The sequence below is a fragment of the Sparus aurata genome, chromosome 17, assembly GCF_900880675.1.
Source record: "Sparus aurata chromosome 17, fSpaAur1.1, whole genome shotgun sequence".
Lineage (NCBI taxonomy): Eukaryota > Metazoa > Chordata > Actinopteri > Spariformes > Sparidae > Sparus > Sparus aurata.
In genome coordinates this window covers 16,425,621-16,569,799 of record NC_044203.1, presented here as the reverse complement: position 1 = coordinate 16,569,799, position 144,179 = coordinate 16,425,621, and the positions used below count along the sequence as shown (strand labels likewise).

The 144,179-nt window shown below is 42.3% G+C and overlaps 1 protein-coding gene and 1 long non-coding RNA gene across 4 annotated transcripts; both read left to right on the top strand.

Annotated features, from left to right (window-relative positions):
- Window positions 1-11,168: 11,168 nt before the first annotated feature.
- On the top strand, window positions 11,169-16,048 carry sox4b (SRY-box transcription factor 4b). The gene has a single exon (XM_030394227.1). The coding sequence runs from the start codon at window positions 11,849-11,851 to the stop codon at window positions 13,091-13,093; it is 1,245 nt and encodes a 414-aa protein (XP_030250087.1). The 5' UTR covers window positions 11,169-11,848; the 3' UTR covers window positions 13,094-16,048.
- A 7,064-nt stretch (window positions 16,049-23,112) lies between these two features.
- Window positions 23,113-137,733, top strand: LOC115567807 (uncharacterized). 3 transcript variants are annotated; one of them, XR_003981257.1, is made up of 10 exons: window positions 23,113-23,264; window positions 24,778-25,176; window positions 51,148-51,242; window positions 73,304-73,389; window positions 81,749-81,885; window positions 106,405-106,627; window positions 113,404-113,530; window positions 115,759-115,821; window positions 130,601-130,660; window positions 136,535-137,733. It is a non-coding gene; the product is annotated as an uncharacterized LOC115567807 (long non-coding RNA). The 3 variants fall into 3 exon arrangements; XR_003981255.1 differs by lacking the exon at window positions 113,404-113,530; XR_003981256.1 differs by lacking the exons at window positions 73,304-73,389; window positions 113,404-113,530.
- Window positions 137,734-144,179: the final 6,446 nt, after the last annotated feature.

Sequence of the window (144,179 nt, the reverse complement as noted above, 5' to 3'; positions counted from 1 at the left end):
AGTTAGCCTTAAAATCTTAACTCCAGGAAAATAAAAAATAAAAAACTGTCAAGGATTTAGAAGGAAGACGTTCAAAAAGAAGAAGAGGATGGAAATAAATAGAGCGATGTAGGAATAAAGTGTGCAGAGTGGAGGCAGAAGGACGGGCAAGTCAGACCGGTTGCAAATGCCAGTAAAGGATAAAGTCTCATGGCAAAGAGTTGAGTGAAATTTGGAAGCATATTTCTTCTCCTTTAGCATCTGTCCCATCCACATTCAGCTGCAAACAGAGCGAAGCCAAGGGCTACAGCGAGGGCAAAGAAACGAGTGACGCATGTCGGGCAGGATCATTTGCGTGCGCTCATTTCTGCCGCTGGGTTGCCAGGTACCACGACATTAGCCCCTCAGGAATCTGAAACACTCCCGTTTGATTTATTGATAACTGATCCATCCCAGCTCTTGTTGACATCCATCCTATGTTTAATTTGTTTAATAGCCTTGCACTGACGAGTAGAGTTGAGTCCTGCTGATTTTATTATACAGTACAACGGTCCCTGAAAATGGTTCTGAAAAGGCGGACAGCATGAAAAGACAACAGAGCGTTAACTACAGTGGTGTGATATCACAGAGACGACGATATGTCATTCACCTGATGAAGACTGAGGAAACGTAAACACAAGTGACAACCTCTTTAAAACCTCTCTCTGTGACTTAATCTGTCTGTGTGGCTCGCTCTCCTCCTCTCCCTCTCTCTCTCTGTCACACACACACACACACACACACACACCCACGCACGCACGCACACAAACACACACACACACACACACACACACACATTGTCAGCTACATCCTCTGCCTGCCAGGTGTGAAGAGGGAGATGGCAGATAGTAATTGGTGAGAAAGCACTTTGTCACTTTGCTGGATGAAGGATAGATGACATCCAATATGTTTCTAATATGTCGGAGGACAGAGAAATAGAAATCGTATCCATCCTTGTTACAGAAACCTAAAGGCGAACTCCACAGTGAAATACCAAACGCAGTACCCTCTCCAATACAGACATCTGTTTCATATATTATGTCATCTTTAGTGATACATAGGTCCAGGTGGAGCGTTTATTGGTAGAAACACAACTGCAGGAAACACTTTCACAACTTGCATACATCAAGCCTCCAGGTCATATTCAGAAAGTGCCTTAAAGGTCTAGTTTGTAATAGTCGGGGCCGACCCCGACCTACAGCACCAAAGAATCAGTATTTGACGAGTTGCAAATGGGGACTCAAAAATCTACTTTCTTAGACTTACCATCAGGAGTCTCGTAAACAGTGTTTAAAGTTCCTAGCAAGAGTTTGCTCTTAGCAGCTATCCATTAAGGTGCTACATTTTAATGAGGGGTTGAGATAACTCATGCTATGCTAAGAGAAAGAACAGGGTTGATATCTCTGAATTAATTTACTCACTATGTCTACAGTAAGTGTCGGGAACCAGCCTGTCAGTGAATGCGCAATAACATTTTCGCCAACACATACAAGCATGAAAATGAACTAGAACGGATTTGATTGATATTTGTTTATGTCAGTGTTGAACAGTCTGACATTTCAATTTTGACTTGCTGGTGAGTTGTTTTCAACACTGACACAATGAGGCACAATATCTGCAACATTTCATTAACTGTAAACAGGTCTTAGTGATAAGGGTCCTCTGGATTGCCTCTAGCGTTTTCAGTTTTTTAAAATGCTTCTTGAAATACTCTTGGACCACAAACTTTGGAGTTGACAATACCCTTATTTTTAGGTGCTTCTCCTAACGCAGCCTAGAGGGGCTAATGTTATCCTCAGGAGTTTTGTGAACATGGACCCTCACCATGTTACCAGAATGTCAACTACAGTACACTGATGGTAGAACTTGAACACACTCATTTACAGCAATGCTTTTCAGAGCTTATCTGCCTCACCAAAATATAGGGTTCTGCTGTTCTGTCTGTCTCAATGTTCTTTTCTTTCTTTCTTCCTTCTTTCCAAAGCCTAACCCTTTCCTCGACTTCCACCTACAACTCCTCCGTTGACCCTGACCCTGATATTGACTGACTGCACCATCAAACGCCTGAAAGAGCAGAGCTCAACTTTCGTTACTTCAAAACCATCTGTATGTGTGTGCGTGTGTGTGTAAGAGGTAGTGAATCTCAAGAGATGTGAACCACACACACATGCTGCCGCTTCATCACCCATGGTTCACTCCTGGGACCCTTCCATGTGTGTCATCCATGCAGTCTGCCTGGGGTGGGTTAGGAGGTGTCTCAAGGGATATATGACACACACACACACACACACACACACACACCCAGGAGTAAAGGTTGGAGGCGACAAGGTGACACCACGTCTCTCTGATACCTGGTTTCTGTCAGAGCTTGGTGACAACTGGTCACCTCTGACTGGACACACATATAAACACACAGACACACATCAATATATAAATATGTAAATACACACAGATGAGCATGCACAAACATGCAGACTTGACACATCTGTCCACCCACACACATAGAAACACACAAATGTGCTCAGATAAATGCATGCAAATACATAAATGCAGCAGTATGCACAGAGTCACACACCTCCAGGCACACAAACCCCGCTGTTCACACATTCGTCTCTGATTGGAGCCACTCTACCACCTCGCATACTGAAGCTGTCGCTAAGGTGACCAGTCACCTGTTGCAATGACAGAGGACACGGTGTCTCACACTGTGTCACTTTCCACATGAAGGTCGGATGCCAAATGTTATAAGTGCTTTAATATGCATATGCCACATGAAGTGTGTAGTGTAGTGTAGTAACACAGTGAGTGACAGTGAGAGTAGAGACTCTACACCCTGCCACTGCCTGTTCAATATGTCCCACTGTCACTCTTTAAGGATCAAACCTTAAATAAGAGAATTCTCAGTTACATGATAATGTAATTAATATTAAAAATAATTAGAGGTAAATGTGCTGAAAAATGTTCCATTCAAAATGACTCAGATATTGAACACAATAAAACATTTAGCCAGGGGTGTCCATACTTGTTCCCTTTGATGGCCTAAACTGCCACTTGCCCCTAGGCCAAAAGGGAAGCACGTATTGTACTGTATTGTATTGTTAATATGAAACCAGTAAAAGGAGAATTTGTAAGTCAAGTCCTATGCAAAGATTGATTCTGCTTACAGCCTGTGCTTATATAATGAAAATAATAAAAAGTGATCCTATGTGGATTTTTATCAAACAAGAAATAAAACCGCATAGACATTATTATGATTTTTTTCTTATTAAATGTTCTTTTCCCTAGAAACATCTAGCCAAACCTTTTGGCAGCCCGACTTTGGCCCACAGGCCCCTCTTTGGGAATCCCTCATCTAAAGCAATAAAATAAGGCAAACCTGCAATAAATCACATGTATAATTTCTATGCACAATTTCATTTAGAGTGACTATTTTTGTATCTTAAAATTTAATAGGTGTGCCGTAGGTTTCGCCATACTGTGTTGAATACATCGCTATGCCACCCAGGTTCCATCTCTTAATAAAGAGATAGAAATATAGATTACATGTACAAAGTTAAGTATGCCTCTAAAGCTGACAGTGTTGCTATGCAACATAAATGTACGTAAAATTATGCTGCAAGAAATGAAAACTAATTAACCGAGCACTTCAGTAATGTACAGACACATTGGTGCTAAAACTTTCCCGCTTAGAGGAATAAAGTCATTTAATATTCCTAAGTTCCTGAACACATATTCTCTCAAAGTAAAGAATCAGTTCAGCTGATATCGTGCAGCCTCACACTGTGCAAATATAAGAAATATTTGTGAATGCAGTGATCTTACGTATTGGTTTTTCACACACTTTGCCGCTGAATGTGTGAATGCGTGTGTGTGTGTGTGTGTGTTAATCACTAACTTGGTAGCTTGCCCCTGCCTGTATTTGCTCTCCCCGATAGAAACAACCTTGAAATGCGACAGATGTTCAAATTCACCCTGCTGAACTTCACAAATCAAAGCTGGACCACTAATAATGAGCTCTTGTCAGTTGAGAAAGAGGTGAGATTGTGGGGTAAAATAATACACACACACACACACGCACACCTACACACGCGCACACACACACACACACACACACACACACACACACACACTTCCAAACACACACCACCAATCATTAACAGCTAAGCTAGGGTCATACTTTGCAGCTGCTCTTTCTGGATAAGATAAGACTTTGACTACTGAGTGTGTGTCTGTGTGTCTGTGTTCTTGTGTGCGTATTTATGTCTGCATCATTGTCTGTATCTGTGCCTGAAAACACCTGTTCAAACAAAGCTTTAGAAATACGACTGAATAAATACATTTCATATATACAGTAACCAGCCATCTGTCTGTTATGGGGTTATAAAAGACTGTGTTGTGAACATTGACTTTGATGACGGTAAAACACAATAAATCAAAGAGCTTCAATGTGTGTCCTCACGTTTACTGATACATGCTACAGGCTCCACTGTTGTGTGTGAGCGTGAAGTTTGAATTTGAATTTGAGTATTAAGTGAGTCACTGCTCACCACAGTGTTAGAGGAGGCGTAGCAGAGGGGTTAGCCAATGGTCCATTGATAATTTGGTATCAGTGTTTTCTATCCAGCCATTCACACTGTACGTCACACAGTGTACCTGTGGCTTTTCTATTCATTGGTAGCGGCGCATCCACACACACCTCTCCGAAGTCACATGAGCCCCTTTAATTCTCGCTGTAAAATTCCTATCATGGCAGTTCATACCATGAGGGAAAGACTTCTGATTCTAATCCACCACAGCCCTCATCTGTGAAATCTCTCGCTTCCTGCCAATGAAACCCCTTTACAGTCACTGGAGGAGGCAGGTATGTGGTCCATCTGCAGTGGCTAATTTGAGTGAATAGCATAAGTGTTACTATACACATCAGATCCACTCGTTTTCTGGATAAACTATTACGCAATAAACATCAAGCTGTTGTAACAGTAACAGTGTTAGTATTCTACACAGGCTGCCAGTACATGCAGTGTTAGAGATGGAGACATCCAAAGAATGTAAACCTGGTCTCATTAATCTGCGTACAAATAAGAAAGCTTTATCACTTCAAATTGCGCGCAGCACATATGCCTAAGTCTAATTTTGTGCTCAGGTGATACGCCAGTCAATCCCATTTGTTTATGGATATCAAAAAGGGATCCAAAATGTGAGACACACAGAGTCCGACAGGTAGCCAATCAAAAAAGTGAGCATTAATGATAAGAAGCTGTGGTCATAAAATTGAAGGCAAGCAACAAAACCGACGAATACAGGCTGCGTCCAAATCTAAAAACATGGAGTAGAACCAGGACGAAGCTCAGGGAACACAGGCAGAACTGCAGAGCACATGAGCAGCAAACACCTACACAGAAAAAGTGCGGGAAAGAGACTAAGACAGGAAGTGGGAAATCAAAATAAGACAAATGAGGATAAAACGTACCAAATGAAGCAAGAATGATCTAAACTGAAAACTACAATGGCCTACGATCCCAAAGAGTCAGTATCTGACGAGTTGGGAATGAGACTCAACAAATAAACCTCTGACCTTTACTTCTTATAATCTGACCAACAGGAGCTTTAAAAACTACTTGGTTACTTTTGGAAAACGATGACGTCATGCCCGTTAACCTACGGACGTAAGTTCCAACAAGTCATTGTTGACTTTTGGTTTCACAAATGACATGAACTCTGTTTACTGGGTGAAAATCCTGTAGTGGACCCACCAATCAACCCCAACCTCCACCCTGCTGGAACTTTGTACTACTTCACCTAAAAAAAAAGAACTATTTATGAGTAGTATTTAAAAGCAAGTGGTTCTGTAGAACTTTATATTTTATTTTAAGACAGATTGAGACAAACTCAGAGTTCAAAACTCCAACTTTTCTAACTTCTTTATTTCACTGACAACCCCTGAGGACAGTTCATTCCCACCGGTTGCTTCTCAGTATTCTCAATACCATTTCACCGGGTCAGCAGGGGCAGCCGCTGCGTGTGTCTCTTTCTTCACAACGGCTCTGAGCAAAGTAGTGCCTGAAGCCTCACATTTTTAATTGCAAAAGAGGTCGACCTGCGGCTGTGATGAACAGCATGATATGTAGTGTTACAACTGTTAATGTAACTGTTATTTTTTTATGATCGCTATGGATTACATTGCTAAACATATCCCATTTAATTATATTTTAAAAGCAGGTTATGTTTAAATAAGCTGGGTTTCTTTCTTTCTTTCCTTCTTTCTTTCTTTCTTTCTTTCTTCTTTACATCTGAATATAATGCTTTGTTTTTTTAACAGCTTCTTTTAATAAGTTGACTTCTTCAGGTCAACATCTTTTGTAATGCATGAGCGAGTTATCATTCAAAGTTCTAGCAGGTTAAACTCCAAGCAGGGCTTGTGACAGCCGCTCAATATAAAGCTCCATCAATATTTAATATGGGAAGATTTTAAGTTTTCATGAAACCGACTAGATGTACTCTGAGTGGGTGGCTGACCATATGGTGTCAGTGTTCTGAATAACAGATGACCTCAGATCAGATTTATCTTGAGAGGGAGACGAGTGGAGAAAAGAAACAGAGATGGAGGAGCATTGGCAACGCTGATCATCTAACATTCATGCCAATAAAACAAACTAAGCTAAACTGAAGAGAGTGAGAGGGACGGGAAGAAGAAGGAGAAAGAAGACACAAAAAGAGAGACGGGTGAGAGCAGAGAGCACCGACCGAAAGAGGAGGGAAGATAGGCCAGGCAGCCAGGCGTCCTGCTACACTGCAGCGTATGTAAAGACAAAGAGGCCGAGTTCTTTACTGAAATAAAACAAAAACAAAAACAAAATTCAATATTTACTTGACCGACATAGCCATGGAAGCAGGAAAAGATGTTAGAGCATGTCACAGCCTGAGGGAAAACCAAAAGAAAACTACTAAATGGATTTCCACCAAACTTGGATGGAGGGTGGATGCCAAGAATAGACCCCATTAAGTTTTGGTGTGGATCTGTGCAGTGCAGTTTGATGTGGAGAAAGGAGACCTAGTAGGATTTTTCATTTATTTTTCCTTTCCTTCAGTGTGTTAAAAAGGTTCTAATGCATGTAAAAGATCTTGAAAGTTAAAATCCTAAAGTCTGCACCAATGGAAGTTCCTCTCTCCTTCAGAAAACATCGCTTCTGATATGCCTTAAATGCCTTGTCAGCTGTCCCGCCCTTAATTTCGGGACTTGTTGATATCAAATCACGTCCCCATTTCACACATTTGCTTCAATGATCCATATATTCACGGGAAAAATTAAGCTAACTGGAACTTGAAAACAGGACAGAGCTGACATTGTGTCCGCTCAGGTGTGTGTGAGCTGACCAATCAGAGCAGACTGGGTATTTGAAAAGGGCGGCCTTAAAGAGACAGGAGCTCAAATGAAATGGACGAGGGAATACAGAGAAAACTGATGCATGTTGTTTTTTCGCATTAAAAGAAAAGAACACAACTTTAGCAGTGACCCACAATAAATGTATGAACCTGATAATGAGCATGTTTATCTCCTTTCAAGAAAGTGAAATCAAATTCCTGGACCTGTTCTTTTACCCGGATCCGCACCAAGAGTGACTGGGGTCTGTTCTGGGACGAGATCTGTCCCCCATCTAAGTTTCATGGAGAGTAGTTTCATGGTAGTTTTTGTGTAATACTGCTGACAAACTAACCAACAATCAGACTTTTATGTTATGTTGGAGGTAAAAAAAACTTGACGAAAATCAAGTCAAGTGATCTTCTTTCGCCAAAGTCATCAAGACAGTGCGTGGAGTTGTGTTGACTTGAGTTCACATCTATAGAACTAACTCTTTAGTCGTAAAGAGTTAGTTAGTTGTGTATTACACTGTGTATATTGCTGCAATGTTCAAACCATTTGTTGACTTCTTTTCTTACTCTTCTTACTTTTGATTCTCGCATTGTAGGCCTTACACAGAATGCTTTGACATGAATGAAACTAATTATGGTCATTCTGATAAATAAAATAAAATAAATAAGGCAGCAGAGCGCAGGAGAAGTACTTAGTGAAGTGAAGTACAGGGGGGAGGGTAAAGAGCAGAGAGAGTGAGAAAGAGAGAGTGAGGACAGACAAAGAGAGGGAGGGAGGAGGGGGGGCAGAGCGAGAGACACCCAAAAGAACACCTGTTGAGATTAGGGTTGGCACGCGACCCACTCCAACTCGCGTGGCAGCTGCACCTCACTGGAACAATGGCAGTAAAAGAGAGCGACAGAGAAAGCGAGAGCAAAGTTTGAATGCACTACTTATCCTTTCAGGTCATGTGTGTGCGCCCGTGTGTGTGTGTGTATGTGTGTGTGTGTGTGTTTGGAATACTAATGTGTACGCTGAGAGAGAGAGGGAGAGGGAGAGGGAGGGTGAGACGGAGAGAAAAAGAGGGAGAGACAGAGAGTGTGGGCAGCCAAGAAAAAGATGTGCATTCAAGTTAACTATGAAGCCAAAACTAGGGGAAAGGTCTTATTTATCTTTGGGTCGTAGAATAGAGCAGAGTGAGTGGAACAGAGAAGAATAGAGGAGAGGACACCTGCTCAAGGTATTGAATAAAGGTGTTAACCTAAAGTGGCTGCCAGCTGTCACTCCAGGTGCACTGAGTTCCCAAGACTTTGTTGGAGGGGAGAAAAGAAGAGTGAAGATGTTTGAAAATATCAGAGCGATTTAAACAACCCGGACTTTCAGTGTAACACATTCCCATTTTAACGTTTCTGCGTCAAAATTGTAGAGCTTCTTAGATATAAAAGTACTCTGCCCTCACGGCCAAGTCCTTTTCCACCTACAGCACCGACTTATACGCCATAATGGTTTCCCCCCGCACTTCCTTATTAAAATGGCACGAGGAGCGCTGCGAGTTTATGAGTTAACATTCTTATTTCCATTTCAGTTCTGCTCCATGAACACACAAATTGGAGCCCAATTACCCATTGCTTTACTTGGATGCACTGCAGATATGAGGCCATATTGAATATAATTGTACCCAGTGAAATGCATCCAGTAACGTTGGTGACGATACCTTCATACTAATTTCCCCAGCGGTGATCCGGCTCACCTCTGACTCTCCTTTCATTCAGACACAGAGCATCTGACCATCTATTTTTCTCTATCCATCACGCGCACACACACACACACACACACATGCACAGGGACGTGCTTTCATTTTCATCCCCAACTCATTTCCTATTTTGATGCCATTTTTATTCATATGCATGAACGTGCTCTCCCGGAAGCTGGAATCATTACAGGTGTGACTGATTTCAAACTAAGCTGATTTCTTTTTCTTTTCCCTTTTTTTTTTTTTTTTTTACAAACTCCAAAGCACTTTAATTTCACTTATTTCACCGCCTGTTCTACCGCAGTAATGGCATTCACTTTACGCACGCGCGCGCACACACACACACACACACACACACAGCGCACAACGGCATCGCTTGGATGCCTCCCTATCGCACAGAGACATTATGTAATTCACCCCTGGTAACTGCTCTGAATGCTCGGTCTGATCTGTGTTACCCTCCCTAAATTCTGCAACACAGCCGAGCTGAGTCCTCTCTGGCGCTGCGACGCCATCTAGCGACCATCCGACACTGCACTGTCGACTGTACCCACTGTAGGTCTGCATGCATCCCTCCGTACTTCTCCTCATGTATTTTATTTTATTTTATTTTTTACTCCTTGCTGATGTAAAAGTGTAAATAAAGTGCTCGTTGTTGTACGGGGGGAAACGGAGGAAACAAAAATGGTAACGACTGATGTATGTATAGAATAACATGTAAGATTTGTTTTTCGAAATTATTAGAATAGTGGAAAGACCCCCTTACGATTTTACTGTGACTTTATAAACGTGAAAAAAAACATTTATTTGTTATATAGCAGGATACTAGATACTAGTAAACTAGTAAATACTAGAAAGTAGATATAATTTCCTCCGAGCGTAAAAGGGATACCGTGTGCGTAAAAGCGCGGTGCCATGCGTTTTTTTTTTTTTTTTTTTTTTTTACTGTCGCTCGCTCTTGTTTGTGTCCCTCCACCAGAAAAAAAAAAAAAAAAACTGCACCTCGGTGTCAGTTTAGAACAAGGTGTGCGGGTATGTGTGCTCGCACAGGCAGTTTGCACACCCGCCCGCCTGCTTCTTCGCTTTCCTCGCTCTTTCCCTGTCTGGTGTGTGCAGGAGAGGGGCTGCTTCGATGTGTGTTATGTGACAAAAGACCGCCCAACCCCGCCTCGGAGAGAGAGAGCGAGAAAGAGAGAGAGAGGGAGAGAGAGAGAGAGGTGAAAGCGTGGAGCATATACAGCTTGGCTTGGAGTCTTTTCTCACACCAGCTTAACGATCATGATGTGTCCAAGAGACATTTCCCTGTTTGTGAAGCGCTCAACTGTTGAGCGTGGTCTTGTTTAACGACGTGCCGGATGATTTAAGACCTCGGTCAGCGACCACCTGTGGGCAAACAAACCGCCAATTAAGAACAGTTAACAATTATATCAATTAGTAAAAGTCCCCGATTTTTTGTCTATAAGCGATCACTTTTTAAATCAAACACTACATCAGGTCTCAGGTCGTTCCTCTCCAGGACATCTCCCTTCGTACACTGTAAACATTAGGTAACGCGTAACTACCTGAGCTGCACTGCGCTGCCAAGTGTCCTGGCTCCTCTGTGTTCAGTAATAAAGGTGCTCACCATTCACTAACACAGTCTGCATGGGGGGGGGGTTAACATTACAGGGTATGTTTCTACTCACTATTACCCGGGCAACTGGTACAAACTGTACTCACTGTTAAAGTTTCCATATGGTAAAGTGCGCTGCGCTTCCTATATGGTTATATGTTAATGGCACACACATGGGCCGGCGGTGAGCGAGGAGAAAAAGGGGGTCCCATAACATAAGCCAGTGTCTCTTTAAAAAAAAATTGAAGTTTCTTGTTGTATTCTGGAATGAGGTCAGACACGAGGCTCCTCATTGCACGCGCTGATTATTATTAGATTCGATTTTCGGCCAATCAGCGCCGAGGGGGCGTGAGTCTGGCACCGAGGCAGGGTAGCGACAGCGCGCCATTGGTGGATTTTTATCGCCGTTGTATCTCCGAGAAGGGATAAATGCAAGCAAGGGGGGCCGGGTCTGGAGGGCTGCTTGAAACTCGACTGCAGGTCTGCAGATGGAAGGGCGCACAGTGTAACTCGCTCTAGGTTTTTCTATTTTTTCCCTCTCCTTCCCCAGCATGCATGGCTTTTGTTTCTAGGAGAGAGGACAGGGCTGATGCAGAGAAAAGCACTTACCTGACACACTGTACTTGGGAGCCCTTTGTGAGTGGCCGGGTGCTCAGTGTGGCACTCAGTCTGCGCTCTGCAGCTGCATAGACTGTGTTCAGTCACCACACGGCTGAATTGATTTCCTAACACAGAAGGAAGAGACTGAGAGAGAGAGAGAGGGAGAGAGAGAGCAGCGTACTGAGTGGAGAGTGGGCTGTGCTGTCTGAGCTGTTTCAACACCTACAGAAACTGGAAATTAAACTTTTTTTCTTTTTTTTTTTACACAACTAGCCTTCTTAAGGCTACACTGGACTGAACTGTTACGAGACTTTGCCGCACATCTCAGGAGTGACTATTTCTTGCGCTTTTTCTGTGTTTCGTTTTTTTGTTTTTGTTTTACTCAGCTCCCAACTGCGAAGAGGGAGAGAGAGAAAAAGAGCTGAGTTTGCTTTAAAGTGAATCGGAGGACCAAGGAGAGAGGGAGAGAGACAGAGCAAGCACACCGCTCTCCCCCCCTCTGTAAGCGGGCAGCATGGTGCAGAAAATGAGCCACACGGAGAGCACCGCCGAGGCGCTGTCCTTTTTCGCCGGGGACTCGAGCTCCGACTCCGGGGCGTGCATGGACCTGGACCCGGCCGCCTCGCCTCTCTCACCTGGCTCCACGGCTTCCTCCACTGCCGGGGACAAGCTCGGGGAGAACCCGGCGTGGTGTAAGACTCCCAGCGGCCACATCAAGAGACCCATGAACGCGTTCATGGTGTGGTCGCAGATCGAGAGGAGGAAGATCATGGAGCAGTCCCCGGACATGCACAACGCCGAGATCTCCAAGAGGCTGGGGAAGCGGTGGAAGCTGCTCAGAGACAGCGACAAGATCCCCTTCATCAGAGAGGCGGAGCGGCTCAGGCTCAAGCACATGGCGGACTACCCCGACTACAAGTACCGGCCGAGGAAGAAGGTAAAATCGAGCGCCTCTAAGCCCGGCAGCGGAGACAAGGCGGAGAAACTCAGCGGTAGCTCCAACAACACCAGCACTAAGACGTCCTCGTCTTCGAGGAAGAGTGGATCCAAATCGCCCAGCAGCAGCAGACCCCACAAATCACTTTTCGGGAGCAGCAGCAGTAGCACCAAAGCATCACAGTTTGCCTCTGAGCACCCGTCAGAGCACCACCACAACTCCCTCTACAAGTCGAAGTCCGTCTCCTCAGCGGCCAAGCAGATACCGGATGGCAAGAAGCCCAAGCGGGTGTACGTCTTCGGGAGCAGCGGGGGCAACTTGAGCGTCAGCCCCGCGTCCTCCGTCGTGGTCCCGGCCAGCCCCACGCTCAGCAGCTCGGCGGACTCCAGCGACCCGCTCAGCCTGTACGAGGATGCGGCCAGCGGCAGGGAGGACGGCGCAGACTCCCCCGGCAGCAGCAGCAGCCCGGGCGGGTCCTCGGCGCGCCACGGCGGGCACACATACAGCAATCGGCGGGCTTCCTCCCCGACCCCCTCCGGCTCCCACTCCTCCGCCTCGTCCCACTCGTCCTCCTCCTCTTCCTCGGAGGACGAGGAGTTTGAGGACGACTTGCTCGACATCAACCCGAGCCCCAGCTTCGACAGCATGTCGCTGGGGAGCTTCGGCTCCTCGGTGCTGGACAGGGACTTGGATTTGAACTTTGAGTCCGGCTCCGGGGGCTCCCACTTCGAGTTCCCCGACTACTGCACGCCCGAAGTCAGCGAGATGATCTCCGGGGACTGGCTGGAGTCCACCATCTCCAACCTGGTGTTCACGTACTGAGAGGGGCAAAGCGAGAAAGACGACAGGTGTCTCTGTGAGCAAAAAGAAATAAGAAAACACACAACGACGACGACAACAACAACAACAACAACAACAACAACACGACCACAAATAGAATCAGGAGTTCCTGGTCACAGCGTGCGTAATAGTTCGTGTTTTAACTGCGCCAGACTAGCAGCCTAAAAACTCCCCCCACTGAAACTACCCTCTCGTCCAGATAGGCAAGAGCTGCAAAAAATCCATGGAAAGCTAAACTTTAAAAAAGGCGAGTAAGTTTGCTTTGTGTACTTTTCTGCGGATGCGTGGACCGGCGACTCGGTTTGAGCCACAGAAGCGGAGGGAGCGCAGGGAGGAGAGGAGGAGAGGGGGGTGAGGAAGGAAGGAGGAAGAAGAAGAAGAAGGAGAAAGAGAGACTGGCTGAGTGTCTCTCGCTCAGTCCTGAACTGTTTTCTGAACTGAACAACCTAACTGTGATTGATTTGCACGTTACGCGGTCCGCCGTTCACTTAATCAATGTTGTCGCTGATTTAAAAAAAAAACAAACAAACAAAAGGGACATTTCATAACTTTTTACCAACCGCCAAGTGAACTTCACCACTCACAAAAGGTACAGAAATCGGACTGTCGTGCGACATTTTTTATTGTGGTGTGTCACCGAGAGGGGTTTTTTTTAAAATGGAAAAAAAAAAACAAAACAAAACAAAAACAAAAAAAAACTGAGGTGGGTTGGTGTTTTTTTTTTTTTTAAAGTCGAATATTTTTCTCGAAAAGCAAAAAAAAAAAAAACAAACATGTTAAGCATGATAGCCTACTTTGTTCCTATCTTGTGCTGAGATAGTTTTTTTTTCTGTGAGACTGTCGAGCAGTTTAAAAACTAGTATTAGGGTTATTTAAATGGATAGGTGGCGCTCGCTTTCGGTTCTTCTCTTTGGAAAAAAAAAAAAAACTAAACAAAAAAAGGACATTGAAATAATCACCAGCTGTTGTAATTTTTTCAAACTTCAGGATTCAAACGCAACTTCAAATCTGTGCTGAACTTTATACACGTGTTCTTCTTCTATTCAGGACCAAAATGTCTTCTTTTTTTTTTTTTTTTCATTTCAGATGATAGCTATAGAGAAATCCTCACCGGTTCTGTTCTTTTTCATCCTCTGAGCTTTGTTTTGTACATGTATCCAGATGCCATTTTATATGGGATGTTGTATTTATATACTGGGCCAAGCGTTTTTGACTTGATCATTGTTATGTTTATGTGTTTATTTCTCGTACACATGATCTAGTCCTGTTTTTTCATTTTTTCTTCGTTATTTTTTTCTTCGTCAGTATGTCTGTGTCTGTCACATTTCCTTCTCAGGCGAAGGGCTAGAGTTTTAAAAACAAACACAACTTTTTTGATTTCATTTTATATTTAAATGTACACACTTTTTGGACACTTAAAAAGAGAGGAAACAGTTTGATTATTTTCTCAGTGTATTTTTGTACAAATCTATATAGAAAATGGGGGAGTCAACAATCGGTGTGTGTAGCCTACTAATACAGCTGTGTTGGATTTCCTAATTTTTAGTACCTGGCAGGCTGGTTCTTATGCTGCCTTCAAGTGCTCATGGAAAAGCTCGTACTTATGTGTTTTTTTCCTTCCCTTTTATCGCCTGTTCAAATGTTTTTGGGAGGGACAGCCAGCAAAACAGACCTTATATCACTGTGGTGCCTATTGTGTAATTTTCAGAAACTAAAAGGCACCGAGCTACTTCTTAAGGGACCGTGCAGAGGAGGTAATACGAGTAGTGTGTTATCTGTGTTTTTAAGTCACTAATTTGGCAAGCTTGGCTTTGACTTTTTACCAGCATACACTGACAAGACTTCTTTGATGTCCAGTCCCCAAACGCCACATTGTCAGCACAGGCATGAGGTACCCAAACACCCAAGTTAGAAGGATGCAATTGCGATTTTCCCACCAGCACTTGAACGCAGCACCAGTCTTTGTATCAGCCTACCTTCTACGTTTACAGTGCCAGTCTGCAGGCTCCTTAAAGACACAGGAATGCATTATTTCTGGAGGCTATATATCCTGTGGACCACGTGGGTTTAACAGCTTCACTATCATGAGCAGCCACTTGCTTTTTTGTACCTTTTTCCCCGTCAGAAATCTTTGCCTACGACAACACATGAGGAGATTGTAGCTTTAAATTTGACTTTTTTATTTCTTGATGTTTTTTCATTGAATCGATGTCAAATTTTGCCAATCGACCACTGGATTGAACGGGCGATCGATGACAGCAAGCAGCAAACAAACAAGGACGATAACATCAAGCATATTCAAATTTCTGACTTGAGTTCCGCAAACACCTACTTGTACTGCGTTTCTCATTGTATTTGAATATATAATCTTTTCTACTTGTCGGCTAACTATTAGCTAATAATTGTTTTAGTATCTTTATGGCATGGTGAATAGCATTTGTATTTCTGATTCAGGTTATTAGCTGTTGTGTTTTTCAGAAAAAAAATGAAAAAATGAGGAAAAACGATGAAACGTGAACTCGATCTTTGTATATTTGACTGTATCATAAAGCAAAAAGATTGTGTGTTTATGTACGTTGTTGCTATCGAGGACAGGCACTGTCTAGAACTGCTATCTTTTACACATCCTTACTTACATTTAAGGTGGTCAGTTCAGGACTCTTTTTTTATATATATATGAAAGCATTTTTAAATATATTGACTTTATTTTTCATCCATCCTGTGCAATATGCTGTGTAGAATTATCATTTTATTGTCTCTAATCATGCCATAAACAAAGGAGCCACCCTTTTTTTGAGACTCAGAGAGAGGGGGGGTCGGGGGGGAGAAACTCATGCCAGCTAAATTGTGTCCATTCACTGCCTGTCAGATTGTTGATATAAAACTTGTGTACAGAACTTTTTCAAGGAAGGAAATAAATATCAGCTGGAACTGAAACTCTACCACTCTTTTTCTTGATTCCTGAACCTCTGACCTCTCTTTGACTGTCGGCGACAAAGTTTGTGAGTACTGCATTATACTCCATATATCAGAAAGAAGCGGCCCAATGTCGACTCCTTATCATCATGTGTGCGTTGACTAGCATGTTTCCTGAGCTTTTGGCATTGCTTTGCAGAAGACATAAAAGGAGAATGACTATTCAAAGCAAGAACACACAGGCCCATCAGAGGCTGTTTACTCTTCTCACTGCTGCACCTGCTTCTTTAGCAGCCGTTTCATATTTTATGACAACACAGCTGGGTACAAACAAAACGACAAGTGATAACAAGCATCATATGGATTGGTTCCCAAAAGTGGTTGATGTGGAACAAACATGGGCTGAGATGTCCTCTCCACTCCTGTTGACGACAAGGACAGGTTTTCTATAGCTAACTTATGTAGCTACCACTTCCAACTGTCTACAGTAAGGAAAGGGCTCGGTTTAAGTTTCACATGATGTAAGTGAGCACTGCCCAAGTCTGCACATCCCTCTTAAGCATTTTTTAGTGTGTGCCCTTTAGATGTAGAAAACTCATCATTGAGCTATGAAAAAACACACTTTTCTTCCCAGTCACAGTACAATAGGCAGGACTGACTTTGAAAGAGTCTTAGCAGGCTCCCCCCACCCTCCCCCCGCCACACACTTGGGATGCTCTCGATTCTGTAAAGCCTTTTGGAAGCTTAAAAAGCTACTGTGCAGCCAAGAAATAAATGCATTTATATAGACTCAGACAGAGAAAATCAATAAGATTATCTTAGCCCTATGGTGACACATATTTGATATGTTTTCATGTTAAGCCCCAGTAAGGCTTAAGTCTACATCATGCATTCAAAATGTGTCTCAGCGAGGGAGAGTCTGAGACCCTGGGTGTCCCACATTGATGGTTATATGACCATATGACATAATATATAGCTTAAAATGACTGATTCTTTAAAGGTGCAACATGTTACTTGGGGAGGAAATTTTATCTTCATTGACTGATCTTTAACGTTTAAACAAACTATATAAACAAACTCTCTTTTTTCTTTAATGACTGAATAAACAAACTGACCTTAGTTTCCTACTGTTTAACTTTGTATATATGTGGCGGACCCTGCCACCTTTGTAGCTTCAAACAGTGTTCTGGGGATCTTATTTAGCTCTGAGGACAGCTTGTTTATTCAGTTCTGGAAAGGATCAATATTTCTGAGTTTGTATTATTACCTCATTAGTATTGTTAATATGAAAATTCTGGGTTTGAATTTCCTCTCTAAAAACAGTGCCTCTTTAAACTATGTTGCACACTTTGACACATCAGGGAGTAACCAGCTGAAAAGCTAAATTTATCTGTCTAAACAGCCATGCAACATTGATATGTTGCTTCAAGGGTTAAGAATCAAATGCATTATGCATGAGGTAAACCCTAATCCCCCTCACCACAACCGTAACTCTTTATAACCATATGAAACCCGCAAATAGTTTAGTTCGTCTTCCAATAAACAGTTACACAAACTGTAATCCCAACAACACCGGAGCCGATGAATTAAGCACTGCCTCAGATTATCTTTTGGTATCTCTTAAAAAAAACAACACAAAAATCACTTGAATCCACTTGAATCTTCACAAGGATACAACATAGAATTGAATAACAAGTTGTTTTCTGCTTTAATATTTTACAAAACAGAGGAAACTGAGGAAATAAATATGCGCTGCATGCATCCTTTGTAACATCAGCCCCTGGATAATACCCACAGACTCATCTAAAGCCAGAAACATGAAAAGCTAACCTACTGACCAGATGAAGCCTCGCAGCGGGGGGGGGGGGGGGGGGCATTATTAACACATCTATGCATGTATGCACATGTAGTTTATCCATCCACCAAGAAGCCTTATTACACAGCCCATATGAGGTGATAAAGGTGCACCGTCTCACCACCATCTCCATCCCACGACAGCACTGTTTCATTACTAATGTGCTTTCTTGAGTAGCCAATTATGTTGCCTGCTTAGGTTTGTCTAATTGCCTAAAAATGTATTCCTGCTGAAGAATAAAATGCAGCCCATTTACATCATTAATAAAAGCTGCACACATACCGGGGTCACCTTAATTGGCTCAATGATAAGTGATAGGCGTAATAAAGGCTTGCAGAATACACAATTATCGGTTCAAAAAGCTAAATCTTCACGAGCTCCGTCCCAAGGAGCTGATGCTGTAGTTTATTTTATTCCATTCCATCCCAGCCTGTTGTGTGTGTGTGTGTGTGTGCGGTGCTCCGCTGTGCTGTATGCTGGCTGTCTGGTGTTCAGACAGTCATGATTTCCCTTCCCCCTCTCCCAGACAGACCCTTATTGTGGGGGAAGGGCTGGTTTAGCCGCAGTCAGCCAAGGGCCCTCCAGCGTAGCTGACAAGCATGTCTGTCTGTCTATGGCATGTGCACGTCTGCGTGTGGATGTGTGTGTGTGGCTGAAGCCCCATGCATAAAATTAAACCACATGACATGGGCATCCCCGCAGTCGGGCCAGACGATGTGTGTCCACCTCACACATCGACACATGTGTCTCTTTTAAAGAATTATTGCTCCTTTAATGGCACACTGTGTAGTTTTAGGGAAGAATTTGTAATCAGAAGAGAAAGATCTTCCCTGTCTGTTTTTTTTTATATCACCTGCCACCTCTCTAGCTTCAAACAGTGTTCTGGGGACACTGAGTTTTCTTATTATTATCTCATTCATATTGTAAATATTAAAAATCTGAGTAGTTCTTCTCCAAAATAGTGCACCTTTAACAATGCAACATCTCCTCTCCTCTCATCACCATGCAATATAAACCAACAAAGTACTTGTTGTGTCTGACTTCCTTGAAGCAATGCTACACTATGGCACTGTTCTATTCTGTTGCATAATAGCTTAATTAGTTGTATGAAATTACAATGACTATCTGGAGCCTTGGTGTATGGTACAAACACAAGTGGGTGTTTGACTCCACAGTGCTGTGCATGTTTTTAATGTTGTAATGGGATGCACAATTGGTGTATGATAGCTTCAGAATTTAAGCGTGCACATTTATAAAATAAAACAAAAACATAATTATGTATATGATACCATGTAAGCACTTGATTATTTTTTGTATGGTATGTATCCAAATGCCTCCTCCGTATCATTCAAATGAGCGCCAGTGTGCGTGTCACATTAGTTTAATTGTCTGTATGTAATGAGCAGGTGAGCAGCAAGATGTTTATGTGTTTTTTTTTTTAAGATTTTTTCTGGCATAGACACCTTTATTAAGCAGTAGACAGATAGGAAATACGGGAGAGAGAGGGGGATGTAACATGCAGCAAAGGACCTCTGGCTGGAATCGAAACGGGGTCGGCCGCGTTTGTGGCATGCACTCTAACCACTCGACCACCTGCGCGCCGATGTTTATGTGTTTCATGAAACTGTAACCTTCACCTCTTTCACCATCCACCATCCATATTTTGTACAGGAATTAGCTTTGGCGTCGTGAGCTTTGATTCACGGTGATACGACGACTTGATGGGACATGAAGATAAGTGCAAGACACAAAGCAGACAACGCTGCTGATTGTTTGTGTTTATGTTCAACGTTCAGCAGTACCTCAGCCACATAAGCAGCTGCAGAGGGAACACAGTGGCTGTGCACTAGTGCAGTAATCCATATCTGATTTCCTGAAGCTGCTATAAGCCCTTTGAATCATTACACCAGCATGCAGACATGTGCATTTTATCAGAGCTTAATTGGCTGTGTGTAACCACCGAAAGTAAACACACGTACTTTTTTGCAGTCTTTGAAACACCAGCAGTGTATATTGCTTTACATCTTCACACCCCACTGATAAATATGCATCATGCGAAGAGATCGTATCTTCAATGTGTGTGGATAATTTTCTCAATTTTCCCCACAGCTCCACCAGTTGTGTGTGTGTGTCTTAAGCCCCTGTAAGCTGTATGTAGCATGTTCAGTGTGCAGTCTCATGCCTGCCTCAGCTGACTCCTCAGTGGGAGATATGCAGGCAGCAGCCAGGTCAGAGCAGAGCGGAGCAGAACGGGCTGACTGCTGGAGTCAGTGGCCCAGTAAAACCACAGCAGGGTGGATAAGAGCTCTGCCGGAGGGGGGTGAGAGAGGTATGACTGTATCTCCATGTCTGCCTGTCTGTGTGCGTAGCTGCTCCGCGCTCAGAATAGAGGGGGTGGATGGTGCAGCCGCATTGGGTATGACTCTTTCTCCCCTCTCGCTGTTGTCTGCATTTTTAAAAAACTTCTCCTCCGTGTCCTTCTTTGTACTGACGCCATGTGCTTCTGTTGTTTTTCCTCACACGCAGGTTTCCCTGTTAGCAGTGGCGTTCTATTTCATTATTTATTTCTACCTGCCTGGCATGCGAATGGAGGGACGAAGTGGCTGTGGTGTTGTCTGTTATCTTTAGTTTTTCTTGCCTCAGCCTGACTGGCTCCATCTGTATATCTGAGATGTTCCCGTGGGCTCGCACGGACACAAACAGAAACATCACACCCACTGGAGCACACAGACTTGTTCTTGGTTGTTTTTGTCTGGATTGTTTTCAGGACACAGGTAGTCGTGGGTGAGAGTGGTACTTCCTGGTTTTTCCTGTCTGCTTAAAAGATGGAACACCTACCCGTCTCTCTGTTGGAAGAAAGAGCGGTATAACAGGCAGGGCCACACAAACTACATTTTTATCCACTTACGACGGAGCATATTTTCAATAACCTCCATTGTATGCCTTTGTATGTGCATGTGTGTCGTTTGTCTGGTTAATCTATTTCCTGGGGAATGGAAATATTACAATCTGGGGGGAGCTGCTGTTATGACTTCTTCTCTGACTCTGTCTCACTTATGTACTCTATTTTAAAGAGTACTGTAACTCCTCCAATTCCAGACGTTAAATGTGTTTACAGGTCTTGGAGAGTACAACTGCATATGTGAAAAAAAGTAGTTTAAAGCCTTTTGTGGCTCCGGAGGCAACTTTCAGGTAGTCTGATAATCTGACAGTTGCCTCCAGTGATGTCACTCGGTGGCTAAAATTCATTGTGGGTGATGTAGGCAGCATGTTTTGAAAAGCTGGCCACAGGTTCAGCATTGCACTCCTTCAGCACAGTTATATAAAACATTTATTACATATCACAATGCTCTGTCACAGTCAAAATACTGTATGTCCTGCTCGTTGTGCAAAATTGTCAATACGAATCCTGCACACTGCAACCGATGTATCAACATGTATGCATGCATATGATGCATAGAATCCATCCAACCCATGTGCACGTTTATCCAGTATTGAGTCTTTATGTCTTTACACCTCCTCCATTGCTTCTTGGCACCACTTGCACTCTCCCATCACACAGAACAGTTGACTTGTACAGACTCTTTGTGTTGTCTTTATAGTGTTGACCATCGGTCGTTTTAAATATAATGTATACACCTACTTCCTCCGCTGATGTTAGTGTACAGTCCTGTCCCGTACCATTCACCATTCTTCATTCCTTACCTTATCTTATTTCTTTAGTTCTAGTTTTCCTTGTCCTCAGCTAGTAATAGTAAGGTAGTGTAATCTTACACCTGGAGTAAAATGTCTTGAATGTGTGTTCAGATTCATAACCAGAGATATCCCCCCTTTTACTCCAAGCATTCTTCTTCCTTTTCAAAACTAGGTGCCTACATTACCCACAATGCGACTTCAGGCAATTTAATCAGCTTCCTCTGGAGCCACAGAAGGCTTTATACTCATTCCCCCACCACGTATACCCCTACACACTTTTATGTGGGAAATTGGTAGAGTTACCCTTTAATCCCTCACTCCCCTACCAACACAGACATAAGACACCCCCACCACTGCCACCGCTGCCTCCAACACCAGTAGCATCCTATGTCAGCGTGTAGCTCAAAGTGATCTGGCTTAAAGGTAACGCACAGCGCTTAAAACCCACTGATGCATGTGACAGCAGTGCGACCACCTGTGCACAGAACTGACAGATTTATCGTACAAAAAAACCTAAAGATCGTTACCTGTTGTCGTCAATTTAACCAGATTCAGAGACATGATCAGGTTTGTGCTTGTTATTAGCAGCAGGTGTATGCAATTAGGAGTAAGTGTAATTAATAAAACAGGGGTGATAATTAAAAGAGAGTGATAATGCAAGTGGGGTTTATGAAAGTACCAAATTTGCACCATATGGATTTGAACAGCTGTATATGATGTAATTAAAGGGAACAAGTCATTAAATAGTGAAACACATTCCTGTTGCCTAGAAAAATATTTAAAAAGATGAGAGTCTGATGAATTCCTCTGAATCTCACAGGCCTGCACTGACTCCAAATGATGCTTTTCAGCAGGGTTCCCCCCTTGTTGCAGCAGCCCTCCCTCTCATTATTTATATTTACTACTCTGTGCATTACAAAACAATGAGACCTTCCACCCTCCTTCTTTTGTCTCTCCCTTTGTTCCCCCTGCTGCCGCTGTCCAGACACAATGGTAGTCTCCAGGAAAGTTTTTGTCAGGCGGTCCATTCTGGAAATCTGTGCACAAACACAAGAAAAAGATGAAGAAAAGATGAAGTGAGGGGTGTTCAGTGGGACGTGTTTGAGTTACTTTTGGTACAGCGGGAGAGAGAGAGAGAGAGAGAGAGAGAGAGAGAGGAACAGTTGTCAAAAGGGGGAAACCTGCAAGACGCTGGCGGGTGGCAAACAAAGAGGCGCGAGTGAGTAAACAAGATGGCAGATGGATAAAATGTTAAATTAATCAATTAACTAAATAAATTAAATTAATTAAATTAACTGATATTTCACAAGAGATGGGTTCACTGATTCATTAAATTAGTTAAGAAAATCCAAAAAGCTCATAGTTGGTGAGCTTAAATAAATAAATAAATAAATAAATGAATAAATCCAATCTGAGAGCAAACAATTAAGCACCGAACCGTGCGCCCTGTTGGCAGCCGCGCACATGCACAGTCCGTCCATACACTGTTGTGTTGCATAGTTGTTTGACTTTGAGAGGGCGGGACTCTTTGGAGAGCGAAATGAACTAGGCGCGGCCAAAAGGAGCCCCATCCATCTATCACACGTGTAGACAAAGGGGGACTCCACAACACAAAGCTAGATGTGCCCTCTCAAACTTTTCTCCACGACGCACGGCGACGCGCGCACAGCAAAAAACCACCCGCAGGTGAGTTGTCCACCGCCGTCGCTCGCAACCCCGAGGGGGGGAAGATTTTTCGAATTTATTGCCAGTGAAAAGTTGCTGCTGTAGTTTTGGTGCGTCAGCGCTCAAACTTGAGCACAAAGCAGGAGAGAGAGGCAGAAAGACATAGAGGCAGAGAGGCAGCGCGGAGAGAGAGAGAGAGAGAGCGAGAGGAGCGGTCCCCTTTTCCTTTGTCTGATGCGGGGCGCTTTGAGGAGAGAACTTGAGGGGATGCTCAGACACGCATCTTCATAACGCTCAATAATACGCAAACATGTGTTACTTAGAATGGAATTGCCAGTGAGCTGCAGTGGAGGTGAGATGGAGTTTGCGCTGCAGCCGAATCTTTGTCTCTTGGGGATGTTGCGACGCACAAGACAAAGCGACTGCCTGTCAGAAGTTTGCGGAGGGAAGGAGCATTTTTACGCACGCTGGAAAACAGACAAAGTGACAAGTATTAGTTCATAACTAGTTTCTGAATAGTTTTGTTTTTTTTTCCCTCCCCGTGCAGCAGTTTTATGAAAGTGGCGTTCGCGGTCTGGTGAAGTTATCAGTGCACTGTGGGAATTCAGAACAATGCAATCAGGTGTAAAGTCTCTGAGAAACAAAAACAGTGACACAGAATTAAACTTGTTGCACGAGTGAGGAGTAATGTTTGGAGGCACAGGGGTGCACGTGAAGTGGGTTCGTCTCGAAAAGCAGCCCAGAAACTTGTTGTAGCTTCTTGGAAAACAGAGCAACAGGTATAAGTCGCTGCAGCTTCTTTGTTACAGTAAAGGCTCCTTTGTTCTCAGTCCATACAAAGAAAGCCAGCAGAAAGGAGCGCAAATCCACAAGGAAGCAACTTTTTTGAGCGCTCAAAATGATTTTCACCTGATGGAAAAAATATTTGGAACCCAGTTGATTAATCTTTAAAGTGTTGAATAAGCTTTTATTTCGCCTTTTCCTTCCAAACACAGAAAGCCCGCCGGATCATTTTTGCATAAAGAGTTACTAACTTGAGGTTTATGAGAGAGTTTCACCTTGATTTTTATATAGGGATTCAAAATATATATGTATAACACTGTAGTTTACACGATTTTTAAAAACTTTATTCATCATGTGAAGGTGTGGCCAAGCAACTTGTTTGAATTTGCTGCATTCCATTGTACAGTGGCCCTTCCCTCACTGTTTTATTATGGGCAAACAGCACATCAGAGAATTTTTGCGATTCAAGATTATTGGATTTTATAAAACAAAACGAGTTTTGTCTTCTGTGAAATATTTTTGTTTTGTTTCCTTTTTTGTTTTAACTTTTTCAACTAATTCAACTCACAACAACTTTTACACAGCCCACAGCCCTATTGACAACTAAAGTTTAGATCTGATTCATCTTGTTAAATATTTCTTTTTCCTCTTTTATTTATTTTCATTTTACCGAAGCAAAGCTCACATTTATTGCACTGATGTAACATTTTAACTACTCTGCCTTTGATCAACTTTTTTTCTTTATTTCCAGTGGCCTCTGTCCTTAGGTGGATTTTAACACCAGGTTAACCAGCAAAGCGTTTTTCTCCTGTGGGAGGTTAAGGAAGTAAGAAAATATGCGGATATCACGGAGAAGATGTACAGAGTCACCTATCAAGCGGCTTTTGGGACGCGGAGGAGGATTAAGAGACTCTGCAGTTTTTTCTTTTGGAGAAGGTGAAGACTCATCTGAGGAGAAATTAAACTACAGCAGCAGCAGTGGTGCCAGGCGGGTTGCGTTTTAGGCACTCTTGGAAATCTAACACTCATGGAGACACTTGGAGGATTATAGAAAATGTGCAGTGTGCCTCTCCACAAGACAACGTCCCGGCCCAAAGTCACTGGGATTGCAGGATATTGCCATTATGATCCTCCTCGGCTCTCTGCATGGGTAGGTGATATTACTTTGTACAGGGATGTGGAACTTGTCCAGCCTCTTGTTTGTCGGGCTTGGAGGCAAAAACCCTAAAAACACACATTAACCACATTCGCCCCCCCCCCCCAATATTGTTAAAGTTGAACTTTGTTTAAGGCAGTGTTGCCTCTATACAGGAGCAGGCTTTTTATGGTCCACTCGTCTTATTTGCGGCAAAAAGTACAAAGAAAAATCAGGATGAGTTGGTACAAATCTATTTCGAGTCACATCTTTTTAAAGGAATCAACACCCTGGGGCATCCTCAAATGATTTTTCCTCTAAGTTGCGGTAGTTTGGAGACGACCATAATTTGGTTATGTCACTCACCAGCTTGTTATGTCACGTCTCCACAGAAAATGTGCAGTTTGGAGGACAACTGGGGACTTTTAAAATGTTTTTAGATACAGAAACCGGGCTCTACAGGCTCTACTGGGCTCTTTGTTTTTCTAACAGAGACACCGTGACTTTCAGGGTTGACTTTTCACACTTGCATACAATTGAAAACACAATTAGAGACCAGCCCGGTTCAGATAAAATGTTGGCAATTAAGGTTAACATGTAAAACCACGGATACGTCCGTGTCTGGCATTTGTACCAAACGTGGCGCATCGCGTTCACATTTTATGCTTATTAGCCGAGTTTCACCTCAGGAGGTGGAGGGGACGGTGGTGTCGTTATTACAAGCCACAAGAGTGCGAAACGGCCGACCCCAGTTCGGCTCTGTGGCGAGATTCCTAGAGGTTTCTGTGGAAACAAAAGTGGATATTTTCTCAAGCAGACCTGGGGACATTTCCAGTTGTTCTTGTGGTGACCAAAACAAATATTTTAAGCCAAACCCTGATGTTTTCCTAACCCTAACCAAGTGTTTTATTTTTTTTTGGTGTCTTAAACTAAACAGACTGAAGCACAGCGTTGTCATGAGAATGAAATGTAAAATAAAACCCAGACGAAAGCAAACTAGCAACATACAGAAACATTTATCTTGATCAGTCATGTATTTGGGGTTTTGCAGAAATGCACTTAACTAATATTTTTTTTCTGGCAGTTGGGCTGTTCGGGACACATTTGGCTATCAAAGGGCCTCAAGTGCCTGGTAGACATGGACAATTGTCAACGTTTCTTAATAAACTCAGTACAACTCTACCTCATAATCTTTTAATTAACGACAAGATCGCGCTAATTTTCCTGACTGTTTATGCAACTTCACTGTGTTATCTGCAAAGTTTCTGTTATCGTAGACCGCAGTCTAATTTGCTCTTAACCGGTTATTTCGTGCAACATTGCTTCTTTAGATGATGATGTCAGCGTTTGATGAGCTGCAGTTTTGGCAAATTGCCATATGATCTGCGGTGGTGCGATTCTTGTTTAGTGGACCTCAGCCTGAGAAATGTTTTCCCCGAAGTCATCCGGTTCATTGAGGAGCCAGGAGAGGAGAGAGGGAGCTTTAAAATAAAGAGGCTACGTGTGTATTATGTCCGTTTTTAATGCAGCAGTTAATTGAGACAAGCCAATTAAACCTCGGAGGGGAAAAAAAAGTCACGAGGGATGCAAGCAGCACTCCTAACCTGCTCTTTTACTACTATGTGAGGGAGAGAGAGAGAAAGAGAGAAAAAGACTCACTCCTTATCAATGATGTCATTGAGAGCCAATGGGAGCGTGCGGTGGTACTTCACAGCATCCAGAGCTCCGCCTCCGGCCTCTGTGCATGGCAGCCCACATGGTCCTGCGGCATCACATTTTCACCACGCGCCCCACTCTGCTGCCGAGAGAGGCAGACACACAGAGATGTTGCTCTTGGCTGTGTGTGCCGATGTTAATCCGGCACGTCCGCGCGGAAATGGCTCGTAAGCAAATGCAAGGGACAAGTCGGGTGAGGCGCGGTGGAGGTTTTGTCGTTGTTTACGTAAATGATTTGCCACAAAATGCATCAGCCTGAGAGAAGAAATGGATTTGAGTGACAGATTGCAAGCTCGCCCAACTGATAGAGATGCTCTCCTTTCTAAATGTGGCAGTGAATTGTCATTTTTATCGGCCAAGAGAAAATAAGAGAAATTAAATGACAAAAGAGGGCCTTGATGATTTACCCTTATTCAGCTCAAAACGTAGGGAAAAGAATTCAAGGCTACCTGACCACGTGTGTGTCAGCCTCACAACAGTTTATCTGCACTTGTTACGGGCCGAGCTTTGAGACTCGGGGAGAAAAAAATGGCATTTACCCGCCTCCTGCTGCTTTTGTGGAGCAGGCTCAGGTCACACAGCCTTTAAATGACTGGATCAGCGGGAATGTGGGTCAGTCCACACTGTGACACACAGGTGGGACAGATATAGGTCAGTGGGAGAGTAGGGGTGTTGATGAGTCATGCGTCTACAGTAAGCAGGGATAGAGGATGCAAGAGAGAGAGATGGGCTGTTCATGTGTATGCAGTGTATGTCATGTTGACCGTCCTCTGGGCACTTGAGGATCCTTACCTTTTTAATTCAGGCTTGAGCAGCGCTTGAATTTCACCCTGTTTTGCTCCAGCGCTGTGCACATAATCGTGCGTGCCCTCTCTATTTACCTGTGATACTGCGGATTACTCGTGTACAGATTGAGTCCAGTACCCAGTTAATGAACTTGTGGGTAAAACAGAAACATCAGGTTTAGCATAACTAATCGCTGTGACAGGCCCAGCACTGAGCTCTTAATAGGCATTGCGCAGGCATGGTTTCCTGCTACAATGCAGCATACTCTGCTGTGTGTAGCTTAATTACATTGCTTATCTGTGATGCTATTATCAAGTACAGTGCAGTTTTCACAACATCGGCCAGTTGGTGGACGCATCGGGAGTGAATGCATTTTGCGTAGACATCCCAGTGGGAGCCGAGCTTCTAAACCTAATCCACTGAGTTACATGGGACAACATTAGCACTGCAGCAATCTGTGGCATCTTCCAGCTCTCAAGTCTCAATATCCCTCTAAGCTGGAATGCTCATTAAAAATGGGCAATGGTGTCACACCATCTCTTTTCTCCGCAAGCATATGCAACCAAATCTGTGTCACCATAATCTCTCATCCATCTGTATTTGCTATTTCTCTCATATAAAGTGCTTCATTCTGTTATTGGTAAGGAGCATTTCAAAGCACTCAGAGCTACGTCGGAGCAAAGAAGTACATTGGCACCAATCCTACAGACGTATTTTAGTCTGCTGTTCTTATTCTTTTCAACTTACCCTTGGCATGTCCGAGAGCTGGTCCGATGATATTGCATAGTGTAATAAGGGCAGAATATAATATTAGGCCTAGAATAACTAGTCGCTACCATAAGCCTAATTCTCTCAGACATCCTTTGGTCAGCCTCAGGAAAGCCATCAGGTTTTGTTTTGTTTTCTCATCGCATGCAGCTTGGGGGCAATACAGCATATAGTCCCTCATAGAAATCATGACCATACATGTATGCATATACGAGATATATTGTCTGGTTCATTAAACAACAAAATGACTATAAATACCAGTTACTGTAAAGGTCATAAAACATTTTATGTGGTCCAATCATGTTTTGAAAAATAATACATCTAAAGAGCTCGTGGAAAGGTGCAGAATCTCTTATCCTTAAAAAACATTATCGTTATTGTGAGTTAATAACATAAAAAATGTTGTTTGGTCAAAAATTATTGTTTTGTTTATCTCTGTGCAAGACTTCTGAAAGTTGGTTCCAGCGTCCAACTATAGCGTTTGGCATCAAGTAATGTCTGCGTTTTATCTACATCGAGATCCTTGGCAGTCGCCAGTTTGTGGGAAAAACTGTAAAAATGGCCAGCTAATGCTTAGGTTAGCTAGTGTTAGAAACTCCAATCTAGTGTATTTAGCGTATCAGTTATATTGTACTGTATGTATTTATTTTATTATATTTTATTTTATTATATTTTTTGTATTTTTTGCACACTGTTTGTCCTTGTGCCAAATTTAATTTCTCCTACAGGAAATTGACAAAGCTACATCTTATCATACCTTAAACATCAATGTTGGCAAGCTAGAATAAGTAAATTTAGCCAGTGCCACAAACTGGCAACCACATGAGCAGGGCAGATGAATCCAACAACAGCGGTGCTGCAGCGGAAGGTGGGGGAGACGGAATGGAGCATTTAGTGGCTGAATGTTATCAATAACACCTTTTTAAGGTCCAATCTGTTTTTTTTTTTTTTTGCAGCAGCTGATACTTACAGATGAAACACTGTCGACCCACTCTTGCGTATGTTTACACAGCAGCGCTGTATTGAATTCATACTACTTTTGCACGGTGAGATGTAATGTTTGATGCTCTGATACAAGCACTGACAGATGGACAGAAACATTTCGAGCTGGATCTTCAAAGCGTAGCAGCCGTTCAAACAGATTTTGTATGCGTTGCGTACAATGTGCCTCGACAGAAAAAAAAAAAAGATAAATATGAGTATGTACTCTAAAGTGGCTGCAATAAAAAAAAAAATTTTGTTTCATTACCGGCTGAATTTGGGTTGATGTTCCCTCTGTGCATATCATTGAGTCATGCAGGACACCTCACTATACAGTATAGTAAATTACAGCGCAGTAAAACATTAGGCCCACCATTACTAATCGTGACGACAGCCCTAATTCTCCCAGCTACAGGCATTCTGTGGTCATCCTGTTGCAAACTATCAGAGCTTAGTTTTTCCCACTCACTGCCTGTAGCTGCGAGATAAGTTAACGTGCTCTGCTGGCATGCTAATACATACCCGCACTGGGGGACAGGAATAAATTATTTCTTTATGACTGCGCACAAGGCAGAGCATTTGAAGGAGGGCAGGGGAGAGATAGAGAGGGAACATAGGGAGATGAAGCAAGGGAACGATGCATGGGGGTGAATGATGGAAGAAGGGAAAGAGGAAGAGGGGAAAGCAAGGAAGATAGATGAAACGAATAAGACGGATAGTGAGCTTTATAGCATGTTTGTATCTGTCGCTCGTCAGTTTATAGTAATTCTCTCACCATGACGGAGTGTGGAAGTTGTTTTTATTTTCCGACTGTGACTGAAAAAACAGTCCCGCAGAGCTTCCTTATCCGTTACAGCCAATATGACCGGTTTCTGAAAGGTGACATTTAAATGAACTGTGGCTCTTGAAACAGCACAGGGTTTTCTTCGGCAAATAAAAAAACTGCACAGATTTATTCTGCTGCTTTGACCTGGAAACCATTGAGCTTGCGTCCGTGACCATCTGACCTTTTGAGGGATTTTGCCCTACTTTGAATTACCTTAATCATGCACAGAGACGTAGCTGGCGGACACTGAAATCCAGCTGAAAAAAAGCGATGTTACAGATGTCTAAGAGAGGTGGGGACTTGTCTTTTGTGATGTAGATTTAGTTATTTATCTTCTGGTTTAAATGTTAATGCCTTTTCTTTGTGCCACGTTGGGTGCTTATACTCCTCTGCCTGCTGCACATTTGCCCTGTGGGATCTTTGGGGAGTCAAAACTGAACCGCAGACAATAGCATGACAAATCAGTCGGAAAACACATAAAGGTAAGGCGCCAAATCAAAATTTCACTGGATGAGAGCTCACGTGGTGTGTTTGCCCAGCACGTCTAACCACCCCTGAAGATATTGCTTTCTGATTATCCTTCGTCCTCACCCAGGTATAGATACGGGGAGACAATTTTCAGTCAGAGCTTTAGCTGGTTGTCTGTCTTGTCTATTACAGGTCAACTAGTTACCTCCATAAATGCACAGCATGTAGCTGTCTGGGGATGGACTGATAATCCCCCTAAAGACTGGGATTTTATCAAAGCTAAATCTGCCACAACACACACACACACAAACACACACACACACACACACACACACACACAGACCTACACACACACATCAGGAATACCCACATGGGATCCCACAATCACACATATGAAGACAGACTCGCCTGGCAGGCAGACAGACAGACAGACAGACAGACAGACATGTGTAAAGACCAGGATTTTATCACAGACAAATCTGTTATTGTCTGGTAGTTAGGAGATTAAGTGTAGTGATTTTATAGACACACACACACAGACACCCATGTGTCATCAGGGGATGAACACTGGCTTGCATACAGAAGGCACAGTGCGGTTCACCCACGGTGATGTCAGCGTTGGTGAGCTGTACTGTGGTTTAGTGCTATGATAAGGATTCAGTAAAACATTTTGGTGACAGCTTTATTGTATGGACTTATTTCGACATCTTCTGGGGGCCATGATTGCGCTGGCTTTTATTCCCTGCCTTTTATTATTTTGATTATGAAACCAGTATCGGAAATGATTTCAGTGCTGCCCAAAATGCTGGATAGGGAATCAGTGCGTCCACGAGTCCATGCGCCGACCTGATACCACATCATTTAATTTATCACAAACATACTTCCCAGGAGCATCCTGTACGCCTGTATGCAACTAAATGATTTGTTACTGCGCTCAACCTGCAGGTATCAGATTGGTACATGGTATTGGCCGATACTCAGAATTCAAGCTGGGAAGGAGAGAATGGTATTGAAACATCCTTTTCTGGTGAAGAATTTATGGATGCTATATGTGGCGGCGAGTTGCTCCTGCTGCTTTATGTGCCAACACTTACACATTTCTTATTTCCTGATTAACAGTCTTTGGAAAAGATTTCCACAAGTCCTTACAGCCAAATATCAATTTGGTGAACATCTACATCTATATCACCATCTGAGTTTTAATGAGATTTACCGTTGGTCGAAAAAAGTAAGTCAGACCCAGTTCTCCAGTTAGTTGGAGAGAAGAAAATGTTGTATCAGAGCAAAGTAAAGACTTCTCAGTCACAAACAGTATTGTATAGCCTAATATAAATGATGTCTGTCTCAAGCAAATTGATCTTCAGCCATGTCAGAGCACAATGAGCGAAGAGAAGCTAGCCCTCGAGACTACCTTACAGACAGCAAAATCGCCTATGATGGAGAACCGGTTTGATCATCAACTTGGAAAGAAAGTCTGCTTTCCATTGACCTCCAACACTAAAAACTGCAATGGAATGGTCACCCAGGTTGGAAACTCAGGCAAGATGCACGACCCCCCTCCTGCCCCTTCCTCCTTGCCTTTAATCTGATAAACAGCTGCTTTTCCATTTCACAGACTTGCAATGCAAACAACTGCTTTTTGCTGACGCCCATGTTCTCCTGAGAAATCAAACTCATTGGGACTTAGATTTGAAGGTGGGAATACCGACCTGGAAATATTGACTTCGGATTTGCAATGGATTGTAGCATAAGGCCAAATAATTGTAAATGGCTGGACTTTCCTCTGTGCTGTGCTCAGTCTTATGTGGGAGTACTTGACCTGGCTGTGTCACTGCTTGTTTTTTCTCCGTACACAGTTGACCCTCTGACCTTTTTGTACCAAGAACAGCATCTTTGAGCAAACATTGCGATATGTTCAGCCTCTCAGAGTGGGAGGATTAGGATGACTGCTCATGGCTCAGGGTTTGTTGTGTCTGGTTGACCCTCCCCTGCCTCACACTAAAACTTTTGGCCCCACTCCTTTTTTTTCCCACTGGAGCAGGACAGGATGTAGGCGTGTGGGAGGTGGTGCAGCTGATGATCGCAGCTCGACTCGCATCCATAGTACCACTTCTGGTTAATGTTGCTGAAATCCATGCTGTGGTCTCTGCACAATCAACCCAATCACCTTCTGCAAACCATGGATGTGTTGAAAGTATGTTTCTTTATGTTCTAAATGTATGTTGTGGTTAGGATAAAGGCTAGGGAAAGATCATATTTGATTCACCTGGTTGTGATGCTGCAAACATGGCTGGAGATTCTCTCCCAACGGTTCATGAAAAAGTATCCGGTCTTGTTTCCACTAACGAACTTCATGCTCGTGTTGAAACCCGGTCTTGGACAGTGGTCGCTCACTTGGCAGCCAACTCGCTAAGGTGCAATGCATGGATCACTGTGTGATGATGAGTCAGCAATCATGCCCACTCACATACATAGGTACTCATCTTTTTACCGTGTCGTCGCTTTTCTTTTGAACCATTGTCGCTAGTGGGGGCTGCTAACATCATTCCCTGACCAATCTTGATATGGATGTCCTTGGCCAGCTGTGCGGCAGTTTCATAATAGGACCTGCATTTGACCTTTGTCAGCAGGCAGCTAAAGCTTACCTTTTGTAACCGGACATTTATGCTTTATATCTGAGCGATGTTTCCACTCTTACTCACAGCAGTGCAGTTCATCTTTCCTGGTTCTGTATATTCTTTTTGGAAAGCAAGAGCTGTGATGAGACAAGACGGGAGGGGGCTGCTCTCCTCCTCCATTTCTACTTGTAAACAAATCTACGTTGTGTCACCTTTCCCCATTTCCTTCTACAAAATCATCCTGTCAGCCGGAAAGTAACGTTCCTCTGCATACCTCCCTCAACTGTCAGTCACAACCCAGTTGAGCACAAACCGGAGCCTCTGCCAGCCATAAACCGAAAAGGAAAATGAAAGCCTCCAGTTCTGTTTGTAACTGGCATCCTCTGATTTCCTGAGAACGTGTAATATTTTGACAGTAATTATTTAAAAATATTTGCCTTGCAAAAAAAAACAAAAAACAATAACGACAAAGCAGTAAATATTTCATAAAAGCGATGAAAGCGCTGGAGAACGGCTGAAAATATACAGTGATGTAAAACCATTAGGGAATGCAATAAATGAGCTCAGACTCAAATCCCGCTGCCCTGGAAGTGTCACTTTAGAAATCTGTTCCTGCCTTCTTCTCCTTTATTTAGACGATACAATACAATTCCATATTTTTTTTTTGTCCTTAATTATTTATTGATGTCAAGCATAGTGAATTCCCTTTTCCCTCGAACAGCTCGTTCTTTTCTTAAAAACTTCAGATTCAAAACTCATTATGAAACAGGTGTTTAAAGCTGATATTGTGCAGTAATGCTAATCCACAGTAATGTGGCTATTTGAGGGCTTAGAGCTATTTTCATGGAGGTAAAGCAATGAGCTGTAATCTGTCTCAGATATAGCTGACAGATTATAGCAAGGTGACATATCGGTATTAAACAGGAAGTGACTTGAATACCTAAAATAATCTCTTTGTGTGTACTTGCCTGATACTACATGATGCTTTATGCTTGCCAGGGTTAGGGCAGTGATAGTTGAGCAGGATAATCCAAAATATTATCTTGTTTCATATCGTTTTACTTTTTTTTTTTGTTTTTTTGCAACACCTTGTCAAGACTGTGTACTATGGTTGTCTGCTACTGAATCAGATCTGTTTTGATGGAGATATCTTTGAGCTTAGCTGGATATGGTGTGGTAAATCAGATTATGTCCTGTAACACTAGCTGAGATATCAGACTTTAAACTGTCCCAGTCTCTGCCTTTTGTGGGTATAACACACAGCCTTTCTTCCGTTGTGACTGCATACAGACAACACTGCATTCAGAGATTTTTCGCACCGAGGATACAAGGCGGGATGAAGATCTCTGCATCCTCCCGCTCATTGCTGTAAATGCAGAGATAATATGACATACGGAGACAGCTTTAGTAAAAGATCCCGGTCCGAAACTCTAGTTCTGACATTTTTCCATTACATTTCTTAGATCTTGATATAGACACCAGCGCCCTGCAGCTGCTGTTTAGACAAGTTTTATGTTCTATGTGGTAAATACTTCAGTGTATATGCTTTGCGCTGCAACGTTTTTGTTGTTTTGTAGTTTGGAAAGGTTAAGTTGCTTCAAAACATACCTTTAAATATGTGCAATATGTAAGGATGTCATTAGGAACATTAAAAACTCAAATTATCATTGCAGATATGTATACTGTAGTTGGCATGCTAACCCGTGCTAGCGGTCTTAACATCAACACTACCCCGGTGCTTCGAGCGGATCACCAAGTGCTCGGCTAACTGAGCTAACCATTTGAAAGCAGCTATAGTTAGCAGCAGTTAGCAGTAACACTCGTAATATGCAGCCCCCCCCCCCATTTGTTTTGATTATGAATTCTACATGGCCAACTCTAACATACTGCATCTTTAAAGAGGTTTATTAAATATGAGAAAATCAACCGAGGCTCAACTATGTCACAGAAAAACTGATTTATAAATTAATTTGTCCACAAACATTTTTATTCCTCTCTCTCTCTCATTTATCCATCTAGCCACCCATCCATTTGTGTTGCCGTATGATGGTGTCATAACGTACTGGAAAATGACTCCAAATTCATCAGAGATTACCCAAATCTTTTTTTTTTGTTTTTTTTTTTTTGTTAAATAATCTGTCAGAGATCAGTCATGTCCGGGAATCACCGTGCATGAGCGTTCCATTTCCCGCCATGTGACAGTAAATGTACAAAGTTTGGCTTCCTGGAGGCAGATTATGCCTCAGACTATGAAAGCCTTCCCGCAAGGCTATCCGCGCTGACACGATTTTCCAGTCCAGCGCGAGGCATAATCTGAGTGTCTGGAAATGGGCTGAATAAACCAGAGTAAATGCCCCTCTCTCAATAATGTAGTGGTTCCATGCTCGATGCAGCCTGTGTGCTGAACACTGATGGATGCAGGCCCAGTTTCTTATAAAACATGGCACAGGACACAACAGTTAAGTAGGAGTTTGGATTTAATTTGAAAGCACTTTGAAATAATGAGAACACTTATTTGAATATATCTGTTTTAGCATGTTACGAGTAACTCAATCATTATTCTCACCTGCAGTAAACCCCCAAAGCTATTGCAAGCTTGTCCCAGGTTAAAAAAAAATAAAAAATCCTGTTTGCAGTTTAAAGCTGAGGCTTTCACAGACAATATAAAAGATGTAGTGAAGAATAAAGGCTGACATATTTCCTTTCAGGTCTTTTCATATGAGGTCAATGCGTAATCTCTGGTGGGAATGTGGCTGAATAAGGCCAAGTCATGCCCTACTCTTATTTTTATGCATCTAATTACCATGCGTCAGCCGTTAGCTATTCTGTACTATGCTGTGTTGCCAGCGCCGGTTCACAAGGTCAAATTCATGGTACTTGTAAATGTCCTTGCTGAATAAAATTAGATCCTGACTCAAACTGTGTTTGTGCTTTGTGTGTGTGTGTGTGTGTGTGTGTGTGTGTAGGTGTGTGTGTGTGTGTGTGTGTGTGTGTGACAGTCTCAGGCACTCAAATGATGACACACACGGACACACACGCCAAGCCCGCTAACAGTGTTTGGTACAGCCCGCGGCCATGTTCACAACACCTCAACATTAAGCCACTGCTCTGATTAAGACTAACCAACCCAGTGCTGAATCACAGTGGACACAAATTTTGTTACAGACAAGGTCAAGGCTTCATCCTCAGCCGCGACATGAGCTGAGTAAGCATGAGTCATGCTTTCAATTATGCATTAGCCTGTTAGCCTGCACACTCTGATAGACAGGCAGGGTTAGCTTTCAGATAGCTGTCAGGGGATAGACTTACAAGTCACTCTGTGATCTGTCGGCGTGTCAGCCTTGCCTGGAAACCAGAAAATCATCAGTTAACCGGCCAAAAATGAAAGTTGCTATTCTGTAAATATTAATTGGAGCTACTCGATCTAATTTACTTGGACACTCCTCGTGTAACTAGTGTAACTGGTTGACTAGCACTGTGTTACACTCTGCCTAATGACTAGTTCACGGGACTAATTTGCTCTTTTTCCAAATTAAAGTGGCTCCACACAAACACTTTAATTGGCCTAGAGGGAATTAAGAATGTCCACATGCAACCTAATTGTCCGTTAATATGACTCATTTACTTTTATTCCAAATTACCTGCCTTCACGTCACCAACTCGGGCAGCCTGCAGGAAACCTGACTGGCCCCCGTTCTGGCTAAAATTAAATTCAGATTAATTTGAACATTTTTGCACATGCAAAGTTAATCCCCGTGCACCAGTCAGGCTACCTTTCTGACGGGTTGGGTAGATAATCCACTTCCAGCCCTTGACAGTATGCATATATGTGAGTGTTTAATGTGCATCAGTGGGCCTGTGTTCATTTGTGAGCCTCTCTTTTCCCTTCTGTTTGTGTGTGTGTGTGTGTGTGTGTGTGTGTGTGTGTGTGTGTGTGTGTGTGTGTGTGTGTGTGTGTGTGTGTGTGTGTGTGTGTGTGTGTGTGTGTGTGTGTGTGTGTGTGTGTGTTTGTGGGTCCCTGTGCTGCTGTTTGTATGCAGATAGAAAGAGTCTGGTTTATCAGCTACTTAGTAAGCTCTCTGATGTCCTCAGCTGTGTGTGGTAATGCTGACACAGTGAACTGCGGCCACTCAGACACACAGATGCTCGCTATGAAAGCGTGCAGACACAAGGACGCTCGCAAATGGGTGTTTACACTCTCTCTCCCTCCGTTTCACTCCCTCTCTTACTATCTGTTCACCCCCCCCAATATATTCCATCTCTCTTCCCCCCCCTCCGCTCTGCCTCTTTATCTCTTCCTCTGACTTAATTTTTCTGTCTGATTTTCCCTCTATCACGCGCACTCACAGTGAGACGCCGCCGCGCCACAATAGACTGCGAGAGCGCCGAGCCAGCCTCCTCTTCAGTTCACCGCCAGTTCACTCGGCTCCACGCTGACAGAAATGATGCTAGACAGAAAAATGCAAATTTGACGATGACAGCAACTGTGCCAGCCGCAAATGTTAACAACACTCCTTACAAAAAAAAACTTCAGGTACCAATTTGCATTCACTTGAAAGGGTAGCTCCAGACTTTTAGACAAGGGTCCATATTGTTGTCTTGTCTCAGAGGAACTCAGAGTAACTTGTGCACTGATAATACGCTGTCATTTTGTGCTGACTCATCTGTCCCAGGAGCTTCTGAAAGCATCTAAAAATATTGTCAAAGCCGGTGAAAGCAAAAAGAAAAAACATTTGATGTAACTAAGCGGCCTCATTATTTTTTTCTAAAAAGGAGAGCATTCTGGGACGTACTGTCTCAGTGGAAGTTGCAGCCGTCCCTTTGTAATGTCCTTGTAAAAACTCCATTAATCCAACAAAGTTGATGGTTTGCTGCAGTCATCTTTTATAGTGTGGGTGTCTGCTAATCTGCTCGGCTGACTGACTGGTTTTACAGCCTCTTTGACAGTCCTAGAATGCGAGCTAAAGAGAGTGTGGGGAGGAAAGACAAGTTGTCCTTGTCATGTGGAGTATTTCTTTCTGTTGGACTCAGTGCCCTCAGACAGGCGCATAAGAGTCCCTGCTGAGATCTGCTCTCTCTGTGTGTTACGTCTCTCTCATCATCTCAGCCTCTCACTCATACACTCCTCTTCTGTCACTTTTTTCTCTTCTTCTCTCCCCTCTAGTTACACTTTGACTCTCTTTTCCCACTGCCTCTCTGTGTTCCCTCTCTCCTCTCTGTTTCATGCTGGTATGCATCGCTGTCTTCCAGAATTTGCACTTTAAGTTTCCTTGCGCCAATGCGGTCCGCCTGTCACAGTCAGGATGCCTATCTGTCTTTCTATCTCTTCCTCACTATTCCTCTTGATCTCTGGCTGCCTCTCTGGCTGTCTGTTTCTATTTCTCTCCCTCTTTACGTTTCTGGCTCTACCGCTCTGTCTGCCTCTTCCTCCCACTCTCCACCTCCCTCTGTCTGCATTACCGCATTTGAGCATAAATATGCCCAAGTGCCTCCTCAACTCTATGCCATTAGTCTTCCATGTTTACAATGGCTTGTTGATCAGCCCTGCTCCTCTCGCAGGTGTGCACTGCCTCCATCTCTCCCTGACTGAGTCACTGTCTTGCGGAGTCACATGTGTTCATCTGATCTCTGTGAGAGTTTGCCGCTTCAGAAGGTTTCACTCCTCAGATTACCTCTGACTTGCATTGGGAGGGTGATGATTTATTACATTTCGAGTGAGTTTTGGATTACGTCGCTCATTCCTTGGGTTACCACACTGCACTGGCGTTGCCAGGGGAAGATTAAACCAGGATTCCGGAGTTGAGAAGGGTTAAGACATAATTGTTGTGTAGTCTATGTCAGAATTTTGCAAAATTGCAGCTTGCTGACTTTTACCTGGCTCCGTGCACTAGAAAATGTCCAGCTGTTCTATGGACAGTGTTTGGAGTTAAATACAGGCCTACTTTTTTGTTCAACATGCAGCCAACTTTTTTTTTTCTGTTAACTCCTTTTTTCATTATCTGCCTCTCAGACAGACTGCACAAGAATGCTGATGTGATGGAAAGAGCAGGTCAACCTAATATTTTGCACTTGGTGGATGAGTTGCGGAGGCGGCAGAAGTACACTCTTTCACTCAAGTAGAAGTACAGATGCGTGTGTGAAAAGACTCTGGTAAAAAAAAAAAAGTAGAAGCCCTGATTCAACTTTCTTTACTCAAGTAAAAGTAAGAAAGTAGAGACTCTGAAATGTGCTCAAGGTATAAAAGTCAAAAGTATCCCTCTGAGGACCGTAGTGATTGTTGAGTCTCATTTTTCGGTTGGTAAAGCACCCCGAGCAGCAACAAAATGAGAAAATTAGACAATCGAGGCAGAAGGCTGCAGAATCTCCGCAGATATGAGACACTAACACGCCCTTTCTCCCCATTCGATTCTCCGTATGTTTCCGTCTTGTCTCTGTTTTTGCCATGTTTACGTAGTTTCACCTCGCTCCGCCTGCTGTCCGTGATATATGCACCGAAATCAGTATTTTGATGATGGGAAGGTGGTGTGCAACTGCGATGACGCAAAATAGTAAAATCGATACTTCCGCTCAAATGCATAAAAAACTGGAGTGAAGAACCTGTTTTGAAAGTGTGGGGTGTAGATGTAAAAAGTAAAAAACACCAGTAATGCACCGTATTTGAAAATCAGATTGAAGCATTTCTTTACTGCATCACTTCCCACCTCTGATGAATTGTAATGGATCGTGTTTGTCCTGTCCCTGTGTGCGCCGGCTTGTTTGTGTCCCTTAGTGTCCATGTGTTCATGTCCATGTGTTGCGAGATATCTGCCTGCGCATCTGTGTCAGTGCGTGTCTGTTTGTTTACGTCCGTGCTTGCAGCATGTGTGCACACATACAGTATGTGCATGCGCCGAGTGTGTACGCGCCCATACTGTACTGCTGAGCCACTGAGTGTGTCTGCTTTTGTATTTAAGTGCAGGACATCTCCGATTGTTGACGCGGAACTTCCTCTCAGCGATCCAAACCATCGGGGCTATTGTGTCAAACTGGAGAGCCATAAAACTCAATTTCCCATGGAGGAGGAGGGGTAGGTGGTGGTGGTGGTGATGGTGGGGGCATTTTGAAGTCCAAATGTTCTTATCTCATGCACTATTAAGCGAGGCAGTGGGGTGTGTGGGTAACGTGGTTTAGAGTCCGTCTGTCACAGCCTCGGGGTGTGTTGCTGAGAAGTGCGCGCACACACACACACACACACACACACACATACACACAGTATGCATATGCATAAGCACACACAAAAACAGACTCTGCAACACACATGCACAAACACACCTCTCTTTCTCCCATTTGCCCATTAACACACACACACGCATGCGCAGCGCCCCGGGGCTCCACAGCTCGAGTCCTATACGGCCTTGGTGCAGGTCAGAGAGGTCGACTGAGACTCTCACTTCATTAATCACATCTTTTTTTATGTATATGTTTCCATATGTGTTTACCCTTTATTCAACTTTGACTTGAGGGTAACATGTGGTCCTGAAGCTGTCCGTTCATGATTTAATTTGATTGAGAAACTGGTGTAATTGAGAGAATGGTACGTGTGGTCCAACATTTGTGACCTAACAGGAGGAATTTCTATGGAATAGTCGCGACTAAACACAACTAAGCTGTTTATCACTTCCGTCTCTACTTTCACAAGGCGGCGGAGCTTGAAAAAACAGCAGCAGAAGTTTTCGAGCCGCAGACCACTCAGAATCAATCAATGCATTGACATAAATGAGACCCTAATGTAGTGGAATGAAAACCAGCACTATAAGTTTAAGCAGACATAAACACAAACATGGCACATGGAATAGTAATAGCTGTCACAGCCGGTGTAATTAAAAGTGATGGACTACAAGCACTGGAGCTGGTTGCTGGCCTGGTAATCAAGATGAAGATCATTGCCTCTTTTTTGTCTCACTCTACTCTGCGTTTGTGTGTGTAATGCTGACTGACACAGTGCTGGGGGCAGTAAGTGACAGGACTCAGTCAGTCAGTTGCTTCGTGTGTCTGTTTGAGTCGACATCACGCTTGTTGGTCATTCGGAGGAAAAAAAAAGAAAAAGAAGCAGGACAGCAGACAGAGCGATGCCCCGTACTTAGCGCGGCCACTATTTTGGTGAAATATTGTGACTTTTCAGCGCACAAATTTCCATGAAAGCTTGTAAGCACTTAATCTCCAGTCTAAGCTGCCCTCGGGGGGATTTGTGTTTTCTGTCACTTTGCATTGTGTTTATTGAGAATGAGTTTGTGTAACATAAACAACAACTGAGAGCTTTGATTAGAATTTTTTTCCTTCCTTTCTTTAAAAACTATGACACAAGACCCTTTATTCTGCTTTTGTCAGCAGTCCAATCACCATATTTGAAATGACCTCAATATCTGTTAAAGGGTAATGCCACCAATTTTACAATGAAAGTGTGTTTACAGGTCTTAGGGAGGACTACTGCATGTGAAAAAGGTTGTATAAAGCCTTTTGTGGTTCTAGAGGAAGCCGCATATGATGTCACTGAGTAGCTAAGTTGCATTGTGGGTAATGTAGGTACCAGGTTTTGATAATTTGTTTTCAGACCTTCCATAATGAGTTCAACCGTGTCGCAGGAGTACAATGCTGTATCTGTGGACAGCTTTTCAAAACCTGGAGCCTACATTACCCACAATGCTAAATCACCGAGTGGCACCACTGGAGACAATTTATCAGATTACATGCAGCTTCCTCTGGAGCCAAAAAAGACATTAACTTTTTTCACATATGCGGTAATACTCCCCAAGGACCTGTAAACACATGTCGATGTGTAAAATTGGTGGATTTACCCTTTAAAGGTGCAATACATTTGTATAAAAATTGGCCTCCTGTCAAAATTTTTTGTCAAAGTGAACAGAGGCTATTATATCACCAGAGAAACCGCTTACTGCTGCTAACTGTAGTTGCTGTAAGCTAGTTAGCCGAGTTAGCTGTGCAGTTACCAGTCCAGACTGGGGGCTCGGGGACGAGGGGAGTGTTTGTGTTATCATCATGAGTTTTTGAACTCTTAAAACTGCTATTTCTTTACATTCTGCTGATGATTTTAGTTGTTGTAGATTAATGTGAACAGAACAGTCACAATGACGATGTGCAGTACACTTAAATCAGTTCTGTGTTCATTCATGTTCAGGATGCTGGTTGTGAGTTATGCTCTGATTAAACAAGTGAATGGCGTAGAAGTGTTAACACCATGTTAATAGTGACGGCACACACACACAGAAACACATGCTGTCATCACCCACCTCAAGCCTGAGAGAGATACCTGAGAGAGGTTTTGGCAGAGAAGCGCTTAACAGTGTGAGGTGCTATCACAATGCCTGCAGTGAAACCCGTGTCACACTGTGCGGATTGTGTTCGTGTGTGCATGTGTGCGTTTTGCCCTTGAATGTGTCGGCACTCCTACACGCTCAGAGATGGGGAAGGGCTTTGCTCTGTGTGTGAAACAGAGAGAAGAGGGCTGGATAATTGGACTAAAGTTAAATATTAGCCATCGGAAGTGCAACCCATTTTACACCAAATACACATGCACATACATTCTCTTGCACACACACGCGCGCAAGCACAGTGCATGATGTCACTTTTCCTGCAGGCACCAAACTAACACCTCTCAGTAGTTGGCTCCGGTTAGCAAACATCAGGTGTTTCTCTCATACAGGAAGACGGAGAGAGAGAGAGAGAGAGATAGGGGGGAAAAGAGGGAGTATTTGCGTCTCTTTGTGCACATGCCAGGAGAAGTGATGTTTGATGTTTGTGTGTGTGTGTGTGTGTGTGTGTGCATATGTGAGGGGGACAGTGGGTGAGGGGTGTGTTTGTGTCAGCACAATCGACATGGAAGCAGAGGAGAAAGGAAGTGAAGGATGTCAGAGCATATGCGAGCCTGTGCGCTTGCTGTGTGTGCCTTTTCCATCTATCTGTGTTAACTTTGTGCTGCAGAGAAGTTAGGTGTGGGCGTCCACGCTGTATCACCGGCCCCCTTGTGGTTAACACTGTGCAACATTTTATCCACTTTGGCGAGCCAGAATGAAATGTGCGCCTCGGCTTAAATGTCGCGCTACCTGCGGGGGTCATTCGTCAGTTATCAAGCATCCTCTCGAGGTGATTCTCCGTCCTGCTGGCTTTGGCTCCGAGGCTCATTCAAAAGCCAACCGAGCGTTCGCAACTTCGAATCGTTTCCTCCGCTTTCTCTTTGACTTTCCTTCCAGGTTATCCAGGACTGTGTTTCTTGGACCGTCACTCAAAACACTTGCGCACACTTCATGCTTTTGCTGAGTGAGTAACACGGAGTATGACAGACTGTGTGTGAAGTGCTAAGTGAGCAGAAGACTCAACGACAGCCTCTCGCAGCGTTCGCCAACAGCATGTTGCCTTGGCAGAAGAACTGTCCTCTTTGCACAGCGAGTGGTAGCACTGATCAGATGTGTTTGTGTGAGTCTGCGTCTGTCTGTCTGCGTGTGTGTGTGTGCGTGCAAGAGTGTGTTTCTCAGTTTGTTCTGAGCACCAAGTCGAGTCCGAGGAGGCTGCCTGCCCCGATAATGACAGAGTAGGTGTGGTATTCTTGCATTTTTTGCAGCTATCGCCACTGTCTGTCTGCGTATTTATGCATTTTAGCTGGGAGTGATTTGCACCCTGCTGATCACAGCGACTTCGTCCACATTTGAAAGGCCTCGGGGAAAGAGTCAGAGTTAGAGATCTGATATCAGTTTGCCATTTAAGCTCATCTGCAAGTTCATACACACCACAACACTTAAACCCATTACTCAAATAGAGTGAGGAGGTGAGCAAAATCTTCTGACGGACCAGTGAACTCTAAAGTGGGTTTATCAACAAAGCACTTTGCAGCAGTGTGGAGGAGGAGGAGGAGGAGGAGGAGGAGGAGGAGGAAGAACAGGAGGAGAGCAGGGAGATGAAGTTGAAAGTAGCGATATGGGGTCTTTTCTAGTTCAAAGTTTACCTGAGAGTGAGCTTAGGATCAAGGCCCAGCCGGCCGACTCTCAACTGACCCATGTCCAGTGGAAAAAATGAAAATAAAAAACATCAGTTTAAAACTTGGGGAAGTTACAATCAAAGACTCATAGAGCGAAAGAGAAGGGAGAGGGATGTTGGGAATGAGGATGGTGGAAGGGAGTTTCAGTGAGGCGATGAGTCGGAGTGACTTTTATCTCTGCCTTAATGTTTACACCCATCCCTTATCTCGTGTTTTTTTCCTGTCAGTCCTTGACATGCCGTACACTTCTGAGAAAAGCAGACGAGACAAAAGGGTAGTCACCAAGGAAAACAGACAAAATTTTAGTAATCACTAGAGAAAACATTGTGTTTTGTAAAGATTGAGCACACGTGCTGTATTCGAGATGGTAGATAACCTAACCAGCCTTGTTTCCTTCACATTATCAAGTAGATTTGAAGTAAAGTTTTGAAATTCAATGGAAAAATAAATGAATATAGCAAATGAGTAATACAATCCATTCACCAATAAGCAGAGAGGAGAATGTAGAGATTGCAAACCAGGAACAAGACATAGAGAAAAACAAGAGGAAACAAAGCCAGTTACCTTGACTATCTACGAGGATAGAGGTTTTGAGGATGTTTTTTTTTTAAGACTGGGCAAGTTTTTAATTATTTTTTCAAATACTGATGCTTTAGGTTCCCCAGTTAACCAAATACTGACGCTGGCCGGCCTGACCTACCAAATCATTGTATTGGTATATGAAGTGCTGGGAATAAGACTGAAAAATTTACTTTCTTAAAAATTGGATCTTGAAATCACATTTCTGATCAGCTGTTGGTGAAAATGAAAAATACTGATTAACTATTACAATCTGGGGCTCAGTATCTTGCCTAAGGTCACTTCAATGTATAGCCTGCAGGGGCCTGCGATCGAACCACCAACCCTCCAATTGGTGGATGAGTGCGCTTCCTACTAATTGCCAGCCGCCCAAGCCATGTATGACGCATCCTATACCGACAACTGATGGAGTTGCACTTAGTTGCAGCTTAGTTAGTATGATGGAAATCAGCTCTCTTACAAATTGGACCTTTCAGTGTTCCCTACATGAGTATGCACATTTTAAAATTTTATTTTGAATTTCCACCAACCTTGCCTAATGCGATAAATCCAAACATGGCTACCGTCGAAGAGGTGAGACAAGGAGTCGAGCCGGCCGCCTGGAACTGGATACACGTGAGCCTTCTCGGTTCTCACTGCGACTTTAATTAACCACCTTTCAGCCCCATCACAATTTTGTAACACTATCCCAAGCTATTTTCAATACGACCCCAAAAAGAACCTGACCGTTCAATTAATTAAACCCCAAAGTTGCCACCGTAGCCAAATGTTCAAGGATGTCCCGAGGCTGCTTATATCATGGAAATTTTTTTCACCACAGCCCTCTAAATTTGGATGAGCGGGCCTAATTAGAGGTTCAATTTGGTTGCATAGCTTTGGTTGCACCACTGACTTTTTCCTCCAACCTTAAAGCACACAAGAGGGCCGTCTGGGTGTCTCAGCAGAATTAAGCACATACCATCACAAGTGTTGATGCAGCCTGCAGCCAGGGATTGTTTTTTTCCCGCCACTCTTCATTTCATGCTATGGGATTTTTAAGATGCATTTGGGGGACAGCAACCTTGCTTGCTTGGTTTCGAGCCAACGCAATAAAAATGAAATCAAAATTACATATGTTAAAGAGAGACCTAGTATGTGGTCTTCCCGCCTTTACATCCATGCTTCCAAATACACATATATAAATTACCATAAAAATAATGTCTACATCTCTTACGAGCTTTAGGTCAAGTATAGGTCCTCTGGGATGTTGCTTTCCACTTACATTGTATCTGCATTGCCAAAAGCAAAAGAGCCCTGAAGTTCAGCCTATTAAATGGGTCCAAGTTTTCCCCAGGCCTCTTTTCAGTCCAGCAGGGTTTTATGAGGGTATATTTCACTGACTCACTGGCACAGCTGAGCAGGGAAATCCTTCTCTTCACGGTCTAGTTGGGATGACTGATGCAAATATGCTGCTGCTGAGTCCAGACACTGACACCATCATCGCACTGACCCAGTTAGCGACGGGGGGAGAGAGAGAGAGACAGAGAGAGAGAGAGACAGTGGGAGAGAGTGAGAGAGGTTCCAAATCACTTGTGACTTACATTTATTTTTGTGACTCCACATGTTTTTAAGCAGTTCCAGGACTATTAAAAGCTTTGATGCATTGGTAGCTCTGGAAAAAGGAAGAGGAGATATATTTCAGGTCATTTGGGACGTACGCACTGAGTGACTGGACATTTTTCTGGACGTGCAAGAAAGAAGGAGAGCAGCTTCAGATCATCTGCAATATTTTTTTTTTTTTTTATGTGCAACCGCACATGATTGTTCCCTGCTGTGTTTTCCTAGATGACACATACTGTAGCTGTTAGCTTGGCGTGCAAGTCTGGTGCCGGTCATCTCTTAGGCATTAATGCAGCTGTTGCCGGGTTTCTAAGATTGTTTTTTCTAAGATTAAAGTGAATTTTATTATTTTATTATGTGTGCTGAGGAGCGTGAGGGGACACACGGTCAGACTCAGACTTTGCTTAAGCCCAACATGCCCTCAAAGCTAAATGTCAAAGTAGTTCATTTTCAAAACAACCCACGTGACCCCTCATACATACACAAAGAATTAAGGGAACTTTAAAATATGCCAAGCCATCCACACCCCCAAAGTGTTTTAAAGAGTAACTTAACACCCCCCAAAATCTTGTTTTTGCTGACCTCCAGTTGTTTAACTCCGGGCCCCCATGACATCACAGCACATTTACGACCACACCCAACCACAGCCACTGGTGATGCCGGATGTGGTCAGAGAGGAAAGAGGCTTGAAACTTTCAACCAGAGACAGCAGTGAAACACTTTAATGTACAGCCTGGTGTCAAGTTACTCTTTACCAACATCGCATTACACATGTTTTTTTGGAATTTGCCCACTGCTTCTGTAGCCTTGTGTTCGGAGAGTGAACGGTCTTCATAGAACCGATCGCAATGCTTGTTTACAAACTTCAAGGTAGAAAACCCCTGTGTCACGCATTTGCTTACGTATAACTAAACTGTCTTTATCAAAGACGCTATTTTAGAGTGTATTCATCTGATTAATCTAAAATCCATGTTTGATGCTGTCATATCTATGTCATAATACCAAAACTTTCAATAGTGTTACGTCGGAAGCCTTATTTGGACCATAGACCTAAGAAAATGACAGCGTAATAAAAACGTAAACGTAGTTCTGCACGTGGAAAGTTTAACGAAATGAACCGAGGTCAACGGTCAGATCACTAGCTTTCATGCTTTACAAGCTTTCAGTGTAATTCACATCAAATCCATCTCTGGGCAGAGAATATTTGCGGTATTTCCACACATAGGTCATGTAATGACTTCCTAGGTCACATAATGATTTCTAAGTCAGCTCCATTGGCTGAAGGAAGGTCATGAGATGTGGTTGAAAGGTCTAAGGACTAGTAATAGGATCATGCAAATTTGAATGTTTGAAGTGTTTGAACTAGGACTTTGGCCTTAAAAGTGTTGAACCATATGTGTGCCTCCGCTGGATACGTGCATGTGTTTAGGATAACATGCTTGTCATATTTGTAACAAAACAACGGTGTGTAAATGATACTACATCACATAAACGGTATGATCCGTATGATGCATCCCCCTCCCTTCCTTCCCATGATAATGGTTTGAACCCACAACAAACGCTCGTCATGTCTTCTCTACGCCATTAACCCCGACTGTTGCCGCTTATTAATTCCATCAAGTACATTCTTTAAAGCGCACATACGCTGCAGTTATTACAATAACATGAACATAAAGATCTTAAAATATCCACTTCTATCTCTAAAGGTACTATGGGTCACGTGACCCTCTGTCCAACCCACGTAGGGTTAGGCTCCTACCTCTCTTGTTTGTATTCCGCGTGAGCGGTGCCGGCCTTACTGCTTGTTAACCTTTCCTAATACGACCTGCATGTATTAATAACACTCAGCAGGAAAGGTCAATCGATGTAAGTGTGCGTGTGTGTATGTGTGTGTGTGTGTGTGTGTTTTTGTATAATTGTTTTTCACAGGGAATGCTTATGCAGCCTATACGTGGCTGGCTATAGAAGGTATATGGTCTTGTCAGTGAGCCGCTGAGGGTAAATTGAATTTAGTCTCTCAATAATTAAGCAGGACTGATGGTATGATGTTGTGGTGTGCCTGTGCATCCTGGGCTGCAGGGGAAAACCTTGCTAATGATGATATGCAATCGAATGTATCGTGTCTCATTGTGTTTGTTCTGCTCTCCCTGTAATGTCACTGCTGCATTAAAATAACCCCGCTCTGCCGTTTGACTTTAAATAGTGTTTTGAGCCAGTGGCCATTCATTCCATGGATTTGTACCAGTGACTGTATGATATTAAACAGATTACAACACCTTCATTTGCACAGAATCACCTTGACCATGGATTTAATCGCGGTGTAGTGATAAATTATGTAATTGAATTCAGTTTGACCTTAGGGGTTATTATAATGAATGTAAATGCATATATCTGACCTGAGCGACCAGGTTAGGGGCTTTGAATCGATTGTCTCAGTGAGATGTTGCATGCTGAGTCCGGGTTGACCTTTTTAGTGTGACAGTGCTTGGAAACGAAGGATAAACTAACAGCACTTTTCATGCTTAAGATGTAACTGCTTTATACTGTACGGCGGCAGCAAGACACAAGTGTTGTTCTTGAAGAAAAAATGAGGGTCAAAATGTCATCAGATTAAAAGGAAAAAATTTATAAGGACCCAGAGTGCCCAGGGAAATCTTGTAGTTTTCGTTGTTAGGGTGATGTTGCCATTCTTAAGAAGGTAGAAAGCTGTAAGAAATAATAGAAACACAGTTGTTGCAGCGCATATTCCCTGTTTAACCACAAACTTATACCTTGTTTTTTTACATTTTGTTTGTGTACAGAATAAACAAATGACATTCTAGCGGTGTAAAAGTGGTGGTAGGTGTATTTCTGAACCTTTTTGAAAAAAAGTTAATAGCCATGTTTCCAGAAATGTCAATTTTTAAAATATAGAACAAAGGAAAGGTTCACCAAAAATGAAAATCTAGTCATTGTCTATCGAAGAAATTCCCAGTGAAAAATTCTGAAGCAGCGACACAGTTTTGCAGCATTTTCCTGAACCCAAGTGTCAAGGTAGCTTAGCAGAATGCTAAGACGCTGTGCAGCATGAAATGTTTTGTGGACTGCGAAATTCCGCCTGACTTTCCATCGCCGTGCTGGTGAGTAGATGACAACAGAATTTGCATTTTTGGGTGAACTTATCCTTTAAGATGGCCTCTAAGGTGAAAAAAATGTGAAACATCTCTCCAACTAAACGTGTGTGACTTCTGTTCTTGTAACCCATCATCCCTGGTGAGCGTTTGTCAGTGCACCGTGTCTCGTCAAAACACAACTGATGCCAGTCACTGTATATCCAGCGAAGCGTGGCTGCTGTAAAACTCATAGGAGGTACAACGAAGAGCACTTTTGGTTACACGAAAACAAATTGTGTCATGCATATAATCATCAGTCAAAACTGCAGCTGGCAGGTTTAAATATTCACACATGTACAGTTGTACCAAAGTGAGTGAATAATTTAAATGGATGGGAATTCCTTAAATGTGGCATGAGTGTTTTTTGGGTTTGCTGCTCTAAATTTGGTCACTTGAGTGAGTGTCTAGGTGCTCACCTTTTTTTTATTTTAACATGGTGAGAACGCTCATGATGAAATGGCTTATGAAATGTGTTGTAAGCCCTCTCTTTAATCTTAAAAATACATACCTGGGTCCTGTATTCCCCTCCAACATGTGCCAAATCTTTGCTATAAAGCATATATATACAAAATATGAGGACTGAGCTACCATCTCCCTCCAGTTTTAGTCATTATCACCCAGAAAAAGATGAAAATAGTAAACAGAGGGTTAAAGGCAGTTCACAGGCAGTGTATTTGAGTGTCAGCCTGCCAGTTAAATGTGAATGATTCACTCAACCACAGCCTTACCCTCAAGCCAGCAGTACCACCCAAAAACTCCCAGTCTCCTCCAGGTTAAAATATACTCATTAACCAGCCAGTTTGTTGTGCACATCAGTGACTTTGGCGTGTCAGAACTTAGCAATGTGCAGATAACGTTCTCATTTAATTGCAGCCCACCAAAGGCCCAAATTTGGGTCCCAACCCATGTTTTAGGAAAACAGCAGACACAACCCATTGCAGATGAACATTTCATGTTTTCTCGGTGTGTGATTTCCAATCTGACTGAGGCCCGATAACGGTGACATCGCTGTTACTCATTCCCTCAGATCCCTTGCCTCCGTCTCCCCTAATCAGATTTCTCTGGTTGGGTTATTTATCATCGCCAGCTCTGACTGTGAGTGATGCTCGGCTAATGGGTTTAGCATTCAAATCTGCTGGCTTGACGAGACAGAATCCCAACAAGAGCTGTCATTCCTGTGGCGGCGGCAGCAGCTTCAGACTGGCGTGAATAAGAGGGGAATGACACTGCTGAAACATGCATTCATGGCGCATCTGTGTTTACATTTGGTTGGATTTGTATTGATTTTAAAGGTGTGAAAGTGAAAAGGAGAGGAGAAGAGAAAGAAAGAAAAAAAGAGACGGGAAGAAAGAAAGAAAGATAAAGAAAGATAAAACATGTCTATCCTTGCACTCATCTATCAATGTATCAATCTGTCCACCCATAAACCGATCTTTTCTTTTTGCCTGCTCATTTCTTTTTCAGGGGTGACAGGATGAAGAAGGATCATGACTCACCAGACGAGAGCCAGGAAATGAACAAAACAAAACACCAAACAGAAAAACCTCTCCGACGGCGTGGTGAGCACATGCACACCAATGAGGCTATGTGGTGTTGAATGACAGTTATGGTTATGACGATAATTATAAGCCATAAACCAACAGCTGTGAGAAACTCTGTCTTCTGTCTTTTTTTTTTTTCTTCACGACTGCACCTGCGCCTTGCGGTTTTTCTGGTCGTCAGGCGGGTCCTCGCACCTTATTGTTTTTGTACGATCTGCAGTGATGACAGGACCGTAAATTACAAGACAGCTGTTAGTCAGTCTTCATCCATTTTCGTTCCCTGCTTCCGTGATATGTGGTTGTCTGTCAGGTGTATCATTTTCTAATGTTTGATCTTAGGCCGTAAATTAACCGAGGGCTGAGATAACGAGACAGAGTGCACGTGTGCACGCATGAGCTTGCGTGTCAGACTCCTCGGTCTTCGCTGCCACCGCCACCTGTTCCATGTAAATAGCTCCATATGCGCGGATGAAAGACTTCATGTGGCTCATGGGAACCATTCTGAACACCCTTATCGCCTCATTGGTCATCAGCATCCCAGTTACCAATACTGACATTACGTCCAGCAGGGTCAGAGGAGGAAGGGGGCTTTGCTTGCATAGATTTAAAATGTTGAAAGTAAAGGGATCTTTTTACACATTTTGTTTGTTAATCATGTAGATTTTGGCAGTAGGTTGCTGAGCAACCCTGCTTCGTTCCAGACAAGCCTGGACATGTTGGGACACTTGCAGTTTTTCTTGTCACGAGATCTTGTTTCATGATTCGGTTCAGTCCACACACAGAAACACAGAAACACAGAAACACATCACACGTGGCACCAGTCGACCAGGATACAGGACGTTACGGGTACATCACAGCAAGTCTGTATGACCTGACATGACTGTGAGGTTGAACAACCTGATGAGCAGGTACAATCTGACAAACGTGTAAAGCCCTTTCGAAACAGCACGTATATGTGGGCGTGTGGGTGCGTATGTGTTTGTTGCTTGTTTGTCGTCTAGGCATGTCTCAGCTGATTACATGATGATGATCTGTATTGACAAACCGACAGGATGTGCGTGTCTAGTCCTGGTTAGAAAGTGAGTTTCACAACCTGTGTCTTAATACCTTCACTGATATGTACTGATTAAAACGAATTAGCGGTCACAGTTTCACTACTTTGCTGGTTTCTGATTCTTGAACCTTTTTTCTCCTCTTTTCTAACTTTAAAGGGACAGTTCACCCCAAAATCACCTGCTACCATGCTGTTTGTCCATCTAGATTTTTTGGAGTAGATGGCCAAGATGACTCGATGTAAACATTAATGGCCGCCTCCTCCTATTATAGGCCATCTTAGTTAGCTAGACTCAAATGCTTTTTAGTGCCAGCTTGGTCCATTATATTTGATGCAGATAACTTAAAATATATGAAATAATTTTTGCTGTTTTATTATTTAGGCTCTTAAAAATGCTCTTAAGATGGGAGGGATCCCTAATTATTAACACTTTTTAAATGTCATGTCAGTCAATTTAAGTTAATAAAGCAATAGATATTTCTATGAATTCCCAATTCGGTTAAAGATAAAAAATCACAAAAAGCTAATCTTGATGAAAATTAATGCTCTGTTAGTGTTAAATGATCCCATGATAAGTCATAATTATCAAATAAAAAATCCCAAATGGATGATTATGAGATGAAAATCAAGGCTAAGTTTTCATCAATTTCCCATTTTTACCTGCCGGAAATGGGCTTCTGTATGTTTGCTACTGGCCTGTAGCCCACCATTAACTTTCAGTTGTGGCCCTCCAAAGGAAAAAAGGTGGGCACTGCAGCTCTAGATGGATAAATAGCATAACAGGTAAGAGGAAATATATGTTTTTTCTGGCTTTGAGATGAGATGTCCCTTTTTAAATTCATTAAACTTACTCAGTTGCCGGCACTGTCTTATCTCCCTGTAATGAAATTTCATTAAAGACGTCATTCTTCTGAGTGTCTCATTTCTCTTTTTATTAATCATGCCATCCCGTGATGATTATTGTATCACTCTATTAACCGACCACCCTACGGTATTTTTCCATACAGAATCTATTTGCATAATTCAAGAAAATGTCAGTTAATTGTCCCAGCATGTCTATATTTTCATCCTCCTTCATATGGGTTGATGGGTTGACAGGCCCTTGTGTTCATGCATCATTTTGACTTAGAGGCAGTGTGTGTGTATGTGTGTTTGTTTGTACAAATGTGTGTGTCTAAGTTATGTGTCTCAGCATGACTTCAAGTCTCCCACTTAGCTTTGTAATTACCTTTTTCCAGCTATGATGTTTAATTGGAGTACAGGAAAATCACTGCTGCAGACACACACACACACACGCGCGCACACACACACACACACGCAGTTGAACAGTCTCGCAGAGAGAGATCGGGACTCTTAAGTGTTCTTAATTAAGTTAAAGCTCTACAGTGACATTTATTTGTATTTATCTGTTATGATTTTTCATTTAATACTCGCTAATCCTAATCCATTGTGCATGTTAAGCCACTGGGAGAGTGAGGGGACACTTTGACAACCTGTTTGTTCTGTTGTTGCCACCGTGTGCAAATACATTAAAGAGCAAGCGAGAACTCTCATTTTTCATGCAGATGCACAGGAGGTAACGCCAACTGAGTGTGAGGAGGTTTTTAATTGATTGTAGAAAATGGTAATTCGTTGTCACTTTTACATCCCTGATTATTTAGTAAGTGGAAAGAAGCTGTCAAATTTGTCACCGGGTAAAAAAGACTTAAATGTGATTTGACATTATAACCTTACAGCTTGGAAAAGTGACTGACTTTCAAACTTTAATTAAGAATTTGACATTGATGCTTTGATGATTTTAGATGCAGAAATGTGTTTGTCATAGTGTTTTATAAGTACAATCTTCTGAAACCAAGAATTGTTGTTTTCATCACCTTGGAATGAACCTTTTACATCTACGGAGAGAAAAAGGCAGTGTTCGTCATGTTACACCGCCGCCATGTTTCTACGGTAGCCCAGCACATCCAGTCAAACACTGACTTTGGAGAGGGTCAGAGAGAGGGCTGAAACCTTACTGCTAAATCCTTCACAGTGCACCTTTAAAGGGTATCTCCACCAATTCTGCACATCAAAGTGTGTTTACAGGTCTTCAGGAGTACTACTGCATATGTGAAAAAAAGTAGTCGAAGCCTTTTTTGGCTCCAGAGAAAGCTGCATGAAAATCTGTTAATTGCCTCTTGTAACTTGCATCGTGGGTAATGTAGGCACCAGGTTTTAAAAAGCAAGGCACTGGTCTGCACTGTACTATAAAACTGTTGAAATCATTATGGTCAGTCTGAAAACAAATCATCAAATTATATTTATATCTAGCAGGACCATATATGTCACCTTTCATATTCCATGCATTCTTCACCTTTAAAAATAAACAGGTGCCTACATTACCCACAGTGCAATTCAGCCACACTTGAGGCTGTTTATTGCATTACATGCAGCTTCCTCTGGAGCCACAAAAGGTTTTGAACCACTTCCTTCCACACATGCAGTAGTGCTCCCTAAGACCTGTGGACACACAACAATGAGTGAAATTGGTGGAGTTACCCTTTAAGCATGCGAGTTGCAGTGAGACGCTTTGGTTTGGCCATTTATTCAGGTCAACTCTGGAAAAGAAATGCAAACGTTCTCTACTCTCTGCATGCCGAGCTTTCTCATTCTATTTCATCCCCTTAGCTTTATTTCCTTTCCATTGCTCGCTCCCCCTGAGGCCGTTTCCCCCTCTCATCATGCGCCTGTCTCAGTTTAAAGACGCTCTTAAACTTCCAGTGAGTGAACGTACACGTGGAGTGATTATCACCTGTAATCTTTCAACAATACAAAGTTGCTAAACTGAGATTTATTTATATCAAAATGTCACATGTTTCTTACTTTCATACAGATTTTGACAGGCTCTAGGATGAGCGTTCAACTACTCATTTCACGGCGCAGACAGAATGACAGACACAGAGGGACAGAAGAGCGCGGGGAAACAGAGGAATATCAACTGACAAAAGTTATAAAACTCACATTCGATTCAGTTCGAACATCAGAGACTGTCACTTTATTACAACTCCTGACAGAAGAAAACACTGGTGTGCGTCAAAGCCGAGGAAGAAAGCAATAAATGCAAAGACGGAGTTGCAAAACAGACGTTTATTTATAGGAATTGCCTCACTTTATTACTTTATGCATGTGTTCTGGTTTGGTCAACCGGTTCCTCTGGTGAACCCGCATGTTCTTTCATTTATGTCTGTCTCTCTTGCTAGTCTCTAACTAACTTCAGTTTGTGTGTGCTTCTGTGTGTGTGTGTGTGTGTGTGAGAGAGAGAGAGAGAGAGGAAATATGCAAAAAATCAGAATGTGTGATTGTGGCTATGGTTGATGCTATTCCTCATCTTTGTGCGCGCACACGTGTGTGTGTGTGTGTGTGTGTGTGTGTGTAATTTTGTGACAAGAGAGACACAGATTATTGCACATGAAATGTTATTCATACAAAGCAGCTGTAGCGTGACTATCCCCCTGCTACAGCACTCAACAGCCTATTGGAGAAACACAACAGAACAAATCTCGGTGAAAATAACAGTCTGCAAATCTCACAAGGGAGACGCTCTCTCACCTCTCTTCATTTTGGATTTTTACTTTTTTTTTTTTTCCCCAAGGGTGGTGCTTGTTGTAGGTGACAAAGGAAGTGCTTTTTTTTTAATTAACAGAAAGGGTCAACCTGTTTGTGTACGGGGGATGTGGTACAGTGCTAAATATGATTGCGTTTCTATAAACACACTGAAAAACAAAAGAACAGTGGAGCCAAGCTGTAATGTAATCATTGAAAAATGCTCACAAACGACGTTGGCTTTAATCAGAGTTCACACTTTGAAGACGTATACAGCGTAATCAATGCGAAGAAATCATCACATTATTGTCTATGCATGTTTTATAAGTAACTGGATTTCTTACTTAAAGAGAAAAATGTTTGGTAATTTCAGAATTTTATACAACGAAATAAAATAAGCTCTACTATAACATACCACCAGGCCACAGAGCACCTTTGTTACTCAGGTTGGGAGACCCTCAATTCATCCTCAGCACTCTAACTCAGACTTTAGAATCTTACCCAGTGAAGGCATCAAGAACTAATCTTTATGATGGTCTTGTTTGATTGTGTAGGTCAAATAGAGGCATCAGCATTAAACTGAGACTGAACTGTTTCTGTTCCTTGTAGGACAATTACGTAACAATGTGGAAGTAAAAGTCCTGCAATCAAAGTTTTACCTCAATAAACATACAAAAGTATTAGTATCAAATTAAACTTGAAAGTACTAGAAGGAGATTTTAAGTGGTCATGGAGCTGTCTCAGTTTAACACTGATGCCTGCGTGGGTGGACAAAGGGTGAACAAGAAATCAATCGTCAGAGAATCCAAACTGGAACACATTAAAGTGCTTCACAGAAACGTGATTTTACTGGAAGATACAGAACAAAATCATGACTTCTTTACACCCAGCCAACCAGCTATAACCCAAAATTAGTGCATGGTGTCTCCTCTGTCAGGATGAACGCGCAACTGTGAACTCACATGGGCAGTGATTTGTGTACCTCTGGGGTCCGAATGTTTTCTCTAGTTCTCCTCCCCTCAGAATGACCTCCACTCACAGACTCCTCTCCCACCGGATCACATATCCTTTCCCATCCTCCTCCTCCTGCCCACTCATCATCTCTCATATTTCTTTAACCACTCTCACAAGGCCCCACTGTGGCCATTCTTCTTCAATATGCAAGTCACACTAATCTTCAGGATGTCAGAGTCATCTGGTCCAGAAGTGATCGAGCAGTCACAGACCGGTTTACATGCTTATATGGTTTTGAAAATATTCTTAATTTCATACAAGGTTGCTTTGCTGAAAAAGAATCCTGCCTTAACTGTTTGGATTTCCTCAACGGTGTAAGAAAAAAGGAGCAGACTTTAATATTCTCTCTGACTGGGAAAGGTATGATTCATAAACGATTGAGATAGTTTAATAAACAGGCCCAGACAGGACTTATATGTTGGCAGATATTCCAGAAGTGCAGGAATGATTGGAGAGATGCACAGTTGTAATTTCATCCCAGTGAGGAAACGCACACAAAACAAGCTGTCCTCATTCTCAAAACTCATTTCTGTTTCTTCTCCGCTCTCTGTGAGTCTCCTTTTCTTCTCTCTGTCGACGCTTCCCTCTCGTCCTGGCTCTTATTCGCATTCCGCTTCTATCCACTCTTCTGTTTCCTGAGCTGAGTCTTGTTGTCTCCCTCTCCTTCCCCAGTCTTTTTGTGCTCTGTGATTCCCCCCCCTCCGCGTGCCGTTCTGATTTTTCTCCGTGTAATCCCTGTGATCTCTACGTGTGAGTTGTTTATAACTCTTAAATGTGCTACTTCCCTACCCTGACTCATTTTCCCAGAGTAACAGTGCAGAGAGGAGAGAGATGTATTCATTTTCATGGTGCTCCACCACACTTATCTTTTATTTCCCTCTAGATTATTTTTTTATGGCAGTTCAGCTTTGTCAGACGTTATATGGTGAGGAGTGATAGGTAGAATGGGAAACGGTTCCCTCTGTTTTTTTCCCCCTGTGGTAATGTTTAAAGCTGTGCTTACACATCTTTTACTGTTTTTCTCCTGCTTTGAGGTGAACTGCCACACGGAAAGTGTTCTTAGACTTTATATTTGAAGAGAGGCCATCACTTTTGTCTCTATAGTATATTGAATAATTACTATTTTGTTGGTTAGTGGACCGTAACAATAGCTCTTAGCAGCTTTAAAGAAAAATCAGAATGGTGCACGGATAAGATTGTGTCGATACATTGGTGCAATAACAAGGGCCAAAAATGTGCAAGATGTATTCTTTTTAATACTCAAAGATGTAAATGTTATTTTTCCTCTCAGCAAAGTCCTTGGACGGTGGCTAAACAGGTGGTGGTTGCCAGGCAACATGCGAGCGGTAACTTTTGGGCTGGCGTGTTCAGTTTAGAACCATAACCGGTGTGTGTTATATCTCTGTGTTTGTGCGTTCCCAAAACCTGCATCTGTAAGTCAAGAGTGCGCACGGCAAGCTGTTTTATAACAGTGATTATTTCAATGGTGGCATGTTTGGTTCACAGGGTGGTTACAGCGCGTCGGAACAATCCATTTAAAGCCCCCATGATTGCACGCATGAATATTAAAAGGATTTTTCAAATTCAAATTTAGAAAATGCTCAAGCTCCACGGCAGCCCCTCATTTCTCAACGCACAGAGGGGGAACGGTGTTATTGTACAGGAACGAGCCATATTTCAGTCCAACACTGTAGCCTTGTGTTTGAAAAGAGAAGCCAGAATAGACAGCTGAAAGAATGGCCTCCATCGTCTGTCTTTGATGCTTATGATGCCTTCGACTTTTTAACCCCAACTCTCATTGGACGGCGGTGTCCCCCCTCTCGGTCTGTCTCCTCCTCCCATTCGCTCTCCTTCGTGTCTGTCACGCACGGCAAACCCCGCCTCCTCCCCACCTCTCTCTCTCTGTCTCATTACCTCTCTGTAACCCCCCCTCCACTGACACCACCTCACACACTCAATGCCTTTTTCTCTTCTCCCTCAGTGCCGGCGGTCATTTTGAGTTGGTGATTGAACCGACTCCGGAGCTTGTGTGTGCGCGCATGAAACAGGAGTAGTGGGGAAAGAGAGCAAGATCGAGTGAAGAGGACAAGGCAATAGAGAGTAACAGGATGAGGGAGGGGGAACGAGAGAGCCGCGGAGAGTGAGAAAGATGCAATGGGGAAGGAGAGGGAGAAGTGTACAGCTAGATATTGCCTTGATGTTGATGCTGCCCCCGCTGACCTTCCATCTCGCCGAGTGTCTCTCTCTCTCTTCCTCTCTACCTCTTTTTTAGCCTCCCAGTCTCCATGAACTCCCTTTTTTTCTACGAATTTGATCCAATTAGTCTTTTACAGTGCCATGCTCCACGTGGTGCTGTTGCCTTATTAACCTTAAGATTTTGCAAAAGTCAACATATCTTGCAGCAAACACAGCGCACGGACCGTCATAAAAATGTAACTTTTTCAAGCCGAACTCTCTTTGTCTCTACCTGTCCCTCTCTCTAAATATATCCATCTTCCCCTCTGTGCCTCATCCGTCTGGTATCACCCCCTTACCTCTCCTTATATTCCTATCGTCTACCATGTAATTTGAGAGGGAACACAGTGAAAAAATCCCCCCGTAGTCTGACCCAGCGTTGAACCTTTGCTAGCTTTGACAGATCGCTGCAATGCCAGCCTTTCATCCCCCCCCCGCCCCCGCCACACACACACCTTTTTTTTCTTTCTATTTTTTTTAATGCGTTGTGTCTTTCACCACAAATGGAAAAAGATCAAGTCCAGTGCTATTAACGTGTGTGATATGTGTGCATTTTGTGTGTTTGTCCACCCCCGGTGCCATTGATGTATATGATGATTGTTTATCTGTATGGGGCCCATTTGTGAGATAAGGGTGGCTATAGCAGAGATAAGGGGCGCGCAGAAAGAGGCTTTGTTTTGGCCAGACGTGGTGAGAGGTGTCACAGACAGTTATAATGATTCATTTGGTCACACTTTAAACACCTCTTACTGAGAAAGTACACCCTGAAACACACTTCAAATGCTATCAGAATGGGCTTGTGTGTTTTGGAGTCAGCATTTTGGACTGAGAGCAATTGTCCGAAATAGAAAAAAAAAAAAGAAAAAAAAAGAGAGAGAAGTGAGACTCTAATTTGATCACATAAAACCTGGAGCTACGCCATTTTCACTGAATTGCTGGCATCTTTTGTATGATTTTCTTTTTAGATTTCGCTTTAACAAATTGTAGTTACAGTTTAGTGACTTAGATGATGAATGCAGCTGCACGATTACTCTGAATACCATCAACAACACGATATAGATATATAGTTTTGATAAGGGCAAAATATGCAATACAACAACGTATGATGTTTTATTCAGTACAGACTCTAATAAATGTCACATCATCATGATTTAGATTATTTTTTAAGAGCAAACGAAAATTGTGATGCAAAGCTGACCATTCTCAGTAACTGTGAACTGTAATGAAATCATTTCATCTGTCAACATAATCACGGTTGTGATTATACAGGGTATTGAACCTTTACTCTGATGGCTTTAGGACTAGTTTACATTCATCGTGACAGCAGCACCATGCATCCCTGCAGATAAAAAGCTACCCAGAATCATTACATGCAAATCTTTTACTGGGTGATTTTCTTTTTTAAAACTTTATCTCAGCGAAGGGACACGATACGCCTGGGGTCAAATGGGTCAATGTGCTTTGAATAGATCAGGTCGGTACAATCTTATGAAAACAAAAAAGGATTTAATCATATAAAGCTCTGGTAACACTTCCTTTGAAGGCCATGTCTATAATGCATTGCCCCACAGTTATTATAATGCACCTATAGTGCTGTATAATTGAGTTATACACACTCATTAATATTCATATTGCTTCATAGCATAAACTCTTTATGGTGCCACGGTCTATTTATGCATTAAAAAGGATACTTATTAAGCTTTATAATATGCCTGTACTTGCAAGCAATTATACACCATTATAACAATAATCAAACATTAGGAAGCTTTGTACGATGATGCATAAGGTCAAGTATCAAGGCTTCATAATTTCTGGTTACTGCATAACAATCGTCATAATGTCATACATCATAATCACTATTATGATGCATTAGAATATGGTTATAAGTTACCTCAAGTGGACATTGGGTGCTTTAAGTAATATAGTAAAATCCCAGTGTTATACACAGATTGATATACACCATACTAATGTTTATGATGCAATATACACATTGGTGTGAAAAAGATGCATTAAATTGCATTTTTATATAAGTATATGGCCTTCATAGAAAGTGTTACCAAAGTAGTTTTATTTAGAAATACCCTGATATCGCAGCAGTTGTGAATATTATGCACCGAAAGCTGTTATTTCAGTGTGGACTGATGGGAAGTTGACCCTGACCCCACAATGCCCCAGACCAAACTTAAATCTACCAGCTGTCTACCTCAACTACTTCCTTTTAACATTACCCAGAATTACCTTGTTATCAAAGGTGTTTTTAATCATAATTATTATCACGCAGTAAAAGGGCAAAATGAAGCATTTCCATTATTTGTGATGATAAGCCCTATTATAAATCCTTGTCAGGCCAGCACGAACATAACAGTCCTTTTGTTGTGGGCAAAATGAAAGGTTATGGCGATTGAGAGTGAAATTAAAGGTTATAAATGAAATTGAGTATTTCCTGCATGAGGACATTTAGAAGATTGAGATTGTAATCATTACTGTTGTGGCTGACAGAGAGTCAAATAGGCTCAGGGTCTATTGTGTGAGCTTAATGAAAAAGTAAGGACTTGACATTGCAAAAGGTTAGACTTATGGCAAGAGTGAAGGAAGGGAAGGAAGGGGAGGCGGTGTGGATGCAGATAGATGGACAGGATGACTGAAGGTGGAGGGGGAGGAGATGATAGAGAGATGGAAAAGGAAAATAGAGGGAAGGAGGAGGGGGGGTGGTGAGAGAGAGCTGAAGGTTGAGTAAGAACGAGTGAGCTGTTTGGCAGCAAGACAAACCTGGCCAGGTTGATTTGAGAGGTCTCGGGAAGGTCGTTCATTTGACACTGTCGACTGCCCCGTGCCAACCTTGACCACCGGGTCATGCTCTCTCTCTCTCTCTCTCTCTCTCTCTGTCTCTCTCTCTCGCTCTCTCTCTCTCTGTCTGTCTGTCTGTCTGTCTCTTTACTGCTCTCTCTTTCTCTCAAGATGAAGCGCTGGCAAGATGCCTCCCTCCACCCTTTTCCTCTGTCATCTTTCCCTGCTCTACTCTGACTGTATCTTTCCTTCTCATCTCTAGTAACGAGTAAACTACAGTGCTACCTTCTTGAAAAAGTTGACTTTTCAGTTTTATAGTCTAAAGTTAAATGCAGTAGTCACTGCTACATGATAGCAAACCACCACCTTAAAAGTACATTTTCTGTTGGTTGGAGGTGGCTTTTTATGTTGTGCTCACGTCAAGAGGAACAGGTGCTTCTTTTTACTTTCGTAATGTAGGAAGCAATTCAGCTGTGGGAAGGAGTATTCTGACATTTTGTGCCGACTGTTTAAGGGGAAGTTGTCACTTGATTCTAGGAACTTCGATGCATTTATGTCTGTTGCCTGCGTTTCATTTTAGCAAGCCTGAAAGAACTGACTGAGGAGATGCTTATCATATCTCCTTTACTGGGGTTGAATAGTGTCTACGAAGAGAGTTGGGTTGCATCTAACAAACCGCAGATCTATGGCTAAAGCTGTGTATTGGTGGCATTTGTTTCACATGCATTTTTTGAGGTGGTTCTTTAGTAAAATATATATAATGTCTGCGTTTTAATTTTTGCTGTCGGCTCTAGTTGTGTAATGGAAAATCTAGCTGGGTCTGACCTTGTGTATGTTTTGAAGCTCCTTTAGTTTGGGCAGTTTTTTCTCTGGTCTCAGTGTCATTGTTTAGCAGTGGTGGCAAAAATTTTTCTTTGAAGTTGGATTCCGTGTATTCATATCTCTGAAGATGTTTAGCTGAAGTGATTCCATCAGGAGCTGTGGTGTGTGGATAGTCTCTTTACAGATGTTGAGTCTGAGTTTGTCCACCAAGGAGGTTACGTTTTCACCTGCATCGGCTTCTTCGTTTGTCGGTTGGTTGGTCGGTTGGTTTGTCGGCAGGATGACACAAAAACTACTGAACTGATTCCCATGAAACTTGGATGTGGGATGGGTCTAGGTCCAGAAACAGACCCCGTTAGGTTCTACTGCAGATTCTGATAAAGTTGAATAACCAGGGGTCCTGGCAGAGGTATGTGCTCAATGAGTGCCGTCCCAGTTTCGCCCATCTTTAAGTGAAACTTTTTCTTAAACAGCCGGTCACAGCAGACATTTTGACTTGTCAAACACAGGTGTAGCCCGTAACTTTAATAACTGTTGCTGTAAATGTAGGCGCGCCCCAATGGAACAGACTTGTTATTGGTGTTATTAGCTACACCTGTGCCTTTTCCTCCAGTGACGTGTGTTCTGTCAAACACAGGTCTGTCGCTGCGTCTTTGGCGTTCAGTGTTGTTGGAATGTCTTCGAGCGTGAGCGTATCTGACATTACACCTCTGGACCTAAAATATTGAGGAGGAGAAAAAGAGTGTAAAAATACAGTGGACAGGAAATGAGTAACAGGCAAAAGCTCGCTGGTGTGTCAGATGTAACAGATGAATGTAAATTAGTACTTCTTCGCTTTTAAAGTTTTGAGAGTTCATGACACGTTGACCCTTTTTGGGGGTCAAAAGGACATCCATTGTGAGATTGTGCGTATTTGTGTGTGTGTGTGTGTATTTTAATGTGTCGAGTCGTCTGCACATCTGACATGCACTGAACCCTTAACCCCTAGCAGCGCAAATCCTTGGCTCAGGATGTGCATTGCTTGGCAGGCTACTCAGGAAGCAGCCATGGCGTGTGCGCGCGTGTGTGCATGTAATTGCTATGTGTGTGTGAGAGGTGTGTGTAGTTAGTTGGTCTGGTTTTAGTTGCCTTTCAAAAAGTAGATAAATCTTCCAAAACAAGCAACCAAGCAAGACCACGTTTGAAGTACTACAACATGCATGAAGATGTACATTGTTCTGTACATTAGTAACCCAGTCCACCCCCTGGGAATCAATACATTTTCTGATTCTGATTTCTCAATTGGTGCACTGCATAGAGGAGACACTCTTCTGAAACTCCTACCTTTTTTGCATCTAAAGGAACACATCTCTGCAGCGTGCAGCATAAAGAACTGTTATAAATGATCTGATAGTCGCAGCACAGACAAGGGCAACATTCTTCACCGTTTCTTTTCAAGTGCAATCACCGCTCTACATCTGCATCACGTCTAGTCCTCTTATCCGGCCCTTGGGCTCAACCTGTCAGTGTCCGTCATGTCGAGACTCATTTGAGTGGGCTTATTTCCGGGGTCCGACACCATAGCTTGGAAAACCAGTCACCGTTTATCTTCCCAGACTCTAAGTAGGGTAAACTTTTCTATTTTTAAAAGGTAATCTGTTATGTAATAGATTACATTCCAAAAGTAATCCCCCCCCAGCCTAGACTTGTTCACACTATAAATGCTTTTATGAGCCTCGGGCCATGTACAGCATAAGTCTTTCATCTATAAGGCTTTCAGCTGTGTGTCAGCTCTGCCAATAAGACATGCTGTTTAAGACTTGGCAGCTAGTCTGCAGCCTCCACAGTAAATGGTTTGCAGCTGACTTTTCCGCACAGTGGCTTTCAGACTTTTTCAGAATGATTTTTGTTGCAGCCAAAACTGATCTTTGTGGGGTACGGTTACTGACCTCCGATCCGGGCGTCGGTGTCAGTCACCCTTCTCCATGTCTGCGACTCTGGAGCTTGGGCAAGCTTTACTAGTATTAAATTGCACGTAAAGTCACTCCAAAGCAATTAAAGGAAACATTTTTAGCCTCCTAAGTGAGAGAGTCTTTCAGACTTTATGCGAGATATCTTGGACCGGGAACAGACAGGGACTGCACAACAGCAAAAGAATGGATTTTATTTGAGATATCAAAAAGCTATTGAAATGATAAAACCATCATATGGATTTCCTTTACTTTGAAAAAGGCTGAGCCGTAAATTACCACATGTCAAAGCACGCTTTCAGTCGCCGAATTTGTTGAGACGACTGTAAAATCAAAGTATTTGCAAACAGTGTGACTTACCGTCAGACGGCGAGATGTGTGTGTGTGTGAGCGCTTGTGTGCATTTTTCAGCAGTGGAGGAACCTTCCACTGGAGACCATCTTTCGACCTGACACAGCCTGGTAGCCACACACACACACACACATACAAACACACACTGTTTTTTAACAAGACAGACCTGCTGTGCTTCTTCTCTGTAAAATCGACGACTAATATATCAGGAAGGGAAGTTATAGTAAAGATAATAGAGGTTGTTGTTGTTGTGTGTGTGTGTGGGAGATAGAGAGAGAGAGAGAGAAGGGGGGAGTTTCAGTTGCTCAGCTGTAAATAATTAAATGCAGCCCTCCCTACTTGCTCCCTTCCTCTCTTCCTCTCTCTCCCCCCCTCTCTCTCTCCCTCTCTTCAGTCTACCCTGTAATCCAGAGTTAGGTTATAAACACAGTTAAAGTTTCCATCGCTCATCCTGGGTGGCCAAGCCGTGTGTGTTTGTGCGTCTGCATGCATGCGTGTGTGTGTGTGTGTCCCTGTGTGTGTGTTTGCCTGTATGTCGGTTTTTGTTTGTCCATCTGCATCTCTGTGGCTGGATGTCTGCAAGCTATCTGTAGTTATAAGTGTTGATTTTTTTCTCTTATCAGAGCTGTGTTTACTCTCACCAGGTGTCTTTGGCAGAAAAATACATAAAGCGAAAGCAATTCTAATAAATTCGACAAAGACATGAAGATCATTAGTCTCCAAGGTTCCTTTCAAATAAATCTCACATTTGAATGTGTTGTAACAATTATAACATGATGCCTTATTGATCTCTGTAGTCATATTCTGTTTTTATGGAGGTCAAAGGTCACACTTAGCCACAGAGCAGCACCACCACGGCCAGAGGATGGCACCGTATAACTCTTGACTGCCTTTCGCTGTTCAACAACATTAGCTTTGCATGGCTAATAAATGATTGGGATTGAGTTTTGATTTTGCTCTCATGCTCTGACCGCAAGTAGCCTATGGTGTTGTTATTCAAGTTTAACAACGGAATAATAACTTATAATTGTGCATTGGAAATGGACTGTGGCAAAGATGCTCAGCTCAACGTGCGCTTCCGTCTGTTGGGTTGACAATGCAGTCACCGTCGGATGACAGTTACTATGTTTCTGCTGAGCTACTGTACGCAAAGCTGTCGGTTGTTTGGGTAAGAAGCTTTGCTATTCGTGCAAAGCGGAGCTCAGCAGAAAGCAGTGGGGCTGCACAGTTTTATGGTGTCTCTGGATTGTCAGTTCTGCTTTGTTTGAAACGAAGCAGTCTTTGCTTGACCTCAGGTTTCTAATGAGCCTGTTTTTTTCAAGTGCCGTCGAGCTAAACTCCACCGTCATAACCAAGTGGGCACAAAGGGAAGCCACACCTTCAGGTTCTGCTAGCATTTGGTAAAAAATGTAATTGTGGCACCGGGGGTCAGGGGACATGGGTGAGGTAGTGGAGTGGAGTTGGTAGTCAGAACTAACCGGCCATGAGCAGCTACTGTCAGAGTCTCCCTGCTGGAAAGACAGGCAGCCTGGTGAAGCTTTTGATGTCGCTTGGCTAGCGTCGCCACCACCAGAGGCTCTCTGGTGTGTATTGCCCACGGGGGAGTCCGCGTTTGTGCAAACAGTTGGGGGGGGGGGGGGGGGGGGGGGCGGCGTGTCCCCGTCACTCTTTCCCCACCATTTTCCGTGCGTGTTGTAACCTTTTTGTTCAGAAAATATTCAGCCGGAATCATTCGCAGGTTGGCAGCTCTTACAAAACTGCCGAAAAAGGTGCAGAGTAAAAAGAGATATAAACATTTTAATAGGTGCGTTGCAGACGCCGAGAGCTGATATGCGCATAGGTGGTTTTGTTATATAATTCTAACATCAGTAAAAGTAGCAAAAGGTCAGTTTAACCAGACGGAGCGAAAGTGGGAAGACGAGAGAGATGCAGCGGGACGGTATGAGAAGTTGCTGACACGGCTCTTTAGCTGCTGAGTATATAGAGAGCCTCTATATGATCTGTGGGTGGCCTGAAACCCTTTTGCAAGAGACGGGAGGGTAGTTTGAGCTTGTTCTGTGGAAAGCGAAACCAGCCAATCCTCTCAAGTCTTACATCAACATCAGAGTGTTATTGATGTGCTCTATTTTAAGGTGAGAGCTTTGAGAGCCCTTCTCTCTCTCTCCCTCTCGCTCTCTCTCTCTCTACGTGTGTTTGTGTGTGTGTGTGTGTGTGTGTGTGTGTGTGTGTGTGTGCGTGTGTATGCTTTTAGCATTCCTCTCACTGCACAACTATGCGAAAAAATAAGCTTGCTTGGCTAACTTTCCATAAAGTTAATGATTTAGAAGAGGTGTTGGCAGACTAAATTATCACCTTCTGAAAGGACCCATTGAGATCCCATATGCGAAGAGCCCATATCTGCTGCAAAGCTCAACTCAGCCGAGAAAGATTGAGCCCAGCCCCACCCAGATATTCACCCCAACCCCCCCCACCCAAAAAAAAAAAAAAAATCTAATAAACCGTGCCCGTTTAGCTCCATGTCACTCCAAACCTGGAAAAAAAAAAGTGCCAAGAATATGTGAATAAAATATGGGTCATGGCCTATTTTAAGCCCTGGAACACAGTTAAGTAAGCGCCGTCTGCAGAGGTGTTTAAAGCTGTTGTGCCAAGAGTATCAGATTATGTTAGATCAAGTATTCCTGAATGATAAAAAGCTTAAGTAATGCAAAGACAACTTTCTTTAAGTAATGAATTCCTGATGGACTCCCCTTTCAAGGTGTTATTTCCTTAAGCGCTTTTCTTTTTTTTTTTTCTGCTCCGGTGGATTCAGGTGTGCGCAGGTTAACCATGCAGACCTTAAATCACTTAACTGATCTATTAGATCGCCCGACTTCTGAGGCTTTTCCCGCACATGCACCTCCTTTGCCAATCCTCCCGTATGAAAATCATGAGATGAAAAATCCCCCCAGATGAAAGAGCAGAAGGCGAGCCAGTGTAATATGACAGCTAAATTGACGGCATTGGACGGACTAAGCTGACTGTTCTGAAGGTCTAATGAAAGGTTTCTTTGAGAGGCCATGTCAGCAGGTGAATAGAGGTGAAATATGCTGGCTCCCTCCCACTCCCTCCCTCTCCCCACCTGTCTTTTGCTCCCCTATCTCTTTCTCCCTTTTTTCTTCTCTGTAACTCTTTCTACAGGCTGAAAAGAAAGCCTGTCTCTGGTAGCCAGAGTTATTATCAGCTTCAGTGGTGGTCCGAGGCCCGTGTGCATGCGTGAATGACGGCCACCAACACAAGTCAAAGCTCTTATCTGTTGCATGTGTAGTGATGTTTTTGAGGAGCTGTGAACTATGATAACTAAGGCATCATACTACACACTGTATGTATATCAATGTATCAACTAATAACTGACTATTTGTTATGTCAGTGAAGGCCAGGGAACATCCCGTCAAGGATCATAGGGCCCTCTAAGCCCCTCAACTTGTCTGACCATGTACATTCTCTATGTTCAATACAATGTGATACAACATGTTTAATTTTCCCCGTAGAGAAACAGTCATACATTGTATGTATACACATGATCCAATAAAAAAAGAAACAAACAAGCCAACCTATAGAACAACTTTCAGACCACTACATGTGGCAACATATTGCACTGCACAGTTGCGCTCGAAGATTGGGAATGTCTCCTGACATTTAGTTGCACTGTTTACTGAGGTTGATTACTATTTGGATTGAAACAGACATCTGGAAATCGGGGCGTGCAACTTTGCTGTCTCCGTAATAATAAAAAGTAGATTGGTTAAGTTTTTGTTGTTGTCGTCACTACCGTTGTGCTTGCGTACTGTAGTGTTAATAGCTTAAACTGCCCCTATTATTGATTTCAGACACACAACAGACCAAAAAAATCTCATGTGCTGTTTTGACGTGTTGAATAGCATGTTCGCAAGGAGATGTGGACACAGCCAGTGGCTGAGTGTTGGTCTTGAGACAGCGAAAAAAGCCTGGTTATCTCCAACAACAACTTATACAACCAACTGATCAATAATCCGAACATTGATTTTTTTTTTTAGGCAGCCTTGAAAGTGATTTCTACATTATGTTGTTTTAATGTTTGGTCATCCATGATGGGGGGTTCATCTTCTTAAGAGCTGCATGCGGGTTTGCTAAAGTCAACTGTGGCTGCTGTGGAGGTCTTATTTTTCAGGCTATCAAACATGGTACACTTTTAGGCTTTTAGATGACTTTTGTGTTTAACCTGCTGTGATGTGTTGTTTTGCATTTGTGCACTTAGTGTACGTCAGTTTTGAAAAGTGTAACCTTGATCACAACCTTAGGGTTTACTGTTTCAGCACATTTTAAAGTTTATACCAGATGCTGAAATTGACAACCCAAACTCACTCTATATGTCAGTGTTTCACTCATCTATCTATCTATCTATCTATCTATCTATCTATCTATCTATCTATCTATCTATCTATCTATCTATCTATCTATCTATCTATCTATCTATCTATCTATCTATCTATCTCTTTGTGTGAATGTGTGTGTGTGTCTACACTAACACAGGGAGTTATTCGAGTACAGCTACCAGCTACCTTTGATGGTCCTACTTGATTTATAGGAACATTAAAAGGCTGTTGCCGGCGTTTGCATTTTTATTTTATGTTTCCTCTTCCTTGCATGAAGAGACGCTGTGACTTATTAGTGCGACAGATTCTGCAGAGGACAGTGTTTCGCTGTGTGTGTGTGTGTGTGTGTGTGTGTGTGTGGAGAGGTGGAGGGGTGGGTGGGTGTGTCGGGGGCGGATCAGTGATACTGCAGTCTGTGCTGCATGCATTTCAATGATTAGATTTCAAATCTGTCATCATGCTTTTCCTGGAAAGTTCTCTGCTGCTGGGAGAGGAAAACGTGATGGTCCTGCTGATTTAGAAAAAAAATACTTGGTCGGGCAAACTTGATACAATTTTAATTGAGTCAAAATGTATTTTTTTTATAATCATTTGGCACTTTAAACAGAACACAGAGGGATTAAATTAACTTGCCTGGATACAGAGTAATGACAGCTGCTGTGTTTATCCTGAATATACTCGCATAACACACCTCTGCAGTGCATCAGTGGTTTGATTGACTTTGACAATTCTGTTAGAATCAAATTACATCCTCGTCCAAGGACATGCTTTTTCATGACTTTTTGTCCATGTGTCAAAATGAACACCGCTGTTCGCTGTTCAGACTGCAGCTCGAGACAAAAATGGAATCTGACACCACCTTGCAACGGGCCCCTGGGCTAGTGAGAGACAATATGTTGTTCTAATATGCAAATTTTTCATTAAGAATTCAGTGAAAATGAGCGTGTGAGATGATCACACCATTAAAAGTTAGCATTAGCATCGAAGTATGTTAATCAGGCCAGATGGGACCATTCTGTTTGTGTAAATTAACTCTCTCCACATCTTTGTCATACGACCTGGAAGGATAATCCGTGACAGGCCTTTGAGAATGTTTTCAAGAAATAGAAATCTATTATGCTTTTGTGTAATGTATTGTCTGAAACATTTGTGTTGAAGAATGCATTTTATAAACAACACACCCTTCACACTGTGAGCATCAAATGCATGTTGGGAAGTTCAACTCTGATTTAGTTCTGTACTTTACATTACTGGAATGATATTTCATACCAAAGATATTTGCTCACTATATCTTACCATCTCTTGTAAAAAACAAAAAAACAAACTCCACTATTATCCAACAGTATTAAAGGTGCACTATATAGTTTTGAGAAAGACATTTTTATGAGAAGAGAAAGATCTTCATTGTCTGATTTTTTTTTTTTTATGCCTAAATAAGCAAACTGTCTTTGTTTTTATGACTGAATAAACAAACTGACCTAAAAGGACACATTATTTCCTACTGTTTTACGTTGTTCATTTGTGGTGGACCCTGCCACCTTTCTAGCTTCAAACTGTGTTTTGGGGACCTTATTTCCCTATGAGAACAGCTTATTCATTCAGTGAGGGGAAAAATATTAATTATTAAGGTTCTGAGATTTAATTGAAAATCTCCTAAACTACATAGTGCACTTATACGTGTTTGGTTAGACCCATATCTCCATAAATATAAATCTTTCCCCATTATGAAGGTTTAACAGGGAAAACAAACCAGGCTTGGTGGTTACTTTCCTTTTTTTGCTTTTTCCAGCAGCTGTTTTTACTCACCCATTTAAATACGATCATGTCACACCAACTCCCAGAAATTACATCGATACAAATTTGTCTCCCCAGTCACATTAATACCAATTTCAACCCAGTATCATGGCATCTGCCCATCAATCAATCATTCAATCATTCAACTTTTAGCAGCACAAAGCTAAGATTTATCAGTTAGCCATCTAGGAACATCATGTTATGGCTGGTGTGTCTTGGGACTTCAGGCAAATCAATACTGGTTTTGTTCTGCCAAAATACCATGGTCACCTGCTCGCAGGCTAGAATATACTCAATTTGAAAACAGTGGTATCTGTGAAAAGCTCAGGATTATGTGTCAGGCATTTTATAGTGCTGCTACATGGAGCATACAATGCCTACTTTTCAAAGTTTAACTCAAATACCTCCCACTGTTGTGTCCCGCCGATCTATCCTGTTCCACTCACCGATACATGGACATGGAAGCTAGATACTCTCGATATGTGACTCATTTATAGCTGTTAAGGGGGTTGTGGAATTCATGGTTGTTGGCCATACAGTGTAATCATGCACAGTTCTTCAGCCCGCAATTCCGATTCACTGTGATTTTTTTTAATTCACATCCCCTTACATTTAAAGTGTATTCCTTGAAATGGAACCCTTGTGCTGTCATCAACAATGCTCACTACATTCCCATATTCGTCCCCTGCAAATCCTCCACAGAAACATGCCCCGTGTTATCACATCATCATGCTGTATTCTGACTTTTAATCACAATACCAGTAACTGTGACACCCATTTGAAATTCATATTTGTAAAACACCGAGCCTATTCTAGCAGAAAATGGACTTTAATATACTTTTCTTTTCTTTTTTTTTCTTTTAGCAGTGGGGATCATTTCTAATTATGTGAGCGTACCACTCATGGATAAATGCAGGGAAAACAGCTGTCTGCACTATAAACTGACTGTTGGCTTACAGCAAACTCCCCCTGTTAAAATCCATTATTTTTATCCCCTGAATACTGTTATTATCCCAACAACACTGAACAAACTGTCTCTCACACAACCCAGCATCCCTCTTTAGCCAAAATCAGTATTAGTTTTCCACCACTGTCCCCGGGCATGTACTGGCTCTCTGGCTCCATAATCCAGGGCATATTCTAAGATCCTTAACCCAGCAGCAAGCTTTGTTTTTGGGCTTTAGTCCAGCTCTGCTCTTGGGAGGTCCAACAGCTCCTCCAAACCCCCTCCAGTAATTTTTTTGGCGTGAAGGTTTTTTTAATTTTTTTTTTATTTTCAATCATGCTGTCCCAATCCCCGGGACAATTAGAGGTCGTCACAGAGCAGTTTATAGAAAGTGCAGAGCAACAGAATGTTGTTTTGGAAAAGTTGTTGGTCCCTCGTGTGAGTCAATAGGCTTGGAACAGCCACGCTGAAAGAGAGAGAGAGAGAGAGAGAAAAAGCCTTGTACAATGGAGGAACAGAAATAGGTTGCTTATCTTTTAATAATTTTTTAGTCACCGGAAAATCTTGTTTATCCAAATCCCTCATGGGTCAGGGTTGTCCAAGAAAATTAAATGTTCTGCATAAAGATTCATTGGAATTCCTCAACTCCCGAATTTAAATAGAATACATTTTCACCCTCCCATTTCTCAGTTCTCATTATCTTGACTCAGCTCACAAGTGAAAAATCAGAAGATCTGAGGCTTTGACACACATAGGTTGAACGGTATCCCACAGTGCTACTAAATCATGGCCACCTGTCGCGGTGATGCTCATACCGAAGAATGTTTGTTGAGAAAACAGCTCGTTTTTTCTGTCCTTGTACAACCGATTCGACCTTGCATTCCTCCTGGTTGAGCAAATCCGGCCTACATTTTGAGTATTTAAGACCGGCAAATTACAGACCATCAGTCTGATATTATAGTATTAAATTGCTTAGCAGCCATTTACCAAATCTATTAGGCACTTGACTTTGAGGTTTAAAATAACCATGGTGCCCTCGTTCACCTTTTATCCCTGCATGTGACTCCTGCAACTGAACTAAACAGCCCCCTCTCTCTCTCTCTCTCTCTCTCTCTCTCTCTCTCTCTCTCTCTCTCTCTCTCTCTGTCTCTCAGCCATTATCTTGTCAGCATGAGGTCATTGTCTGATCCGAGCCAGTGATGTCATTTCCTTCATAAACAAGTCCAGCTTCCTCTCGAGGGTACGTATCAGCTGAGCTTATCCTGTGAGTGCCCCAGTGGGACTCGAGTGTCCTTCCCTCCCCCAGCATCCAGCTCAACTCTGCATTAGTTTTTACTCTCTTTCATACAGCTGCATGCAACTGCACTTAGTTTATTCTGCACCGGACTTTGTTTAGTTCCACAGTGTTTGACACAGAATAAGAATAGGCTACCAGTGTGCTGCAGAACCACAAAAGACCAGTTTGGTAAGTCAGATGTTATCCCACAATCATCCCCTGTGTGAATGCAGCGTCTACTTTAGTTACCCTGACTCACAGCGCGGATTAACTCAGTGAAAGCGTCTGATTTTCACCGGGTTTGCTGGCAGAGTGGGGTTTGGTTTGTACAGCAGTTGCGGACCAAGTGTGCAACCACAACCTACACTGATGTCAAACAACTCTCAGGCAGGAGTATGTGGAACTCAACAGCTCCGCCTGTTTAAAAAGGCCCTGCACTCCTGCTGATTTATTCAAGTGGAAGCTCGCAGTTCTGCATATCAGCAAGGTAAAGGGAACGACTATGAAATGATTTTTTCGGCGGTTTTATGGAGTGAGGCACAGCTGTAGCCTGCCTGCAACAACATGGGCTGGGTTACTGTACTCAGCCAAGGTAATCACAGCCTAGATGATCTTTAAAGCTGATGGTTGCCGGTGGGGGAAAAGGGGACGTGTTTTCTTTGCCAACTCCCCCCCCCACGTCCTCCCCACTCTGTTTCTCAGGGATCGGTTGATATGGGTTAGGAGTTTAAAACCGCTACACACCCATGTGCTTTAGCAGTTCTCCACCACATGTGTTATCAGCTGAGCCATGAATGTGGGAAAGCCCCGCAGGCAGAATGACATCATGCCCTGTGTAAAACTAGATATAGTTTAACACACAAGGGTGTAACTGGGAAAAACATAGGAAATGGGAGAGATTGTTGAAAACAACCGAAACCAAGGGAAACAAACTGAGATAAAGATGCCCACTAACTGTTAAAGTGTGACTCTTGATTTTGGCTTTTTGTGTGCACCGTTTGGAAAGGTGCAAAGCCACACTACATTTGGCGGTTTGACCTGTTATAGAGCAAAAAAACGGGTGATAACTCCAATCTCTGGATCAGACTATGTGTTATGTTTGAATTCCTGTAGGAGTTTTGAACCTCTCGGGCTTGCAAACAGTATCATCCTCTACTGTATGAAAATCCATCCTGGCCTGTATTGATGTGTTGTACCACGATGTGGCTAAAGAAATTGATTTTTTTTTTAAGCTTCAAATTGATTTCTACATACGCCAGCCTGGCATAGTCAGCTGTTTAGTGCTGGAATGTTTTAACAGTCTCTGCATGTGTTATCAGTTTAACCATAATGAGCAAGAAGCCCAGTGGCAGAGTGACATAATTTATAGTTTAGAACTAACACACTGGGGGTGTAACTGGAAAATAGCAGGCAATCATTGGAAATAAGTAGAAATTAAGAAAGATTGAAAGCAGTGGAAACAATGATGGCAACAGTGTGTCTGAAGCGGGGCATTCATGATGAAACATGGTTATTCAGTCGCATTTGAAACTTGAGCATGTTGAAGTAATTGCTTTCGACGAGAGTACAAACAGTGAGCACAGTGTCTCATCAGCGCTGAGTAGGGCTAAGAGGATGGACCGCCTCTTCAACACTGGAGCGTACAGTTAAGACTCTTTAGAAAGACGTGTGCTCTTTACAGATGAAACACCAGTAATGACACTAGTTCGGGCTAATGATTTTCGTTGTCCAAGTTTCTTTCAACATATCAACTCGCATTTGAGAGCCAGAGGCCGCGCCGTATCGTATTATCACGATTGGCCCCGATGAGCATACTACTGAAAAATAAAGGCACCAAACACACTTGGATAGCCTGAGTAACAGATCATTACAATTAAAACTTCCTTAAAGTAGCAACACATATTGGCTTCACATGGGACACGCACACTTGATCGCTTGTGTGAAAGATTGTGACCGTTTAATAGAACCGAACCAGACCTGAAGGTGGCGCCTCAATGAGAATTGCTCGCCTGATGCCAAAACATGTTTCTAGCTCTTGGGCTTACTCCCTTGTTATGAGAGCCACTGAATATTCACTGTATTTTTGTCCCACCGAAGAGTTCCCACTTCACTTATAGACTTAAAATTCAGAGGATGACACATATTTTGAAATTGCTTTTTTATAATGTGAAACCTCTACTGATCATAAATTCATTATACAAACAGTTTGCTCATTTAAGACTTAGTAGCCCAATTTACTACTTGGAAAATTTGATAAAATGCTCTAGAATTAAAAACAAACGTGGTCTTTTCTCAGTGTGCTGCTGGCTGTCTGTCACTCAAACATGAAAACGGGGTCTCCTTTCCTTTTCCTCTCATCCAAAAGTGGGAAATAGCGCCATCATAATTCCGCTTGTGGCCAAAAAATATATTACATCTGCCGTCAAAAGAATTACATCAAGCAGTGTTTTTAAATCCTGCTCCAACGCACGTGGTTCAAATGAATGGGTCGTTATCAGGCTTCAGCAGAGGTTCGTGATGAGCTGATCATTTGAATGAGGTGTGCTGGAACAGGGTAACATCTAAAACATGCAGGGCAGGAAGCCACCAGGACCAGGATTGACAAACACTGACAGAGTGTGAACAGAAGTTAGCTTTAGTCTGCGTTCATGTGATGTCAGGATTGGCAAAAAAACAACATCTTTTCAACCGGGAAAATTTACGTAAAGGCCCCTTGATGTCACGACAACCACTCGGAAAGTCTGAGAAATTCTGTCACCCCAGTTTGCAGAGTGGACCTGTTATGACGCTGGAACACGGCGCCCGACAGGAAAAATGTATAGTCATCTCATCGTTTCCTTTGCTCTTCCTTATCACTCAAATTATGGAAACAGCTTTCAATGTGTTTTATAAACGCTCTGAGCAATAACATTTTAAACTCTAAAACTTCTTTCTGGAGGCCACGTTGCTTTACATTCCGACATGAACGCACCGAAGCCTAAAGAACAACTTCTGACTTGGGAAAGGCGCGGGAGACTGTTCTCCCTTCTGAATCCACCGAAGTCATGTTGCAGGATGAGTTAATACACTCTTATTCCTATTACAGTATTAGCCTTTATTATATGCATTAGAGCAGAAAGAAAAATGCTAAAAATTAAAAATAAAGAGCTCAGTATTGTAATAGTGTGTTAGTAGATCATGTGGGACCTAATTGCATTATCAGCCTGCTATTTTTTACCCGCTCACATTAGCATCATTTTACTACAATCGGAGCGCATTTAAAAAACATTAGAAACTTGATAATGGGATGGATATGATTTTCTGGTGAACACAAGACTAACACATCGCGCTATAATTCAAAGTAAACTTAATTTCCCCCTCCAATTTAGGGTACATTAATGATATTAATATTAATAGAGACATTACTGGGCACATTAGGAGTAGTAGCCCCCCCTCCACTCAACGAGGCCTTTTTTTGATTAAAAGAGGTAAATCAGCTCAAGTTATGAATGCCACTTCTTCTTCCTCCGCAGCGCTACCGAGACAGAAGCGGCTTCGGGGTTGTGCTTTTAAACTCAAAGGAGAAAAAGGCTTTAGGAAAGGATCACATCATCATTGTCATCACCACTATGACCACTTCAGTGACCAGCACCGTCATCATCACCACCGCCATCATCATCTTCCAGAGCTCAGCGCGCTAGCACATTAACTCTGAGATTTAAAGCCCTGTTGGAAAGATGACATCATTCTTTTTTTTTTTCCCTCCCTCTATAACTCTCCAGGGTACGACTTGACAGAGCTGAAGAGCAGGGAAGTAGTTTTGTAAATGATGTGATGTGTTGGCATCTTTGCAGGAATTGTCAGCTGCTTTGCCGTCTACATCTCACAGAAAAGGGCCCTGTAGGAAAGTTGACATCATTCTCATGCTGCAGAACAATAGCTGGCATCCCTAATCCTCTGACATAAAATTGACATATGTCTGCAAGACGGGGGGAATATATACAACAACAATGGAAATGGCTGGCCCCCGCTGCAGGAATCGTCAGCTGTTTGGCGTTCTGGAAATAAGTGGAGGGGATTGAAGTGTTTCAGCAGAGCGGCGAACTTGCCAGAGACATGGTCCGTGAACTGTGACTGTAAGGGTTCAAACCTTCCTCAAGAAATGCTGTCACACATCTCTGTGCGATGTTCCAAGCCTATCTACACTCTAATGTCTAAAAATCGGCTAATAACCCTCTGGAGTGTGACTTCAGTCTGCCCTCGGGCTAAATGACATAATTCTCAGACATTGGGAGTCTTGTAAATCTTGAAACTGATATAAAAATGGGAAAGCAAGAAGGCTGAAGGTGTTTGGAAAATCATAACCACACTGGAGTTCTCAGGATTGAAGACCAAAAACCCATCACGTTTGGATCCAGACAGTACCGAGCCTCCTCCACCCTCCGCATGGTTTTGATTCTAGGAAGTAAATTAGCGAAACTTGGAAGCAGGGATGCCATTTAGTGCTTGAGGGAATCATTCAGCTATGTTAAACTAGAACCAAAAGTGCTAAAGGCAAAATGTATAAAATTCCACAGGCTGCGGTGATGCTAACTGACTTAAATAGCTGGGTGTAGAAGCCTCCGGGTGGATCAGCACCCGAAAAGTGACAGCATGGTGGGGAATGATGACCACAGCGCGAGAAAGGTGTGTGTTTGTTAGCTGTCAGCGGTTTCCTTAGGAGCGAGGGAGCACGTGTGAGGGTATTTGTGGTAGATGATGTGCCACAGAAAAAATGCTAAGTGCACCACATGCTAAAGACACACACACAGCTATAACAAAGTGGTGTGTTTTCACAGAGAGCTTCCAGCTAGGTGATGTCATCTTGTTTAAATTGAGCTCTTGCAATATGCAGCAGTTTACGTGTTTGTGTGTGTATGTGTGTGTGTGTGTGTGTGTGTGTGTGTGTGTGTACACATGCATATTGCTGCCACAGTGACTGTCTATGTGTCATTTTTATTGGTTTAACTCAAGGAATTTTAATGAGAAAATGAGAAAACTTGCCTCCCGTCTGAGTCATACACACAGTACACTGAACATGTGTGAATTTTTTCATCATGTATGTGTGTCACCCACTTACACACAAACACTGTAAACGGCTCACCGCTCATTTCATACTCCCCAAGCTGCAGTGACTAAGTCCGTTCACTGCTTCTGACTTTGAAAAACTAAATCAAATCAAGTTTTTACATAAGATATTACAGTTTCTCTTGCTAATTTTACATCTAATGGTTTGTCTTGGCGGGAAAAATAGTCCGAATTAAAAAGATATTTGGGGTTAAAAGGAGGCAAGATTGGAAGTTGAGTAATCGATTTGTTTTCTTTTACATTTTTTTCCCTTACTTGTGTTTCATATATATTTGTAATTGTAGAAAATCTCGAAAGTTTGAGAAGCTCCTCACACAGAAAACACTGCTCCTGAAACGCCTTGTCAGTAGTCCCGCCTTTAATTCCGTGACTTTGTGACATCACACTGCATCACCAAGTCACACATTTATATGATTTAGAGGTGAGTTTGGCATGTAAGAATTTTATAGGACAGCTCCCCTCTTGTTGTTAGCAGTGCTGGGTCAGGTGTGTGTGAGCAGACTGAGTACTCGGGAGGGGAGGGACTAAATATTCTCTGATTTCTTTATTCCTCTGTGACATAAAACTGAATGTATTAGGGTTGTGAATAAAAACAAGACATTTGAGTCATTTAAGAACACTTATCCACACTTTTGACAACTTTGATGACAGCTATTCAAACACATCTAGAAAATAAAAAGACTGAATCATGACTGTTAGTTTTAGAAAATACATACTGCTTGATCTACACGTCCTGATCACGAGGGTCTACCGATAAAGATAACTCCACACAGGTCACAAGTCATTTTGTTCTGTCCTGCTTTCTGATTTAGCATCTCGGAGCAAAGTGTTAAGAGAAACAAGACAGTCATTGAGATCCTCCGCCTGTATGTGCTGCCTCTCTCTTAGGCACATACACTGTAGGGTGGCCACATGATCTGATTTTCTTTTTAATCAATATGTCATAAATAAATATATTGGTATATATGGCTCTGTACTTGGCATCATTTGGTATGTGGTGGTTCCTCACATGATCAGGAAGAATGGTGAGTAACCCTTCATTGTGGGAACAACTGGATATCGCTAACCCCATACAAAGGCCTGAGGTCATGAATCAGTAACAGTCTGAATCAGTAATATACAACGAATCACTCCGACAGACAGAGCAGAGAGCTATAGTAACAAGAGCAGTTTGGCATTCACTAACAGGTAGGATGCAACATGCTGTGAGCTTGACTCAGTCCTCCGGGGGGTGATGGCATCACAGTCTGAATAATGAAAATCTGAAGCCTCCAGTGCACTGTGTACTCTCTTTAGATGTATCCTTAGGCACAATGAAGCGGTCTCTGACTCAAGCGAGTCACGCTGACGTCTATAAAGGAAACATTGTGTATTGTGTTTGAATCAATGAGGAAAGGAGTCTGCCAGCTGAATCACTGGGGTTATACAAACCACGTGACTCATCAAGTCCATAAAGCAACTTCAGATCGAACAAACATGATGTCACAGGAGGATTCTTGCAGTCAGAGGGTTAAATAATTCACTCAGTTAATTAGTGACTGTATAAAATAAGGACGGCGCATCAGAGAAACGATAGATAAATCAAGTAATTAGTAAGTTTGACAAAATCAAATTATATGTACGTTTATGAGATTTCATAAATAGATTTCATACTTTTCATCGTTCACTGTGAGTTATGACCACGATTAGAGAAAATTAGACCATAAAGCAGGGAATGCTTTAGGGCGTAACTTCCTTATGATATATCCTCGGGTTCTCAATCAGATCCAAGCAGGATATCCCTCACAGCTTCACCCTCTCCTCCAAATATGGTCACTTCTGGCTCCAAAAAACAAAGATGCCAAAACTGTCGTCCAAAAACCAATGGGTTTTGGGCCCAATCTCAATAAACCTGCCCTTCAGTTGTGGGTGATCATGTCAGGGGCTAGGGTGTCCTGATTCTTGTTGTGACAGAGGGGTAGGGCAAAATGTTATGGCTACAAGGCCCTCCAAATGGAGATCCTCTAAATGAGGGCCATGACAAATGTATGCCGTGTGACTGTTTAATGTTCTGTTTATAACAAGCATGAAACAACTGTGACCAGTTTGCTGATGTTTTAGTAGCTTACTAGCTAGCTCATTAACATTGCATTACCCTTTTGGATGACATGCAACAAAATTCAAAGTTCAGCAGTAAAGTTGCCGATTTGGTACTGCTCCCCTAATATCAGTGCAGACTGGCAAGGTCAGAGCACATGTTACTAATATTAGCCTATAAAGCACTGCTAATGTGAGCTGCCGTTAAGGGAGCTTGGTTCCTTTTTATTTGATGGCTTGGATGATGGTGTGAAGTTGTGAGCGAACTGCGAGCACACATACTTTTCTATCTCCATCACGTAATGGCAAATGGAATTGTGATATCACCACTAGAAAAATTGCCACAGCGAGAAACAGAATGTTGGAATCGTCCGGTTGTAACATAATTGATGGTGTTTGAGGGTCTTGAAGGCTTTTCTAATTTCATTGGGTCAAATTTCAACCACGACTCACCCTTGTCACTCGAAAAAGAGGGGTTAGGGTAAAACTTTGAAATTAAACTTGTCCTTGGTCCGTGTTTAATAAGTGGACGAGTCCATCCGACTGCATGTCTGGTGCTTTGAGCCCCAGTAATCACACAAGGATGGGAGGGCATGACAAAGTGGAACACCTTTGAGAAGCTGAAATATTGACCATTGACAAAAGGCTCTACTTTGACAACCATGGAACAACATGGTTATTATTGTCCATATTTTTTAAGGACTGCATTTGGTATAGCTGTTTTAATGTTCAGGAGGGGATGGGAGAGTGTTCGAGTCGGATGGTGAATGTAAATCAAACTCCAACATGGGAACCAACTGATGACTTCAGGGCCTCCATGTGATTGGAAGGTCACCGGCGGCTCCCACTTAATCAGTTTTGGAATCCCTCTTTATGGCACCACGCAAACACTCGTACGCACTCAGATGAACATGTCTTCCTTCCTGTGGAATGACAATGCTTCCTTGTTTATCCAGTTGCCATAAAAACACAATCAGCCACAAGTCAACACTGAATGACTCCAAACAAGCTGGATTATTGCTCTAATTAAGCTTTAATAAGCCCTTATTAAACGGCCGCAGGCCTCGTTAGGCGGTTCATTAAGTCATCTCATCCCTTTATTCCTTCATTAAGTCTTTTTTCTTCTCTCTTTTCTTCTCAGGGAGTGTGGGAGTGGTGAGGTCTGGGAGATCACGACCTTAATTCTCTCTAAGACAGGCGGTTTAATTAACACTGGAAGAATCCTCACCGGCTCCAGACCTCTGCAACGGGAATGTACAGGGGAATTGGATTGCCAAGGTAAGGCTCTAAGCTAATGTGTTTTTTACTGGCAATATACACTAATAACCTTTTAAATTACAGCTACCCTGTTCCCTGTATTTATGATGCAATTAGATGGTAATATTGAACGCATAAAAACATACAAAAATTATGCACATACATGTAATTTAGCAGTGTTTGAAAGAAATGCCTGATAATGAACAACACAGTTTAATTAAATGAGAGCACATTTTTATTTATTTTTTTCCACCAAACTACAAGGTTGAGAAACTTAGGCGTAAAGTAAGTGTATAAATAGACTGCAAGGCAGAGAGCTACAGGATGGGAGATATGAAACTGTTCAAACTGACAGAAGAAAGATTGCAACAGAAATAACCATCTGCTGCAATTTTACTTCTATCTCCCTCCCCTTCATTATGCTCACCACTATGTGCAGCGTTCCCACAGTCAAACGCTGACATTTTGCTGTAACCTACTCAAAAAGTTCAAACTGATACTGTCACTCCACTCGTGTGTAGGTTGTTTACAGTTACCGAAACAGGAAATGTTGGCCTATTAATTTCTTGAACCCACAAAACCAAATTGGACTGCGAAAGTGAAGAGGAGGAAACATTTACCATAGTTGGAGGGCTGCCTGAAGTGGCACTTTTACTTTGAAAGTAAATGATGACAGTATCTTATATCTTTAGAGATTTATGCTTTATAATAGTGTATGTCTAACTTTGGTGGCAGTTTGGAGTCTGCTTGTCTGCTTCATTGGTTTACACTTTGTTATGAACTATCATCTGATTATGTCCTCTTTAATCAGAAAGTATCAGAATTGCAACATGTTTTAGATAAGCTTAATGAGGATGTGGAGCATGTGGTTGTGATGCAATCTTTGGTGAAAAATACTTACTTCAGACCTGGATGTGTCCCTGTTGAATAAAAAAAATATCTATATATATATATATCACACATTCGAGTCCAATTTCAAAGATCAGGGTTTAAAAATAACTAAAAGCAGCACCTTTCAACAGTGCACTGCTAAATGTTTACCCTAAGGCTAAAAAGTTAAAGATTACAGTTGCTAACACCTGCATGTTTTAAGCGTCTGCTGTGTGTGTGTGTGTGTGTGTGTGTGTAGGGGGGATTTCCAGTTCTGTGTGGAATATTCACATTGAACTTTGCACATGTAGACCTTTTTTTCCCTTTGCACATGCCAACAGAAAGCACCTGAGAGACTGTTTACTGTTAGCAGTGAAGGGAGTAGCACCCCTGGGAATCTTAAAGGAAACAGGTGTCTAAGTTCTGACAACATAATGCATTATGATTATTGTTGCGTAAGGATTGGTATGAATTCATTAACAAAGATAGTTCTCTTTCCCAAAGGTAGAAAAAAGAGAGAAAAAACAACAACGGGTAAATAGACCAGAGATGAGGACACATTAGCTCTGCAGTGCTGGCTGCGGGTGCAGGTGTGCCTGAAGACTGGCAGGGATGAAATACTGAACCAGGAACACATGGAGACTGGGCCAAATTTAACCATCTATTTTGACTGAGGAAGGGTGTGCATGTATGACGGAGCGAGGGAGGGAAATGGAGATTGTGTCTCGAATGTGTGTGTGTGTGTTTGCGTGTGAGCATGCTTTTGCATGCATATTAGAAGTTTGGATCCTGCTGTGGTGACAGATGTTCATTGCAGAGGTGGGCAGAGATGAGGAGCAGTGTCCAAATTAATCCATATGTGTGTGTTTGTGTGCCTGTGTGTGTGAGGAGGAGTATTATTCCCCGTGGAAGTCAGGAGTCCTTCACCTGTCTGCGTTGTCTTCACAACATTGCAAGTGTGTGTGTATGTGTGTGCGTACTGTATGCTGGCATGATTTACTGCATACAGGTAAGACTTCCACCTTCAGCCATAAAGTGATTGAGTTTCCTGAAGCTTTAGCAGCTGTCCAAACCCCAGGATTCACCCTGTGCCTCCCTCTGTCGTTTGCTCTCCTTCCTGTCTTTTGTTGTTTTTGGATTTTTATAAGCTCCTATTATATATTTATATAAATACACCTACTCGACATACACATACAATGCATTCATATACAGACACACACGGACACGCACACACATGGACATGCACACACACACACACACACACACACACACGGACACACACACACACACACACACAGACACACACACACACACACACACACACACACACACACACACAGCACCACATACTGTTTGATGATGGCTGAGGATGCAGATAAGCGTGCACCCACACACAGTAACACAAGGAAGTGCTGCTTTGGATGTTATGCAAAAAATCATAGCTCCTGCATAAAAAGATACATCAAGAAACAGACAGCAGAGTCAAGTGATTAGTTACACAATTAGACCCGTGAGTTCCAATAAAAAGCAGAAGCTCTAACTGTTTGTACCTTTGTGTAGGGAGAAATGAAACTTGTGAAACTCAGAATAAGTCAGATATGGGTTAAGATGTTTTACATCTTGTTGCGTTTTACAAAAAACACATCCATGATCCAACACATCAACAATCAGATATACCACCTTAGTTTTTATTTGTATTTTGAAATGACTCGGCATGCTGTTTAAGTCATTAAGTTGTCCAGCCTGGACAGATTTTCCAGATTATAAACAAAAAGGTGTTTAGCACAATATTAGCAGGTACTCTCCACCTTTATACAGTTCAGTCAAGTTACAATTTGGGACATTAGGGGGAGAGGCTTTGGACAAGTGCTGATACCACAGGATCAATTTAGTCTGCTGAGCAGGCCGACCCTTAGCTGTTTTAATTGGCTGTAATTGCAGCTGTAGTCTACTCAATGAAAGCAATCAAAGGCAAACAATTACAAGACATTGGTCACCAGCCCTCTGGGCAGAACTTCAGACCGGCAGACACGTGCACACACACACACACACAATTGCACACACACACACACACACACACACACACACATACACATGCATAAAGGCAGTCACCCACACATTTCCTGTGCGTTTCATGTAAGACGGTCTTTTCTTCTTTCTCTTCTGTTGGAGAGGAAGTACGGGTCTAATGACTTTTCCTATGCGTCACAAACACTGCATGTGGGAGGCAGACAGTCGCACTGCACGTGTGTGCATGTGAGAACCTTTATGCATATATGTATGAGTTTGTGAAGAGCGTGATACACGCAGGCTTTATTATGTATCTGTTACAGGATTCATGTGTATTTACGAGCAGTTTTTGAAATGCTTCATGTTTGTGTTTGTTTGCGTCTGTGAGAGAGTGTTTTGCATGTGTTACGGTATTAACAGGAAAGATGCAAGTCTGGCTACTGTTGAGTATTTTTGGTCTGTCACTGAAAAATAAGTTTGTCTCTGAAGAATTTTACACATAGCGCTTGTTTGATGTGACCATGTTCACATGTCCGTATATGTTTCTAATGAAGCGTGACCACAGAGTACTCTACGTGCGTGCAGTTTGTTTTTTGCATGTTCTTCTTGCTTCTTACTTCTTGTAAACACTCTTCTTGACACACCAGTGAGACCTCACACAGTTTGTAGAGCTCAATGTTTTTCTGTTTTTTTGTACTATTCACACTCTCGATATCGATCCTTCAATCAATATTTTATTTCTTATGAGAATTCGTGTGGACTGAGCTGAGAGTTCAGATATTATTTACTCTAGTATTGTATCCTATATTTATGATGGTTGCAACTGATACTTCTCCTGGCTTTTCCCATCATTATCACATAGCATTATTTTATTCTTCCCAAAAATGATAAGCTTTCAGAGTTAGCTTCATGAAGTAGTTTTTTAAAAGTTATTAAAAACCTTTTTTTTTGGTGCTTCAATATATATCTCAAGTATATAAATGCTGTGAATAACATATTGTACCCCGTTCTTATTCCTTTACTCAAGATCTAAAGAGTTGGTGATGAATGTCGGTATCAGTTATTTCTAAGGTTGTTGTACAAACATTCTGCGTGCATTTGCCACTACAAGCCAATGACATCATGTTATGGTTAGATGTATTCAATTCAATTGTCTATTTCTAAAGTCTTAAACATAACATTGATCAGTCAGCTCAAAAGGATGTGGAACAAAATGAAAGGTGTAGTCCCTTTATGCTACATAAGTAAAAAAAAACAAAAAAACCTTTGTGGAGTGTTGAGGATGAGTTCAGGGGTCCCAGAGCCTTTTTTGTGCTCTTTTCTGTGAGGGTGGTGTTGTGCGACGATCGTGAAAGATTTGCTTCAGTGTTGATTCCCAGGGCCCTAAAAACTGTTCTCTTGCTCCATGGTTTTGTTGACATTAAGCAGTAGATTGTTGTCTGTTCACCACTCTGCAAGATTGATTTCCTCATGATATGAACTCTTATCGTAGTTTGTAAAGCGGCCTGTTATGATGGTGTCATCTGCATATTTCACAATGTTGTTCGTTAGATGACCATCATTTCTAGTCATGGTTGTACAGTGTAAATGGGAAAGGACTGAACACATAGCCCAGGGGGGCTCCGGTGTTCAGAGTTTAAGTAAAGGAAGTGTGACTGTATATCTGAACTGTCTGGGGTCTGGTTGTAGTCCATTATCCAGTTGCAGAGGGTTGGACTCAAGCCACAAGTGCTAAGTTTACCAATCAGTTTCCTGATTGAGATTGTATTGAATGTTGAGCTAAAATCAACAAACAGCATTCTGATATGATGTAGGTGCTCTTATTCTGAAGACATTTGAAGGCAGTGGAGGGTAGTGGATATGGCATCCTCTGTGAAAATCTTGGTTTTGAATGCATATTGTTGAGGGTAAAGGCCTGCAGGGATGTTGTCTTTGATATGCTGGAGAACCAGTTTCTCAAATCCCTTAATCAGAATGAGGGTGAGTGCCAGTAGCCGTCGAGACTGGACACTGATGCTTTTTAGGTACAGGGACAATGGTGGCTGACCTGAAGCAGGTGGGAACAGTCTCCTGTGAGAGTGATATATTTATCAGTCAGTAATAGTAATAATAATGATAATAATAATAAAAATTATATGCATGGTTCCAAAATATTTCACAATCAAAACTGGTTCTGTTCTCTCACCACGGAGGTCAAACACCTCTAGCAATGTTAAACAATCACATGTCTGGCTGTAAACCACATCTCCAGTAGTCTGAATATACTTTATGAGCTGCCAGAGTGAAACAAGGTTAGCTAATCCCACAATGCTCGGTTGCCCCAGCTCCCGCTGCATTGAGCTTGCACAGTTCATCTCGGGCCACAGAGAAGTGTTTTGCTCAAAACGAGCACCCATTCACAGACCAAGGTTAGTGCTTAGCTATAAGCAAGTGACTATTGAAACATTATTTTAGGTGAAATGAAAAACAGAATCAAAAACACTCTTTTGATTGGATCCAAGGCCTTTCCTGAACTCTTCCTCCAAACTCATCACTCCCCTTCTCTACCTTTGCTCCCCGGTGCCAACTCCATCATTCCCCTTACTATGTCTTCCTCTTATGAACACCCACTCTCCCTTGCCTCCTCTGCCTTTTCTCTCTCTCACATGGCTTTTCTCCCCTGCTTCTCTCTCCCTCCCTGCCCTCCAATCACTCCATCCTTTCTCTTGTCATTCTCTAACTGTCGATCTCAACTCTTTCTGTTTCCTTCCCTGTCCTATTTCCACACACGTTTCTCTCTCACTGCCTTTCCACCCTTGTATCTGTCTGTCTTTTTGCCATGATGGAAATATTCATGACAATACCTTACTCAGTATATGTTCAACAATTTCCAGTCTTTATGCTAAGCTAAGCTAATTGGCCACTAGATGTAGCTTAGCATCCAGCCACAAGAGTGATGAAGAGTGATGTATTTTCTTGATTTGATCATGTTTCAATGACCATGCACTGACATGCATCCGTGCTGAGTTATAATCTCTCTGTTTCACATCATTTTAATGATGTTTTCAGCTACAATTTATTCTCAAGCAAGCATTTAAATGATTTTTATTTTACCCGGTGCCTAATTCCAGCAATTTCAGCTGATGGGAGCTACAGCTGGATCAGTGATACCACATTTCTTTACAGCGATTTAATGACTTGGGTTTGCCTCCTCGTCTTGAACATTTAAAAGGGAGTTCGCGTCTCCTGCTCCCCCTCTTGTTTCCCTTCGCTCTCTGTCTCTGCTGCTCTTTTTTAGCTCTCTTCAAACCCCCATCTCTTTCAGCTCCACATCATCAGCAGGGGGACTACTGTTGCAGTTGAGTTGAGTTCAGCTGAGGTCAGACAGACAGTGTGTGCTGCCCCGGGGAGATACGTTCGTACTGGCTACCAACCAGATAAGTTGGAGGGAGATGTCCTGGTATTTCCTCTCTCTCCCTCTCATTTGTGAGAGCTCGTTGCTCCCACTGAGCGTTGGAGGCTGAGAAGAGCTCCTGGGAAACCAAATCCGACCATTAGAGCAAGTAATAATAATAACAGGTGAAATACTGTCTCTCTCTCATTTCACTATCACTCCTTCTCAGCCCTTCCCCTCTTCCATCCCACATCTCATCTCCCATGTGCACACACACACACACACACACACACACACACACCTACACACACACATGCACGGATTGAATGATTTATTTATGTCAGCATAAATTACAGCAATAATCTCTGGTGTGCTGTATGTGAATCAGATACTGGTGGAGTTGGTGCTTCAGTGGCGATGTTTTCTGGTGTTTCGATGCCAGCTAATTTTGATCCGTGTGTGTGTGTGTGTGTGTGTGTGTGCGAGCGTGTGTTTGTTTAAACTCACTTGGCTTTCCCTGACAAGTTTGATCTGAGTAAACAAGGAGCCAGCCAAATGACTGTGGAGAGAGAGAGAGAGGGAGAGAGGTAGAGAGAGAGAGAACAGGGTCAGAAAGTGTGTGAAGCAGTGAGAGAGAGGCACACACTTACTCTGGCTAAACCCTGCAGTCTTGGGCAGGAAGCTGATATTTTCCCAGACTTACTTTACTCTTTTTTTTGGAGTCTGATCCGACAATTGTAGCTTCCTCTGAGGGGCTAATAATACAACAGAGCCATTGTGCAACGCGTCGTTTCCCCCCTCGCCTGATTTAGCAAGAGAGAAGGCGTTTGCATGAAATCTTTCCACTCCCAGTGTGGTTGGGTGGAGTTTCTTTTTTCTTTTTTTTCTACTGCCATCAGATTGGATTGTCACACCGCATTGTAATAATGCACTGTTATAGTCTGGCTCAGATGAACATGAATACATAGATAACAGTGCTGTAGCTAGTAGCCGCCGCGCAGTTCTCCATTTCCTGCGTCTATCTCGCCTTGGTGGTGTAGTTTATTTCAAATGTTTTTTTCTTTCTAGGTGGAGCAGCAATGTGGATTGAATTAGACGTAAGTGGACCTGCAGAATGAGAAGTACACTGGTAACCATTGTGGACATCGTAACACAAAAATGACAGAAAACAGTGCTTGATGATTGCTGCATTTGTAGACACGGAGCCTTAAAAACTCAGCGGATGAATGAGCTCATACACATGGTTAAGGCCAATTTAAGTGGAGGGGTTTTAATAGAACACATTTGGCACGTCACAAAATGGGCTTACATTGAATATAGATTAAAGTTACGAGATGATTTTAGAGTTTAGAGGTGTGCTCAGACAGAAAGCAAACCATTTTTTTTCACCGTGGCATTTGCAAGCAGGGCAATTTGTGTTTATTTCCCCCCAAACAGCCAATGTATAACCTAATAGCTCTAATAAACGTAAGTTAAGTACGTGCAGAGCCACATATTCTAGCTGTACCCTTCTTTAAGTTGCAAGCTTATGTTTGTTTAGGTTCAATTTTCTATTCCTCTCTTGACACAATGCTGTGCTTATGCTCTTGTTAGGTTTAGGCACTAAAACCACTTGTTCATGGTCAGGAAATACTGTGATTTTAGGGCTAGGGTTAGCTGGCAATGGTCCCTAAAAGCACCCAGCTTTGGTTTCCACAAACACAGTTGAGAATGCCCCCAGATTTTTAAAAAATATCCAGTGATGTCAGGCTTACAAATGCCAAAACGCAATGAAACCGAATCCCAGGGTTGAAAGTCAGTAAATAAATGTGGAATGTGAACGTGACATGGCACATTTTGTACAAATGTCAATATGGTACATAGCCTGGATGTATTTGTGGCTTGTGTCATGCTAACTGCTAACATTATTTCCTGACGACTGAAATGCAATTTACCAACTGTACACGGGCGTCAGATGCATGCCAGCTAAAAGCATATGCACCTAACATGAATATCATTTGACTTTTTATTCAAATATGATTTAAAGTTCCGGGAAAAGGCAAAACTGCATGGGAAATAGTGTTATTATTTTCCTATTTAGATACATCTACCTGCACCCACAACATTTGTATTCACTTTTGGAAATGTGTGGCCATCTTCTTTGAGTTTTGTATGGAATTATATATTAGTGCTGTTATATTACCATTGGCAATGGGCCTTCTGTAAACTGTATGCATCCAAATTTTATGAGCTCACTACTTGAGGAACTGTGTTTAGATACTTTCACTCTGATAAAAGTAACACTAACAATGGTGCTCTGAGATCTGATTGTCTTACATCTGGTTTATATTCATTGCTATTGCAAACTACATGAACTATCGGAGAAATGAGGACACGGTGCAGAATGATTTTATCAAATGCCTGAAGCTGGTGCTTTGTGGCTTTCGTTTACTTTTGAAGCTATCTAATAAGTCATCTAAAGGTTGGTTCTAAACAGCTGCGATATTGTATTTGCATTTCTTTAGATTAAAAATGATTAAAAACATCCATAAGGGTAGTAGCCTACATGTCTTATTTTGTCCTGTGGGAGGGGGCTGGGCTTTATTAGAAACTGTGTTGCGGACAGGCGCGTCATTAAAAGCAGTCCCACACAGACTAGAAGGCTGAATATAAGATGAAATTACTTGTTAGATGGATGGTTTCTGTAGCGATGCTGCCTTACAAAAGATAAAAGTGATTTTGCAAATGAAATAATAACCCTATGTTCACTGCATACCTGCGCTCTAGCTACATTCCATCAAACATGTGGACTTTAATACAGTATAATGTTTTGTTGAATTTTTAAACACACAAACCTTCACTTATTATTCACCTTTCCTACACATAAATGATCAATGGCCGGTCGGGGGATGAGATAATAATATAAATGCACAAGGAGGGCATTACTCTTACATGAGTTGTGAGAAATAAGTAGATAGTAGATCTAGTAGACCTCGACAGCGCAACATTAATAAGACAAATCACTTTGTATCCCAGCTTACCCTTGATCATCCCCGCAGGCACAGCAAACTCAGCCTGTCCGGCCAGGTTGACCTGTTTTTGTGTGTGTGTGTGTGTGTGTGTGAGAGAGAGAGAGACTGTAGCCTTGCACTTGCACGCATCCCTATCTGTTCATCTGGCTTTTGGCCTGCCTCGCTGTTTGTCTCCATGTTTGGCTAACCATGCATCTTTCATTTTATCAGTAAGTCCATCAATTGGTGTGTGTATGTGTGTGTCCATGGGTGAAATGACCACTGGGTTTCCCGCTGTGTTGACCACATGCTCCACTCCATTCTCCTCTCCTCCAGTCCTCCTTTTTCACCCCACCTGGCCGCTCTACCTTGACCACCCATGTTGTCCTGTAGGGCCCGGCTCCTTGTGTTGTGCTGAATGGCAGCATTATTCAGACATTTTTCATCCTAGGGGTTTCGGGGGCCCCGTATGGGGGGTCCCTGCAGGTGAAAGTGGTTCTCCATGAAAAAAGATCAAAACAAATGTGAAGTGGCACTCGGGGCATTTTCATACAAATACATTTTGCTGCACTCAATTGAAAGTTTTTATTTCACAGCAGATATTCAACCAGATCACATGGAGTGAAGTGGGTCTCTTCTGGCATCACCTACAGAGACTCAAATGTAGTGATGGAATGTAACTAAGTACATTTACTTAGGTATTGTTCTTTAACTTTGAGGAACTTGTACTTTGTTGAGTACTTCCATATTCTCCTACTTTGTACTCCCTACATTATGGAGGATAATGGACAGTACTTTTTACCCCTTTGTTAACTTTAGCTACTTGTTACTTTTTAGATTGCATCTGCATCAAAGCCAAAGTGGCATATTGTTAAAGCAATTGGTTTGATCCACAATCTTAAAAAAATACTGGATCTGCTAATCAGAAAAATGCAGATAATAGGACCCTGTCAAACTATAGTATATGTAAACATATGTCACATACTCTAAAATGTGATACTTTTACTTGCGCATTTGATACTCAAGTACATTTAATATCAGATATGTATGAATTTAACTATAATCATCAACAGAATGTAAAAAAACAGCAGTTTTGACATAACAATATCTTTGTGAGATATCTACTTAAGATAGTATGCTAACCAGCTAGCCTTGACTGGTCCCGGTCCAAAGCTCCCGTGCTTAGCGGTGTCAACACCAACACTCCTCTGCTACACCACTAGATGCACTGCTCACTGAGCTAACTAGCTAACAGCAGTTACAATAAGCAGCAGTTAGCTGGCCCATATTTGTTTTGAGTATGAAAACAAGAGATGGCCAGTTCTTACAAATCACACCTTTGAGACTTTTACTCATTTCCTACTTCTATGGGTGACTTTCACTTTTACCAAAGTAATATTTTGACCAACTATCTTTACTCTTTATTATGACCTTTGTGTATTTTATACAACTATGCTCAGCTGGTGCAGAACAGAAGCAAACCACAGTTTTAAAAGAGTCCTAAAACTGAAACATCTAGGGTTTAGTAACAATCCACATATTTTTTTACCATCACAAACTTTCATCCTCTCACTCCACCTGATCTCAGCTCTTTCATCTCTGCCCTCAAAGCCACAATATCCAGTAGTCGGAGACAATAAAGGTCTAATTTGTCTTGCCTGCCGCTTGTAAGCACACATACCTGACCGGTGGGCCATATGGTTAGTAAGATGCACTGGGAAGCTGATGTCTGTGTGTATAACCTCACCTGTCTGACATTTGCACGTTGAGTAATTAGGTTCCCAGAGCATTTGTCTGTGTGTGAGTGTGTTTGTGTGTGTGTGTGTGTGTGTGTGTGTGTGTGTGTGTGTGTGTGTGTGATTTCTGCGCAGGTCTCTTTGCCCATGTCTTCTCATTATGGCACTAATTACCCGGGTGTGGACTTGGAAAAAAAGGGACGCAAGATTTTGAGTCCAGAGACAGGAGGTGACCTGGCGTGTGCGGGTCTAGACTGATCTAGATGATTAGAAGGTGTGCCACAGTGACATTGGGCCTCATTCATGAACCGTTCTTACGAACAAATTTGTTCTTAAGTCCCACTTACGAAGATTTTGCGAAGATTGTGGCATTCATGAATTTTTTCTTATCTAGGATTTTAGGCAAGAACAAATCCTACCAACACTCAGGAGTACTCTTACGCACATTTCAGTGCCGAAATGTTGGCATGGTTGTGTTTTCTTCTCTTGTGTAGTTCAATAAAATGCAATATTACAGTGATAATTCTGTCATATTTATTCATTTATTTATTTATTTCATATTTTTGGTCATTTACAAATAATTTAAATTCTAAAATAAATTAAATGTGCCAATGATTTAAGATAAATCAAGTAAATTGGAAACATGCCATCAATTAGTAACCCCCCCACCCTATTTATACGTGGCATTTCTCCATCCAAGGCCCGCAAAACAATGGTATATATATTGTTGCTATGGCTTTCATCAATGTAAGAACACAGCTGCGAACAATTCTGAGGCTTAAGAACGCGTTGGTGAATCTGACGTAGGGTTTTCTTAAGGAACCTCTTAAGAACAACTTAAGAAAGAATCTAAGAAGATTCTTAAGAAGATATTGGTGAATGAGGCCCATTGAGTGTAAAAACAAGAGGATTTGGCGCAGGGAGTGTTTTTGTTTTACCTGCTTCCTTCCTCTGTTTTAACAGTTTACAAAGAATGGCCAAAAAAGAGGGCAAAGCTGTGCGGACCCTGTGGCGAAATCTCAAAACACTTTTTAAAATTTGATCCAATTACATTATGGCGTCCCGCTTTCCGATGGTCAAATGATCCCCTCTCAGAGTGCTCGTGAAGGCACGTCACTGATATTAAGGCCATTCAGAACAATTGAAATAAGTGCTTGCACCTCTTTGCCCTGCTGTAAACATTCACTTGTGCCCTCTTTAAACTTTCTTCCAGTCTCTATTTAAAGGGCAGACGCTAGTAAAACTACCCAGCTGTCTGCTCTCTCTCCTTTCCCCGGTAAACCTAGCCAGCTGTCTGCCCTCCACTTCTGACCTTGTTTTGATGAACACAGTTGTATGTGTGCGCGAGTGCACACGTGAATGTGTGCGTGCGTGTGTGCATACATGTCAGTGGGTTTTCAGTGCGACCCTTGACCTTTTGTGACTGACGGGCCAAATCCCGCCACCCTGCCTCTCTCTCCTGCTCTGGTCTCCTTTTCTCCCCTCTGTTTCCTGACTGATAGCCTGTCAGTGGGACAAGCTCTCGGGCTAGGACATTATGTGTGTGTGTGTGTGTGTGTGTGTGTGTGTGTGTGTGGTAAAAGGTAGAAGGGTGTGTGAGTGTTACTGAGACTGGAAGCACGTTCAAGTGTGTGTTTGTGTATAGGTGGAGGTGTGTGCACAAGCTAAGGGGGTCACAGAGGAAGACACAGTCCAGACATTTTAAAAATAACAACCCATATAGTCAGAAAGCTGTGTCTTTGATTGTGTGGGTGTGTGTGTGTGTGTGTGTCGTAGCAAAGAGTATCTGGTAATTATTTAGTCAGGCTTTGACCTTTGACCCTCCCCTTTGACCTCCCACATCCTGTTCGACTGGAGAGAAGATGGACACACGTTCATACATATGCACACCCACACACCCCCCCACACGCACACACTTCCTGGGGTTTAAGGGGTTTGTGTTTGTGTGGGCTGGGAGTAAATTCAGAGGTTTAGCGATTTCACTAACGTGAGTATTTCAGGGTTGAAAAAACATGACTGGACTATCAAGGAATGTTTGCAAAATTGATCAAACATGTCTCCACACACACACACACACGTTGGATGGAGGCAGCCAAAATCCCACTTTAATACAGCCCACATAACAGTTATCCCCTGTAAACCTATCTGTATCGCTTTTATACCATTTCATCATTTTGAGTTTGCACTGCGGCAAAAGAAAAAAAAAACGGACAGTTTTGGAAATCTAGAATGCTATCCTGTTATTGAAAGATTTTTGACAATTACTGCCAATAACATTACTATTCATCGATCACCGCAGCTCACTTGGGCTTTAGCTCATTCAATAACATGACCCTTAATCACACAAAGTATCACCTCAGCAACAAGGGTTCCTTTCCTGGCCATACAATAAAGGAGAAGAAAAAAGCCGCGGGAGTAGCTCTGGACTCATTCCCTGCTGGAGAACATTACTTTGGTCTTTTGTGATAACATCTAGCCAGACCCTTCTATTAGACCTCATTATGTCTTGCCAGGCTTTGTGTATTTGTGTTTGAGACCTAGCATGCTGGGCAGCAACATTCGTACTCAAGGTGTATCCAATTTGTGATGTTGAATATCCATATGCAATGTGTCTATTTGTGGTAGCTAAGATATATTTATGTGCAAGAGAAAGAGACATAATTGTCCTTTTTATAGCACATTAATGACTCCACAATTACTCCTTATCTCATCTCTCAGTCGCATTCTTTCCAGTCTGATCACATGCCCCATGACCCCTGGCTGTGCAGCTGTAGCCACTGATGATGAAGCACTACTAGTTTCGGTGCAGACCGTGTGGTGCCTTTTCTATTCTGTCATTATGGATGGATAGCGGTCGACCGGCTTTGACTGTTGTAAATCCGCCAGTTTCTACGCCTTTTTGGTTGCATCGCCGCGACTACGTCCCATCACTGCAAACATCCCGGCAGTGATCGCAGTAAATATCGTCACGAGAAAAGAAACGTATCGGTGCAAGGTGACATTTATCTCGCCAGACTTCCCGTAGTATCAAACATTAAAACACAGCCAATAAAACAGAATGCAGCAGTATAGAAAATAAAATTAAAAAAACAATAAAAATACAGCAGTGAAGTGGAATTCAATAAACTCACTTGAAAGCGCAGACTCAATTATGGTCAGACTTGAGTTTAGCTGCAGGGGGAAACTTTGTTTTTAACTGCCGGGGTTGGGTGAACGGGTTGACTTGCCGCTTGGGTGAGACATTTGTTTGGGCAGCTCGTATGTGTGCGGGAGTGTGTGTTCGTGCAATGGGGAGGGTGTGTTTGTGTGTGTGTGTGGATGTGAACGGATGTCTGCGTGTGAGCCAAACAGCCCCTATGCTTAATTCCAGGGTGAACTTGGACTTCCTCCCCTTTCATGTCGTCTTCTCGACATAGACTGACACAAGCCGTTTCTGGATGAGTCATCTCTCAGGCTGTTCTCCCTCAACTTCCTTAGTTAGATGTTTGTTTTTCTTATTATGCCCTTATGTTTGCTAAGGTATGCAGCTTATGTAACAGCTACACCATATTTGAACAGTTATTTGGTAGGTTATTAAAGCCTTGTGTTAAAAAACAAAGTATATAATAGCATTTTTGGAATGATTCTGATTCCATGTGATTTGGTTTGAAAAGTTAACAATATAAGGTTCATGTCATTTGACTTGCATTGAATCTTTGATTGGAGAGGGTTGTGTATTGCTGTCTATAATGTGTGTGTGTTTTTAATTTTTTTATGTTTTTAACTTCCAACAGGAGATACAAGGTCAGAAACATTAAAGGAGACCTATTATGCTTTTTCCTTTCCTTCAGAGTTTTATACAGATTCTCCTGCATGTAAAATATCTCAAAAGTTCAAAAGGTCAAAGTCTGCACCAACAGAAGCTCCCACAGACAACACTGCTCCTGAAACTCAAACATTTGCATGATTTATGCGAGCGTCTAGTCTGGCATGTAAGAATTGATTTAGCACAATTGCTCTGTTGTTAGTGGTGCTGGATCAGGCATGTTCAAGCTGACCAATCAGAGGAGACTGGGTATTTGGGGAGGGGGCTTAAAGAGACAGGAGCTAAAACAGTGTGTTTCAGGCAGAGAGGGGACAGCAGCTGGACAGTGTGAGGAAACTGATGGGGTTTTTCATGTCAGCATGTAAAACTATTCTAATTGGAACCCAAAATGAAAACATGAACTTGAAAATAAGGATATGCTGGTAAGTCTCCTTTATAATCCTACGCATAAAGGGATTTCATTTCAAAACAATTGTTGAAGCCATTCATTGGTCTTTATATTGTTCTTTTTTTGTTCAGTAAGCATTTATCCGAAGGGGTGAGAATCTCTTGCCTCTTTGATTTCAATACATTCTTCTTCTCACTGTGTGACTACTTGCTACTTTAAAACATAGCGTTCGTGTAATGAAACTTAGCTGAAATAAACACATTCATTTCCTTTCATCATCTTTGCTCTTACCCGGCCCTAAACAAGAAATAGCCCAGCCCAAACCATAAACACATATTTACGTCCATTACAGTCCAAAGATTGAGCTGTAAGGAGCGTAATTACGACACAGTGACACAAATGTCAACATCTGTTACGTTTCACCATACAGTCTGGTGATACAAAATTATGCAATCATAATGGAAAAATAATTGGGCTTTAAATGTACAATTATTGACTTTTCTGCATTGAGACATAATCACGATACATCTAAGAATCAATTTCTTCCCCACCCCCTCTTATCCCTCAAGGCACTGAGGACTGTGGTATGTCTTTATATTGAATATACTGTAGGCTGCCCATGTGGGATGTTCTCAAAGTTCCCAAAGGTGTTAGTTGTCAAGCCTTCAGCTGTGCGCTTGTTCAATGTCACCTCACACCAGACCTGACCCTGGTGACTTTTCACCTTTTGAAGGGTGAACTTTGACCTCTGGAGAAATGACCCTTGATCTTAACAGGTCCTAATGGTGCGGAGAGGACTGCTGGTGACAGGAGACAGATGGAAACACACATACATGTAAAGACAGACACACATGTGCTGGTGTGCAGACGCTGAGACGCACTAATAGAGTGGGGAGCGTTGCTGTGCAGGCCTGAGGAGTGACAGCACAACCGTGGGGACGCACACAGACGGAGCTCGGCTTACACAGGAAACTGCTGAGACATGCAGGTCATGTCTGTTCCCATGTTTGTGGACCTAGCAGCCATACAAAGGCAGAGAGGCACACTCACACGCTCACTATGTGCAATCAAGCTGCTTTGTTCAGTGTGCTGTTGGACAAAGTTTTGTCCAAGACAGCATTGTGTGTTTGGCAAAGTAGTAGCGTGTTTTGTCTATCCGGAACTACAGGTCAAGTGCGACTGTGTTTTATGACTGCTTTTTAAGAACATGCATGCAAGTCTGCACCAACTACTTAAGAACATGCATGAATACTGCACATGCACACACCTCACCTGCTCTAATTGACTTTTCTGAAGGTTAAACTGGACACAAACTAATATGTTTTGGCCTCTCAGGGCTTCCCTCTCCTAAAATAATGAGCCTGGTAGTTTACCCTTTACTAAACCTCCCCGGTAGACCACAGATGGCCTTTCAATTACCAAGCTAAAACATGCAGAATGGCAATGCATGGCATTATCAATGAGCATGCAAGAGGGACCACACTCTCAGCACCTCATGAGCACACACAAACACACGCGCAAACACACACACACGCATGCATGCACACACACAAACTCATACACACTTGCAGACATATGCAGACAAATACACAAGCACACTGTGTATGTACACACACACATATGTGTGCACACACAGCCGGATTACTTTGCTTATTTGCTTAGCAAGCAATCTTTGGTGGGGTCACCACTCTTCACCCCTGTACTGCACCAATCTATAAAGCTGGCCCTCTGGGACCCAGACAAGCCAAGGTATTCGTGGAGTGATCTGAAGTTAGTTGCTGTGCTGCTGCCGCTGCTGCTGCTGACTGGTTCACATTGTAGAGGAGATTTAAGATTTAAGATAAATGCGGTTTGCAGCAAAAGAAGACAGGCTGTCAGGTTTTTCATTCTAAAGCTATCAACCCATCCATGAGACATCAGAGTATTATTTTTCTCAGATTTGCAGCACTCACTACGTTTAGCGAGACAGGCTATAAGGGATATCTAAACTAAGAAAACTGACCTTTTAGATGTTAGAGTTTGCAAGTGAAGGGTTTAGAAGGATGACTAGAAGCATTCTATAAAATATTTTGTTGGGGGAATGGCACTGCATATTGTGCTACATGAGCTCCATTGTCTGTGGAGAAGATGCCAGCCAGAAGCACAAAATCTGATGCTCTTTTTTAAAAAGGTTATCCAAAAGCTCAAAGTAATTTAATTCTGATACTTCAACATGTTCTGCAAAACAGAAGCTCCAGCTTACCTGCAGCATTATTGCTGGAAAACTGTGATTTTTTTTTTTCTTTTTCACCTGTGTATACACACAAACACACACCGACAGGAATCTATCATGTCAGACCTTCACTTTAGTGTCTTCAGTGTCTTGCCCAAGGATAATTCAGTGTGTTCACAGGAAGCACTAGAGATTGGACTGCTAACCCTGTCCAAGAGGACGATCAGCGCTGCCTGCCGAGCCTCAGCAGCCCCCGCGTGCAACACAAACCCTGACTTACCCACTGAAAGTGTTATGTACTTTTCTGTGATCAAAATCTTACCAGTTGTTCCCACTAATGATTCAAATCCTCATTTCTGTGACATTTTCTCTGTGATTAATCCAAATTTCAGTTTTTTGAACTGCTGCAACCTCTATTTTCTCACACCCGCGATACCAATCATCTGCGGCCGCAAAAGATAGTCTGTGTTGACGTGTTGGCGTCGAGCATTAGAGCTCATTTAATGTGTGAGTTGACCAATAGTAACACATCTCATAGTTATTATCATCACTCATTCTGAAAATAACATATCCGCACTTATTTATACAATATTAATTGAATATTCACTGACAGATGGAGAGGTAGTGTGTGACGGGGGAATCTCTATAATCTTTACATCAGATGACAGCTAAATGTTACTCTCGGATGCTTTTGCTGTGAAATGTTTACCCAAAAATTGGCTTTTTTTTAAAAAAAAATAGACTCACACTGTGACACGATGAGATGAGAAAGTTTTGAAAAGCTATATGTATGCAAGTCCTACTGTTTAGGAATATATAATTCTCTATTGATATGCTAAAAAGACATTTGGGATTGGGGTTTTAAAGGCAGATATCCAACAGGGAGTTGTGGGCTAGCGGAGGGTAGCTGCATAATCAGCTCCACCATCAGCTAACTGATGTTCTGCATAATAGAGATGGGATTTCTGGGTCAGCGTGTGCATGTGCCCGTGTGTGTGGCGGCAGTGGTGGGGGTCTGTCATTTCATCTCGATGGATGTCTGCATGTCCGCATGTGTCCTGTCTATCTGCATGTGTATGCATGTGTGCCGTCTGCGTCTGTATGTTTGTCTCACTGTGCTTTGGTGTGTGTGTGCGTGTGTGTGTGTGTGTCAGGGGCGCTGACCTCTTTCCCCACAGGGAGGACAGTCCCTGTCTCATTAGGGAAGAGAGATTGAGAGTCAGACAGGGCGACAGACAGACAGGGAGGGAGAGAAAGAACAAAAAAACAGTAGCGGTGGAAGGCGGGCATAGAATGCATGAGGGGGTCCATCCTTATAAATTCCTCATCCATTACCACAATGAGCAGGAGGGCTACGGCGAATGAGGTCATGAAGTTTTTTCCGATTTAACACACACATACGTATCTCCCACTTCCCTCCATGGGGTACATGTCACAATCCAGACTTGACTGCGGTTTAATTGAATCAAGAGGCAGTGTGTGGGTGTTTGAGGTTTAGGAAAAAGGGGAAGAGGGGCTGTGGGGGTGGATGGTAAGAGTGTACGTGTTTATACAGACAGAAAATGTGATTGTCAGGTTCCATGTGTGTATAAGTACATCCAGGGCTCCGTTTATAATTGCGTGTGCGATGGCGTGCATGTGTTGAACCTGTGGGAGTATATACAGCACATGTGAGTGTAGGATTACTTGAACCTCTACAGTCTTGATCCAGCCAGCTTGGCTATAGCGACACAGAAGGCAGGTTGAACATTTCTTTCAAGTTGGAATGAGGTATGGCTTAATCTTCGCAGACAAAGCAAGGTTTATATAAGAACAGGGAGAATTAGGAGGAGGGAGGAGGGACGAATCTATAAGAGCAGCTGTAAGTCTGAGAAAATCAAAGGGCAGAATGTACCTCTGGTTATTGTACATATTTTCAAGTCATTAAAGGATATTGAAATCACACTCTGTAGGAGGATGAAAAAAGGGGGATTGGGGGTGAAGGAGAGACAGAGGTTGAGTGATGGAGATCCGCTGAATGAATGTCATGATAATCCCGGGAAAAAAAAGAAAGAAAGAATTGCACTGAAGTACAAAGCGACCACAACAGAGGCCCTAAACCTCAACGAAGCCCACCACCTCATGATCACAGAGCAGTGCGGTTTATCTGGCAAGAGGTTCCTATACTTATTACAGTCATAATCTAAACGCCTCCTGTGTTCATGTTACAGTACTCAGGCCTACACATGCTGAAAAGATCAGGTTCTTTAACCATTTGTGGCAGAGGGCTGACTTTTTTCCTAAACCCTACTTCCATAGTGTCCTAGTGGCTCGGTGTACATACTGGCCAAGGTTTTCAAAGCGCTCTGCATATCCTCGATTGCCTGTCTGGGTTTAACTCGCTGAGCTAGAGACATTCACACCCAGGGTCATGGGATTTTTCTATGTATTTATGTATTAATGTAACAGTTACTACCAAATGACAAGCTGAACAGAGCACACACGTTGTCTTTTAATGCTGTTATTATAATTACTATCACTGGTTGGCTGCTCAGCATGAGACTCCTAAAATCTGGGGGATGCGGTAAACAGACTGTTTATGGGCGGCACACCCCATTTTCTTTCCCTTAAAGAAATCTGTCAAAATTGTCGTGGAAAGAGCTTATGAGCCTATAGCATCCGGTAGGTTAGGGAGGTAAGGTAGCTAACGGAGCTAACGAAGATCATTGCAGCTAACATCTCAACACACGACAGGATTGATGTTGCATTCACGTGCTCCTCCTTCCGAGTTCGGAAGTTGCTCCTCTGACTTCGATGCAGCCATGTTTTGTCAGTTCCAAAAGTGGGAGCAACATGGACGATGTTTTTCATTTTACTGTCAGGGTGTTTAAGCACCCTACTGATAGCTTTTTCCGATATTTGGGTGACAGGGAAGAGCAAAGGAAAAGGATCACGTAAGCCACAAAATATATTTCACAAATATGCTCGTTACCGTCAACCCTATGTTTACTTTCAACCGCCATGTGTCTGCTTCACATGACGTAAACTCGGCAACTCATGTAGCAAGATTTTCTTCGACTTGAAGCGGGCGTACACATGAATTAGAGTGTCTGTTCAAAGGAAGATGAAGCATTAAAATGGTGAATTGCACTTTGAAGAGATGACACAACAGGCAGTAAATAAATACAGGTACTACACATGAGAATGATTTAGATGTAATAGTTTTTTGAAAGCTAATACATTTAACTAACAACCATAGCTTCCGACAAAGTAAAGAAACAACATTTCGATTTTGGGAATTGATTCTGAGGACAGTTTGGGGACAGTGTTGACAAAATGTAGTCTGTAGCCCTGTTTACATTGCTCACTTTGTTACATTTAATGCCGTCAGATCGCTGCAAATGTTGTTCGTGGCCTTGTATTACCTCTGAGAAAGTGAAAAGACGGATGGCTTGAGGATGAGAGAAAGATCGATGGATATAGAGAGAATAAAGTGCAGGGAAACAGCCGAAGGGCAACGGAGCGTCGGACCGAGAAACAGACAGACAGTGAGGACAGAGATAGAGTGAGAGTCAGAGACAGGGGGAAAAAAAAGAGTGGGAGAGAATTAAAGTAACCACAACAGAAGCTTAGAGCCCACTAAAGTCCCCCTTCTCCTCATGATGGTGGGGTGTGGTGTTGGGGATCTGGCACAACTTCCTACAGCACGGCCCCTTTCTAAACATCCCATATATACACCCAGTCAGAGACAAAGTCACAGCTAACCACATCACAACGCTTGTGCACATGTGTATGCGTTTGTCTCCCAGTGTGTGTGTGTGTGTGTGTGTGTGTGTGGGGGGGGGTTAGCTCAGCTGCTCCCAGGCTCACAGAAAGCATGCGTTGCCTGAGCGTGTCAGAGCTGTCTCTTGATCTCATCTGTCTTTTTATTGCCTAATCCCTGTCTCTCCTTTCCTTTACTCCTTCTTATGCCCCCCCAACACACACACACACACACACACACACACACACACACACACACACACACACACACACACACACACACACACACACACACACACACTCTCTCTGGCCTTCATCTTCTCCCTTCACCCCCAACACCCCTCTCCATCGTTTTCCTCAAGCTTTGAATATAACCTGAGTTGCTCTGGCAACATATGATCCTTTCCATTCATGCCAATAAAGGTTGTCCCCTTTCCTGCCCTCCCACACATCTGTCATTCTCTCCGGGTTTGATAACTGCCCACCGCACCGAGCTTTTTCAAAGTGTTCCATTTGCTGTAGATGAGTTGCAGATAGTAGCCAACCCACCATATGGGTCATTCATGCACTGTCCCAATGGGTTGAGGGTGAGACGATGGCTTGCTCATGAATGTTTCATTCTGGTTTACATAACAGTGGCTCAGCTCTTTGGTAGCACACTGAATGTATGATTACAAAATAATGTCTGCTCCACTCGCCCTCCTTTTACACTGGTGATGTCTGTCAGTCTATCATACCTTCTCTGTCCATTTATATTTGCCTCCCCTTCCCTTTTCTGTCTCATTTCATGAAAATACCATCAGCAAATCCAGACACATCAACATCACATTGTGAAACCCTCCTGCCTCCCGAATTCCCTCAATTTTTTTCAATTTTAACTTGCCTCATTGGCCTGACAGATAAAATTTGGGTTACCAAAGTGTTCACAGAAGGAAATGGAAGATAAAGGAAAAGAAAGACAGTGGGCATATTAAATAATGATGATGGTAAGAATAGAATTAACTGCATGCATGCAGAAAAACAAAACATAGAAGTGCTACAAAGCTCTCACAGAGTTCACGGCTCCTCCAAGGCTGCACAATATTCATATGTGTTATTATGTATCATTAAAATGTGTAAATCTGCTTCAATCCAACCTTACTGGCCGAATCAGTGGGAATATGTGGGAAGAACAGTGAATAAACAGTTAATTTTGCTTGAAGTGGGTGCCAGCATCTTGTGATGCTGCACCTGGGCACAAGCTAAATGCTATTATCAGCATGCTAACCTCCTTATTACAATTCATCATATATGTCAAGACCTATCGCTAAAACAACATCATGATGGACCTCTGCATATTATATTCAAGGTTCAAAGTTTTTTATCGGTCATATACAACACTGGGTTGCATAATGATATGAACGTTTCCAACTCCTTCACGTCACACAAACATATACCATGAATACAGTGTAAATAGCAGCAATGAGATGGTGATAATATGGTCGACATCTTCTCTTCAAATGTTCAACGTCAGATAAACACTGTCCATCAACTTTGACTGTGTTTGATCACCAAGCATCAACGAGGTAAACACACAGTCCTGCCAGAGTCCTGCCCTCTCCAGGCTCAGCACAAGGTCCACCTGACGAGTGCAGTGTTGTGGCGGAGACAATCTTTGTAAATGTGTGGGCACATTTTGGACATTAGCCTGGAGCGGCCTTAGATCCAAGCTTGATTAGCATGACTCTTATCCCAAACTCTCTGTCTCTCCTCATTGCGGCGATCCAGCTGGCCAAGGGCAATACGTGTTCCAGCAACAAAGCCAAAGAATTAACAGTTAAAAAAGCCCTAGTGTAGCAAAATCTGTAGGAGCTCCTGGCCATGGTTATTGAATTTGCGATGTTCTCTATAGCATTATGTAGTATAAATCTATACTGTCAGTGAGGCAGGTACAGTCAGTCCAGGTTCACAGATGATTTGTCTTCTTTCTGTCTTGCCTGGAGGCAGCAGGAGACAAACTGTGTTTCTGCCCTGCCATGCTTCTGTGTTCCCCCAACAGAAAAAAAGGAAGCTTTTCATTTCCTGGCAAGGCCACGAAGCCTGGTGTAACTTTTTCACAACTTCGGTCATATTTTATTCTTATTGTGTTTTGGATGTGCATAGAAAACACTGTATATGTTATCGTTCTCCATTTTGTTATATTGTGGCTCAACTTTCAGTCTGCTGTGCCAGCTTTTCTGCTCTTGCTCCCATGTCGTTGGTTTCTTCCGTCCTGTACAGCATGTATGATGTGAGGCCGCATGTCGCTTTGAGCAGACAAGCTTCTAGGTTTCATTTACAATTACTGAAGTAGATTAATTTTGTCCTCCTTGAGCACAGGTAAGAGTTCCCTTGTGTCAGTCTGTCTGGCCTTCATCCATTTGACAGACATCTCGATCAACTCGCCGAGCTCAAACTTTCAACTCTCCTGCTACTGAGGGGCCAGATTTACCTACATGAAAGCACAGCTCGAATTTCATTTAATTTGCGCACGCAATCTGCCTGTAATTAGAGTCTGATTTAGTAAGGCAGCAGACAATTACACAATCAGTGACTGGTGCTGCCTTCTATAAGTAAAAGGAGGATCAACTTCTGCAGTATCGCTCCAGTTCACAAAAAACAGAAGTTTTGTGAAACATCTCCCTAGAGGATACTACTTGTGTGATAAGTCAGATAAAGGGGATAACATCTGTTCGTAAACATCAAATCACCTCTTTGCCGCAGTCATGCAATCCCCAATTTAGCCTTAGCTGGTCTCAGTTGAGACATGGCGTTGACAGACACTATGGGTTAGGGACTGCATCTGCTTGAGCTGTATTTTCATTGATTGCTCCATCAGTCGTGGTCCAAAAGCTGCCATTATGTTTAGGCTGCGGCGCTAAGTAAAGACACAACTATGTGTGAGTCAGGTCCTCTTTGCCATTGAGCCGGGTCGCTCTCACCAGGCATAAATGTGAAAATACTTAATGTGTTTCCATGCTGGTTTGAATGCCTATTTCTGCATCACTTGTGGTCCAGCCTCTGTTCCTTCTCCTTTATATTTAACCACCACTACTGCGTATGAGTCAGGTTCTTTCAGCCCGGTCACAAACATCGCATATAAATGTCTGTCTCTGTCTCCACCCTTTGGCAGATATCCAGCACCGGGTTCTCTTCACTTCCCTTTAACCTGCCTCTGGTTCTAATCATGACACAGGGTCGTTAAAAGATATTAGTTCTCATATGTTAGAAGTCATCATAATCATCTCCTTTCTCTTGTGCAATAGCACGTCTGACTCTGTCTCTGTATCTCTCACTTGGTCGGCGTCTCCAAACAGCTCTCTGTCTAGGTGTTTGCAGTGATGAGTCAGGCCTTCTGCTATGTCAAGCTCAGATTTTTTCTCTGTTTTTCTCTCAGGTCCTCTCGGCCATTTAGTAGACCGCGAAGCTGACAGACGATGCCCATGAATGATGAATGATGACTGGAGGTCTGTCTGGTGCCAACAGACTGCATAATACAGCATATATACAGTGATACCATTCCTCTGACTGCACCAGATACATGCTGCAGCTTCTGTATCATATCAGTGGCAGATCTGCCCTCAGCAGCAAAGTGGAAATCCGCCGAACACAGCACTCAGGTATGTTGTCTCTACCTTGAATCTTAGAGAGAGAGTTGTTTGGTGAGCCCTTGAATACACAGTAAAATTAAAGCAGATGAACTTTGGATAATGTGTAAAGTGTGATCCTGTCAGGAGTTTGATTTCTAACGACAGGGATGATAGCTCTCATTCTATGGATCTCTGAATTAATCTTCATCTTCATTTTACCCTTAAGACCTGTCTTACATAAAGCACCGAGCTATAATGTGCTTTTGACCCTGTACTTCCTCAGCTGGGAATTATGTGTGCAGCTTTTTCATCCATGGTTTTCAGTATATATTGTGGATTTTTCTACTTTCAGTTTATATTTCATGAGGGCTTTAAGGACATTTTTGACCTTTCAAAGAAGATGTGGGAGTGCATCTGTTTCTGCATACGGTATTATGCTTTGTAGAGTGGGTGGACACGTATATGGCATATAGACATGTTTACATGGCTGCACGTCTGTGTCTCGCTGTGTGTCTGATTGTGTGGGCTTAGCTTTACCCAGGTCACACAGGCATGTTTCTGTGCCTGTGTCTGCATGCCTGCCTATGTGTGATGATGCCTGTAAGTACTGTAGATGTCTGTGTCTCCAGTGTAGAAGCATGTGCAGTTATTCTGGTGTGTGTGCGTGTGTGTGTGTGGGTGTGTGTGTGTGTGTGTTCATACTGTAGTATGTAGGTCACCAATATATTCCTGATGAGGTCTAGTCCTCTGGAGAACTCTACAGATATGAGGGCCTAAATTAGACACTATTATCTGCATGTGTGTGTGTGCGCACATATAATTGTGAGAGAGCAAACTAGACACCATTATCAGACAAGAGCCTTACGGGCATGCATGTTGAATTTTGTGCACATGCATGCTTTTACATGTAAAGAGCAGTAACGTGAGTGTGTTTGTTCGTCTATGTGCACAGCTGTTAAATTACATGCTATTTCCAGCATAATGTAATTGTGTGTGTGTGTGTGTGTGTGTGTCTGTGAATGTATGTGTGTAGCAGTGACACACTGGTATCATCTGACAGGCTAGTTGCCTGTAACCACTGACCTGGGACTGTAAACCTCACCCCTCAGTTTTAACGACCGTTGGCTCAGAGAGCCTGTCCATATTGCTGTTACCAAGCCAAACTGCTAATGGGCTTCAAGCACCACTCCAAGAAAAACTATGTGGCCGTTGGCATGGCAGTGGCCACGTGTTAAGGTGTTACCCATTGTCAGAAAGACATATAACATCCATGAGGGTTGTGTTTGTAGCAGGGATGATGGAAAAAGCTGATTTTATAATGTGTGAAATGGCCTAAATCCAGCCCAGCCGTCAGAAAAAAAATGTCTCTGCAAACCACATATATGATCAAATTCGTATATGCATCTTAAAACACAACACAATGATATAATAATATGTAATATCAAGTTAACATTATTTGTATATGAATTGACTTTCATGTCAGGAGGTGGAGCAACATTGTCTTTGCCAACACATTTCTCACACCCAACTTGTCAAATTTGGCATCCTGGTCAGTGGCCCTAATCTTCAAACAGCCCCTTTTAGATAGAAAATGCGCCACAGTTGCAGCAAGGTAAAGGCTGCAATCTGCCGCCTTGTCTATGTGAAAGGGACCTGTAATATTCCTTCTTGTCAAAAAAGCCGCCACTGGGGTAGGTGTAAACATATGACGTGCGTGAAGCACGAAGTCAGATGCAGCAGGATGCAGCATAATCATGAATGGCCACTGCCTCCTCATGGGTGCTTCCCCCCTGCCATGGTATCAAATGCGGCGACACTTGATAGATTTACTTAATTATAGACCCATGGCTCATATTCTCGCCTCCTCAGTCAAACACATGCCAATGTTAAACCCCCACTATAAAAGGAAGCGTGCGGCAGAGCACCTAGCCCCTCCGTTAGCTGAGGCTTTTTGAAAGGATTTGAAAGTAGTGACCGTTATTAGCTTGCCGCTACAACAACAAGCCGACAACCAAGACAGCTACAGAGATGGAGGAGATGCTAGCATCTTCCAGATTTCAGCAGCTTTCCAGTTGCTCATCTTGACGTCTGCGGATGAAGTGATGGACCGACTGCTGTGATCAGCTGTTTCCTGGTTTTAAAACTCCCCGGCTGTGGGTCGCACAACAGTGCAGGTCATCGGCACCTCCGCCCATCTCACGCAATTGCCGGCACATCGAGGATTTACATAGCAATGGAGGAGGCAAAAAGTGTACCCACCAAGGCGTCATATTGGCGGACCAAACAGACCCCCAATATACTGCCTTCTGTCTAAATCCGTGGACCTAGCTGCAAAAAGGACAGCCAAATTTGGGGGTTGCTGCCCAGTATAAAATTGGCTAGTGATGCATACCTACACCTCTACCATCAGTCTGAATGTGAAGGACTCAGCAGTAAGGTTAGCAATTCATTCAGGAACACTCTTATCATTGATTAGATCATTTATTGCGACAAATGATATACAGTTAAGCTTGGCGCTGAAGGCTCCACTTCAAAAGCTCCCCGGATTTGACAAGCAGCATGCTAAGTCAATCTGGGGAGCGCAATGCATACAGGAGTAGAGTCAAAGCAACTAGATAAATGAAGCCATTTTAGACTCAGACTAAGCAGGTGGAGGCTGGGGTGGCGGTGGCAAGCTTGCCGGCAGCAGCGATGTGAGTGCAGCAGTGTTGAAGAGAGATCAGTGAATGACGGCTTGGGTTTAAATGGACCACCTAATTTGGAAGAGTGGATGTGGTTGGTCAGTTATTGATGCTGATTTGATCAGCTTGCTGTCAGCTGACTACAGCTGGGGCTTATGACTTCTGTGTCCTGCATGAATTTGTGCTATGCTTCATTAATAAGTAATATGCAACGTCCGGTTAGACTTGGAAAAAAAAAAAAAAAAAGCTTGCTAACAAACAGTTCACATAGTGTGACATATCATGACTTATGATCATTACTTGGTTAGGTCTAGGAAAAGATCATACTTTGGGTTATGTACTTATGTCATATGTAACCTCACTCAAGTTACTTAAAGCGAAACTCTCGCCAAAAAGCAACCAAGGCTTTATTTGGGATTGAATATGAGTCAAACCTTCGTGTGAAAGCATAATTACGACGAAAGAGGCACTTTTAAGATTTACCATAGTTTCGGTTTTGGGCACGTTAATTTTGAACGGGAGTGCATGGGGCAAGACATGCTAGCATCAAAATCGCTATTTTTAGAACACTAAGAAGGCTCGACACAACATGAAACTTTGCTCGTAGCATCACCAGGGTCTCTACTCATGAACACGAGCATTGAGAACATTGTTTGTGTACACAGAGTTTATGAAAAAGAAGGTTTTTGAACTACTCACGTTAGCTGCTGCATCTCCTGCGCTTTGCCGTCATGGCAGGCAAAAAGGGTCGATCCCTGAGTGCGACCTGACAGGCACGCTTGAGGAGCGGTTCACCATTACTCTCTTGCCTGTCAGGTCGCACTCGGGGATCAACACTTTTTGTCGGGGATGACGGCGACGCACAGGAGCGCAGCAGCTAACGTGAGTAGTTCAGAAACCTTCTTTTTCATAAAGTCTGTGAACACAAACAATGGGCCTCATTCATGAACCGTTCTTACGAACAAATTTGTTCTTAAGTCCCACTTATGAAGATTTTACAAAGATTGTGGCATTCATGAATTTTTTCTTATCTAGGATTTTTTCTTAGGCAAGAACAAATCCTACGAACACTCAGGAGTACTCTTACGCACATTTCAGTGCCGAAATGTTGGCATGGTTGTGTTTTCTTCTCTTGTGTAGTTCAATAAAATGCAATATTACAGTGATAATTCTGTCATATTTATTCATTTATTTCATATTTTTAAAATTTTAAAATAAATTAAATGTGCCAATGATTTAAGATAAATCAAGTAAATTGGAAACATGCCATCAATTAGTAACCCCCCCACCCTATTTATACGTGGCATTTCTCCATCCAAGGCCCGCAAAACAATGGCATATATATTGCTCTTGCGACTTTCATCAATGTAAGAACACAGCTGCGAACAATTCTGAGGCTTACGAAGGAGTTGGTGAATCTGACGTAGGGTTTTCTTAAGGAACCTCTTAAGAACAACTTAAGAAAGAATCTAAGAAGATTCTTAAGAAGATAATGGTGAATGAGACCCAATGTTCTCAATCCCATAGAGCACGTCTGGGACCAGCTGAAGCAGAGACTGGATGATCGTACCCCACCCCCACGTGACCTGGCAGAACTGCGTGTAGCACTTGTGGAGGAGTGGAACGCATTGCCTCAGAACAACATCATGAGGCTAGTGAGGAGCATGAGACGTCGCTGTCAAGCTGTCATTGCGGCAAATGGTGGAAACACCCGCTACTGACATTGTCAATCTTTGTTATTTGGGGCTATCCTTCTTATTGTCTAAATTGTTGGGGTAATAAATATTAAACTAATGAAAATGGTGTTTCTTCTCATTCATTATTAGTAATATCAAAGGGAACTTTTACTTATTTCATTAAAATTCAGACCAAATAGGAAAAGCACTCATGTAAATAACAATATCCCTAACTTATTGTGAGTAGTGTATATACATCAACTTACTTATTTTAGATAAACTAAAAACAAATCACTCTTGACTCTTGGTCACAAATGGGAATCAAAACCCTGTCCCCAGACTGGATTAGAGGGGGCACTGTTAAAAGGGTACCCACAGCGCCAAATTGGATACTGACCAGGCCGCTGCATTTAATGCACCGGGTGTCAGAACGGGCTGTCTTATTTCAACCCTAAACAAGTGTTTTTTGTGCCTGTGTCAAACCAGACCATAAGCACAGCATTGTCAGAACAAAAAATATAAAACCGATACTTGAACAGAAAGTTGCAGCATGTAAGTTGCCAATATTTATTCTGGCGGGTGTTTCTTGCTTAAATTAGAATTTAAGATGTGGATTTTGGACGAAGTCAGGGCAGCCGGGTGTTCAAACATACACGTTTTTGGACTGTCAATCACACACACTCACAAATGAGTCCATGCATGCAGCTCTTTAGCTTTTATTAAGCCTGTTTATAGGGTTGCCATTAAAGGACCAAGGCCAATGATAATGAGCTTTCTTTTAGGCAGACAGAATTACGAATCTTATGTCACTTCCTCAATAAAAAAGTGTCTTTCTGCATAGCTGCTGATCTGGGACAGGCTGTTGAAACATTACATGTAATTCCCCTTCCTTTCAGGATGTCTACATTTCCAGCCGGCCTACTGTCCGTAAGTCTCAGGGACAATACCACATGCAGTCAATCTGTCAAACCAATTCGGAATTTTGCTGGAGCTCAGCCCCAAAAGTTATATCCAACCCGAGAGAGATGAATGGGAGTGAGAATGTCTACCTTTGAAAAGCTTCATGCTTTGACCAAATCATATGCTGTCACTCCTAAGCTTTAGAAGGCCTGCGCTTTTCATCAAAGCCCTTGATGGCTACCTTTCACAGCACTGTCGAATACACCCTCAAAAGCTTTCCTCCCTCCTTTCCTCCCTTCCCCTCTCAAATCTCTTTCTTCTCCCCTCCAATGTCGACTACCCCTCTTCCCTGCCTCTCCTACCCCGCCTCTCCTTCCCCCTCCCTCAATCCTTCCATTCCCCTTGTCCTTAATCCATCCCTCCCTCCTCAATCAAACCCTCAAATCCCTCCAGGTTTTTTTTTTCTTCCCCCTCTGTGTATGTGTGACTTCAGCACTGTCAAGGTAGATGAAACAAGAGGAATTCAGATTCATCACAGTCGTAACCTGCCATGATAATAATCCACTACTATTCTTCCCATGTGGCGGCAGGCCGATGTTTCTGGCCTTTTTGGGGTTTATTTGCATATTTGTTTCCCCTTTGTTTCTTTTGATGAATTATTTACCGCCGAGTGAAATGACAGCAGAGATCACTGATGATTGCTGTCTCGGGTGGATGGGTGCCTTTCTCCTCTTTGTAATTATTCCCTTTTTTCCTGATTTTCAATCAAGTTTTACACTCATGTTCCCTCGGTGACAACAGACGAGAATCAGAAAAATAAATAAATAAATGAAACGCGTACATTTTAGCATTGCTAGTAGAACCTTTCCGCTGTCTAGCGGGAACGCAGCTTCCTTTGTTGTTGTAATGATTACAGAGTAGGAAACAGCAGGAAAAAAAAAGAAGAGAGAAGCGAGAGAGTAGAGATCAAATGGAAAAATACTATAAACACAAATGTGCTGTAAGGGCCACCTCACACACCTCCCACACATAGGACAAATGGCAAACACACACACAGGCATCCCGACCAATCAAGACACTCGATTAGCATTAGTAGAACTAACAGTAATAGCTGAATGGTACAGTTTGCAATGAGTTAAGTTTGAACACAAAGTCAAAATATGCCTCCACACGTGTATTTGCACAAAAAACAATGTCAGGAGAGTTGTAATCACGGTGAGTTGTGTCCACATAAGCGCCTTGATTGTAAGCCTCAAAAACTGCATTCACAGTGTGTGCCAGGGATCTACCTCACACACACACATGCACACACACACCCACACACACACACACACACACACACAGACACTGCCACCCTGTCCCTGTATTGCCCCTATCCAGGAATAACAATGCATAATTCATGTCCCGAAGTCTCGTCTGCAGACAAAAGTCAGCGTTTGCATTTATTATTTATTGAAAACAGCTCACATGATGAATCCTTTAACAAACAGAGCTTCCAGTAAGCACTGTACTTATTTCTTCTTCTCTTGCTGTTTGTGTTTTGGCATAGATTTAAGTGGGCTCATTAGCAGAGATGGGGATGTAAGGAGAGGAGAGGAATGGCAGGGGAAGGAGAGACACGGAGAGAGTGAGAGTGGAAATGAGGCCAAAAGGATAAAGGAAACGTTTTTGTAAAGGTAGGAATTAATGAGAGGCTTGCACATCGCAAGCTAATTAATTTAACAATGAAATGCTTTAGGGACTAAGTTCCAACTTTTAGGACTTCATCATGTTTATAGTAAAAGTTCACTATTGCTACCCATTGGGTATTTGAAATCACTTAACTGTGCTGCAAAAACCTGGAGGTAATGGATTTGTGTCAGTGTATAATATTACACCATCCGCTGTCACAGTTACACTTGTTGTGTGGACATTTTGCTTTGAGGACGGGAGGCAATTCATCGCAGAGTGGAAGGAGCATTTGGCATCGTATGCTAATGAATTCATCATTTATTCCAGAGCACTTGCATTTTCTCTTCCTCTACTCCACCCCCTCGCCATCCATCTATCATCTGAGTCATGAGGTATTATCTTTGCGGACCATTTCATATTCAGTCTCCCCTTCAGATGGGTGGACGCACACACACACGCAGTCATTTTTGTTAAATCAAAAAAAATAAATAAATCAAATCTGGTCTAGCAAAGGTTGAATAATTGATGTGTTATGTTAAAAAAGGAATGAAATAATCATAGCCTGTTGGATGTTGGAGTAACATCAAACCCAGAGTTAGAGCTTGGCAGACTGGGCTGAGCAGGGTAGGGGCCTTATGTATTTGGGACGGCTGCCCTGTGAAATAATAATGAATAGCAAAGAGTTGGTGGATTAGGAGATTTTTGTTCTGCACTGTACCTGACACTTTGTGCATGCCCACCCGTGCTTTTTACAGCATAACTGAGGGTACATCTGTCCTGCATTAATATAGCAAGATTTGACTGGAAATAGTTTGCTTTGGTGGGCCAGTGGATACGTTCCAACAGGCCTGCTGAAAAATAGATAAAAGGGCTGCAGCAGAAAATGACACAGGGTTCACATGAAATGCTGACCGAATGAAAGATATCCACAAGCAATTCATCTCTGGTATGAAGCCACAGCTTGGAAAGCACTTCAGACTTGAGTAACACCAAATTCTCAAATTTTTACTCATCAAGGTTAGGGTTGCTGACATAAAATCATGTTTGATACAGAAGCTAGTCTGATAAAATGACGATAGTCCAATGAAATTAAGTCAATTTGAATCCTTCATGAGAATTAACAAGAGTTTTGTCCTTGTTCTTATCTGCGAACAAAGAGTGTGTCATCACCAGACCACTTCAGACTAATAAGTATGCATAGTGTTCAGTTGCACACGCACTTGACTCGGTGCATGCTTTATAATAAACTAGCAACATCAGCTTTACTGTGCTATAAGCTGGCAGGGCTGAAATGGAGTAATATCTGCTAGTCTGCCACTGTAGACAAGTGGGCCTCGTTTAAATGGCTATGAAAGTCAGCCATGAATATATACATGCTGTACACCTCTCCGATGCACGCCCACATGCACACACAAACACAAACCACCATGCATCATTGCTTCAAATGAAACTGTTTTTCTGTTTAGGACCACCTTTAAAGATTGTCCCCATTTGGGATGCAACAACAGTGCATGATGAATACATTCATTCCCAACTCCAGTGAGAGCTGTGCAGCCGTGCATCTCTGACCGATATATTTTACTTGATTGTATGAAGGCTGTGCTGTATAGATTTTCCCATTCTGCTGCAGAGGGATATAAATGTTTATTATTATTACTGCTTCACTTTCCCGTTCGCCATCTGCGTTTCTGCCCACCAGCTCCAATTTGCGTTTAACGAATGATCTCAGGGAATGAGATGCAGCGGGGTCAAGAGGGGCACGTTTGCTCGCTTTTTCACTGTGTGGGTTGGAATTAGGATTTTATAGGTACTTAGTGGTACTGTACACACCAGTGAGGACAACAGTTTGCGTTGTTGACGAGACGGTGAGGGAGGGAGGTGATTGACAAAAATTGACAACTTCCTCTGAAAAAAAAGCCTGTTTTTGAGTCAGAGCTGTTCTATAGACTGAGAAAATATCCTATTGATGAAGCTAATGACCACAAACAAAGCTTTGAATGAGTAAGCAACCATGAGGTGATAATCTTGCATCAAGCATTCTTAATTCAGTAAACCTCTGGATGGATGGGTTAAGGGTTAAAACACTTGCAAATGGTGGCATTTTTATCTTTGGTCCCTGCTTTACTTTATCCATTAAAACCCTCCCCTCCATCACCTTTCTGAGCCCTCCGACTTGAAATAGTGTTCGACTCAGGGGGCTTATTTTATTAATTCGGCGTTTCCTCCGTTACAGGCCCCCTTCTCTGAAGTCCACATTGCAGGAGGACCACCTCACAGGGATTTTCCCCTTCACCAGGTAACGACAAAGAAAGAAAAGAAGCACATTATCCACATGTACAACACACACACACACATACACACACCCACTCACACACACACACACACACACACACACACACACACACATCCACACGCGCAAACTTTCTGTGGTATATAATGTTGACCACCAGCAGCAAATCAGGAAACACACGCGCACACACGCACACACATGGCATATTATCTTTATGAGGTGTTATACACCAGTGACCACCAACACAGGGTCTCAGTGTTCTCTAATCCACACTCAGGCTGAATAGACCGCTCCATGCACTGGAGGGATTACACTGTCGGATTAATGGGACTTTTAATTTGTCATTGTGAGTGCCCTTTGTAATAAGAATAGGTGTAGGAAAGAACACTACTGCCTCTATATGATATGTTAAACGCGTCACCACTGTACATTTTATCTGCATTTACTGCGATGACACACACGCAGTTTGTGCGTGTGTCAATCCTGTCTTTACAGAGGCTTTAGACAACTTTGAAAACGTACCACTATTGAAACTACCACTGCATTTACGACTTTTATTACAATTGCTAAAATAGTGCTTGTTAAAAACTTGCCATTTAAAGACACTGATAAACTGTACTTGCCTGCATCTAGGTAAAGGGATATTCAGGCGTAAGTTTAGTCCATGGTCTAACACACCATTACACCGAGTAAGACCCCCCCTCGAGAGATCAAGTTTTCCGACCACTAGCTTATGCAGTTTTAGCAACCTCAGAAAAGACGGCACGATAACAATACACTGCAGTCTATGCTTCCAACAAGAAACCGCCATCAAAAAGCCACTCATTGTTACAAATAATGCTCAGAACAGCACGAAACTGCAGCAACAGTACAAATAGTGTCCCAGCACATAGTTCGAGGCATCAAACATCTGCTAGCTTTGCCGGATTTCTATTGAAAAGACAACACAACTCACCACTCTCCTGCAGCAGCTTGCTCGTTGTGGGGAAGCCCTGATGAAACATGGCATGGAAATGCAATCGAAGTTAACATGTGTCTTGCCTACCAGTTTATAACAGTTATTATCGAGAGCTGACAGGGAAAAGAACGGAATTGAGCATTTCTAACTGCACTTGGTAATCGACTCATCAGGGCTTCCCCACAACGAGCAAGCTGCAGCAGGAGAGTGGTGAGTTGTGTTCTCTTTTCAGTTGAAATCTGGCAAAACTAGCTGATGTTTGATGCCTCGAACTATGTGCTGGGACCCTATTTGTGCTGTTGCTGAAGTTGGGTGCTGTTCTGAGCATTATTTGTGGCTATGAGTGGCTTTTTGATGGCGGTTTCTTGTTGGAGGCATAGACTGCAGTGTATTGTTATCGTGCGGTCTTTTCGGAGGTTGCTAAAACTGCATAAGCTAGCTGTTGGAAAACTTGATCTCTCGAGGAGGTTCTTACTCGGTGTCACGGTGTGTTAGACCATGGATTAAATTTACACTGGAATATCCTTTTAGCTGTGCTGTACTGTTCCAATGGCCAGTGTTATGAGCTGTGTTAAATTACATCTTTTGAACTGACTGACTTAAAGTAAATCAATGAGAGAGTGAAAGGCACTAGTGAGAAAGTTTAATAAACATCACAACTCATGAACATTACCAATTCGAGAAAGACTTTGTCTAAGTATGCTGCCTACTCTTTAAGTCATTAAAGTTAGATTCTAGATCAAATCATATGTAAACAAAAAACAGCTGACAACACTGTAGCAGACTAGCCCCTCAGAAGAAAGAAGAGATTTAGTTCATTTAGTTTTAACCAAATCCATAAAGTCAGGAGAAGAATATGAGTGATCTATAATAATATATAGTACATATGCGCATGCATGTATCTGACATCTGACACCTAAATATGGCCAAGATGGAAATAAAGAGAGTACAAAAGGAAGAGGGGAGGACAGCAGACACTCTGAAAAAAAATAGAGATAAATTGGCCCAAAAAACATTTACAGCAGAGTGAAGAAAGGTTGATGAATGAATGGATGACTGGATATAGGGAGGGAATGGAAAAGAGAACTGTTTACCATTTCTGAAGGCAACAATAAAACCATGGATTTAAGTATAAACAAGGGTAAACAGAGCAGCCTTACAGAAAAACATTGTATATTTCTTTGAGTCATTCGTTTCTTTTCTTTTTCTTTTTGTTCTCTCTTCTGCATTTTACTCGAAACATCACAGCAGTCCTGATTATGCTTTATGTTAAAAAGTATACAACGAGCTGAGCTGAGCAACAGATTGTGGCATACAAAAGAGGAGAAAAGAGAGAATATATGTTAATTAAATCAAGTTGGATTAATTATATTTTGCACAAGGTCAGCGTGCTGCATTATGATTTCATCTCCCTGGGAAAGAGAATGCAGCAACCAAACCCTTAAACCTCAGCGGTTGTTGATCCATTTCACTTATTAAAACCACACTGTTGAACGTGCCCTTCAAAACTGGAATAGCTTTCTGAAAACTGCTGTCCGGAATTTTAATCAATCCCTTTCCTTAAAATTAAAATTGAAAGCTCAACAGACGTCTCAAACAACAGAGAGGAACCTGAATATTGATCATTCCACTCCTCTGTGTCTCATGCAAAGGTTGGGGAATTATTTGGATTCTATCACTGACGTAAAACACCTTATCCTTACCCCAACGCATTATTCTACTTTTGGCTTTATTTCAACTTTGGTTTGTCCAAATATGGAATAACTGCTGAATTCAAGCTTGCATGAATTCTCTGGAAAGAATATATCTAAAAACTTGCACAGGGAAACTTTGGAACTGTGGAATCTTCCCTCACCATATCTCTGAAGGCTCACTTTGGTATTTTTCAACCTCGAACCAGTTTTCCCGCATGACTAATAAGGAAAAAAAAACTGACACTGGTCCATTATTGAATTAGAGGAATGCAGCCTGAAACTATGAAACAGACTGAAAGTAATCCTTTGGGGCCATTGCAAACCATCAATTTACATCCACCCTACTGCTTGTCTTTGCCACTGATGTTGTTATTTTAAGTGTCATTCAACATTGTGGAAAGGACCCTACAAAGACATTTTTAAAAATGTCTCTACCTTAGGTTTGATTTCTTCTCCTTTGTGGCTAGCAGTGGTTATTCATGTCAAAATGGTCACTGCCGACCCGATTTAGTGTGGGTGTATGAAGTTTGTCATACAGTTGCATATCAAGCCTGTCCTCATTTATATTTCATCAGTCGCCAACGTTTTGTCACACCCCTCAGCCAAGGGATCAATGAGCGGCTGGTAGAGTTGTTGACTTTGGTTTAATATAGGACACAAACAGCCATTTCCTGGGTTAAAGTCCTATATTTTACCCATCCATCCACTCCCCACGTCCAGCCAGGTGGATTTTGTTTGTCTCATAATGCCAAGTTATCTGACTTCCTCTAGCTGTCTATTTGCTGATGGCATCCCATTGGAGTTAGCTGAAAGCCAGGTACCTTGTGCATCTGCATGAGATGGCAATGACAAAACATTGGTTTTCCATGTCATGGTGAGGATAACGGGTTTCAGTCACCACCTGCTGCAAAGGAATGAAAGTTTGATCTCAAACGAGGGAATTGTCAAGTTACTGCTACAATCCTGTACAGTACCTCTTTTAAGGAAAGCTGAACAAAGATCTTTTGTCAGTGCACACGACATAACTTTCAAAAACATCACTCTGCATCTGTTGCAGAGGGGCTCATTGAAAGTGCAAATTTGACAGAGGGCCTAATGGACAAATTAATCTTAAGGCAGGATGAAGAAAGACAATGGCTTGATTTGAAGACTGAAAATGTTCCAGCTTGACATCTGCCTTGCCCCTCCCTTCGCTGAAATGCTAAACCTGGACGTCGATAGCAAACCAGAATTTCAAGAACTAAAATGGCAAGAAAATGTGAGCGGCAAAATGGACCAAAAGAGCCTTTTTTCATGTGAAGATGCGCATTTGAATGGAGCTGCTAAAATTGTAATTTTTTAAGCACTAAATTGGGACGTGCTTCAGAATCTGCAAATTGGGACATCCTCGGCAATGTGGAGATGCTTTTGGCAAGGGAAATGGCACGCCTCATATATTATGCTAAAAAAAATCCACATTTGAAAGAAAAAGTCTGACGCTGTAAGCAGGAAATTGGGGGTAAATTGGCACATCCTCCAGCTTTACATTAATTGTGCTCGTGCAATTGTCAGGGCGTTGCAGGGTGACAGACAGATGGGCGAGGGCTGACACATGTTTTTGGGGGAGTTTAATATTCAAATGCTCCTCATGTGTGAATACAGACACCTGGGGTAATCAACGGGCTGGTGTGTGCGTGGTGTGAGTGGCGTGCAACGCTGTATTTACCCATAAGCCTCTCTGTCCCTGCCTGTCTTGTTGTTGCCCTTGCTCTTTGGCGTCAGGTACACTGTCATGTTTGCTGACTGATTAAGAATCATCCCGGTAGGAAAAAATAAAATAAACACGCTGTTGCTACCTTTTTCATAAAAAGAGGTTTAAATTATGGAGGCAAAGATATTTATTTCTGTTTGAGCTCCTGGTACGGCTGATCTCAGTGCTATTAAAAATTCATTCGTCAGTAATACCCTCCCACTCGTCCTTCTCCATCTCCCTTCCCCTGTCTCCCTCTGTAGCGGGCTCATTTTCTCAATGGTATCTCTGTCTCTTTGTGTCAGTTAGTTTTATTGGCATGGGGTGTGATTCACCGTCTCTATCTCTCTTTGTTCGGTTTGTCTCTCCTTTCATTCCGTGTCTCCGTCCCTCCCTCGCTCTCCCCTCAAAAAATCTGGCAAGGAATCGAGACAGGAGAGCGCCTGCTGTTTTCTCTGACACACTCTTCCTTTCTTAAATCAAAACCAACTGAGGCGAAATCAGGTTATTACCTCAGCTGTGTTTCTTCCCTCTCCCCTCTCGCCAATTCTTCCATTTTAAACATTTTTTTTTTTTGCTCAAGGTGCATGAAATTCTACACTTTGAAAAGAGATGGAGGGCAGCCGGTCAGTCAAAACAAGAACGGGTGCGAGTTGGACTTTTACAGGGGATTGCTGCATAAATCAAGAGCAGAAAAAAAGAGAAAACAGTAACAGTAGTTCTGGAGTGTGAGATGGACATCTGACAGGGTTTGTGGCTTTGTGTGTTTGTGCACATATGCTTGCTTCTCAGTCTGTTAAACTATATTCTTCATACAGTCTCATCATGTGGGGTGGTGCTAACAGTCTGGCCCGGTTTGTTGCGGTCAGATATTTGTGTTTTGTTTTTGTTTTTTTACAGCCTTTCCTCTGAGGAGAGAAATAAGCATCGACCACAGCGTTTGCCTGCGGTGATGTTGGAAAGAAGGGAGCCGTATACGGTCTGCGAAATAAAGCAACTTTTTGTACCATAAAGGTCGAGACATGGATGGAGGGAGAGGGAATAGACAGAGAAGTGAGAAGTGAACGGGTGAGGATGAGATGAGAAACGTTAGATAAACAAACCCAAACAGCCTCCAATAACTTCCCCAAAAGAGAGAGAGAAGGAGAACGGAGAGTGACGGGCGAGGAAGAGAGGGATGATGAAAGATGAAGCCGCGGTGTACGATCTAACTCTCTGCAAAGGTGAGGGAGCTGGATGTAGGGATGGAAAGAGAGACAGAAAGAAAGAGAGAGTGGTGATTTTTTTTATAGATAGCAAGCTTCAAAAAGTCTGCTCTGAAGTGATGGATGGATGGATGGAGAGGGATGATAGAAGTTATAATAAATAAGACGGGCTAAAGAGTTGAAGGAGAGTGCTCCAAAAAAAAAGAGGCAAGGACGGTCAGTAAACAGCACGGCAGAGAGTCAAGCAGACATAAACAACCGCTACTAAAGACGGATGATAAAGATGGCGGAATGGCTGTATCGGTGATGGACGATCATCAGCCGTGATGGATGAATGAAAGATTGGAGGAGAAGAGAGGGAGGGTGGGGGGGTTGTAAACAAGTCTGAATAACCTCATAACAGAGGCAAAATCCAACAGTGGGAAGGATGGATGGGAGGTTTTATATGCAGAAGATAAAAGAAAGTCAGAATAAAGTAACCTTGAGAAGGGATAGAAAGGTAGAGGGGGGAAAAAATGAAAGATTGACGGACAAATAAGGTAACAGCCCTCAGCACTGTCAGATAATGGAAATCAAGGGAGTAAACGGAGGGATGGAGGTCAGGTAGGATATGTGATAATGATTTCAATGAACTATTTGTACCGCTTCTATTGGCAAGAATCGTTCTTTCAAAATGAATGCAGGAATAATTGGTAGATGTGGGAGGGACGTCACTGTGTTTATAAGTGTGTGTGTGTGTGTGTGTCCTTTGTGTCGCTATGAGGCCCATGTGACAAGATCAGACTGGCACTTTTGTGTGTCCTCGCCCTGCTAGCGACAGCCCCACAACATTATCACAAGACTAGCAGGTCACACAATGGGGCCTAATGAACACCCTCGACCACTTGTCCACAGGAAGGCCAAGAAAAGAAAAGCGGGCCAGCGCCAATGTAAGACGTTTAACACCAGACAGAAATAGCCCTCTTTAAAAACCATGGCCTAACAGACTTGTCTGTGCAGTTAGAGATTACTTTTAAAGGAGACCTATATCCTTTTTCATTTTTTTTCTTTCCTTCAGTGTTTAATACATATCATTTTGTTGTGCATGTAAAAGATCTTGAAATTTAAAAAGCTCAAAGTCCGCGCCAACAGAAACTTTTCTCTCCCACAGAAAACTCTGCTTTTGGAGTGCCTCGTCAGTAGTCCCGCCTTCAATTCTGTGACATCATGACATCACCGTGTGACACATTTGCATAATTTGTGCTTCGCAATTAGTTTGGCACATAAGAATTGATTTAGCGCAGCTACTCTGTTGGTGTGAGTGATGTTTGGTCAGCCGTGTGTGAGCTGTCCAATCAGAGGAGAGTATTCGATGGGGACCTTGAAGAGACAGGAGCTAAAAACAGAGCATTTCAGGCAGAGGGGGGATACAGTCCTGCAGAACTTATAGTATGAGGAAACCGATGTGAGCAGTAAACCTATTCTAGTTGTAACCTCAACAGAATTATGAACCTGAAATGAGCATAATATGTCTCCCTTAACAGAAGTGTGAATGTGATTTATTCAAGTTGAGACATACTCAGAGCCTAGCCGTGCATACTTTAAGGAAGTTCCTGTTTGAGTCCAATTCCCCTGATGTGTCTACGAACTGCAGGAAACTGGCGCACCTGGTTAAAAAGCTACACAAACGTTGGGGAAAAGAGCCAACTCCCCAGTTGACCCTGGTTAGGATCAAAACCATGACAGTTCTGCTTTAAAGGGACGGCGCTAACCACTGAGCCCCCTCTGTTATCTCACTTATAGAATAAAAGGTGAGAGCTGCTTTTACTGAAAAGTCCCTGTGGGTCGCAAAATATGTTTCATTAAACTGCTTCATTCTGTATCATGTGGCTATGATCAAAGTATTCTGGTCAGTTGGAATAAAATACATATTCCACACTGTTTAAAGCTGTATATATTCTTACATGTTGCACCTCCAATTATCAGTCTTTGCTGCCGTCACGGTAATTCTGCCACCTTGACACAACTCAGTTAAACTCTATTTATAACCATTTAAGAATATTTGTTTCGCACGTGTGATCTAAAACCCTGAACAAATCTTTGTCTGCGATTGATGAATGAAATGAATTCATGTGTTCTACCGAGCGACCTGCATTCCCCAGCGGCGGGCTGGTGGGACTAAACAAGGTGCTGCTGTGTTCCTCCCTGCGGCCCATCCTCTCTCTCACCTGTGCAAATTGCTGTGCGCAAACAGACTAGCTTCATGTGGTTAGCCACTTCCCTAGCTGGGACAGGGTCTACTCAGGAGAAATAAACCATTTCCTGCTCACTGAGGGGAAGATATGCCCAACTGTAACCTACTGTAATTCATTCCAGGTGGTGGGTGGGGTTTGTCTTTCCAGAGAATGTATAGGCACCGACAGGAAACATGTTCATATGTTAGAGTCTCTGAAATGCTTGTTTTCACAGTTTTAATTTCTGTGAAACCTGCTGAATGTGTACAGTCCGAATTATAAAATATTACACCTCTTTAATAAAGACATCTGGGTGTGCTTATTCTACAGGCTACAGTGATTTCGAATACGTCCAGATGGGGCACGCAGAAGCTAATTTGGTCGTCCTGTATTAATGTGGCTCATGTAGTGTCTTATAACACACTCAGCTTAAAATAATATTCAACACTGAAGCCTTTTCACTTTCTTAGTTAGCTCCATGTCTTACAAATATGTAAGCTTGTGGACTGAATGCAAGGCTGAACAGAAGTACAAGAGTGGTAATCTAGAGGACTTTTAGTTATATAAAAACTGTCTGAAGTGTTTTGTAAGCCTTCAGCACTTATTTGAGCACTTTTGTCGCATCTCTTAGATTAAAAATAAACTGATTGAAATGTTGGAGGTGCATTCATCCGGCTTCTTCTTTATATCCTCATAATTTAAAGTAGAATCTGGAAACGGAAGCTGCAGGTACAAGGTTCAGTCAGCTATCATCCTACAATGCGGGGTTGTATAACAGAATTATAGTTGTTGTCTCTTTATGCTACTCACAAAACAAAACGCAAATAATAAGTAGATGAATAAATAATAAGTCATACAAAAACTTGACTTAAAACTTTTTCATGCAGCCACAGCCAGAGGAAAAGGAGTTGACTTGACATTACACAAAAAAAATTCTCCTTTCAGCAGTAGATGCAAGTGAATACATCTACTTGCTCCTCTGCTTGTTTATCAGCCTGATCATCTCGGAGATGCTGCAAGAAAAGACACTTGTCTTAATTGGTTTACACCCTACCTGTGGAAAAACGCGACGCTCGCGAAGACTTGTCACATAATTTGATGTCTTTTTAACGAAGGATGACTTCCCGAATGCTAGTGATGTCATTTAATCTCTGCGACAGTTTACTCTGGCGCCTGACTCCCTCTGATCTTCCTCAGCGATGTTCACGTCGCGCAGTGTACAGTACACGTTTCTGTCAGGCGAGTTGGAAATACACAGCAACGAAGGTTTAAAAATATATGCTCAAGTGTTTTTTTTTTTTTTCTTGTTACAATTATGCAGCAAGCATTGCATTAATTATGCACAAATAATCAAATATTTACAGCATTTGAATATTAAAAGCAGTATCAACAAAGTGCGTGAGTTAGTACGATAATGAATTCACAATGAGCTCGAGCTAAGATGTGATATGTGTTAGTGCTTTGGGGATGGATCATTTATAAATCCTATACACTTTGTACTTGTTGTACAGCCTCGCAAGGTCATTTCAGACTCTGTTCTAATTTCCAAACCTGACCTGTGGTGTGTGCGGTGTGTGTGTGTGTGTGTGTGTGTGTGTGTGTGTGTGTGTGTGTGTGTGTGTGTGTGTGTGTGTGCACGATCACGAAGCATTCCAGCCAGTGTGGAGGCATGTCCTGGCTAATCCACAGGCCAAAACACACAGGCGGTTAAGTTTCCATGACCTCAACTCCATGCTGTTCGAACCTGCACACACACACACACACACACACACACATGTGCGCACACTGACAATATTGTTTTTTTCCTCTCGCTTTCCCTCCCTTTCTACCGCCCTTCATCTCCCCCTCTCGCTGCTGTCACCTCTCTTCTGAAATGCAACGTTTTGTCAATTACCATTTAGTTCATTGTTAATCCACAGAGGGGAGAAAGCGAAGTGTGTTCTGTAATACCACAGGAGTTCTGTCATCTTCAGAACAATTACGTCAATTAGCTCACATTTAAATGGTTTCCAGAGAGGAGCACCTCAGCTAATAACAGTCCAATGAAGTGACAGCCAACCAATTAATCTTACTCTAATTGCTCAGCAGGTACAGTCAATCATTCACAATCTCCCTCTCTCTCTCTCTCTCTTATTTCTTCTCCGGCTTTCTCGCCGCACATTCCTCACTCAGTGGCCTGACTCACCACCTGTCAATCAAACGCAAACTCGCCCTTCTACCCCTCCAGAGACGGAGGTGCATTCCGGTGTGTTGACATCACGGTCACGCTGCGAGTCAGCATATTTGACTCCTAACATAACACTGAGAATAACTGTTAACAGAGGAGAAAAAAGAAAAAAAAAAAACACTCCACAGAGAGGATACTGTTTGACGAGCAGAGAGAGAAATTAAAGAATGGTGAAACACAGACAAGGGGGATGGATTTATCTTCAGCGGCCCATGATCAAAAAACTGGCTCCGTTGCCTTGCAGTCATTTAAAAACTAAATGCTCGCCTTTCAGCTTACTTCAATTAACACAAAGACAAACAGTGTCTCACTCTCACACTGATGATAGATTGCTGAATCACCGCGCCTCATCTCAGAGTCTTTGAACTTATAGTCTCAGAAGCTCAAATGTTATGATAAATGCTGTGCGAGATTTATAGTATGTGCAGCTTTCCCGCTTCTGGCAATGATCTCTTTCACACGTGTACTGAGATACTCGCATTTTATAGCCAAGCACAGGGCCGTACTGTCAAGACCACGTTGCGCTTGTCCAACAAAATCATTACATTTGAGACTTGAAACGGCATTCAACCAAGTCAAACATATTTCACAGCTGACATCTTCGGCCTTTTATTGAGTTGAGTGAGCTTTAAAGCCTCTTTTGTCATAGCTCATGCCCACAATTGTTTAATCCGATGTGCTAGAGAGTGGCTCATGAGGAAATAAGTGGCACAGGAACATGCAGGTCTGGGTTTGTATGTTAAACAATATGTAAGTATTTGCCACCTGTGGCTGTGGGATTTGTTCTTAAAACATCTAGGGGGGCAGCATGTCACTGGAGTAATTAATTGCTGCTTACTTTAGCTGCCGTTAGCTCTGTTAGCTCTGTTAACCCTGCAGCTTGTGGTCTGGAAGTCGAGCTTGGTGAGGTTTATAGGTTCTAGCTGGTTGGCATGCTAACTTCAGATAACGTCAAAACATTTTGGTCATCGTTTTTATGTTTTCAAACCAACATTCTTACATGTTGCACCTTTAAAGAAGGAGAAGCTTCTCGGCACTCATGGAAAGTGGCGTTTTATAGATACAACACAGATACACCTCAGAAAGGCGAGGTATAGAAGGCCAAATTGTAAAGTGCAACCAAAAGAATCTATTGTTTATGTCTCTTTTACTGGAACAACATTCTATAACTGGGCACATTTACAAAAGTTCTCTGTATTTTCCGTTTTCAGTCTTATTCATACCGGTGCCTTTATTGGCAAGGATTACTCATTAAAAAAGTGTCACTACCAGCAGAGATCACTCCCGAAGCTGCATCTTTAATCCTCTCTAAACTTTCTTTTGGCCAAATTCCTATCACTGACAGATGTCTCAGTCACACGCATTCCGCACTATATGCATACAATTAAACTGACACCTCCACGTTATTCATTCAAGACAACATTCTTAAGGCAACATCAGCAGCCGTGACAGGTGAGTGTACATACGGTTCTCTGTGTGTGCGTGTCATTTACTGTAAGAGCACTGTGATTTGCTTGGGCAGAACATGAACTGAACAACAGGAATGCACATAATGCGCTGCACATCGCCATAAAAATGCTCTGTTATGTATCATGCTTTCAACACACTGTATTTTAAGACTTTCCCGCAACATACATCTGTAAACTCTCATTCCCATGTGTTACTGCGATTCAGATAAATATCTTCATTTAGTCGTTAAACAATGTGCTTTGAATGGAGGCATTTTGTTTAAGTGGTCTCGCACACACCACTCTCTGTTCTGCATTCTGTTCGTAAGAGTGAGCAAAGCAAAACAATTCGTCAAAAACGTAAAATTAGAAATTGTTAACATTTGTGTCCATTGACCTTTCCAAAGACGTCCCCACAGAGAACTGGCTCCACCGTTGTTACGACACTAAGATTCAGTTGATGCCCGCCATTAAAGGACACATATTATGCTCATTCTCAGGTTCATACGTATTAAGCGTGTCTACTAAAAGAGGTTGAAATGCTTTAATGTTCATAAAACACATTATATTTCTCATACTGTCCATTACTGCAGCACCTCTATTTACCCATCTGTCTGAATGCTCTGATCTAACTCCTGTCTACCCATGGTCGTGGTCAAGGGCAGTGACTGTTCAGTTGTGACGTCACAATGCTACATAAGACCCGACGGCTCGTTTAAATGGACACACAACTCAGAATATCCCAGGACTGGGCGTATCCCCCTCCCGCTTTAACGACGACACACACCTGAGCCAGCACAGGCCCTACAAGTCCGTGCAAGACCTGACAACCCTTGCCACCTCAGCACAGCCAGAAAGGCGCCCAAAGGAGATTGCCGGTCCCTAGGCGCCCCCACAAATGCCCACCAGGCCCTAGGCCAGGTGACTACAGTAGAAAGCCAAAGACAGTCCCCCCCACGCTGGCACACCAGAAGTTCTACTATTGAACCTTTAGACGCGGACTTGCTTTTTAATCATAAAACATGGAAAGGTCACTTTCCACAATATAGGACCTGTATTAGTCATCCTTGTATCCAGAACATCAGCAATGAAACAACATGTTATTTTAGCTTGCTAGTAGAATTCGCCTACTTATAATTAAAATAAGTTTTAGCCGCAGCTCCAGCAGCAGAGAATGGTCCAGAACACGAGTGGGAGAGGAGAGAGACTTGTGTGACACACATTCTCAGTCATTAGCTGAAATCCGCAGCGTCATGACTGCGTGTTATGTGCCTTATGTGGCACCATCACAAACCATGCTGTGAAATACTGTTTGAAAATATTGTTTTCCCTCACTGATGTTTAATTGTTCCTCAACCAATCTTCTTGTTCCCCTTCTCATTCTGGCTCCCACCACTAATTAGGAGCGGGCTTTAACTGCCGATGACTTTAGCGCGGGATCAGAACACACCCAGCCATTATAAAAAACCCAGGGACCCATAATGTGGTGTGGGCTTGGCCACTAAGACTATGGGGTGGAGAGACGGGAGGGAGGGGAGGGGAGAGCTGGTAACTGTTCCTCTCAGCTGCTCTTGAATTGTTGGTGCCCTTTTTTTGCCTTTGGCCTGTCATGAGAAGTTCTCCTGCCCCCGCTTTAAAATAGTTTTCAGTTTGTATCGTCTGCTCTCCGGCTCTTTTTCTGGATGTCTCTCTTTTTCTCTCTTGTCCCAATCTCACCTCCTTTCTTGCCCGACATGCCCCCCCTGTCTCTCTCTCTCTCTTCCACACACACACACACACACACACACACACACACTTACTCTCTCTCACTCCCACGCTCTCCCACCACAACAAGACCTAATATGAACTTTTGACAGGAGCCAGGATCTTTGTTTAATTGCCAGTGTTACAGAGAATGCCCCCATAAATCTAATGTTGTAATGCCTTTGAAACGCCTTCTAGCCCTTGCAATCACACACGCACACAAACAAAAACACACACACACACACACACACACACACAATCTTTTTCTCACTTTCTCCCACTTTCTTCCACGTATGCCCGAAACACATGCACAATCGCTCGCGCAGATGTGATGTGTGAGAATGAGGGCTTTGAGGTTGTTTGCGCTCGCGTCAGACACAGCAGCTCCAGTGTTTGTTTGCAATTTCCACTGGCTCCGGTCCACTCCGCCAAACCCATGGGAATTTGTGGATCAGCATCTTCTCAAAAAGCTGCTGGGCGTCGGAGTGTATAACTGAGCAGAGAAAAAAAGAGTGCAATGAGTGCAGAGAGGTCGTTTATTTTTATGTGGTATTTTTCTGATGTATTCTGTATAGCATAGTTTATACTGGAGGGTGGCGGGGGGGGGGGGGAGGGGGGGAGTTAAGTGAGACAAGTGGTGACATAATTTAAGAGTCAGTCTCACACTAAATCACCAGATCATACTGAAGTATCTGTGAACACATTACATGGCATCTTTAGCTTTTCTTCCGATTATACATTCCTGCAGCCTAATGCTGCTGGTCCTGGTTCTTACAACCGAAGATGAAAAGTAAATCTATAGTGAGGCAAAGATCTCATTTTTGATCACATTAAGACAGAAGGACATATTGCCTACAACAGCAATGCAGCAGTTTTATGGTAACAGGTTGAGTTTTCTAAGGTCAGTGTTATCACTCCTGGCTCTTGCACATTCGCCCACAGGAACGGTACTGTGCGAGGGGCTGCCTGGGAATTTAAATGAATAAATAAACAAAAGTACAACCCGTTTTTTAAAACTGTAAACATTTTGTTGTCCCTGACGTTTTCATCTGCTGCGCTGGTCGCCTGGTTGGTTTGTTGGTAGGATTACGCAAGAACTCCTGAACGGATTCTCGTGAAACTTGGGTGGAGGATTGCCCTCTGCCCAGAACAGACCCAATCAACTTTTGGTGCAGATCCTAGAATTTTTCCCTTTAACATTGAAAGACAAGGCATTTTTGAACACTGAAGATAACTTCTCAGGTAATAAATACATCAATCTTGATGAAACAAATTTGCGATTTCTAGGTGGCTGGTATCTATGAATATGGCAGAGGTATGTGCTTACCTGAGTGCCATTCTAGTTCTCATTGATTTGACTGAGAGACCCTCATTGACAGAAGTGACATATTGCGCCTATTAAAAGACTTACACAGTCTGGTATTATGTCTAAAGCTAACAGACAGCCAGTCCAACGAAGATCAGTCTTCATCCTGTCGTACTTATGTGGTTGTTCATAACCTGTTGGCAGAAATCTGAAGCTGTGTATGTAACCAGAGAATAATCAGCACACTTATTGTTTCTTTCAGGTGTGGCAGAGTCAGAGTCGGAGGGAAGGAAGACCGCCTGGTCTAGACAGGAATGTCAAGGTAAGTATTACATTCTCTCTTTGTTGTCTATTACAGTATACAATACCTGTCTGTCTTTTACAGCCAAGTCTTGTCTGCAGCCCTGATGTTTTCTTTTCTTTTATTGTCTGTGGCTCCATCTCTCACTCTCTGTGGCTCCTACAGCTGATTACATGAATAATTTACCGCATGTAAATCCTCGGCAGCTGCTCTCTGTTTGCTGTTTTGCCCTCCTTGTTCCTCTCTCTTTTCCTCTCTCAGGTTAACGCGGGAGGATTTTTTTCTCAACCTTGTCACCTCTCCTTCCCACTCCCTCTTCCGGTTTCTGTGCCCGGGGTTAAGCTCCCTTGCTCTCTCTCTCATACTGTCTCCTCTCATTTCTGTCTAATTACACAGCTCTCAGTTGCAGGCCTGTGTCTTCCCATGGGTTTGTATGTCCTTATGTAAGGGACTGTCTGAATGGCATTTCTCGCTGCAGTGGTGGGAATTTTGACTCACGTCCACAGTTGTTTGTTAGTGTGTATGTGACATGTGTCTGTATGTGTAGATACACACAGAGACAATATGGTTTCAGATCCTCGCAATCAAGACAAGACTCTCAGTGATTACATTTCTGCCGCAGCTGTACCTATGTAAAAATGTGAAGAATTTTTCCCTGTCACTTCAGGCTTAAAAGGCTTTAAAAAAGGGTTCTCAAACTGTGCTGTCAAATGAGTTCTTTTTTATTTTTTATTTTCCTCTTTGGTCCCTTCAATCAAGTCCCTAGTTAGGACTTTGAGCATATTTTTTCATGCAGACGTGAAGTAATTTTCATGTTGAAAAGAAAAAGAAAAAATGAGTGGGTCCACACAAGAAAAAAAAATCTATCAAAATATAGCATGAGGCAAGGAAAAAGAGAGACAACGAAAGGGAAGCATTACCTTTGGCTCTGTTAAATAATTCCTTTTCCACCATTCAGTTTCCATTGTTCGAAGCCGGGGCCGATCTCTCCAATATTACTGCTAATCTAACTTCAAAGGGTTGCAGTCATGTTAAAGCACTTTTTAATTGTGATAAGGAATATGCTTTCATGCTTAAACCCTTCTCCTCTGTTCATCTGGACAGAACCCATAAATATTGAGTCCTTTTTTTTTCATTGGCAATTAAAATTAGAATTGGTCACATTTTTCACTGTCAGCCATTTCCTTTGCACATAAAGACATGTGTGGGCCACACACACACATAAAAAAAGACACATGTAGAGCCAGACATTTCCATATGTGCGCATGCAGAAGCACATACAGCGCGCATAGTGGTTTTGCCAGTGTTAGTTACACAAAAGCCTTCCTTCCATGTGCTTGTCCAATGTCAAAAGTGCTCAAAGGCTTTGCTATCTTTGCTTCTCTGGCAGGGCTGATGATTCACCACAGGCTTCCCTGTTGTTCCAATGACACATGAGATGCGGGCTGCGCCGTTTTGTCCAGAGATAACACAATAAGATGATTCTTGAGTGAATCACTTGCACTCTTGTGCTTTTTGTGACGGTTTGATGTATACACAGCATTCTGAGGCAGTGGAGCAGAAAGATGTTATTCTGTTGTGACAGAGTCAATATGGATAACAGCACAGTGTATGGAACAAGAGCAGCATTAAAATCAAAATGATAATATGAAACAATTAAAGGTGCAATATGTACGAATTTTAGATAACAACATTCAAAAGTATCAACAGAATGCATCAAATTGCTTTGATGTTACACCAAAGATGTATTTGTGATGTGATGAGTATTTTCTGAAGTTAACATGCTAACCACCTAACGAAGACCGGCCCTTTTTTATTATATCACTCCGAGTTTGCGGTACAGACCACTAGCTGCGTGGCTACTCGACTGCACTGCATAGCTAACTAGGTAATGGCAACTCAAGTAAACAGGAGTTAGCGGTTACTCTGGTGGTATGCTGCTTTCCAGATCTCTTGAGGGGACATTGAGTTCAGTGTAGAAACTGACCCTGGAAAATGAGCTGATACTGCCAATGCACACATAACCAAGCAGTGTTGTTCAATTATGTGCATATATTGCAACTTTGCTTGACTTCCTTTCAGACCGCAGACGTGATCTGACAGCCATGTTTGACGAAGCCATTAGGACCATCATTTTACTTCATCTGACATGTGCAGAAGGGATAAGAGGTTGGGCAGAGGATCCCCCTTTTAAGGACTAATCAATTCAAAGAGAGAAATTGAAAAACCTCTTCCAGTGACATACAGCGCCACTGACACTGCAGTCGGACTGACAGCTCCGACTAAGCTCTCACACTTCACCACAGCGCAACTTTGCAGTCAGTTTTTGACATACTGCAAACTGTTAGAACTGAGTCTCTCACTGACAACACTGGGAGTGGGATTTTGTTTCCAAGTTTGGAGAATAAACTATTAGTGACTCTGAAGGAAAAGAAGAAGCTTGACTTCGCTTCATTCCCCCTCACCTCAGCCCACTACAGTGTGCCTTTAACACTGCAGTCAGTCTGGGGTATTGAGTTTTGGCTGACATGGCTGGGTTGGCTCACTGCTTGTTTAGCAGTCTGAGCCAAGCATGTGCGGCTGTCTGTGTGCCTGTGTGTGTGACGGCGTGTGTTTGTGTTTATGTGCATGCATGTCTGTGCTTGAGTTTCTGCAGGATCGGTGTGCATGTGTGCATAAAATGCACGAGTGTGTATGCGCCCCTATTTGCCTGCATGACCTGATTGTGAGTCTCCAGTATATACCCTGACTTGCAGCGCAGTGAGCGAGGGCTGTGAACCTTGGTGGGGTTTTTTTTTTTTTGGTTGTTGTGCAGCGTGGCCTCATTACCCAGGTGTTTACCCCCAACCACAGGAAGCACTTGTCAGTGACGACTGTCTGCTGGCAAACATTGCCTGAGGGAAAGAAAGACAGAGAGGGAGGAAGAGGGAGACAGAGGGAGGTGGAACCATAGAAACACAGCATTGCAATTTTGTAGAGTGCCTCGTGAGAGTATCTATCTATCTATCTATCTATCTATCTATCTATCTATCTATCTGTGGTGTGTTTATGTGTGTCTGTGTGGTTTTGCCAGTCAAACCCTTGCCGGCAGGTCAGTGGGTTCCTCCACTCCTTCACAAGTGGAGGGAGGGAGGGAGGGGGAGACATACAAGCTGTTGACAGGGATTTATGAGCTGATAGTGTCAGACTGCAAGCACAACAACAATCTCCCTGTCTCTGCCTGTCTGCTCATCGAGGGAGAGACAGAGACTGACAGAAAGAATGGGTGTGGGGGGGGGGGGGGGGGGTTGACGAGAAAAGTGAGGCAGCAAAATGAAAAGAAAGGGCAAGAAAAGTGAAACATCGGGGAAGGGAGGATGAGGCGGATTCAGGGTGTAATTTAATTTGTTAAGGAGCTTCTTACCTTTCTCCTGACACATTCTTCCCTTCTTCTATTCGCCTCAACGTCCCCTCTGTATGAGCTGACTTGCTTGTTTGTGTTGACTGGTGGCTGCTTTTGGTTTTTTGCTTGTTTGGGACTCATCCGAGTCAGAAACCATGTGTTCAGGCTTTTCAATATAAACCAGAGGCTATTGTTGGTCTCGCGTGAGCACTTGAAGCAGATGACAAGGACTGTACTGAGATGACCGCGCACGTATGTTGTGGACAAATCAAAAAGCCAGCCGCCACGTTGTCCTGTCACATTAGCATTTTTCCCCCAAAAAGCAGAGGATTTGATAAGACTGATTCAAGTGTTCATTATGAACGTCTCCGCAGAAATAAACACGTGTTTGATACATTTTAGCGCGCTAGACAATCAGGCTTTGTGGCTGTGTGTTTGTGTTCTGTTTGTGTGTGTGTGTGTGTGTGTGTTCAGATTTGTCATGGTGAGTCACGACTGGAATGCTCACTGTTAGATGACACACGCTGATATAGTTGGACTGTCTGACATTTGAGAGATACAGTCTGGTGGGTAATTTTGTCTAATTGCTGTGCTCAGCATAAATCCATAATATCTTTTCTCTATTTTGGTTTGAGGGATTCCACGATACATCCTCTTTTTACAAGCCCATGTGGTCAGGGGAGCTTCTCAGACGAAGCTGTATTTATAGTTTCTATATAGCCGCGTTCTCCTCACCACGGTAATTGAGTTTGCAGATACAAGTCATTAGAAATAAGTAACTTCATATAGAACCACTTTGTTTACGCTGACATTGAGAAACAACCAATAAGTCTGCATATGTATGCTGTTTCCAATCTATTGTGTATTCACATTTAATTCCACAAACGCTGAATTCTGTTAGTGAGACACATATGTGTGAGCCCACTTTTGTCAGCTGTTCCTGGAAATATTCCCACGTCTACAAACAGACACACTGACTCTGACAAGACACTGACTTTACATTTTGGATATTGTAGAATAGCTCCCAAAATCCGTATCATGTTTGAAGTTATGACTGCCATAATAACAGTGATCCAGATGTGAAGTCTGCCAAACTGACACGTTGGGAGACAGACAGCCTGACAGTGCAAAGCACGTATACCCCCTGAGGATAATATAGACTGCTAGAGATTCATATGTCAGGTCCTGTTTAATTATATAGCATTAAAGAGGAGAGATTTATGAGGCCCTTTAGATTTTGTGCGCAGACACCCTCCAACATTCTGAGAGGCGATCACATGTTCGGTTTCTCAGAAAAGCAAACATCCTTATCCTTTTTTTTAGAACTCCTGCCTACTTAATGTGGTCAAATGCAATACAAGCTAATATGCACTAATTGTTATTTTGGCAGTGAAAGCAACATGATGGGATCCTCACACATACCCTAATCTGAAGATCACACAGAGACAAAGTTTGTCCTCTGCCTAAAGGGGAATCCTGGTATTCTTAAAGCTGCTCGTTGTGATCAAGGTGGTTGAACAGGCCAAACAACCAAACCTGAACTACCTGACTGTTGTCTTCACCTCCTGCACTTTTGCTTGTCTAAATGATTCATACTTACCAAAAGTTTTGGAACTGGTCCAGTAGGTCACCTCAGCTGGCAGCCGAGACACAGCTGCGATGACTGCAACGTAATCCTTTGGGGCAACTCCAACTGTCAAAGTTACTTCCAATAAAAGTGCTTGTTTTTGCCACTGACGGGCTGAAGTTGCTATTCTAAGTGACACAACAACAACAAGACAGAAACAATTCCCACAGAGATAGACCTTTTTGTCAAATAAGAAGATCCTTCATGGAACCTGAACCACAAGTCTTGTTCAAGGTGAAGTCTCGCTCTGAAACTTCTCTGATTACGTTGCAGCCACTGCAGTCATGTCACGGCTACCAGCTGGACTGATTCCAAATCCTTTGTAAAATATGAATCGTGTACACAGCAGTATATATATACAAGGGCCCAAGGATTAAAAATATGGTTTAGGTTGAAAGAGGAATGTTAACTTCGACTTTTGGTTTCACACAGGATGGGTCAACAGCGGCCGCCTGAGTTTCCGGAAACCCTTGTGTTTGTTTGACCCACCAGCTCCAACCTCTGCTCACCCTATATGGTCTTTCTTGCGCTTTATACTTGACTTTATTACTTTATCCTGTTTTCAATTTGTGGCATTGCTTCTGTTTTTGAGAGGACTCAATGGAAAGCTTAGTGTGTCACCTACACAAAAAATTAAATGTCATTTTGGTGTATGTACAGCACTCAATTTGAAAATCTAGAGTCAGGTTAAGTGTACACAGATAATAATGACAGGGTTTGGTGATTTTGTGTACCCCTGATTGGAGCTGATCATGAAATGCTCTAAATATTTCAATGAAAAAATATTGTTTTCACCCCTGAAGTTTCTTGTACTCTTTTGAATTAAAAAAAAAAGTATTGTGTATATATTTACATGCATTCCCCTTTGTATGTGTGCTCTCTATAGGTGTGCGTCTACAATGCAGAAAGACGCCCTCGTGAAAATGAGGAAGAATGAAGATAAAGAGGAGAAGAAAGAAGAGAATATTCACCTTTTATGAGAGCAATTAACAGTTGAATTACATGCATTTGTTACATGTAAGGTGACATGTAAGTGTTCATCATCTCTGTTATCATATAAGCCCTTCGAGTGCAAATTTAAATTTCATTATATTAGTGACATCCAGTGCCTTCGGAGTCTGAATTAGAAGTTTAGCACGTGTAAGGATTCTCAAGTGTTACTTTTCACAGGGTATCACTGACTGTAAAGAAGTTATAACATCATTATGCACTGATTTTATTTTGGACAGTGTGTGTGATATAAGTGAGAATCATGACAACATGTGCTGGGAAGTTTCGCTTATGTTTTTTTTTTTTTTTTCCAGAACATGTGAAATTCTCTGATACATGACAACGTGTTGTTTATTTGCTCCTCACGTTTTGTCCCACAATACTGTTGATAATCTTTTTTCGTGGGGACACAGCATGTCCCTAACGCATCTCATGTATGTAGAATTGAAAGAACATGTGGTCCGAACAATGTATTCATCTAAGGATTGCACTGCTTTGACAACCTCAGTGTCTGCTACAGAAACATATTCATGTATGTTCGCCGTATCTGTTAAGAAGTAATGATCGCAATTTGGTCACGGGGGAACAAAGACAACATTAAGGACATGTACTCATACAATATGCAAAGCTCTGTGGAGAAATATTCCCTGACTGTAGAGCTCTCATGTGACAATATATGTGCAGCGTTTCACTTTTATCATCGCAACATAGATTATTAATGAACATCGTATTGTTCTGTGAAAAATCTAGGTAATATAATGTTGAATAAAAAATCTTACTCAACAAGCCTTGTGGAAAAGGACTACACTTTTCATATGAGACTCAAGGAGCGGCGAGCGGTGCAGTATATATAGAGTACGTCTTCCTGTGCATCATCAAGAAAAGGAGAGAATTACTTTTTCCTTCCACACCTGTGCTGTAAAGCCCTTTAGGTAGATTAGAGTTGAGTGGCTTGCCACAGGGTGCTGTGGCAATGATGGTGACATGAGAGGGGCCTTGCTTTTACCCACAATGTGTGACTTTGGCTCTTGAAAAGGAACTGTGTCATAGATCCGACGGTGTTTGACATTTTGAATAAATGACATCCTAAGCCTCCTTTGTGCTATGCTTGTGGTTCACTTACTGCCTTTATCTTCACAAGTCCAGCTTGACCTATAATGATGGAAACCACCTTTCAACAGTAATATTTGGTGTACCTTACTTACCACCCAACAGAACATCTATAATTTGTGGTTTTCTAAAACAGTCTTTATTTATTTATTTATTTATTTATTTATGCAATTATGTATTTGTTAAACTTTGCTATGGGTATATATTTGTATTTATATGAATGTGTAATATACAATACATGCAGAGAATATTGTGTACATATAAATGAAAAATATATCATGCTCATCATCTTTTAATATATGAAGCCTACATATTAAGATTTTACCATGGGTATTTCACATATTTTATAAACTTATATTTTTGTAAGTATGAAATACACATTTTTTTATCATGTCATATAATACCATATAAAAGTTCAACATAAAGACATTTTTCATATATGCACATAAAGAAATTCAAATACACGTTTCTACTAAGGATATTTCATATACGTTATAAACATGTATCGCCATATATTCAAGGTTGTATGTGTGTAATAATCATAGTTACCTTATACAGCAGTATCACTCTTGATGTAGGGGCATGTATGTCATATATTGCATTTACTTATGTACAAAATTACAGTCCCGTTAACTAGCTGTCATATATCACTAAACAGATTTCCTCATATTCCCATATTAATAGATTCTCATTTCCCTTCATATGGGACACATTTTCAGTGAATGTAGAAAAATCCAAAATAGCAGAGCTGGGTTTGCCCCGTAATAACCCTGCAGGTAACAGTTTGGAGGCCTCCTTATCTCCTCCTTACCCTCCTCCATCTTCGTCTGTGGTCGCTAACCCTAGCTACAGTGCTCAGACATGGGCCCCCTTATGTTTTCCATACAGTTTATCACACTTCCTTTCCCTCTGCTCTGGGCCCCAAGTCAGTCCGCCAGACAGAAAAATCAAAGATTATGGGACATACCATTACAGTGCAAATTGGTATACTGCACTGAACAGCATGCTGATGATATACAACGTGAAGTCTCTCTAGTAAATACAAAACAGGAAGGAGTTCTGAGCTGAGTTTTCTGTCAACAGCCCTCACAAGTGAACATAAATGTTTGAATTACACATTGGATTGATTTAAAGTTAGTCAGAATGATCCTATACATATTGGATCATATGGAATTGAAAGGCAGGCAAAAAATGATTTTGACTTGACTGTCTTTGAGTGCTATTTCATCAGAAGTGTGGGAAGTTGAATTTTATTAAATGAAGTATTTCATAAATCATTCATGATTCAGTTGATTTCACTGGCTTTGTATGGTATGGATCTCAATGTCAGGTAAAAGGATTTTTATTATTTTCTGGGGCAGTTTGTCACACTCTCTGTCAAACCCGGCCGGGCTTCATAGTCATTCTATCAAACACTGACAACATAGATTTCCTAAGAGGGAACGAAGCATGAAAGACATCCACCTCCACCTTCAGCTCTGTCCAACATCTGGCCTTATTCCTGCAAGCTGGTAGGTGGTGCCTGAATTGTGCTTAAATATAGAATCGGATTTAAGAAAAAAAAAGGTTTAATGTGCATGCGGCATGCAGGCTGTATGTGAATACAGACCTTGTTATACAGAAGCGCTCCATGTTTCCTCGTGCCTGACTTATTAATGATATTTTGTAAAGTAGTAGATGTGTGGTAGACTAATCCACTGAAGTAGTAAACATGTGCATGACATACAGTACTTAATAATAAACTAACCTAAAGTAGGGCAAACTATATGTAATAGAATAACACAATATGTTCTATGTAAATTCTTTCCAGGAAGAAAAAAAGGACGTGTAAGAAAACACACATTTCAAGACCCAATTCCTAGTTTTGAACTTGTGAGGTGATTTATGAAAAACATAACCACCACTAGTGCGCACCCTCCATTCTTGTCAGAGCATCATCCTTCTGCTCCCCACCATCCCTTTATATCAATGGGTTAATTTGACACAGGCTGGAACAGTTAGGCTGGGGGCTCTCAAGCTGTTAGACAGTGGTTGCAAATAATCCCTTTTGGTTCTTACTTTTCAACTTTTTGGAGGAAGTTATTCAGTAAATTACTTCAATTTTAGAGCTCTACAAGTAACTACTGCTCAAAATGCACTGTGTTCAAGTTTTAGAGAGTCTGCACTTCAGGTTCTCCTGAGCTGTGTGAAAAGCTTTGTTGCGAGGGGTGAATAAAACCCCTAATTTCAAGCCCAAATAATGTTACCTGCATTTCCTTCGCCCAACTTAGAACTCCGTGCTCAGACACACTCCTGAGGTGAAACAAGATGAACGACAAGAGAAAATAAATGAAAAAAATGACAATTATGACTTGTGCTTAATTGGACATAACTCTGTGAAAATGTCACTGTACACGTTATCTTCCACTCGTTAGCTCCCATGACAGCAGTGGTTCCTATTTTGTTTTCCCTCCAATGCACCTCAGCCAGGATGTGTATAAGCCTGCCAGCCGTTAACCCCGCAGAGGAAGTGTGCAGGAAATGAGATCAGCCTTAAAGAGAGGTAACGCCTTAGCCACTGACACCAGACCAATAACTGTCACTCACTGCACCTGATACTGAGATGCTAAAAATGCAGCGAAAAAACAGGAAGGTCAGAATAGAAAAGAGCAGAATGCAGTTTTACAAATTTGGTACAGCAGGAGCACTAAAGACGGGTGTTGGAAGATAAAAATCATACATCACTGCAGAGCAGAGGCGACACAAGAACGTAGAAAATTCCCCGCTGTGTCTCAAAAACAGGTTTTGCAGGAAAAACACACACTTAAACATATGTTTGAAGGGGTTGAATTCAGTCTCTCCATGTGTATTCTTAACACTATATGGTACACATTTTTAAAATAGAATAGAATAGAATAGAATAGAAATAATCCAAAGAAAAGACCAAAGTGTCATAGATAAGATCAGACTACACAACAACCCAGCGCTGTGCAGAGGAAAGTATGTTCAGTACAGCATATAGTGTGAAAGGAGATTAAAGACAATACATAACATCACCCACCCAACATCAACAGCACCACCCAAACTATCAGACAAATTCTGCTTGAAAGAAAATGTTTTAGAAATATTTTCAATAGCTAAAAATACCAGCAGGGTTGAGCCTAATTCAGTGGCTGCGCATGTGAAACTGTCACTATGCCCTGCACACATTCTCTTTACCATGATGAAAGACACAGTCTGTAACTCAGCTGAAGAAACCAGGTCTGACAGCAGCGTGTGCACATGTGTGGATGCTGTGCATACATATATTTCAGCGTGCACACCAGCAGCTGCATTTTTTGCCTATTTCTAAGATTGAAAAAGAAAAACGTATTTCATTTTTATTTCTTATTTATTGAGAGAGGAGGCAGGGAATGAATGATGAAACATTTACAGTGTCAGCTATCACCTACACCAAAGAACAAGGGCTTTTTGATAAAATACATAGATACAAACACAGCACTTGTTTTTGAGGCACGATACACGACTACTGTGGGCAGGAAAACTTGCTTGTTATTTTGGGTTTGTGTTTTATTTGGTATGACTGACTTGTGTCGCAGTAAACTCCTGAATAGATTTCGCCAGATGTTTTTAAGACCTCAGAACAGATGGATTCAGACTGCTGAAGTCCACTGACACCACTCCACCAAATAAATACAACTTGAATATTGCATTTGCCAATCACATTTTCATCTATTTGTCTGGCTTGGCTGTCCTTTTCGGGGACTCACTCACTCGTGAGCTGGCTGCTTGACATGTTGGTGACACACGTATACACCTGTGTGATGCCATTGCAGCATTAGTGGTGCCTTTTACTCACCTGGATATAAACATGAATAAGAGGTGACAGGTGTAAAATGTGTGCATGATCCTGCCGTGCGTTTGCTTATGCAAGACATAATGAGGCCTGTTTGATGCTTCAGCACCATTCAAAGCTGTTAAATGTTCAAATGTGTATCTCTGTCTGTAGATCTGACTGTCAAAAGAAAGAGATATGGACTACATCACCTGAATAATTGGCATATGACTGAAAAATGGCCAAACAACCAAAGCTTTTCACAGATATAAGGAATAATAATATAACAAAACAAAAAAACATCAGCCATAACTGTGAACTGTTGACTTATCAAACCCCAAAACTATAATTAATGTATGATGTTGTTAAAGTCTTTGTATCACATTATGTGAATCAATGAATGACTGATGAAATGAGTAAATATATGAACAAATAGATGAATAAGTAATGGAATGATTAATCATTTAATTAGTTAAACAAACCAAGCGTGTGTTAGCAAATGACAATGCTTGAAAGCCTCATCACCATATTTGCATAATCAAACTTGTAGAAAGTGTTTTTGACTCATTTAGTCACATAACTACACATATAATATATATTTTACAGCAAAGCAGAATTATATTTTGCATAGATTATGAGCGAGAATGTTTTTTAAAGATAATTTTTGGTAAGGAATCTGTAAAAATCTATTGTATGTACAGCCCCTCGATGTCGTCGCCATATGGCTCAGTCGGTGACTCAAAACAGCTCCTCAATATACAGCAACCACCACCTGACTGTCATGGTGGTCGCAGGTTGCCCCTGGACAAGGGACAACTGGGACGGTGCCAGAGAGTAAAGAAAAAATATTGCAGTGCATCACGTTTTCTCTACTGGAAGGGCACCCCAGGGGGCCCTGCATCACACTAAAATACCCTGTGCTTTGATGTTATTAAAAAATGACAGAGAAATTATCAAGACAAGGGATGAGGCCATCAAAAACATACATTTTGCATAGCTATGTCTCACCTAAAATGCAACATCTAAGTGTCATTTACACTGCACACTCTGCTGTTTCATTTGTTCTATGAAACAAGGGCAAACTAATTTAGCAAAAACACAGTAGGCTGGCTGATGCAACACAGTGAAATTTGAGGAGCATTCATGCACAATAAACCACTTCTGTCAGACCACCTATTGAGTTGTGAGTGTGTGTGTGTGTGTGTGTGTGTGTGCCTGAGTGTTTGGGGAATGTGCACAAATCAATGTCAGTATTTTTGTGTACTGTACATGTATGGGTGTCTGTGTGTGTACCTGCCACTGATGTGCACACGAAATAGGTGCTTCCTGTTTTATTCACTCCTACAGCGCAGCCTGAAGGCAATTTTCATCACTACCTCTGTGTTGTTGCAGGTATCTATTGTAAGCCATTCCTGCCATAATGCTGATTTTTTTTTTTTTTTTTTTTTGCCTTGGAGAGTTGAAATCCTGTAAATCACCCCACTTAGCTGAAGTCATGTAATTCGAAGTCAAGCCCATAATAAGCCTGTGTAGTTTAGAGCCACTGCTGTGGCTCAGTTTTCACTGGTTCTAAGTGAAAAGCTCCAGTGCTATTAGATGATTGCACTGCTTTTGGGGGGATTTTGGCCCATTGGTCACCCAGTGTGTGACTAGAAGATTGGCACCAAAATCGCCTCTCTGTTTCCAGGAGATTGATCTGTCCTCTGTGCACACTAACCAGAATAGTGAATAAAATGGCAATTTTATCAGCACTGGTGAAATGCCCCTCTGGGTGTCTTGCTGTATTCATCTGCTCTACTTCCTATTGGAACAAAACTGAAAACATGAGAATCTGTCATAGCTGTTGGGTACAGAAAAGGCTCAACACTGCAGTGCATAATTAGCACCTGCTAAATACGGCAAAAAGTTGGTGAAAACATTTCTCTGAATACACTTATTGGACAAAAAACATTTGCCAAAGGAATTTCATATAACATAAGCTTTAAAATATAATGGTCTCTATTATTTTGTGCTTCATTAATATAGACTCTGAAATGACTTGGAAATATGACAAATCTCCTGGTATATTTTATAATCAAAACCCAATTTGTGACAGGTATTTCTTGTACTCTTGTCTTGTTATGCACAATTCTGAACCTGGACTTATGAGTGTTCATTATGGAAGATTAAAAAAAAGCCAAAGCAGTTGACCATCAGTTGTAGTTGTGGTGTGTTTGCGTTTCTGCTAAAAAAGATCTTTCTCTTGAACAAACAACACCTTCCTGGCAAATGTTTCTTTCCTCAATAAATTCATTCATGTCCTTGATATCATAAATATAAATGAATACATATACATATATATATATATATATATATATATATATATATATATATATATATATATATATATATATATATATATATATATATGAAACCACTACTTATAAACAAGCAAAATCACACTATATATACATATATATATATATATATATATATATATATATATATATATATCATATTCTTACTGGGGTTTACATATATAATGACCCAGGGTGACCAATCACGAGTGATTTTGCTTGTTTATAAGTAGTGGTTTCATCCAATACTGAGTGAGGATATTCTAGCCAGCCCACACATT

Bases quoted from the DNA above. Each gene is read 5' to 3' on its own strand.
- sox4b (XM_030394227.1), top strand. From the start codon at position 11,849: ATGGTGCAGAAAATGAGCCACACGGAGAGCACCGCCGAGGCGCTGTCC.